At 40.0% G+C, this 142,697-nt stretch overlaps 10 protein-coding genes and 1 long non-coding RNA gene across 18 annotated transcripts in view; 6 read left to right on the top strand and 5 right to left on the bottom strand.

The window, feature by feature from the left end:
• The first annotated feature begins 1,866 nt into the window (after positions 1–1,866).
• On the top strand, positions 1,867–4,646 carry LOC120427897 (TATA box-binding protein-associated factor RNA polymerase I subunit B). The gene is made up of 3 exons (XM_039592832.2): positions 1,867–2,122; positions 2,178–2,382; positions 2,444–4,646. The coding sequence occupies exons 1-3, from the start codon at positions 1,954–1,956 to the stop codon at positions 4,617–4,619; spliced, it is 2,550 nt and encodes an 849-aa protein (XP_039448766.1). The 5' UTR covers positions 1,867–1,953; the 3' UTR covers positions 4,620–4,646.
• Positions 4,647–8,535: 3,889 nt separating this feature from the next.
• Positions 8,536–86,474, top strand: LOC120427898 (protein phosphatase PP2A 55 kDa regulatory subunit). Of its 6 annotated transcripts, XM_039592833.2 has the most exons (6): positions 20,753–21,265; positions 25,077–25,696; positions 28,033–28,311; positions 63,652–63,803; positions 79,634–80,443; positions 85,113–86,474. In XM_039592833.2, the coding sequence occupies exons 2-6, from the start codon at positions 25,639–25,641 to the stop codon at positions 85,479–85,481; spliced, it is 1,668 nt and encodes a 555-aa protein (XP_039448767.1). In that variant the 5' UTR covers positions 20,753–21,265; positions 25,077–25,638; the 3' UTR covers positions 85,482–86,474. The 6 variants fall into 6 exon arrangements, with proteins under 6 accessions (XP_039448769.1, XP_039448767.1, XP_039448771.1 ...); XM_039592835.2 differs by lacking the exons at positions 20,753–21,265; positions 25,077–25,696 and adding an exon at positions 8,536–8,554; XM_039592837.2 differs by lacking the exons at positions 20,753–21,265; positions 25,077–25,696; positions 28,033–28,311 and adding exons at positions 30,547–30,800; positions 34,735–35,345.
• LOC120427899 (uncharacterized) lies at positions 55,047–60,607 on the bottom strand. The gene is made up of 3 exons (XR_005607000.2): positions 59,212–60,607; positions 57,553–59,156; positions 55,047–57,482 (listed from the first exon to the last, which is right to left on the bottom strand). It is a non-coding gene; the product is annotated as an uncharacterized LOC120427899 (long non-coding RNA).
• Positions 86,475–92,107: 5,633 nt separating the features above from the next.
• On the top strand, positions 92,108–93,454 carry LOC120427901 (allantoicase-like). The gene is made up of 2 exons (XM_039592841.2): positions 92,108–92,309; positions 92,368–93,454. Exons 1-2 carry the CDS (start codon positions 92,241–92,243, stop codon positions 93,433–93,435), a joined length of 1,137 nt encoding a protein of 378 aa, XP_039448775.1. The 5' UTR covers positions 92,108–92,240; the 3' UTR covers positions 93,436–93,454.
• A 4,278-nt stretch (positions 93,455–97,732) lies between these two features.
• Positions 97,733–101,125, top strand: LOC120427902 (protein Skeletor, isoforms B/C). The gene is made up of 3 exons (XM_039592842.2): positions 97,733–98,256; positions 98,956–99,523; positions 99,591–101,125. Exons 1-3 carry the CDS (start codon positions 98,193–98,195, stop codon positions 101,041–101,043), a joined length of 2,085 nt encoding a protein of 694 aa, XP_039448776.1. The 5' UTR covers positions 97,733–98,192; the 3' UTR covers positions 101,044–101,125.
• Positions 101,126–103,471: 2,346 nt separating this feature from the next.
• LOC120427892 (protein fem-1 homolog C) lies at positions 103,472–108,103 on the bottom strand. The gene is made up of 5 exons (XM_039592826.2): positions 107,624–108,103; positions 107,074–107,396; positions 106,092–106,976; positions 105,631–106,028; positions 103,472–104,556 (listed from the first exon to the last, which is right to left on the bottom strand). Exons 1-5 carry the CDS (start codon positions 107,758–107,760, stop codon positions 104,332–104,334), a joined length of 1,968 nt encoding a protein of 655 aa, XP_039448760.1. The 5' UTR covers positions 107,761–108,103; the 3' UTR covers positions 103,472–104,331.
• A 2,967-nt stretch (positions 108,104–111,070) lies between these two features.
• LOC120427894 (sulfotransferase 1B1) lies at positions 111,071–114,969 on the bottom strand. Its single transcript, XM_039592828.2, has 2 exons — positions 111,856–114,969; positions 111,071–111,798 (listed from the first exon to the last, which is right to left on the bottom strand). The coding sequence occupies exons 1-2, from the start codon at positions 112,368–112,370 to the stop codon at positions 111,159–111,161; spliced, it is 1,155 nt and encodes a 384-aa protein (XP_039448762.1). The 5' UTR covers positions 112,371–114,969; the 3' UTR covers positions 111,071–111,158.
• A 7,922-nt stretch (positions 114,970–122,891) lies between these two features.
• Positions 122,892–127,318, top strand: LOC120427893 (uncharacterized). Its single transcript, XM_039592827.2, has 3 exons — positions 122,892–124,216; positions 126,401–126,683; positions 126,745–127,318. The coding sequence occupies exons 1-3, from the start codon at positions 123,264–123,266 to the stop codon at positions 127,066–127,068; spliced, it is 1,560 nt and encodes a 519-aa protein (XP_039448761.1). The 5' UTR covers positions 122,892–123,263; the 3' UTR covers positions 127,069–127,318.
• Positions 127,319–127,598: 280 nt separating this feature from the next.
• LOC120427895 (ADP-ribosylation factor-like protein 3) lies at positions 127,599–130,046 on the bottom strand. Its single transcript, XM_039592829.2, has 5 exons — positions 129,907–130,046; positions 128,427–128,555; positions 128,237–128,368; positions 127,942–128,178; positions 127,599–127,869 (listed from the first exon to the last, which is right to left on the bottom strand). Exons 1-5 carry the CDS (start codon positions 129,907–129,909, stop codon positions 127,831–127,833), a joined length of 540 nt encoding a protein of 179 aa, XP_039448763.1. The 5' UTR covers positions 129,910–130,046; the 3' UTR covers positions 127,599–127,830.
• Positions 130,047–130,104: 58 nt separating this feature from the next.
• On the top strand, positions 130,105–131,922 carry LOC120427896 (RCC1 domain-containing protein 1). Its single transcript, XM_039592831.2, has 3 exons — positions 130,105–130,235; positions 130,739–131,237; positions 131,297–131,922. Exons 1-3 carry the CDS (start codon positions 130,169–130,171, stop codon positions 131,769–131,771), a joined length of 1,041 nt encoding a protein of 346 aa, XP_039448765.1. The 5' UTR covers positions 130,105–130,168; the 3' UTR covers positions 131,772–131,922.
• A 10,073-nt stretch (positions 131,923–141,995) lies between these two features.
• Positions 141,996–142,697, bottom strand: part of LOC120422150 (mushroom body large-type Kenyon cell-specific protein 1) — a 258,844-nt gene continuing 258,142 nt past the window's right edge. For all 3 annotated transcript variants that reach the window (XM_052706819.1, XM_052706820.1, XM_052706821.1), the window contains one exon: positions 141,996–142,697. This exon is cut by the window's right edge and continues 15,771 nt beyond it. The gene's annotated coding sequence lies outside the window, so the exon portion shown is untranslated.

The raw sequence follows: 142,697 nt of genomic DNA on the forward strand, positions 1-142,697 counted from the left end.
GATATTCAAAATAAATGCATCTTCAACCAAAACAAATACAAATAATTCAAAAAATCGCTGAAAAAATTAGCCACCGGCAGCTCGGGGACTTCTCGAGCACCTATCTTGGCTACTCGACGGATCCCCGATGAACTTTTTCTTCGCTGAATGAACTCGAAGGCTAATTTAGCTTTAGCTTTGCTACCCGCGGTGCGAAAGTTGGGGTTCAAACATGTCGGGAGCAAATCGGGTGAACTCTTTCAAAATTTTGAAAATGATATTTTATTGATGTAAGCAAACAATTTGGACATATAATGCAATTGGAAGCATGTTCTATCATGCCAGAATGTAGTTTTATTGATTTCGATCAACAAAACGGCTAGAATTTGAAAATGAATAAATTAGATCCCCGCGGTGGGCTTGATTCGGTAGCCAAATTAGCTCCCAGCGGTGCGAAAACGTGTATTAGCTACGGAGCAAAGCTAAAACTGGGGATCCAACCGATAGGTTTGCCACGCAATTAGATCTCTGCGGTGGAGATGCCCTTAGTGTATACACTTTGCTTAAGGTCAAGGAAGTAACGGTAAAGGAAATTACAATGGATAGTTCGATAAATCAAACAAATTGTAGCTTATTTAAACTATAGCTAGAACAGTGCTGCCGTTTTACGGCGATATGATGTATACGCCATTTTTGACATTTTCAATTTTATTGTACAGTCTGATAAAGAATCTTAAAAGCTACCTCCTGACGAAAGAATTTTTCAAAAAACTGCTCTGGGGCCCTTTTTATTAACCAAACAAACAATGATGTATACGCCAATTTTACTCATCATGATGTATGTATACATTGAGAATTGCTAGAAGTCAAATTAAATTCTGTTTGAATGTTGATTTAAGGTTTTGGGACCAAATCAAGACTTGGCAATATTTTATTACATTATTTCGATTTAATTCTTAGGGGACGTCCAATAGGCGTCATCCATAAAGTACGTCACGTTCTGTGGGAAGAGGGGGGTTTTGAGTAAGCGTGACATTGCGTGTTAAAAGCATAGGGAAATCGTGACAAAGGGGGGTGGAGTAAATTTTGGCTGATTTTAATGTGACGTACTTAATGGATGACACCTTATCCACATCCACGTAGATACTTTTTTGAAAATTCTAAACCCACCCACCTCCCTTGTGGACAACTGTTCATGCAAAAAAATATGTTTATGGAGCTTATACAATTTCTAAGGGAGCGTTCTTTTATTACGTAACGCAAAAAAACGGATTTTTAGACCCCCTCCCCATTAGTAACAAAATTTCCATACAAATTTTAAAAATTTTGTATGGAGCGTAACACGGCCTCCAACCCTCCCTCCCCCCAACTGCGTTACGTAATAAAAGAACGCTCCCTAATACCCTCCCCCCCCCTTAAAGTATCCACGTGGACAATGCATTAAGGGATCCGCTCAGCTGTCAAAATAGCTGGCACAAAAAATATAGCCAGCCTAGTAGCCAGCTTTGATCAAGCAATGTATACATACATCATTGGGAAGTAAAAGTAGTGATTTTTTATTGCTATTTTTTCGGCCAAATGATGTTTGTGGTTTAAAATCGTAGAGAATAGGAAAAAACAAGAAATTTTTTAGGGGCCACATTTTTATTGTACTTTTTAACAGTTTCTACAGAGCAGACCCTAAATTAGTCATTTTAAATTGAAAAAATGAACAAAAACAGAAAATCGTGTCTACAGCAAAATCACCTCGATGGCGTATACATCATATCGCCGTAAAACGGCAGAGTGGCAGAAGGCTCAAAATTAAATGGCAGAAGGCTCATAATAAATGACGGACAATTTTTTTTAAACGTGCTCAATGTTGGTTTGTTTTTGGCATCAGTCGGTAGTCCGTTCCAGCAGGTTTCCGATTTGGCCGATTCCGATTCTAGCCGTTTCACCCAGTTCGACCCGGAACAACAACAATCCACTGAAATGGCCGATGCATGCGAGGTATGTGGCCTGAACGAGTTCACAGCGGAAGCCGGGTTCTTCTACTGCGTCGAATGTGGCACCAAGTCCCAACGGGGCCAGGAAATGGTCGACGATTTCCACGAGGGTGCGGACCAGGGCCCGAAGGTTAAGATCACGGCCAAGCCTAAGAGTGAGTTGCTTTGTGTTTGTTTTTTGATTGATTTTAAATTTCGTCATTTTTCTAGAGAAACTGAATCGGATCACGAGCTGGGAGCAGGCCAACTACATCCTGTTGGGCTACACGGATCTGCTGGGAACGCTCGGGGCGGGAGCGAGCTTTAAGATGACCGTGCTGCAGCTGTGGACCACCTACCTGCGCCGGATGGAGATTGCCTTCTTCGACAAGGAGGCGCCGGAGTTGCCTCGACTCCCGGTGTTTTACCATAAGGCGTAAGTTTTTTTTTTTTTTGGGTTTACTCGTTAATTTTAACTAATGTGACATTCATTCTAGGGACGCCGCGATCATCTACAACCGCAAACGTGCCCCGTCCGTCCGCAGCAGTGGTGCTAGCAGCGCCAGTTCACGTCGTACGCGTACGTCGTTGTCTACGGTGCGCAGCAGCCACACCGTTTCGCGCCAGCTCAGACAAGAGCAGCGGGATCTGCTGACGGCAGAGCACGATTCGTTTTTGGCAAGCCAACGGTCGGACGTGAACCGGTCGTTGCACGAGCTGTCGATTCGGTCGCTGAACGCGAGTAGATCCGGCGCGGACACGGACGAAGAGGAGCGAGGTAAGCCGAAGAGAATTCGATACTCGCGGGTGGCGAGGAAACACATGAAGAGGAAGATTGGGGTGCAGAAAGAGCACATTGATAAGCATGAGAATGATTTGGATGGGGAGATGACTTGTTGCAGTACGAAGGAGTTGCTTTTGCCCAATGGACGCAAGATGTTGTTGGAGGGTAGGAGTGGTAAACCGCAGTCATTGACGCGATCGCTGCTGGTGTCGATGTTAGGTTTGGCGTTGAATGTCGATCGGAGTCAGCTGCAGTTGGCAGATTTGGTGCGGTTGAATCGGGAGGAGCACATCCCGCACGCGAATCTGATGCAATATTTGCCGGATGAGTTGGACCCGGACTGTTACACAGAAACCATAAGGCGACTGCAGGCTTCAGCCGTGGGCAGTCATATCGAGTTGCGTGAGACTACAGCGGATTTGTCCATGTTTATGAAGGTTGAAATCGTTTCTCCTGATTGGCATGCGCTGTGCAAGCGCTACTTGGCGGAGTTGTGTCTGCCGGCGGACCTGATGATCTACATTGATCGACTGTTGGCGGTTTTTCCTCCGCAGCTTAAGTTTAACGAAACAAAGAAGATTCCGAATTACGAGGGCCGAGCTATGGCCATAATCATTTTCGTGTTAAAGCTACTGTTTGGACTTAACGACTCTACCGAAAAAAGCATTTCCAAGTCGGCAGCAAAGCTAAACCGGCGGCTCACCGCACTCGGCACTTACAAGCCGTTGTTTGTTTTCACCGAGTGGGCTCGGTACATCGAGATGCGCAAAATAATCCTCAGCCAGGTAAACCATCCCATCAACAGGCAGGTCGCTTCGGAGTCCGGAATTAGTCCGGATCCGACGCTGTTCATCGACAGCAATTTACGCAAGAAACGCAACGTTGATTCGTTCATGGTAAACAAGAGAATCGCAAGTGCCGCAGTGATTAATCTGAAACAGGTCGTCACGCAGGTTGTGGACACAAACCATCGGCAAGCAGGAACAAACCGCACCGACGTACGCTCCAGCATCGACTTTGAAGCTAGTCTGACGCCTTTCAAGTCCTACCTGGAAACATTCCTGCTTGCCTACGCCAAAGTCTCCCCCGTGCACGTGCCAGAGTTTATGTATGTCGACCATTCCGATCGCACCGTAATTCCCTTCATCGAACCAGCCAACTTCCGCGAGCAGCTGACGAAGCATCACCAGATTCGTCTCATCATCAAGCGGGCCAAATCGGGTCGTGACAAGTTCCACTATCAAGAAAATCCTCCCAACAATCCGGAGCGTAAGAAATGGCATAACAACGTTTCAAAGGTCACTATCATCCCGGAAGACCCAAACTGGACGCTGAAACGGATCCCTCCACCCTTGCGAACCCACGAAGAAATGCTCGCCAAAATCATCATCGAAAACAGCGTCGAAGCGGAACAAACCCGCCTCGTCGCTCCGCCCCAAGCCAGAATACCCGACGAAACGTCCTTCCTCTCGGAGTCGCTCTTCTCCTCGCAAACATCCGGCGGTTCCACCGGGTCGTCCCCGTCGAAACCCTTCTCCTCGTTGACGCTGCTCTGTCCCAACTACGAGTGCTGGCTGCGGCAGTACTCGGAAACCGAAGCGACCCAGGCGTCCTTTGACAAGCAGGTTGCGCACATGCTGCCCGAGAGCTTCCGGCTGGTGCTCGGCGAGTGTGCCCGCGTGGTTGAGAACAACACGCATACGCTGTTTGTGGAGCTTCTTCGGGTGGAGAACTACTTTTGCTACGCGGTCGAACCCGTCGAGCGGTGGTTCTTTACCGAGATGGGGGGTGAGGAGGGGGAGGAGCATGAGGTTAAGGTGCAGTTTAGGACGCAGTTCAGATCGAAATTGGGGGAAAAGTTCGTGGAGGATGTCATTCGGGCTTACTAGCTGGGGTTGAGTAACTGTTGTTTTTACAGTTTTTTTTTTGTTGAAAATTACGACTGAATAAAGAATTAATGTCAAGACTTTAGGAAAGTGTTTTTTGTTTAAATCCATATTCATATAATTTTAAAACATTTTTACGTACAAACTTTATCTCTGTTGGGGGGCATTCCACACGGAGATAAATCAGTTCCCAAAATCATGAACAAGCGTTCCATTTTTTACTTTTTTGAAAAACGTACCATGAAAGTTGAGTAGAACACCTTGTTCGTGGTTCCCAATTTCATGAACGCTTGTGCACGTTTATTGGGAACTGATTTTTCTCCGTGCATGGCATTATCACCTTGGCTTTTTTGTACCGAACCCAGATTCAAAATATGATTGAACGTGTTCCCTTTAATTTATTTCCGTGCAAACAAGTTCACAACACAAAGCTGGAGTAACGTGCTTGTATAAAATTTCTTTCCTCTCCCAAACCGGGGATCCGGAAGCTACCATCCCGTTACATAAGCGCGTAATCCTCTAAACATTTGCCCTTTTGTACACAGTATGTTAGCAAACTCTCCTCTCTGGCACCAGCATGTTTCGCACCACAGGCAGGCAGCATCGTGTGTAAATCTATTTTTAACCACCTGTCTGGTCTTCACGGCTCAACAAGCTTTCCTCCTTCTGTGTGAAGCTTTTCCCGTTTTACGGTTCGGTTGAGATGTCCTTTTTTGTAGAGAGATTTAAACTTGGGAGAGCTTGAAGCGCTTTGATTCAGTAATGTGTTTGATTCAATAATTTTCAGAATTGTTGCAGATTTCGTGGTATGCATAGGAGTAGTTCTATACTTTTCTGAACCATAACCGAATAGCTTTAAAAATTATTCATATTTACTACACTGCCGTTCTACGCATAATTGTCCCATTTTCAAAAAAATGCAACCGAGAAAAACGCGATTGAAATTTTTCGACCGTTTTTTTTTTTTGTTTCTACGCATAATTGTCCCGTGGGTCCATATTCACCCCATATGTCCCTAATCGTCCCAGTTAGCCGTGTATCACCCTTATTTGTGATCCTCTTTCTATACAACAGGTAAACAAGATATTATGCTTCGTAAAACCAATGATTCCGTGTAAGAAGATACTTGGTGGGACAATTATGCGTAGAAGTTTAACGATGGGACAAACAAACTTGGTGTTGTTTTTAATGAGTTTCCGAACAAAGTACCAGATTTCATGTGTTTTTCTTAAAGTATACGTCAAATCAAACTTAAAAATTACAAAAAGTCAAAATCGTCCAAAAATGACATGGGACAATTATGCGTAGAACGGCAGCGTAGCCCATCGAAAAAAAAAACTGTAATTTAACAATTTTTATAAAAATCCCTGCATTTTTAAAATTTAGACTTTTTTAGTTTGTCAATTCTAAAATTATTGAATTTGCATTTTTTTCTGTAATTTTTTTAATTAAAAAATTTTGAAAATGATTTTTTTTAGAAAAAAAATTGGTGTGAAAGTAATATGCTGTAATCATGGTAGTGTCCAGACCATGCCTTTACGCATTATTTTCAATTTGAATGATTGCATAATGGTTTCAAATCAAACTTCGGAAAATCAAAAGTTGATTTATTCTAAACAAGCTTACCCCGACAAACTTCGTTCTGCCTTTTTTTCGTTTGTTGACGTTTTAAGCTTTTTTGCCTATTCAGCCTCCTGTGATCAAAATTTGATTTTACGCAGCTTTTCCCATACAATCTGCAGATTTTCCAGAATCGGTTCCAGAGTGGCCAAAGTTGTCACTTTTTGGCGTAAAAACCTTCCTTGGACTTTTACGAACCCAACGCAACAAAGAGCACCTCGCTACGACGCTCCGTATTGAACTGATTCGCGTTCGAACAAAACCGTCGAAATTTTTTATATATATAGATTTTGTAATCCCTGGACTTTAAAATTTAAAATTTTTCTAGTTTTACAATTCTGAAATTTTTGAATTTCAAGATTTTGAAATTTTTTATTTTCTAATAATTTTTTTTTAAATATCGAATTTTAAATTTCTTGTATTTATTGACTTTTGAATTCACATGTTTTTAAATTTTGAAAAAACTTAAGTTTCCTATTTTTTTAAATTTTAATTTAAACTTTTTTTTAACATATTTGGATTTGAAATTCCTGATTTCAGAAAACTAAAAATAAAAACAAGAAAACATAAAACAATACAAGTAAAGTTTTTTCTTAAAACAAAAGTTGCTCGAAAGACCTCCTAAATAAGGGAAAAATGAAAATCTTCGAAAAAAATTGGGCGTTAGAGGGTTAACAGCCAATCTTACGCAACTACTAAAGACAAAACAGTGACGTAAAATTCCCACCGCAGGGTCCAAAACATCATCTCGTGCGTAATTTGGCACCCATAAAATGCCATCAATTGAAAAGTTTTCCGTCCGTCCTCATCCAGCCACCTTAAAAACGCGCTGCCAAATCCCAGTCTGAAGCACTTCGCCTGGGAAAATGAGGAAAACCGAAGGGAAAAACCTGTTGTTTGCGGAAAGCGCCTCGCGCTTGATTTGTTTGTTTCACACGACAGTTGCGGCAAACAGCGAGAATAAAATTTGTAAACTTTTTTTTACGGCATTTTTTTTCCACAGACAATCAGATTCGATTAATTTGGTTTCTATTTATCGTTGATAATAACGGTCAACTCAAATCTCTATCAAATTTGAGTTTTTTTTTTGCAAATTTCATTCAATCAAACTTAAGTTTGATACTATAGTAAGATAAATTTATATACATTTGTCAGTGTTTTGATCGCTCAAATAACGACGTGGGAAGTGAGGGTGGCTGGAAAAATCGCAAATTTGATATCGCCCCTGGGAGAAAAAAAAAAAAACAAAATAAAATAATATCAAAGTTTGAGGAAACAGCAGCGGCGTGGTTTGCGACTGGCGACGATAAATAAATAATGAAAATCGATAACATGCGGCTCGAGCAGGTTCCCGCTGGAAGGACGGGAGCGTTTGCCGCATGTCACAACAAGTTTTGGTGCGGAATTGAATTTTCCACCGATTTGATGGCAGTTTAATTGCTTCTGGAAAAGTTTCGCAACATTCGAGGTAGAAGGCTCATTACTGGATGGGAGTGATCAGAGAGCTTAAATATTGATGAATATGTTATTGTTACAAGTTTTCCTTTAGATCAACAAGTTAAATAGTTATTTTTTTTAGTTTAGTGTTAACATGTAAAAATAAACTTGTTATGCACATTTTGAGATGAAAAAAAAAACATAAATTTTCGACCCTTTTATCACACAGTCATCAATTTATGACATTTAATTGCACACCGCCATTTTTGCAATAAATTTTTACTACTTCTTTCCTTCTTTCTTACCAAAACAGATCACAAAATACTCGAAACTCACGTGGAAAATGTGCACGTGGAGGCGCCTGGTGCATTCTAAGTTATGTACTGTCTTCGCGCGTACAACTTTTTATTTACACATCCAAGCTGGCGGCGAACGAAGGTGGGAGAGAAACAAGCGCTCTCACTCTCTTTTTCTCCCGCGCGCGCTCTCCGAAATGAGAGATGAGTTACTACTCCGGGTGAGTGAGTGAGTTGTGAAAATAAAGTACGATTTTCCTGATAAGAGCTCCTTTTTGGTGAATTTTCCAGTGCGTTTTTAACCCGTGACGTGTCGTGACGTTCCGTGCGGTCGTGTGACAGGGTGGTGGTATTTGTCTTGTGTAATGTCAACAATAAAAACCCGGGTTTTATTGGCGCTGGACGATTGGGTTGGGTGAAAGATTGTGAAATGAACAGAGTTGAAATAATGTGATAAATTACAATACATTGTACACATAGAAGTGAAACGAGACAGCTGGATAAACAATTTGTTGGAGAAGAAAAATCGTCATCTGGTCTGGAAAGTTGGAGAACCTGTGGATTATTGCAACAAGTTTGAAATGGGTAAATAAGGATCTATGTCGTTCTCTTTAACTTTGTCATCTAACGTCAAAAATATAATTGTTCAAGGAACCTGTTAAAAGATGGGAATTCTTTAAAATCAATTACATCACGGATTTTATCTTTTCAAAACTAGATTTTTTTTAAAACTAGGGCTGATTTAGTTCAAATTTGGAACTCGTCGAGTAAAAAAGTAAAAAAAGGGTTTTTTCCAGCAAAATCGTTTATTTTTTTTGAAAATAATAGAATTTGATAAATCGAAAAATGGCTATTGATCAATTCTATGCAAATTTGTCAAAGGGACGCAACCTTCGATCACAGATTAATATAATTGGGTGGGAGCGTCAAACTGATACGGTCACATTCAAAGCAGCAATTTACATCTTTTATCTCTGATCATCACATGTTGCCCTCTCTGAAACCATCCACCAGATATGCTTTCTAATTTCGTTGCCATCATCATATTTTACCCCATCGAGGACAACCCGTCACATAATATTTTACGATCGGTCCAGGTTGTTTGTGTTAGCTTTCCGGGAAGGGTGGGAAAAGGGCGTGGGTTTTGTTTATTAATGAGCAAAGTTTAAAAGCTCGCCCAAGAGTGAAAAGGGAGCGAAATAGAACAGGATAAATCGCGATTGACATTGCATTAGCACATACGAAATCAGATTTTTCCTTCTAATGGTTGTTTACAAAATTTGTTTATACTTTTTTATTTAGGCCCTATTGAAATGTTTGTCATGAAATGACCAGCATAAGGGCACCAGGAGTGGAGAGCTTGTCCTCATCTCAGCATTATAATTACATGGTGTCGATTTCTGGAAAAGTCAGGGAAAACCTGGAATTGTCAGGGAATTTTATTTGACCTGGAAAAGTCAGGGAAAGTCAGGGAATTTTAAGCTGGGTCAGGGAATTTCGATGATCTTAAAAATATTACTAAAAAATTTCATTTCTTTTTGAAAATTCGCCCTTGATGATGTATTTGAATGTCTTCCAGGCCAGACTTTGCAACATTGATAATATTCATTTTTTTTATATTGGTCAGTCCGGAAGGAACGCGAAACTTGTTATGAAAAGGGTCACGTAGAAAAGGAACAACAACGAAAAATTGCATTTGGCATTACTTTGCGCGTTGCTTGTTTGCAATATGTTTAGGTTTAAAAATCAAATAATTAATATTTGCTTTGGATTTGCGTTCAACTGAAAATTACAAATTACTAGCGCACACAGGGTGGGACAATATGAGGCAGTTGCCCCACCATCCTCAGAGATTTGTTCTTAAATTGATCGTTTGCTTAGCATATAGAGACCATAGAGAAAATCATACATTTTGTCAGAAAAGTTGAATGATAAAAAAACAAAGGTAAAAAAAATTCTTAAGCTCAAAGATTCTAAATTTTTCTGATATTTTTTGAATTGTTGATTTCTTAAATTTTGAAATTCTCATTCTAAACTCTTAAAAAATTGTAAGGTTAAATTTTTTTTCCAAAATTTCACTTTAGTATTCGTTATCTAAATTCTTATTTTTCTCCAGATTAAACTGAACTATGATTTAAAAATGATCCAAAGTTATCTAATTTTGGAAGATGAAGATCAAAATGAAGATTATGAAGAGATATTTTTTTAAATGTGTTGTTGAGGATTTCCTAAATAAATGTATTACTACACTCAACTTATTTTTTAACATATACTGACTCTGTATGTTTAATTTCTTTTAAGTTTTAAGTAATGTTTTTTACCCTTATTTAGTATTCTTTAATACTAGATACATTCAATTTTAATCTTGTGAATCTTAAACATAATTTAAACTTTTCCTGAAAATACAGATATTAGGATGTAACAAAAAGTATTATTGGGGCATTTTCCAGTGGGTGTACTGTGCTTATATCCCAAATATGAGCTTCATTGGACCTAACAGAAGCTGGCCTGCACCTTTGAATTTTAGATGGGATTCAACCAGTAGAAATATTTAGTTTTTTAATTTAAACATTCTTGAAGAAAAATAAAAAAAAAACAAAACGTTAAAAAAATACAGCTCCAACATTCTGAATTAAATTATTCAGATTTTAGGAAATAAGTTAGAAAAAATAGTATTGAAAAACCAAAAATAAATAAATTCATATTTAAAAAATATAAAAGATCCGAAATTTTCAAATTGAAAATTTAAAAATATGAAAAAAAAATTCTTAAATTCTTAAATTCTTAAATTCTTAAATTCTTAAATTCTTAAAATCTTAAAATCTTAAAATCTTAAAATCTTAAAATCTTAAAATCTTAAAATCTTAAAATCTTAAAATCTTAAAATCTTAAAATCTTAAAATCTTAAAATCTTAAAATCTTAAAATCTTAAAATCTTAAAATCTTAAAATCTTAAAATCTTAAAATCTTAAAATCTTAAAATCTTAAAATCTTAAAATCTTAAAGTCTTAAAATCTTAAAATCTTAAAATCTTAAAATCTTAAATTCTTAAATTCTTAAAATCTTAAAATCTTAAAATCTTAAAATCTTAAAATCTTAAAATCTTAAAATCTTAAAATCTTAAAATCTTAAAATCTTAAAATCTTAAAATCATAAAATCTTAAAATCTTAAAATCTTAAAATCTTAAAATCTTAAAATCTTAAAATCTTAAAATCTTAAAATCTTAAAATCTTAAAATCTTAAAATCTTAAAATCTTAAAATCTTAAAATCTTAAAATCTTAAAATCTTAAAATCTTAAAATCTTAAAATCTTAAAATCTTAAAATCTTAAAATCTTTAAATCTTTAAATCTTTAAATCTTTAAATCTTTAAATCTTTAAATCTTTAAATCTTTAAATCTATAAATCTTTAAATCTTTAAATCTTTAAATCTTTAAATCTTTAAATCTTTAAATCTTTAAATCTTTAAATCTTTAAATCTTAAAATCTTAAAATCTTAAAATCTTAAAATCTTAAAATCTTAAAATCTTAAAATCTTAAATTCTTAAATTCTTAAATTCCTAAATTCCTAGGTTCTTGAATGTTGCCATTTTTGTTACCATCTTAGATTACAGAAAACCTGATAAAATTTGAAGTATTCTGAGTTCAAGAATTTATAAAATGTGGTCTCTTTGGAAAAGTTGTTTCAACTTGAATTAAGATCCATCATCCGAGATTTAAGGGATTGTACAACTACATTTTATATATTTTTCCCAAACAACATTCAAGGGCTTACAAGGTGGAGTTCCAGTGGTCAGATTGAACTTAGATTTGGAATCTATTCCAAAACACCCAAATATCTAAGTTTTATAAATAATGACTTTTCGGAAAGCTCGAGCAGGTTGTATTTTGTTTTTATTTTTATAAAATTTATTGATCGTGTGATTGATCGTCTGTAGGCTCTGGTTAAGGTAGAAAACTTTTTTTTAAATTTTATAGCAAAAATATTTTGTAAAATTATTTAAGAAGATGTTTTCTTCAAATATCCAGAAAACTGTTTACTTTAAATACAAACATTGTTGAAAAAACCTAGATCTTTTTTAAAACTGTAAACATGTGCTTGAAAAATTTAAGTGTGTATATTTTTCTTATTTTTTCATTCTTCTAAATCTTTCTTAAGGTTCTGCAAAATTACATGTTTTTTCAAGTTTTTGTTTCCAAAACCTTTAGTTTTTTTTTATAAAAATACAATCAAAAATGGCATTGGCCTAATTCGTTTGAATTCTGCCAAAGGCAACCATTTTAAAATTAAACATGACTTCTAACTTTAATTCAAATTTTAAATTGATTTTTTTGGAAAACTTTTAACTTTAAATTTACTTTAGGAAATGATGTGAAATTAACTAATCGTCATTTGAAACTTACAACAATTTTAATTATTAATTATGTCTAGAGTTTTTTTTAAAAGGTCTTATAAGCTATTGTGTTAAATATGTTAATAGGACCTTTTAAAAAAACTCTAGATTTTTTGGTAAAGGGCAACATTTAAAATGACATCACCAGATAACAAAAACATAGGACATTTTTATGGTTGGTCATTTTGGATGGTCGATACGAAAAAAATGGTTGACAAAATAAAAAAAAAGTTTTTAAGCTTTTTGCAGAATCCATCGTTAAAAAAATAAAATAAAAAAGTCATTGAAGTTTTTCAATATCTTAAATTTTCAATATTCAAAAAGGAAAATGCATGAAACCTTTAAAACGCTCTAAACAATATGTTAGAAAAAAAAATAGAAAATAAAAAAAATTTGGTGGTCTGGAGAGGTCAGGGAAAAGTCAGGGAATTTTATTTTGGGATTTGGATCGACACCATGAATTAATTGAAGATGAAAAATTTAATCAAAAGGATATTTAAGCGGATGTGCGGCGTGTGCAAGTATGGATAGGTGAAGGGTATGTTAGTGGTGGTTTTAGTGCTTTACACAATATTTTCTCGTTGTTGAAGTGTGGTTGAACTTCATTAGCTTTGAAAAGGGCAAAGAACATGTGTTTGATGTTTTATGTGTTTACTCCTATAGGAATGGAGCTCTTGTAAAATATAAATTAAAGGTTATGGTACTAAAAGTGGGTCTTGAAATATAGAATGGTGAAAGTATATTATACAATTTTTTAACACATTTCAGCCATTCAGCATACAGTTGACTTTCACATCTCATTATAGCAACCTCGGATTAACAATCGGGTTGGCAGCCTAATTCAATAAAAACATATTGTTATCAGTTTTAGGTGATTTTACTAGTGACCCGGTTCTTTATCCACGGTCATTATAAAAAGTTGGGAATGTTTTATAATTGTGCTAATTGGTTTTCTGTTTTTTTTCCCCCTTTTTTTGGTACAAAATAATGCAAAAATGAAAAGCAACATCAAGACTCGTACAGCGAGCCCACATTAAAGACTGCGAGGTCTTATTCCAAGCAAAACCATTATCATCGCTCAACAATCTCGCAAGGAAATGAAGGAGGGTGGAAGGCAAATACGTTCGCATATATGTTTACATTTGCACTCATTTCATAGCGATACAAGCGGCACAAAACATAATTTGTGTATGTGTGCTCAGTCAGCTGGCGCTATACGCCCGACAGGTAAAGGCTCAAGTGGCTGGCGCCTGCAAGGTAGGCACTACGCCGTACACCATCCCAACTCCTGGGCGCCAGTGTGGATCATTAAAGCACGTGTGTGTGAGTTGCGTCCTTGAAGTTGGAAAAAAATAAGCTATGATCAGCGTTGCATCACCCTCTCGTGCCAACACTGCGGCCTGATCTGGTTGTCTGTGGGCTTTGTTCGAGATGTTCAGTCAATTGACTTTGACAAGCTCAGAGGCTGCTTCCAATTTCCATCCAATTATCATCTCATCAAGGCGATTCCATGGATGAGCCCCTCGTTAGGCATGTGGATCCACAGATTACGCGAAAGCTAGACGCAACTTCGTGAGGAAAAAATGAAGCTTGAAAGTACAGAAATACACCGCACTGTGGCGCTAGTGTAGTTTTCATGTCAGTTGCTAAATCTAAAAATAAACGCAGATGGTCGAAGTAAAAAGTTGCGAAAAGTTTCTCGTTTTTTAAGAAAAGGGCACGAAGCAGATCAGAATACCAAAAAGTTAACTTTTTGTCGGGGTCCAACACCGGGAAAGCAATAGTGCAGAACATGCCAGACAGAGTGCACATAAATTGCTTCGATGAACCAAAAATAAGAGGTAGTGGTGAAGGTAGCGGGGGAGTCTGTTTATCGATTGGGAGGCAAATTAAATATTTACCATATTCGGACCAGAGCAGGGATTCGGTTGTTTGCTCGGACCTAACTGTTTCATGTTTTTCTTTTGAATGTTCAAATAAGTTTGAAGACTAATTTTGACCAACTGTTAAAGTCGTCTAAACTGACACACATTCGAATGAATACATCTCTCTTTAACGGAAAGGAACCCCTCCTCTTCCACCGCAGTGTTTGTCAGAGCATAAATCTTGACTTTTTTTTGATAAGGTCCTATAAACAAATGTAAACATTGAGTGTATCCCTTTCACACCTTATGTCAAAGTCGATCGGAGTAAGCGGGATACACTCAATGTTTACATTTGTTTATAGGACCTTATCAAAAAAAAGTCAAGAAATGTCCATTTGTGTGATTGTCCTTCAAGAGCCGGGAAACAGAAAGGGCACGGATCGTGTTCGGATGGACTGACTGTATACTACTCTGTATGTTCCACAGCCATTATGCGAAAGTGTGAATGCACATAGACTAATGCTTAAGACGTGTTGAATGTCACACAAAATTACACAACAAGCGAAGTCAGCGTTGCCAACCTGACGGTTGTTGTTATTGCTCCGTCTTTACGTTAGTCTATGGTACATCTTTCCTCTCCTTGGTTCATGTAATGCTTGTGAACTATTAGAGAAAAGAAGAATAAAAAAGATATGTACAAGTACGGATCCATAGAGCCACATCCGGAGGCAATGTGAGCATTAACCTAGGGTAAAGGGCTCCTTGTTTTGACAAATATCTATCTGGTAACAGTGTTGCCAAAATGTTAAACGAGGGGCGATGCATGCAAAGTAAAGCGCTGTTCAAAAATGAGACCATCTACTCTCCGAGAGATCTCACTAGAAAACAACACAACAATACCAATTTCACCATACTCATCGGGGTGGCAAAATTGGTTTTCCTTTTCTCAACAACAAAACCCGACATAAACCCAACTGTTTGTTGTGGTCCTGAACTTGATAATATGTTCCAACCCCAATAGAAGAAAAAGCTCCAAGCCAACAGCTGGTTTTCAATTTGGAATCTTTAAATTATTCAACATTGTGCAGGTTCCAATTAGTTCAGGTAACCGGATCCGCTCTGGAGCCATCACTTTGCGAAACAAACATGGCGCCCTTGTGGAACAAAACACGTTGAATTGGTTTGCATCATCCCTTCTGCTTGGTGGGGAAACGAAGGTCAAAGTTCATCAAAATCATCTGTGCATAAATGAGAGACTTTCGTTGTTGTTGTTGCTGCCGCCGCAGGAATCGTCCAGCAGCCGTAGCAAATTATTGTTTATTCCATCGTGGGAGGAAACTTTCCCCTGTGTTGCGGAATGTCGGCAGGACGAGACAACGCGGCCCATATTTTCAAGATTGCTTGCCGGCGCTGATGGGCCACTTCATTCTCGTTGATGCTGGGAAATTTGGCTTTTTCGCCTCTTTTCGCCATTTACGCGAATACCTGACAGGCGTCACAGACAATCGGATGATGGACTGTAAAAAAATCAAACGTCAATTTGACAGATGATTATCAAGAATGTTCAAGCTGGCAACACTGCTGTCGTACAAACTTCAAAACATAAAAATCTGCGTAAATCTGACACTTCCCCTTCTCTGTGTGGTTCCACTTTCATCCACTAGAGGTGGTTGCCGGTGCCGCTGCCCTTTTTGTAATAAATCACGTTCCGCAATTTAGTCGGTGGCGGTATCTCGTTCTTTCCGCCACCGTTTTGGCCCCGGCAGTTTGTATTCTCGCGGCAACAGATTTTCTTCTGTGGAACGCTTTCTCTCCTGATGTTACATCATCAGTACACAATACCTACCCGCGAAGACCCGGTCAATGTCAGACCTTTTTTTTTTTGGATGGGAAAACGGGAAAGATAAGGGAAATTTTGATGAAATTGTGTACATGTGGAATTTTGCTGAATTTGCAGCATATGGCACTTGAAGCTCAAAAAATTGTTTCAGTGTTAAACATTTTTAAATCAATTTTTAAAAATTAACTCCGTGGCAATTCTTGACAGAAAGCATCCTACTTGACAGTTCGTTCCAAGGGGATCATCCATCGTAAAATGTTGTCTTGTCAATTTTGTTTGCATTGAAATAAAAAAGGGTGACCAGAAATGGAATCGTGTTGTTCACCGTTGTGCATAAAAATAGGGCTTTAGGACACTATTAAAAAAAACCTTCTAAACAGTGTTGCCAGCTCTACGCAACGGGATTTAGGGAAACCTGGCAACGCTGCCTCCGAAACATCCTTGAAACGTTACAGTCATGCTTTCTATTTTACCCGTCACATCAATGAAACCGTCGTGCTTAGAAGTCTATTAGAGAAATGAAAACCAAGTGAAAGCAAACTGACCGGATGCCGGTTTATTTTCTTTTCAATCAGTGTATTGTTTCTACAGCTGATGAGTGAATATCTTTGGGATTCTGGGAGGAATGACGTTCAAGTGATGCATGTTAGCTTTGAAATTTGGACGAAACCAGTTTCCATGGAATTTTTATTAGAATTTTTAGTTTATTTATCCTGTTATGTGATTTGAATGCAGTGTTGCCAATTTTATTTTATACTTATACTATGAATGCAAATTGCTGTGACAATTTTTATACTAAACAGCTACACGTGGGCACACTGGTAAGTGGAACTTCACAAATAGCTTCTAATCAACATCGTTTCACACTGTTTGGCTATCTTTACAACAAACTTCTTCTGCCAGGGAAAAACCACAAGTCATGTGGCGTGAAGTTGCTAATCCGATGACAGAGGTTCAATCCCCCGCTCCCTCGTCCACATATTCCGTGATGTTTGTTTACTGAAGGGAGCAACGCAAAAAATCTAAGGTAACTTTTCGAAATGGCGTAATCTCAGATATGCGCCAACAGTTACTGTTCATTTCACTCGGTGTCATTTAGACCTTTCGAAAGTTGACTGCTAAAATCACGTGCTCGATACACGTCGGCGGTGGGGTGGCGTCGCCGTCGTTCCACAATGGTTTTGCGGTTGTCCTTCTCTTGTTACGCTTCAATTCGCATTCAACGACGTAGTTGACTGCAACGTGTCTACAAAATGGTTGCGTGGCGTCGCCGGGACGCACATTGAAGAACAGGCACTTTTGCTTGAATTTTGTTTCCAGCATTGAGCGAGATTTAAGACATGATTTGGAGATAAGTATTCTGAATCACACCCCATTGATGCACTTTTTTACAACATTAGATTTATGTTAATCTGTAAATTTTGAGATTTTTTTATTAGATCCAGTGTTGCCAGTATGGAATTTCTCGTAAATTATCTTTAAAATTAATCAATGGTTAGTTTCGTTATGGTTCGCAACGCATATGATTCTATAGTGGGACGTGGAGCATTGCGAAACAGAAAAAAGTAAACCAGCTCTGCGAATTTGATCTATCGGAAATCATTCGAACTGGCACCGATAGTGCCGCCGGTGATGTGATGAAGGATGGCTGATAGGGAATCAATAGCAGCATCTCGCTTGGGCAGGTTTCTTTGCCGAACTACATTGTAGAGAAGAGAAAAGTCATGCAATCTGTCCAACTTCAACAGTGCTGCCATAAGTACCATAATAAAAACGAAACTCCAGATGTGCAGCAAACCACACCACAAGCAATCAACATCAAAAACAGATGCTACGGTTTGTTTACGTTTGCGTCTCCCCCCTGTGGTGATAATTATACTGCGTTTTTGTTTGTTTACATTTATTACACAACGAAAAATCCAGAGTTTTTTTTTTTAAAAAGTCCAATAAACTATTGTGTTTCATATGTTTATAAGACCTAATCAAAAAAAGTGTAGAAATGTTGTCTTATATTTTTTTTTCATTACAATTAAAAAAACATTACTTAACTCACCCTAAGGTGGTTGGTGCTTATAACTTTTAATAGGATTGTCAGATCTTTTATCTTTTGGACTCATTGGAAAGGTCTTTTGATAACCTATCTAAAGACAGGTCGCATGATAGATCCGGACAACGTTTTCATCGAAATATCTGAGATCCGGCCTCCTAAAAGTGCATAAATAACACTTAAATGCTTATAACTTTTGATAAGGTTGTCAGATCCTCAATCTTTTGAACTAGTTGAAAAGGTCTTTTCAATACCTTTCTAAAAATGTATAACATGGTCTTACAAAAACCTCCCTTTTTACAATCTTCCGGAATTTTGTTGAAATCGTTTTTTTAGCATAACTTTTGAGGTACTTAACTAAACTTTTTAACTTTCAATAGCGACTTCTCATTCGACCCCAAGACGGATCGAAGCCATCGGTTGAGCCAGTGCCGAGTTAACCCAGTGCAATTTTTTTGATCAGCATCCCACCACACACACAGACATTTGCTCTGATTTTGATTCTGAGTCGATATGTATACGTGAAGGTGGGTCTTGGAGGTCAAATCAAGAATTTCATTTTTCGAGTGATTTTATAGCCTTTCCTCAGTGAGGTGAGGAAGGCGAAAAGTGATCAGAAATTGTTTTTAATCGTGTTTTTTACCGTTGTACATAGAAATTGACATAGGGCTTTAGGACCCTATTAAAGTGACGATGAAAACAATGTGATATTATCAATGTTCTTATGTTTAATTTAAGCTTGTTAGAGGAATGTTATCAATGGTGTCGAAATATTCTATTACTAATTCAACACGATTTTACTTTCGATATTACCCAATTTTGTTTTGTTTATATAAAAAAAGCGCAGATGTTTATGTCACACATGACCAATATGCCAAAGAACTTTGCACGAATCTAGTGAAATGACATCTTTTTATTAAGTTTTAGAAGTAAAACTAGAGTAAATCTTTCCCAGTTCCTGAGGGGAACACCCTTGAAGAGTATCGGGGCCGGCATTTACAAAGCGGATTCAGTGGCAGTTTTAACTTACCTAATGTTAACATGTTAAGGCTAGTATGCAGATCGGAAGGAAAGGGGTCAAGAAACAGCTTTACGAACAGCAGAACAAAGGAGAGGGAGCGATTTCTTGGGGCTTTTCTTCACCCTCTCTGACTTGCTTGCGCTGCCGCTGCTGCCCATTTGATTTTTTTCTTGACCGGTTTCTTCCGAAGTGCGTATACCGCTTTAAGGTTAATGTTAAAATTCCATAGGTCGCCTTCCTAAGGTGTCGTTCGTAAGGCCCAGCTTGTGACGATGCACTACCTTCCCTTTACTAAGCAATCGAATCCAGAAGAGAAACGATCACCAGTTGTGTTGGTCCGAGCCGGGATTTAAACCCCGATCTACCGCTTACGAGGCGGAAGCGTTACCACTAAGCTACGTGACTCGGTCAGTTTTAGAAGGTAGTGTACTAAATTGTTGTACCTGTTTTTCGATATTTAATATGCTTCCAAACCAGATTAAATCAGTTACTCGAAAGTGTATATTAGACATTTAAGGGAACATGAGAAGTATAAATCTTTAACAAATTCTTTGATGGATCAACATCAACAACATTCCCACCTCCACTGTCAATGACCATGCTGCTCCACCAACCAAGTTAAATCATATGGTGACGGTTCTGCTTTTACATACGCAAAAATCGCATCACGCTTCGGTAAATAAGCGCGAGAGCGCTCACTCTCGCTCTCTCGTGAGTGACCGCCGCCAGTCAGCATGGTCACGTCGGAACGCGCGCCTTTACGCAAAACATCTTCCCTGGGGCCGCAGCAGGCAGCATCGCGCATTGCTATTATTCCGGTCGGTCGGAGCGGAAGCAGCACGGTCGGTTTTAATTTCCTTGTTTACGTGCGAAAGTTTTGGTTGCGCGGTGGCGTCACGTGGTGGCGGGAACGAGCGGACGACGACTTTCGCGCAAGTGTCAAATTTCGTTAAACGGCCGTCTTTGATTGATGGGCGACCGAATTTTTTTTGGTTGGGAGTGCGTTTAAGGTGAACAACAGAGTGTGTGCACGCGGGGTGTTCTATTAATAATTTGCGTTCTCGCCGTTTCAAGCGCGTGACAAACGGTGTAATTGCAAGGAAGAGTGACAGCCGAGCGGGAGGGCGACGTTGACGGATTATACGGTTTCGTGGGAGCTGCAAATAGGATTACGGGCTGGATTAGCCGGCGAGATTTAGTGATATGCTTATGTAAACAGCACGAAGAATTGCCATTTTGGCGAAACAATAGTGTCATTCTCCTAAGTGGTAGTAGTGACACCTGTCCAACGGTTCCGTCAGTGCCTGCTACGGTTTGATTGCGATTGAAGATACCGTACCGTGTTAATAACAAGTGCTTCGCGTCAGCTGACGTGATAAATTACTCTCCAGAAAGGTCCATGGCCTGCTTCGTCCGTTGAAGGTGGTGCTTTTTTCGGGAAGATAGTGTTAATTATATTTATTTTAAATTAAATTTCATAAGTGTCCTGTCGAGGTTTCGTGCCGAACGGAAGTGGTGCCAAATCTCGTTTGCCGTATCGTCGCACATAGCTGACAGTGCCGGTGAAAAACACGAGAAGAGAGGCGACGCTTTTTGTTGACTCAATATTTAGACTTATCAGGTCTGGTACAGGCAGTTTGCACTTGTGTCACTTGTGCCATTTCCACATCATAATCATTGAAGCAACAGCAGCAGTGCCGTCGAGTACGCGAAGCTCATTGCATTACGAGAGGAAGAGTTCGAGAGTGTATATTTAATAACTCATCATCATCGTCGGGGGAGAGAGCCTCCACATATGAGATATAGTGAGGGTGCTGGCAAGAAATGTGTATGTGATAATAGCAATTTGTTTTAGTGCAATTTTGTAATTACGAACATCCCCCTGCCGTTGGGACGACCCGGGGGCGCCATCTGACCTCGAGTCCCTGAAGAAGTAAAAAGTCGGTCACCGCCTACTGGACAGCGAAGAGAAAAGTGCTACTACTGCGGTTAGATTCACTGTGCAAAACACGAGACAAAGTTTCGAGAAAGTGCAGACGAAGCTATTAAGTCGTCGGAATACCCGCGGGATTATTTCTGTTCGCGCGCGCTCACACCTTTTGCTGTGTGTTCGTTCCGTATGAAGAAAGGTAAGCTCGAACCTAGAAGTAGGTTAAGGACTTGGCGGTTAACCTCAACGTCTCGCTACAAAGTGACTCTCTTTTCATTAAATTAAGTGTGATGGAACAGTCTTGAAGGGGACATTAAGAGGCAACTTTGAGGCATGCGATTGTAAGACAAAATCTAGGATAAATAAATTATGAAAATAGAAGGGTGAAGTTGAAAGAGAATGAGTTGTGACCGTGAGAAAATTGAAGAGCTTTACAGCTATGAGACAAAACAAATGTGAGGTTTTGAACAGACGTAAATCTCTTTTAAATCCATCAATCCAAATTCTAACGGTCAGTTTGAATGTTCAGAAATCCTTTACGGCATTTAAGAACTCAACATATCTCATTTACACACTTTTGGCAGTTACTTGAAGCTGTAGTTGGCGCGTTCACCACTAGATGGCTCAAGTGAGGTGTGATTGATGGATTCTGATATAAAAAAATATATATATTGCGTTGTTTGTCAGTTGATGCTTCGGCTTTGGCCCAACCGAAAAGTTCCCCCCATTAGTTCAGTAAAAAAAAAACACTTTTAAAATGCACCACTGCAACCCGGTTGACCTCCCCCAACCGACAGCCATCAGCTGTCAAACATGGTCAGCAGCAGCGCCATCGCCCGTCGATCGGCCGCACTTGACCCGGCGCGTCACGACGACGCACGATGATCAATTGGGTGCTCGCCTCCTGTGCTCAGTGGTCACGTGGTCACCGCCCCTCCTTTACTTACATTTCTGGACCCCCGTCCGTGGACTGCGGCGCAAAACAAAATCCGATTAAAACGTGTTTTTTGCTTTCTTGCCGATCTCGACAGCCATTCTTCAGCGTGCGCGAGTCGTTCTCCTCCTCCGCAGAAATTTTAAACTGAGATAAACAGAGGTGAAATTTTGGTCAGATGCGTTTTTGTCTTCATCAGTTTTACCAATTGAGAAGATTAACTTTCTTTCTTATTTTCAAAAACTTAAAGTATTTTTTTAATCCTAATTTTTTTTTCTGACAGTTTATTTGAGCTCAAAAATTTCAAAAAATAAATTTGTGCATCTTTTTGTGGGGATATCGTATGAGAGTGTTGCCAGATCGTCAGTACGACAGTGTCAGAAGTTATTTTCAACAAAAAATAGAACATCCGTTTTCAAAATGGTTTCTATAGTAGGCTTAGGTATTCAATTTCGAATCCAAATTTTAAACTAAAATAAACTTTTAATTTCAACAAAATATATATCTTCATATCTGTGCCTCAAGATTCCAACGCAACGGAGGGCAAACCGTGAACAACAACAAAGAGCATGCATTCTTTTTCGAGCCCCTCTGACCATGGGCATCGACATCGCACGTACGAACGTGTTTAGGCCGCGGCGGTTCAAGAATGGGTCAGCGCCGAGGACCTTCCCGACACGAGTGCCCATTTATGGACCGGGCAGGGTGGCACGCAGCCAAGGAGACGAGGGTGCGCGATTAAAATCTGACCTTTTTTCTCCATCGACTGGTGGATGGGGATCAAATCGAACCCGGGGCCTAACTCTTTTAAAAGCTTTCTAGCAAACTTGGTTCACCCCTCGCGGATATTGCATTCAAGTTTCGTGGGCGAGGGTCACGCGATATTTTTTGCAATTAGGGGGTTTATTCAATTTGCTGATTTTGCCAGAAAGAAAATCATCGAAGCCGTCTAAAATATAGATAAACTTTTACAAAGTTGGTATATCAATCTAATCTAAACAAAAATAAGCTGGCAGCACTGCACTTATCATACAAATGTCAGGCTATCATAGACTAGAATTTAAGACTACTTGAAAATATGATTTCAAACCTCTGTTTTCACAAAGATCTGTACAAAATCTGGGATGCAAGTACTAGTTAATTTTTAATATCAACAAAAGACTAAATTTGTCCAGTAAATGTGCAATTACGCCTTTGTGGCGTGTCACAACAATGTGTTAAATTTGGCAAACCACTAGAAATCTCGCGGACAAGTGAAGTGAGTGAAAAAAATACCGTCCATCCCGCCATGGATGGCAGCAAAGGCACACAAATAAATGATCAATTATGGTAAACCATTAGAGACAGCCCGCTAAGTAGGCGGTGGAGGTTAAGTGCTCGCGCGATTATACTCAAAACGGTTCATGACTCAAGTGCGAGTCGAGATTCTTTACGGACAGGGGCCACACGTATGGATTTGTGGAAAATTCCAGCGCGATATGCTTCTTTATTTGGCTGTTAACAAGTAGGACTACGAATAAGCAAAACATCTCGTGTGGGTGTTGCTAACGTAGAAGATAAACATATTGGATTGTTTATCAGTCGAAACGGGTTTTATGAAGACCTTGTTTATAAAGTTGTTTGTTTTGTTGATCATAACTTAATTTCATCTGGCAACACTGTCGTCATAGATTAATATTCAAGACTGATTAAAATTCGAAGAACTGTCAGATTCCAACAACTGGCAGTGTTGCCGACTTCACGTCTACCACTCAGCATCAGCTGAGCGCGCGTGTTAATGAAATTTTCTGTAACAACATGCCGCATTGCTGCGAAAAAAATATCAGAGATTAATTATCGCGATAACCTTCGCACTAAGTGATACGCACTTAGGAGCGCGAAAACCCAGCAATTAGCAACTACTAGTCACCGCGACTACGCGGTTCCGTTCCGAGCCAAATGGACCAAGATGGTGCTGACCACCCGCTGTCAAAGCGACCATCAACAGGTGACAGGTCGTCGTGACAGAACGAAGTGCATGCGTGCATTTTGCGCGCCAATTAGTATTCCATTTGGAGAGTTCGATTGACAGTGCTGCTGCTGTGGCGTGAACTCGGAATCACACGATTCACGTCATGGTTCCCACAGTTGGCAGGCCGGGTGCGCGTTCTTATCGGTTTCTTCGAATCTACCTGCGATGACGATCGAGGCCTGGGATTGGCTTCACGGACTCGTTCCATCATCGTTACGAGTTTCATCGTAGAAGGCGCGTTGGTGCAGTTAACGCGTTTCGGGGACGATGATTTATGGCGTGTTTTTGGATAACCTTTTGTTTATCAACGTTGAAATGTCAGATTGATTATTTTTGGAACTATTTGAAATGAAAATTTAAATAAATTCTGCAAATCGGGCAACCATTTGACATTTGACAAGTTCAAGGGGCGCACCACTCGTGCGGATTTCGTTTTCAAGAACGCATTTCCGTTTTGCAACAGATCGCGATGACGTCCGCGTGTTTACACAGATTGCATCACTTGCTCTGATTAATTGCAGATGGGATCGTGGCGCGTTTAGCTAAGTAGGCTCTGATTGACGCGAAAGGGGCGTTATCGGGGAGGGGTGAACCTCTCCTGGATGGGATCTGATTTTTTTTGTTTGTTCAGCAGCTGATGTGAGAAGCTGGCATCATTTATCAAGTCGCATTATTCGTGAAGCGTGTGGCATTTTAAGTACCGCGAGCAACAAGATTGCTCATTTACTTATACATGGCGGTTGATTTAGACGCGCGTTTTTTCTGATGAAAAAAGGTTAGATGCTAATCGATGCGATCGTTTGCCTTAATCGAAAGGGCGTGGTCGCATTTTTACAAGTCTGGAACGCTGTCACGAAACCGTGATGCTATGAAATTTTCATTGAAATAATGATTTTGACAGATGCTGTTGGTTGATTGACCTTGAACTGCCTTGACTGAAAGTTACCAAATCGGATCCAAAGCTAGGTTGCCAAACCACTTGATGAAAACGGGGGGTGATTCAACGAGAAATTGATAACTTATTTAAACACATTCACTAACACGACTCCTTCTCTCGTCCTCCAGGGTCAACGTGTGGTGTCGAACCCGCTGTCGCCGCCGTCAGTTCCTGATCCGGCGCGCCTAACCTCCAAACGTCCGGATCACCCCGTAAACCGGTCGTCGTACCGTGTCTGTGACAGTGTTTCCAATTGAACGGCGCAACGCATGCATTCACCGCACGGATCGATTCGCCGGCCATCGACCAAGACCAAGCCACCGCAGCAGCTGTCGTCGTCGCTCGGTCGAGGAGAAATTGCTAAAATAAGGCCAGCGACGATCGTCCTACCCGACGACGGCGATCAACGGCCGACGTACATAACCTAGAAAAAGCGCACACTGCGCTCACGAACACGGATTACCATATTGCACCTCCCTGCTGGAGAGGGCAGCGCAGCACTGTAGCATGTAAACGATTCGTCGCCACCGTGAATTGTTGATGCGCATCGCGCTCGCCGGAGGTTCTACCGGGTCGTGCGGAAATTGCCGATTTGTTGGCAGTTTTGTTTTGCCCGTTGTAAATATTAGCGCGCGATTTTTCTTTCCTGGTAACGATCGACGGAAGCGCAAGGAGAGGTGTACATAATTAATGATTTATGGTACAAATAAACCGGCAACAGCAGCGCCAGCGGTCAGCTCGATGAAGTGTGAGTAATTCGTTGGGATAGGTTAATTTACTGAGAGATTCGCTACATCGTACCGCGTGGGACGTAAATTAAAGTGAGACGCCCCTTGAGTTTTATTTGACGGGGCGCGATGGCAGCACTGCCTTGAATCTGTCATTTGATTTAACCATAGACTAACATTCAAGACTGATTATTTTTAAATCTTTGAGACATTGTTGCAAGTGTCCACCAACGATTCATTCGGCTGTTTGTTTTGCTTTAGAAAGCAGATCTCATTAAACTAACCCAAATGTCGTGTAAACAAGACACGCTAACCCGGCCGACCTTTGTCAATAAACAGTGCAGAACACACACAGTCCTTCGTGCGTTCTAAACGCAAATTTTATTCAGCTGAAGGGCGACACGGCGGTGCTTACGCAAATCGCTCTCTGCTCTGTCGGATTACACGACGGACGTGACATAATTTAGTAAACAGCTCGTGTTGAGGTCAGCAAGTACAGGGAATGCACTGGCTGACGGTCATTGAGATAGCTATTTCAAGAGTTGCCAATGTCTGGTCCAAATGACTAAATCGTCTTTCAAACTTATATATGGCGTAGCAGTGCTGCCAAACTGCGCTACTTGGCATACAAACCCCTCAAACAGCCAAAAGTAAACAACCTTTCGGATTAGACCAACTGCTGGAGGCTCGCACCGGTTCGTCATCAGTTTGATCCAGTTTAGCGCGTAGATTTGCGCCATTTATCAAGCGACGTAGCCCGGCCGGGCGCGTTGGCCTTCCATGACATGCTTAAAAGTCGTGATCTCGACGGCAAACCCTGTGTGTTGTCACAATCAATTTACAACCGCCGCGAGTTGCCGTTGTCGACGTCTTTACGAGACCGGATTCACATTTTCAAGAGGCTGGACAATGCAAAACCCCAACCTCTTGTGGTTGGTGAATAAAACGTTTCATTTTTGACAGCCCTGCGTGGATGATAATTGCCATTTATCTCTCAATTGTGACAGCGCGTAACCTCGTGGTGAGTTAATTAATCACTAAGCGCTCAATTTGACTTTTGATCATTTGGTCATGCGCGCCAATCAAAGTCAAGCCGAAAGGCGAAACAGGTTTTTGCTTGATCGGTCCGTTTGTCTGTGGTTGATCGTGCGAGCGCGCGCAGGCAAAGCCTACCTCGAATGGACACGTGAACTTGGATGTGACAGCTTCTTGGAGGTACGTGACACATGTAAAGTATTCAAGAAAGGAGATAAACTATGAATTCAACAAACCGCGAAAAGACCTTCGTCAGGTTATGTTAGCGATGCACATGATGTCAGATGAGAAGGACGCGAAGCGTCTTGAACAATCTGAGACGAGCCAAACATAACATAGTGCAACAGTGCTGCCATTTACCAGCAAGCCATTCGGACAGCGGAAAGCACATTAAGTTCCATAATAACTTTTTTACGGGTTTTGTACCCAAAAAAAAAATACGAGTCAAAACCACCGACCGACTTTAAATTGGGTCACTGACTCGTTCCGTGGCACGTTGAAAATGACCTCCGACTTCTGCCCACCCTCGCAGTAACAGAAGTGACAGCTGCGAATGGTTTGTTTTGCCAGCAATCCACCCACGCGCGCTTGTCCATCGCATCAACACACCGCCAATTTTCATTCTCCACCCTCATCTTTGTTTGTTTATGAGAAAAGCAAGGAAAAATGGTTAATTTCTGAATGACCAGATTGGTTTGGGATGCAAACCAGACTTAACAATACACTCAACCCCCGGTGGTTGGTCACTTTTTCGTTTGACACGTTTTTAGTTTGTACCCCGAACTGTCACTTTTTACACGGCGCTCACGTACACTTTCAAAACAAACGTTTGGTAGTGTGTGTGAGTTCCGTGTAAAGAGGGTGTCAAACTAAAAATTTACCCCGTTCGTTTGACAACAATTGGTGTCAAACCATCGAGGTTTCTGTGTACTCTGATATTTGGCAATACATACTTGACCTTCAGTGCTGCCAGTTTGACAGCTCTTTTTGAATAAACTCCAAGTTCCACCATAACTTCTCTTCAACCCAACTTTTTAAGTAGCAGTGCTGAATGAAAAACTTTGAATCGCTTGGCCTAATTTAATAGAGTTCGCTACGACGATATCTCGTTTCAATTGCCTCTTATCATCCTTCTGGAGGGGCTTAGTTTGAACGATTGTCGAGAGAGCTCACCGACCGGAATACAATCTGACTGACTTTTGTCTGTAACGACTTGTTTGAATTGCAGTTCTGAAGTTGTTTATTGACTTTTTGACTGAATGAATGAATCATTTTGGTTCCGTGGAACTTATGCATCTTATTCTCAACTTTCTACTTTCAGCCAAAGTTCAAACTAGCATTAGGCAGAGCACGCCCTCGTTGGGTCGATGGGGCCGATCGACGGTCACGTCCAGCCCGATTGCCATCCCGGCCGGCGCAGGAGGAGGAGGAGGTGGCGATTCCGAGTACCTCGGTGCAAGTCCACCACACAGTCCGAATTCACCGCCGCCGATTCCTCCGCGGCCCGTCGCCCGGCAGTCCAGCTTCACCAAGATTGGCTACATGATCAACACGGCCGTTAACGGGACCAAGAAGCAGTTTATCAGCAGTACCAGTGGAGGTAAGTGCTTTCGATAAATATATAATGATGTTATGTTGCATTTAAGTAACATAAAATCATTAAATATGATGCATTATTTAAATATAAAATTTAAATCAGATGGTCTCAAACATGTGATTGGGTTTTAAAAGTCAGCAATTTAGAAAAAACACATTAAAAAAAGTTGGATTTCTATAAAAATAAAAAACCTTGACTTCAATTCAAATGTAAACACAGAGTCAGTTAAAATAACAGTGCCGTAAACAGGGGCAAATTTTACCACGAAATCGGAAGATTTTTCGTAAATAAGTTTTTGTTCCTATTTTGGGCTTACTAAGCAGAGCGCACTTTTAATTTGATGTATTCTCAAAGGCTGCTATTGGCAGCCTATAGTTTGTTTTACATGAATAAGTTGGTTTTTTAATGCTTAAGCTCGTACATTATCAACATTTTGATTAAATTACCTTATATCGCTGTAAAAGCACGAAAAAACTAAAACACTTTTTGCCCCTATTTTGAGGATATTGCTCCTAGCTTACGACCTTCTTTGTTGCATATGCACAAATTCGGTCGCCTAATATGCTAAATCATTGTAATGTTTTAAGCCACAAATAAACATTAGAATGATTGATTTCACTTGCATTACGTGGATAATTAGCTTGGGCATGATTTATATCATTATTTACGAGTTTTAAACATAATTAAACAATTGTTGCGTAGCCAAACAACAAGCCCGTAATATGCAAGAAAGACTGTAACTTGTGAAAAGCACACACACACTGTCACAATTTGTAGAAGCGTCAAATGGACTGAAAATAGAGCCTTTCTCTTCGGGAGACTTTAATCAGTTATTATATTGATTGGGTGTAAATTTTGGACCTAATGGGCAAGTTGCAATTTGCTAAGAAAAATGTGAAGAGTGATATATTGAAATTATTTCTAATTTAAGCGGTATACGCACTTCGGAAGGAATCGGTCAAGAAAAATTTCAAATGGGCAACAGCGGCAGAGTAAGCAAGCCAGAGAGGGTGAAGAAAAGCCCCAAGAAATCGTTCCCTCTTCTTTGTTCTGCTGTTCGTAAATCTGTTTCTTGACCCCTTTCCTTCCGATCAGCGTACTAGCCTTTAAGAGGAAAAAGTGAATTATTCTTGCCCACCAAAATGAAGATAATGACAGCACGAATCATTCTCAATTGGGTCCTAAAATGAAGCTTAGATTTCTGATATTATTGTTTACAACGATAAAGTTTATTTTTCTGAGTAAAATAACCCTTTGTACGACCACAAAGAATTTAAAATGGATTTTTAAATCAATTTTGAAAAATTAACCTCGCGGTCCTTCTTGACAGAAAAGGTCCTACTTGACAGCTCGTTCCAAGGGGACCATAGTTGATCCATCGAAAAAATGTTGTCTTGTCAATAACTTTTTTTGCATAAAAATGAAAAAAAAGTGATCAGAAATGGTTTTTAATCGTGTTTTTTACCGTTGTACATAAAAATTGACATAGGGCTTTAGTACCCAATTGGCAGATCCCGGCCAGATTTGGTGAAATGCTCAATTTCGTTGAGTTAAGTTTGGTAGACCCAAATGAGGTACTAGGCCCAAAATAGGGCCAAATACCCTATTTTGAATTTTGCATGAAAGAAAAGTGCAAAAATAAGAAATTACGTACTTGTCATTGCCAATTATTATCAATGATTTACGGCCAGTATGGAAATGTGCCTTTTACCTATTACTCTTACCTGGACTTATCGGAAAATGATTTGGAATTTTTCTCACAAAACGACTATTTCGAATCACAATCACTTTGCTTTTCTTCTCGCAGCCATGTTTTCACGCACACTCGTTTGTTCACAACTTGTCTAAAATGTTTGCCGCGAATCAAACTCGTATAAACGCGTACGATGGTGATTAATGATGCCAGATGGTTTTTCGAGATGTCTGTGCAAGCGTGGGTACAAAGTCTGTAAATGTTGCACCCTGTTGCACCTAGCATGAATTTTAATTTGGAACAATGGAAAATAATTTATTAAGATTACCAAAAGTAATAAATACACATGCTGAAAAAGAATGTTTAGTATGAATTGTTTACAAAATATTAGTTTTCCCTGCCAAAGATATCACAAATGTCTGCAAAATACAGTCAAATCTGTACGCCTGGCACCACTACACACATTCATCGTGTTCGTGTATTAGTGTTGGCAGACGCACCACACACCAACGCCAAGAGAAAAGAGCATGAATCGTCGTCGTTCGTTCGTTCGGCCGTCATCCAGCAAGCAAGCACGTCAGTCGGTCGTCGCGTTTTTCTACGGTTCCTTCGTCGATCCTTTGCAGGGCCAGGCGCGTTTTTCCGGTTATTTTTCCTGCGGGAGGAAAGAAAACGGCCTAAAATTGCGCATTAAGGTGCCGTGTGTGGGGTTTTTTCGTCGTTGTTTCTTCAGTTTAAAGTGCAGTTTGTGGAAAAAGAAGGTTTTCCCTGGAGGAAGAATCCTGTTCGATTTCACAAGGTGATTAATTCCGGTCCCTGGAGTGGCCACTTCCAAGCCCGATGACTCCTCTTTTTATTGGCGAAAAAATGTGCTGAAAACGCGAAGAAAAAAGGAGTTGCCAAAAAGAACAACAACAAGAAACGTCTCAAGTTGGGCCGAAAAAGAGGAAGAAAACAAGGGACTGCCGCTGATGCTGCTGCAAAAAAAGTCGAAGGCCGGAAACGGACCACGGCACACAACACGGTGGTGGCGGATTTTGGGCAACAGCACCGGAAAAGGACGAGACAGGATGGGAATTTAAGTGCGTGTCTGTGTGTGTTTGTACGTGTGTGTGTGTGTGCGATACGGTTCCGGAAGGCGTAAAAACAGTGTCACTTGGGGTTGCCGAGCGAGAAAAGTGCGAATTTTTAAGTTTTTTTTTGGAAGAGTGATTTTAGCTAAGAGTGTAATGGTGACGGCGAAGTTGTGTTTTTGTTGTTGGTGGTGTTTGCCGAAAGCTTTGCTGGTGTGCGTGAGAGGGCATGTGTAGTGCTGCCAGTCGAGTTTTGGAGGGATACTTTGAAAAGCGAGTTGTTTTTAGAATGTCATAATTAGCAAGAAATTTATTTTTTGATTCCAGAGTTTTTTTTAAACATAATAAAAAAAAAAAAAATATATGAAAGACAATAGAAATAGGGTCCTTAAATTGGGCTTAAATTGACGATATAAAGCATATTTTTCTGAGTACAATGAACCTTCGTGCGAATGCTGGAACGAGAGGAATTACAAATCCGCATAAATAATTTCAAGATTGTTCAGGTGTAAACCGAATACGCGATCAAAAATTAAAATGAAAGAATAAAGCTGTTAACTGCTTATTTAACTGTCGGTGTACAGAACACCGCTGTTTAATAATTTTCTGGCTCACATTCAATTTTGCAGCCCAAAACCAGTTATTGAATTGGAAAAATAAAATTATTTTTCAAATTTTCTTTACTTGGTTTGTGTGCACCTACGTCGAAGACCAAGATTGTTTACTTTTTGCAGTCTTGGTCTGACACGTCTGACAGCTCATCCATCGGATCCATCGGATTTTTTTTTTTTTTAAATAAAAATAAAAAAAAGTAATCAGAAATGGCTATTAAAAGTGGTTTTTTACCGTTGTACTTAAAAAATGACATAAGGCTTTAGAACCCTATTTAGCCTTGATGTCCCGCCCGTGTGGATCAATCGGACCGCGCACTGGACTCACAATCCAGAGGTCGCCGGTTCGAATCCCGCGGCGGGCGCTCTAAAATTCTTTGTGTAAATATGGGTATTCGGCGCCGTCGCTCCGTGCCATACTTTCATACACTTAGGAGCCCAGGGCGGCGAAGTCCTTGTAGATAAAAAGGAAGACACTAGTGGTTGGTACTAGCAATGGTGGCCGACAGCTATAAAGTCAACTTCGTTTTTAGCCTTTATTTGGCAGTCAACTTTTTTTTATATATATTTCCAAAAAGTCATCTGAAAACTCAAGGCAGCTCAAGAGGGCCGAATGATTTGTCTCCAAAGTTTGTATGGAGAATTCGTGCGGTTCGATTCTCCTACATATTGCATGCATTTTTTATGTTGCTACAAAACGACCTAATTCTCCATAGAAACTTTAAAGAAAAACCATTCGGCCCTTCCTAAATATTTTTGAAAAATTCAAAGTGCACGTGTTTCTGGGGACCTCAAAGTTTATGCTTCCCTTCGAGTTGAGCCTGCGCAGTTATTTTTGTGTTGTTTTTGTAGGTCAGTTAACAATTGTTTAATACGCTTCTTTACTGAGTGTTTTGAGCTCTATCGCCTTATTTATAACAGATCTAACTGTCAATATTGCACCCGCATTGCAAGTTAATAAAACTTAAATCACTTTTACTGCGAAAATTGATGGGAAATTGGGATTTTTTGTTGTTCTGTAAAAGTCGGGAATCTATCTTCTCTTGAATATCAAAATTTTTGTAATTGTCTGCTCTACAACTTTGTAGAACATTGTTACACTCTAAAAAATAACCCTGTAAAGTTAGAAAAAAATACAAAATTTTAAAATGAAAATGTTTGTTCTAAATGAAAAAATGACCCTCCTTAGTCAATGTAGATTCGAAAAGTATATTAAATTTCCCTTAAAATGACATGTTCCAAATTTTTTCACAGTTGTGTAACGGAAAATGCCAACTTTTTTAGTGTTTTTTCGATGATAAATACGTTTTTTCGAAATTTTGAGTACGCCATCAAATTGGGCGTCAAATTTTACATAAAAGTCCCTTTGGCACCAAATTTCTATCTCATCACCGTTTCAGGCTGCAAATTATTGAAAAACACCTCTTTTTTAGCATGTTCAAAAATGAAAGGGATCGTACCGTCCCTCCGTCTCGAGATATCAAAAAACGAAGTTTCACGCAAATCGAAGAAGTGTCGGGGCAACTGTTGTGTGAGTTGGCGGAGAATTACCCTTATGTCTTTCACTATTTTTAACTAATCGGGAATGAATAAGTTGATTTGAATCGTAATATATACTCGATCATAATTTTTATGAGTCGAAAGATTTTGATTTATTTGTGGCTAAAATCTTAACATTTTTTTGATAAGGTCCCATAAACAAATGTAAACATATAGTGTATCCCTTTCTCACCTTATGTCAAGGTCCATCGGAGTAAGCGGGATACACTCAATGTTTACATTGGTTTATAGGATCTAATAAAAAAAAAAGTCTAGAAATTATCAATATGAGAATGCTTTTGCTCTTCGAAATTTTAGATAAACGGTAGTTTTTATTAAACTTTTTTTTTCATTGAAAATCTCTAAGTTGATTTTTTAATTTAAATATTCAATTTGGAACTTTTTGATTTTTAATTTTTTAATTATGACCTACAAGCATGGCTAACAATAACCGAAAATTTTATCATGTTTTAAGCCTTTTTTAGTTTGATATTTTGACAAACAATTCATTTTGTTACTGCTGAATGATTTTATTAGAACACATCTGTTCTTGAGTAGGTTAACTCAGTTTATCAACGCGAGTAGCATTTTAAAAATAGCAAAACAGCAGGTACAGGTTTCTAAATTGAAAACATTACTTTTTTTCGTTTTTCATTTAACATTCATTGCGTCCATTGAAAAAGTGAAACAAGTTCAAGTTTGTAACAAGTTCGAAAATATTTCGCTGCCTGCACCTGCACCTTAAAAGGCACCGTTTAATTCAGTTTAATGTGATTATTCAAGTCCTTCTAGTAGCAACGCAACTCTTAAAAAGCAAGTAATACAGTGAATGGATGATCAGCTCCAACTTGTTTTCATTCATTATGTAACTTCAGTTGATAACGTGTTTGTTTAAGAAAACATTGTTCAATACAGACAATATTATTGTTCAAAACATTAAACTGCTAGCACTGCACTCGCTCGTGAAACCTCAACTCGTTTTATGTTCGCCAAGTTTAAAGGAATGTAAGTGAGTGGGTACGCACATATACGGCACGGCACACTCACACATGCACCCAAAATCTACAGTACTGGCACGTACACATTCAAGCACATGTACAAGAACAAGAAATCGAGGCAGACTTTTGAGACCACCCATTCCATCACACATTTCGCAGGGCAAGAGAGGTGTTGTGTTGTGCATGTGTGTATGTGTGTGCGTTTAATAGAGCTTTATGACGTTTCGCGTACGCACACTAGCGCACCATTTGATTTTGCTGGCCGGACAAAATTTAACCTCACTTTCTTTTCGTGTACGGATACGCAATACATGTGCACGTAGATTGCTCTATTCGCGACCTTGCGCGCAGGTGTGTGTAAGTGTGTTGCAAGAGTACGTGCCAGTACGTGTGACAGTAGTCAACCCCCCCTGAGTAGTGTGACAGAAGACGGCATTGACAGCAGCAGCAGCATCATCATAATGCGCTAATCATTTCCCGCTGAATGACGTTTCTACCATCTTTGTTTGCAGAAGTTTGTTGTTGTTGTTGGGTTGTAGTGGAAAAGAAGAAGTTGAGGGAAGCAGCAATCGTGCGTGAAAAAGTGTCACGATTTCTCGTTGCAACAACGAGAAACTAAAGAAAAGGGTCCTGAAGACGGAGGGAGAAGAAGGAGGAAAAACAAGTGGCAGAGCAGTGCCGCGTAAAACAAGAGCAAAGAAGTGGCGAATCGCGTGTGCGCGCGCTCCATGCTTGTGTGAGTGAGAGCAGCCGCGGTGTCAGTGTTGGTGGGCAGCACAACAAAAACAACAAGAAAGCAAGTAAAAATCGCAAGAAGGAAACAGCAGCAGCAGCTGAAACAACACCAACAAAAGGGTGATTCTGAAGGCAGCCGCCTGCAAAAGAAGGAGAAACGAAGCGAAAGCGGAGTCAACGAGAAGGAGTTTTGAGGGAAAACTCCGCGAAACGTGCAGAGTGTGTGAGGCGGAGCAGAGGTGGAAGAAGAAGAAGAGTAAAAGTTCACTGCGCGAATTCGCCGTTGTCGCCACTGACGTCGTCGAGTCGGCAGCCGCCGTTGTTGTTTTTGTTGTTGTATGAAGGAATATTCTGCTGGTAGTGGTTGCGACGTGATTTGACATGGCCGGTGAGTAATCGAGGAGAAAAAAAAATTAAATGAAACGAAGACACCTTCTCTGCGTGGGGATGGAACTCCTACTCGTTTTTTTCGGTGGCGGTGTGTACACTTTTTTGACAGATGTCATTGCTGTAAAGGAGGTGTTAATCGATTGGGAAGGTCCTTCGAGTGAAAGTACCTGCTTGAAGATTGATTTACAGTTGTGTGAAGCTGAAATGCTGGAGATACTGACCACTATGCTATCGAGGAATGAACATACCCTGGGAGGGATACTGACCACTATACTATCGAGGAATATTTTGATAAAAATTGCATGGAAAACATGTAGAATGAATCACCGTCCTTTTTCTTACTCTTGTCTATTCCATAGTTATAAGTAATAATTTTTCGATTGAATTACGATGTAAAACACATCTGAAAGGAACACCAAAACTCTGTTGCGTACCTAAATGAACTCATTGTAACTTGATTATTCACAAATAAAACCGAATTGAAATTGAAATTGAATTACCGTCCTTTAAAAAATCTTAGAGGAGGTTATTTCACAATAACAAAACTGAAGTCCGTACTTGAAAAGAATAAGCTTAATCAAAGGACCCTGTCTCTAGCTACCTAGACATACTTGAATGCTACGTCCGAATTAGAAAACCGCCCTATGCTGCTTTCATTTCAATTTAAAAACGTAATATTGTATATTTGGCCCTTTTGAAATGTTTGTAATAATTTTTTTTTCGAAGAAATCAGAATATTTCACAAATGTTTCATGTTTTAACATTAAAAATTTAACCATTAGTTGCTGAGACATAAACATTATAACTGGAGGGCTTTTGGGTAGAAAAATGTATAGCGAATTTTCCGAACTTTTCGAAAAAAAATATGTTTAGAAATTAGACAGACAGATTAGTAAACACTATTTTAATGATCGAAAACCTGAAATTTTTGAAATTAAAACTAAACTTTACAACGGCGCACTTTATTTAAATTGATGTTAAGTACATACTTTTCGATTGCAAATTTGATTTTTCATTCAAAACTTCTCTATGGCTCAAAATCCCTGGGCCTTGTAAAGTCAAGGGGCATGATTTGATCCTAGTGCATTAGTTAAAATTTGGGTATACATTCTTTTTTATAAGCACTATGGACACCACTTCATGCTACGAGAACTCGCTTTGCCGCAGCCCCAGGGCTTAAGCGTTGACCGATAAGCTGTCTTCGTGAACTAGGTAGTTCTCCGATAGTGAAAATATCACAATTGCACAAGACACCGCTGCTTCTGTGACTTTTTCACTATCACAATGTGGGATTTAGGTGGGACTTCAGGATAGTACAATTGATTTGTTACTTAGCATTAGCATTTAAAATAAATCTGTATCCTTTCTAAATCTATTTGATGATAAATTTAATTGCAATTGTTAAGTTAGAGTAATACTGTCAATAAACTTTGATTGATGTAGAATACTAGGCATTCTTTTATGTCAAATTGTCCATAGAGTCTCGATCAATCAATAATGTAATGATATCGGACAAAATTCGTTGATCTGTTGAACTAACGGTTTTCGGATTATGGTTGTATCGACCATTGTTGCGAATCGAGGAACTACGGATCTTTTGACGTAAATGGTCATTTCTTTTTCAAATCGCGATTTCTATCCTATTTGTATATCAGTTCTAGATTAAATTTTCAAAACAACCTATCCCTGCATAGGAAGATAGGGCCTTTTGAAAATTTAATCGAGAGTTCACAAATTTTTATTGTTTTTTGAAAGAAGTAGTACTGCAACAGTTAAAGGAACGTTTAGTTTTGAACATTAAGTTTAGAGGATTTTAGATTAAAATTTAGATGTTCAATCCAAAGTAGTCAGCAAATGAATATTTGGACTTAAATGAATAATTGAATAAGTTGGACTTATGAATAACACACAACTGTGCATTTATTCTAGAGTCAGATCCATACAGCGTCAGTGTTTATTTGGTCGAAGTGTACTAATTCATTGGCAGATCTGATTCTAGTTGTAATGTACGACAAGACTAATGACGGACGTGACAGGACGAGGGCCCAGTTTAGAAGTTTCAACATCAACGATGTGCGGCTGGACCACCCTCCCAAAAAAAAAAAAAAAAAAAAAAAAAAAAAAAAAAAAATCTCTATGGCTCAAAACCTTTGAATCAAAAGTTACGAGTTTTTTTTTAAACTTTATCATCTCGGTACGGGAATCAGACTCACGACCTCCGGATTGGAAATCCAAAACGCCGTTAGTCGAAACCTGCCTGTCAGGGTTTCCACTGAGCATTTTTACTCTTTGAAGGGAATCTGACTTTGCCAAGCCAGACGGGAATCAAACCCATCACCTCCCGCTTGCAAGGTGAAACCCGTATCACTAGTCTACAGGAGCTCGGCACATATGAAAGATAAAATATTAAATAAATAAGCATTTTGAGAAATATATTTAAAAAAAAAAGTTAAATTACAAATCGGCCGATTTTCCATGTAATATTTTTTCTGAATAATCTTCATTAATACTTACAACTTTTCTGAAGCTACCAAATCGATCAGAAAATTCCTCCAAAAGATATAGGTTTTTCGAATATTTACCTACCATTTTGTATGGACAGCTGCCAAAGTTGTATGGAGCCTTGTATTGGTGAACTACACAAATGGCTCAACATAACCTTTTTAGTCAACAAGAAGGCCTTCATAAAATTTTAACCAAATAAAAAAGAAAAAATACAAAAAATCGGGCGACTTTATAAATAATTTAAATATCTAGCCTACCATTTGAAATTGTTTAAAATTAGTTTATTTTTAGTCCTTTCAAAAGGATACTTTTGATTCTAAAAAATCCAATTTTATTTAAAGTTTTTGACTGTAAAAAAAATCTTATGATAAATCGTTAATTTTCTTGAAATTTAATTGAATACAATCATTACATCAACCACATTTGAATAACCTCTACCTTTTTATAAAAAAGTTCAACTGAAGGTTTATTTTTTAGAATAAAATAAAAATCACGAAATGAGCTGAGCATATAATAAATAGATATAAACAGAATTAAAAACAAGTCAGGATGTGTATTTTGCAGAATCAAGATTTCTGAAACTAAATAACTAAAAAAAAGCCCTTTCCCATGATCAAGGGAAAATTAAAAAGGGCACTAGGGATCATTCAGATCGTATCTTATTTAGGTTTAGAAATTTAATGCTGACTTTACGATCAGGTTTTCCTGAATGCAATAACTTTAAATACCTGTAAATATTTTTTAAAAGCCACACAATGAACCCCAAGAAGCCTACAATTCAGCAAAGCAAAGCACTCGAGAAGCTCTGCTTTTGATGATTAATGTGTCGTGCGTTTTCACTTTCACAGCACTGGAAGCCACTGCTGGCGCTGCTGTTGGCGCGAGTCCCACCACGGTGTCCCTACCGACCGATATTTTAGAATAAAATGTTTCGTCAAAATCGATTGATTGAATTCCGTTTCTGGGTTACTTTTTCAAGAATAGAATAGCTGAATAAAAATGAAATTTGGCAATTTGGCATCATTAAAAAAAAAAAAAAAAAAAAAAAAACTTCCAGGAATTATGTTCTGTAGGCACACCATGGCCACCATTAGGCCACCAACCCAACTCAAGTCGCTCCACCGGAGCAAATCTTTGTGTGTTTTAACAGTCAGTTCAAAGAATGTCGTCAACCGCGTCGTCGACAACAACTCCTTCCAAATCGAGACTGCTGCATTCACATAAAAGGCAATAAAGGGAAAATACTTGTTTTCAGAGCCACAAACACTTTGTGTCGTTGAACGTCAACAAACGCAGCTGAGCTGAGAGAGAAATTCCGGATTTGCATGCACGTCGTCGGTTTCTACCGTTAAAAAAATAGGTTCGCACGATGTTCAACAGAGCTCGACGCAGTCGGACGCTGCGAAGCCGTACAAATCAATATACAAGTTTGTGGCGATCTGGTTGCAGATTTTTCATTTATTGCGACACCTCCCTCTCGAGTGGTGGTTTATTTTTATAATCCACTTATTCTCTGAGAGGGATTATCGTTGCACTAAACTGCACGACACGGTCAGAAAAAAAATTGTCGTCATAATCTGCTGCTTCAGTAGCCAACTTTTTGGCACCTCATCAATTGTGGTTTCGCCTTCGAAGATTACGATTTAATAGAGAGAAAGAGAGAGTGAGGAACGTAACGAGATTCTGCACTGCAGAAGGATTTGTCGAGGGTGGTTTGGAAGTCCCAACCGCTTTGCCCGAGAATCTGGACTAGAAAGAGGGTGCTGTTGGTGTCAATTAGCACCACTAATAACAAAGGGGTTTGCACAGGCCATTTAACTAATTGGGTGTCCCACCTTGTGCGTTTGAAGTTGAGGACTTCCAGGAACGGAATTGAACGACAAAGTTGGCCTTCGCGAAGGTGGCATTTAGTGTGTCCGTCGTGGAGTTACCACTTGCTAAATCTCTCTAGACCAGAGTAATGTTTCAGGATAGAACTGTACATAATGAGCTAGAACAACCCCACCTGGTGGAGTTTGGAGTATGAAACGAAGATTACGGTGCGGTGGTCTTTACTGTGGGAACCACCATAATTTACTTCACCTTTGTTTACATGTGAAGAGTGTTCAACTAATCCTATTTTCAAAGTTGCAAAAACAATTATAATTGTTGAATTGATATAGTTGGAAAATTAATTCACATAGCAGAGATAATAATTCTCACAAAACATTACATCTCTCCACGAGTTTGCGTCGCCAAAACAAGACAGTACTCAAACCCGTAAACAAGTGCTATAATATTGCGCCATATCTTACCATATATGTAAGCAGCACTATCAACACTATAGCATTGTTGAGGATCGCTGGGCGCTTCAATTAGTGTAAATAACTCGCGTAAATACACTGCGCACCACACCGGCGCCGCGGTCAAATTCATCCCGCATCATCACTTGATGTCACCGCGAGCAAGAATGTCTAATTAGCGCAGCGCGACGTGAACTGAAACGTGGGCCCTGGGAAAAGTAGGGTAGGTTTGTCGATAGTTGATCGAAGAAGATTTTTTTTTAAATCGCAAAAAATTAGAAAATGTATGGGTTGAAAGTTTTACTTGTTTAATGTGACTTCGCCAATGTTTTTAAAACAATTTTTTTTAGGGGTCAACTATGGCTGTGTTTTTTACTTACATTTCCTATTTTTAAAGTAAAAAGAAGTATGCAGTAACTTTTCTAGTGCCCCAGACTATGCCTCTACGCATTTATTTACAATTTAATTTGCCATTTTATAGCAAAAAACGTGAAAAACATACAAAAAATTGAAAAAGTTACTGTAAAAACATGAAAAAATTAGATAGGCAAAATGTAATGATAAGAGGTGGTAGAATAGGTCAAATACTACCGAAAACAAACATAAACTTAACAAGATAAATGCAAATTAAATACTAAAAATGAAACATGAAAAAGATAAAACAAGAGAAGTTAAGTTTTTCGTAGAACAAAAGTTGCTCAAAATGACCTCCTAAACACGGGAAAAATAAAAATATTCGAAAAAAATTGGGCATTAGAGGGTTAATCAAAGAAAGTTTTTTGCATATGGGCAATAATTTTCTACGTGAAAACCGGATCTGGATTTCAATTGTATTTTTTTTTACTTTTTGTAGGTCTTTCCTATGACCAAAGAAGCTACGTCCATATAAGTCTCCATATACTTTTGGCAGCTATCCATAAACAAAATAGTATGTTGTTGTTAATTCATTTATTTCTGGCAGCATTAACCTTCTTGGTTATTCGCTGCCCTTAATCTGGTATGTACATTTTCAAAAATCAGTATCTTGGGAAGAAGTTTTCTGATTGATTTGGTGTCTTTGGCAAAGTTGTAGATATTGGTTAAGACGACTTAGAAAAAAAAGGTGACAGTAAGTAAGGTAAATTTTGGAAATTAGGTGACAATAAATATGGTTATTTTTGGAAAATCTCAAGAGATAACCCCTGGCTCTATTCTATAAGGCAAAAATAAGTAACTGTGCCAATTTAGAGCCAAATCGGGTACCGATAGATTTTCATGGTTTTTTTTATGGGAAAATTTGCAAAAATGTGTGGGAAATGTCGTGTCAAGATGATGGCAGCAGGTCTCGCCTAAAATTGTCCAATTGTAAGATTCTTAACGGTACACATCAACCAATGCTTTTGCACCAAGATTTTTGTTACAGACATTTTAGTATCTTCAAAACTACGGGTACCATCGAAAAAGTTTGACTAATTTTACATTTTACAATCCCGCTGTTGCAGGATTGGGTTCGTAAGTTTGAAAATTTTGGAATAAGAAGACAAAAACTTCCTTAGTTGCAGTGCACCCTTAATTCAAATTCGCAATCGAAACCGAACCAAACACACGTTTTAAAAGTGCACCGTTTTCAAGTCATTATTGTTCGATTTGAGAAAAAAATCGAACTATTTTTTTTTTATTTTTTTTATTATAAATTTTTTAAATTGTGAGTCATGAGTGCCCTTTTCTGATTTTTTTTTTTCAGAAAAACAATAAAATTCAATGTTTTTAAGTATCACCAAAACTGCACAAAATTTTTAAATGTCGGCATCTCAGAAACTTCTGGTCCGATTTTAAATGTCAAAAAAATTAATCATTCGTGAAATTTGGTGATCTCCTAGAAAAAAATATTTTAAATTTGAAAAATCAAGTCTAACATTTCAATAGAGCTAAAAAAATTATATTTAAAGTTTTGGAAAGTTATTTTTTAAAATAGTTTTTTCGTGGAATTGAGAAAACATGACGAGTGATTAGGGAGTATCACCTAAACTGCACTAATTTTTTCAAATGCCGATTTCTCAGAAACTTATGGTCATATTTTCAATGTCAATGTAGTAAGGGACCATCCATAAACCACGTGGACACCCAAAGTAGGTGGGGGGGGGGGGGTATGGTGATTGTCCACGATCCATACAAATTAAAGGATTGTATGGACAATTGTCCACGAGAGAGGGGGTGGGGGGTAAAAGATTCCCACAAACGTGTCCACGTGGTTTATGGATGGTCCCTTACTACATTGACATTGAAAATATGACCATAAGTTTCTGAGATATCGGCATTTAACAAAAAGAGTGCAGTTTAGATGATACTTAGTAAACTTCAATTTATTGATTGTTTTATTTTAAGTCGACACTATTTTTATTCCGAGAAAATTCCGTTTGTTAAGAGTCGTTTTGAAAAACAACATTTTTTTACCTTTTTTGAAAATTCCCATGCTTCGGAATAAAATAACATTTTTGACTCAAAAATTCATATAGGACAATTATGGGAACATGGGAAGTGTCTATTAGTCAAATAATATCCTATTTTGATTAAACTTGCTACATTCGATCTGGAAGAATCTTTAGAATACTCCCCACCAAATTAGGACCAAAATCCGAACATATTTTTTATGTTCCACAAAACATTTTTTTTCACCTCGCGATTTTTTTTCTATTATGGACTCATGCTGTAAATTACCTTTGTGATATTTCCAGGTCAAATGCAACAAGAATCATCGAAAAACAGTTGTAATTTAGCCGAGATAAAGATGTTTAAAGATGCATTTTTTTTTTAAAGAGAAATTGATAAACCAAATTAAAAATATTATCAAAGCAGCTCTGCATGGACATTTTGTATGAAGATTTTTTTTGACATCTTTGTTTACCAAATGGATATCTAAAAAAAATGGTACCTTATTGTTAACAACCTGCGTTACGAAGGAAAAGTTCATTTCTTTACGGTTTCAGTGTTTGTCGATAAAGTGCTTAAGACGAATTCCTGCTCGAACTTTCTTCGCAGTCATACCCGAGCAGGGGTAAATAACCCGTGAATACAATACTTTGGTATTACTTGGCATAATAACAAATACCAAAATGTGCCCTTGGTTGCCCAGTAATAGATGGTAAAATACCATGAAATCATACCAAAAAATGTGTTCTTAAATTTTAAATTTTCCACGTTAAACCTATGTTTAACTACTTAGGGCCCCAGACGATAAAACGATTATGCTCTGTAAGATTTTAGACTGCTTTTGCTCTTATGTTATTTTTATGTTTCTATGATTAATGTTTTTGTAGAATCCCTGAAGATGATGTTAAATACATCGAATCGTCGGAAGTAGAACGAAAACGGATCATTTATTGCTTAATTATTTACGACTGCTAAGCCGAAAACAGCCATATTAACTGTCCCAGTCGAGAATAAACGAGAACGTTAAACCTATTGTTGTCGTAAAGTTACTCGTCTAAATCAGTAAAAGTTTTTTCTTATCATTTTCAACTGCTTCAGCATACTTTTTAAGAATGTTAAACATCATTAGAGTTAGTTTTTTTTTAATGAATCACGTTTATTTATAATACTTTTATTTAAAATACCTTCAAAATACTAATGTACGATATTCCCTAAATTATAAAGATCATTAAATGACTTTTTTAATCCAAAATAAAATAGTTGGATTTAATTTAGAGTAGATTTGCATTTTTAAGTTTTTAAGTAAGAACCAGTATGTCAAAATTTTTTATTTTCCTAAAATTTGCCCAATAACAAAACAATATCATAATTTGATATGATACCAAAGATTGGTATTAACTAACACTTTAGACATTTTTTCAAGGGCTCGTGAATATCAAAATTTTGAATTGATACCATTGAATGGTATTATTTAGCATTTCCCTTGTTATTTACCAATGGTCGGGTAAACGAATAAAGTTGACTATAAATTACGTTCGAAACAAGGGATGAGGGCTTAAACGCCGAAGAAAATTCCCGCCCTCAAACTTGACTCAAGGGAATGTTTAAGTTTCGACTTTCAGCGAGTTGCGAGTTCGGGATGAAAAAAGTTAACGCTTTTAAGAGGAAAAAATTCACTTCGCTTTCAATTACCGCTCTAATAGAAGGCCGAAAAAAAGTACACGCGACCGTATATGAAATTCCTGTGGCCTTAACCCTTTCTTTTGCTCCGAGGGAGGTGGAGTGGAGATACCTCGCCGAAAAAGCCACTTCGCATCCATTATGCAACACAATTTATCCGATTAACCTCGTCGTCTCGAGGTCGTGTCGTCAAGGTGGAAAGGGGAAGAAGGACACGTTGAGTGTTCTCCGACAATGATGCTGCTTGCACAGGTTGATGTGGAAGGGCTAAAAATGAATATTTACTTACTACCGAAAGAGGGGGTAAATGTGGGGTTAAATGAGTCTACGAATTTGAGGGGGAGATGATTTTTTTTTTTGCAAAGGTAGAGTATTATTTTGATACTTTAAACAATACACGACTTGTTAATAAAAATGACTCATGTATCTATCATAAATAGATACATAATTACATACACGTTGTGATTTATGGAATTATCTTTTGGTGTTGAATCATAATTTTTAAACGATTCTTAAAATATAGAGACTGACAAAAATAACAAAATCAAATCAAAACCTCCATGTTTGATTTCTGTCCTTGTTCCAAATCACCAAAAATATGACCGATTCGGGGTAGAATAAATTATGCATGACGATGATACGGCTTTATCGTTTCACTTATGGTGCACATCCGTGGAACTTGAGGTTCAAAAACGAGGATATGCACGGTGCTGCCTCTAGCGGTGGAGAGCTCCAACTTTTCGACAAGTTTTTATGGCAGTTTTGCATCTATGGGTCGTCCATAGTACATGTAATTAGAATATTTTAAATTTCATAAAATTATAAAAAGTGGAAAATTATTTTTAATTATGATAAAAGCATTTATTCCCATCGAGAACATAATGTTGACTTAGCAGTACTTCGGCGTGCAATTAAACTTAAACAGCATTTTCAACAGAAATATTTTTACAAAACTTGCTTCATTTGAAAACATTTTTCCGGCCAGCCAAAGCCGATTACGATGAACCTTGGACAATTTGTCACACACATACACATCCCTTGATGTTGTCGTTGTTCTGTAGATTCTAATAATTATTGTCAGTAGATGTAGCTAGTGAGTAATCCTTATTTTAATCTAATCTTGTCCCATTTGTTGATCACAATTTGATTCTAATTCTATTTTCTTTTTCATCTGTGCCCAATCTCTTAAAAACGCTTATAATAGCGCAAAATAGCATTTGTTCGATTGTTTTTCATAATATTGTTCGAGATGTTTTTCATTATATTATGGTACATTCCATTGTCACTACTTCTAGAAAATTCAATTGTCAATCCCAATCTGTAATAATATTTATATTTGGAACAGGTTTTAATATCATACCAGACATATTTCGCAAAAAAAGTGGAAAATTTCGTGACGTTGCAACGCCGGAATGTGTCGTATGTATTTTTATAACTCACAACCAAATTTAAATTTATAGCAAGTTTTCTTAAATTCAAAATTTTATCCTTTTTCCATATTTTTTTTAAATAATGATTAGAAGCAAAGATTAATCATAGTTGATAATTTTATTAAATCGTAAACAGGCACCGGCTACATGAAATATGCATTGACCCTTCGTCCAATCAAAACTGGTATACTGAAAAGCTGCCTCAAGTAAACAACATCGCAGCACTCCATGATTTGAATTTTCGTTTTGCCTCTCGTGCGACTCTCGTGTGGCCGTTTGTTTTTGCGATTCTTTTATTTTTCCTGCTCCAAAATGCCGGAAAAAAATGTGCATTTAAAACTGAATTTTCAGATATCATGGCTCATCATTTTAATCGATTGCAAGCAGGTATTTAGGTAGTACATGGCTTGAATTCTTTGACATCGAACGAAAATATGGGAAGAGGAGGAGATTCGCAGCTCTTAAATCTGTTCCTCTCAATTTTCAAATCAACGACGTCATTAACCCATCGTCCATCAGGGAATCACGAGGGAGAGCTTTAATTGTGGAGGAAGAGCATAAAAATTGAATCATTAGCAAAGAAATTGCGTCACCAAAGCAACATAATCAAATTCTGAACAAATGTCTGTGCTTGTGTCTGGATGTGAGTCCGTGCACCGAAAAAAATGCACTCGATTATCTCCGGACTGGGCTAAACCAAGGATCCGACACGTATGCAGTTTTCTGAAGTCACCACCAGAGGCGCTGTCAGTATTGTTTACGTGTGGTTTTTGAAAAGGTCGTAGGAAATACATGCATAATTATTTTTCCAAATTATTTTTTTTGTAAGTTTTCACTATCTTTTGCATATATATTTGAGGTAGCTACAAGTATTACGTAATTTCCTCCACATTTATCATTTATAATATCAAAATATTAAAAAGGTCTACTTGCCCCAGCCGGGCCCTAAGCTGACAGTTTTCGTAAGTTGCGCGTATTCACCGACAGATGGCTAGTGGGCCTCGTCGGAGTCCGCCCATTCAAAATTTCCATGGGATTTTTTTTTTCGTCACGGCTTTCGCGGCACGCTCACTTCAACTTTTCTAGACCTATATTTGAACGCGGCGTATCCCTAAACAAGTTTTTGATGAAAATGATTCCAGACTGCTTATTTTGTCGTTTTAAACCGAAACAAGCCAAAAACTATATTTATTTAAACTATTCGCCTTTTTCAAAAGTTTGGCTAGATAATATCGAAGGCCGCCATCCTAGGCCCACTGGGCCCACAAAAAGGGGTACGCTCAGTTTGTATGGGAGCTGTCAACATGCTCCCGGGCTGACTTGCCCATTCAAGCAATACAACACAATACGCTAAACTAAAAATTAAAAAGAATCAATTTCCCTGAAACAAAAAATTACGTTTGATTCTTCCTGACCTATGATTTAAAACGAATTGCGCTTTTAAAAAACTCACTAAATTTCTGTTGAAAATGTTTTAAACTAGTTTGATCATCAAAGTGGTGATCAGGGCTTGCGAAATTTCGACTTTTTTTTATGATAGCTGACAGAACACTCCAATCGTCTTCACCACGACAACCTGATTTTTACATTCTACTTTCGTTCGTTTCACACACAAAGGAATGAGTGCTACGCAAAGTCACTCACACAATCGTTGACTTCCCTCTAGGAAAAAAATCGCTTATAGAGCGATCGTTTGACATTCTACCGAGATTCCGATCATCTCTCCAATGATAGCAATCATATGATTTCTGTCACCACGCAGCATACACTAGGAAGAGAGAGACAAAAACGAGAGAAAGAGAAAGAGCACGTTGTTTCGTTCGGGCGGCTGTTTGAGTGGTGCTTATTTTTCGTTCGTTTCGTCTTCGTGTTTACGTTCATCGACCGTCGCCAAGCAATGACGGTCATGATAGGCGTTGTGTGTCAGCGATCAAATATCGTTTTGGGAAATGATCGCTGACAGAAAGTTCTATCGAATATCGAGCAGTCCCATTCAGTGATAGATCCCTTTTCAAGCATTGGTGGTGATATGCCAACATTAGGTGCTTGATGGAATTAAATGCTGTTCCCCAAGTTCAAATCCGAGATTAAATGTAAATCTTTTTAAGGAAAAAAAACTAAAAAAAGTTTAATATTTTGTAAATAAATGACTGATGCGCATACGACCTTTTCAAACGCTATGCGCCCAAAATTTGGTTCGATCTTGGTTCGATTTTGACTTCACTCGCCTTGTTTGTGGATGACAGTCGTGACGTAGCCGTGGGCTGAACCGATTTGGACCGTTTTGGTCTCATTCGATCCGTCCTGGGTCCCAGAAAACCCTAATTAATATTATGAAGTTTAGAAAAGTACTTCAAAAGTTATGCTAAAAAATGATTTTAGCTAAAGTTTGAAAGATAGCAAAAATTGTGGTTTTTGTGAGAAAGGTGTTTAGAGACCTTTCCAATGAGCCTGAAACATCGAAGATCTGACAACCCTATCAAAAGTTATGAGCACTTAAGTGTTATTTATACACTTATTGGAGGTCGGATCTAAAATATTTTGAAAAAAAAAACGTTGTCCGGATCTTTAATGGGAATAGGTACCATCGTAGGATAAGTAATCAAAAGAACTTTGCAATGAGTACAAAAGATTGAAAATCTGACAACTTTTGGATTGAATTATAGGGAAGATATAAAAATTTTAAGAACATTTACTTGCAACAAGTTAAATAACAAATCTTCAACTATTCATGGTCATTCATTTTAAATTTTTTCAAATATATTTCTCGGGGGAAAAATATCTCAGACAAGGACTCACTTGAATTACATCACCCAGTTTTTGACGCCAGTGACGTCCTCCAGGACACTTTCACTGATCTTCCGTTAGTGTGGCTGCTCGAATGTTTAAGTTTTGTGCCATTAAAACCAGATGGCGTCGTCCGTCCGCCCGTCCGTCGTCGTCGTCGTCGTGCTCTATCAGGTCCGTCCGGATCGACAAACAGTCGTATCGTTTCGTATCGTGCCACGGGCTCGAGATTCCTCTCTTTCCAGTCCAGCCTCCCCATTTATGCGAACTGGAATTGGCAATAAAAGTCATTGTCTTGGAAAGAATAAATTTGTTGTTGCTGGATTCGGTTTCCGAGAGTGGGAGGGGTCTATTTTTAGCGCCGTCGGTACTTTTAGGTTTGCTTCCGCCGATGGGACATTGGGGGATAGAATAAAGTGAAGCAGTGATGGTGTTGGCCTTTTTTTTCTACGGATTGCCGCAAACCTTTCCGGTGAAGTTTTTTTTTCTGTTTGGCATTCGCCGATTTGTTTTGCCTCCGCCTCGGAAGTTGCCGCTAATGACATTGCGGTGTTGGTTTTTGTCATGATTGGTCCCTTGGGGTAGCTTTGCTTTTTAGTAAAATTTGTTACCATTTCCTATTATTTTGAAAATATGGAGCTTAATTTTTTTTATGTTTCCAAATCGTACTCAAAATTAAAACAAAAAGAAAGATTTGTACAAAAGAATTCCTGCCTAATCAACCCTAATGTACTTTCAAAGTCCGGTCACAATCTGTCCTGTGCGTCCAGCGAAGACCGGCTTCAATCAATCCAACGTGGCCAGCATCGCCGCTGGGATATTGATCCTGTGAAGTGTGCACTTTCAATTAATTTACACGAAGTTGCGCAGCAAAATCAACTTGATATTCAATTTGGCTCGCCATCGTCGTAGTTCAGCAGGTTTGTGGCCGATATGTGCTATGCACTCTGATTTAAACATAAATAAACGAAACTAAATTTTTGAATAGAAAAAATTAGGTGGTAAAAACTGAAAAAAAAAAATATTTCAAGTCATTAAATTGGGTTTCAAACTAATTTTGAGTGTAAAATTCCAAAGTGGATAAAATCGATTTTAAAAAATGCAACTATCTCATTCTCCATGGAAGCCATTAGGTCCAGGGTATGTGATCAATCAATCCATTAGAAGTTGAAAGTTGTTTTTCCTCGTTTATCGAGTTTTTGTTATTTTGAATTTAAATGTGTTTTTTTTTTTTTGCCGAAACGAAACCAGTGCAAATTCAGGTATTACTTCGAAACAAAAATGTCATAAATTATCAAAACGTTACACATTTTCTGTTATTCTTTCAATTACTCGAGTTATTTATATACCAGGCCAAGGGCATCTCTCTGGACCAAACTGGCCCCTTTAGTACACATGCACTATCTACCGTTAAGTTTACGCACGCGATAAGATAAAGAAAAGTTGCCCCGATTGTGACTGGCTGACAACCGTTGTGTCGTGCGTGGAACTAATCTGGTCACGGAGACAGGTGTTGAGAGAACCAGGTGTCCGTATTGTGCGTTTGCGTACACAGACAAGCAAACGTTTTCTGTCTACAAATCTAGATTTTTTTTTTTGAATAGGTCCTATAAACATATGAAAGACAATAGCTTATAGGACCTTAAAAAAAACTCTAGAAATGCAAAATTGGGTCCTTAAATTAAGCTTAAATTTGTGATATTATTGTTCACCATGGTAAAGCTTATTTTTCTTAGTACAGCGACCTTTTGTACGACTGCAAAGGATTTAAAATAGATTTTGAAATCAATTATAAAAAAATAACTTCACGGCCCTTCTTGACAGCTCGTTCCAAGAGGACCATAGTTGATCCATCGAAAAAATGTTGTTTTGTTAATTTTATTTTTTGCATTGAAATGAAAAAGTTATCAGAAATGGTTTTAAATCGTGTTTTTACCGTTTTACATAAAAATTGACAAAGGCCCTATTCTACCTTTTGCAAATTTAATACAAAATAATACAAAAGAACCAAATGACAAGTATAAAGGAGGTATTAGACTGTGGCAAACAAACAAACTTGCTTTTTTTGACAGTTTGAAAGTTTCCCTGCATTTGTTTGCAGAAACGTCAGTCTGCATACATTTTGCTATGTTTGCGAGTTTGGCAAACTGTCAAACAAAAAAAAATGAGTTTGTGTGTTTGCCGTAGTCTAATACCTACTTAACCCTTTCGAGCCTGATGGGTTATATATGACCCAAATATCAAAATGTCCAAAACTAGCCTATAATTTTCGTATGGTCATAGAAATCATTTTCCCATCATTGACTGAAAAAATATTTTTTTGAAAATTCAGGCCTGAAAGGGTTAAACAAACAGTCTGCTTATACATAACGATGCCTCTGTGCTCTCTTATGCTAACTAGATAGGAAAACCAGAAAGCTTAGTACAATAGAGCACAGAGGCATCGATAAGCAACAAATCTAGAGTTTTTTTTGATTAGGTCCTATAAACATATGAAAAACAATAGTTTATTGGTCCTCTTCAAAAAAAAAAAAAAAAAAACTCTGGAAATGACGTAAATAGGCAAGACTGTGTGTTTACAAGACTTTAATGATATTTTAAAAAAATGTCGATTACATTCAAGATTTTCGCCAATTTGTAAAAGAGCGGGATGTTTTAACCATAAAAAGCAAGCTCTTTGTAACATGTGTAAAATTCAACTTAAATGATTCTTAGTAAAGGATAATTGTTAAAAAAAAAATCACTTTGCGGAAAATACCTAACCCCATCGCACACGCGCCCTCGTATCGTATGTAAACAACCAACAAAACACGGAGTGTTGTTTTTGTTCACATTTCACCCTACACTCTAGTTTCTTCGCACACTGAACAGTTTTGAGTACGGACAGACAGAGAGTGCACTACTTTATATGAGTGGAGCTCAACTTTATCTCGCCGACCGACGACGACGCGCCGTGCCTTTTTTCCACTCAGCATCAGATAGTGAACTGGTGCTGGACAGGAGGAGGGTAATTCCGACCATTGTTGGCAATTAAGTGGCACCGCTCAACGACGGTACAGTAATTGGCAAACTTCCCGCGGAAATCCCTTCGCCGCCAGTTGTTGGATCCACGAGAGTTTGCACTAGACTTTTAGCAAAGTCACATTGTGCTGCTCAGTTCGGTTGTCCGTCAGGATTGTTACAAATTTGTTGCAGTGCAAAACTTGAAAAGTTTAAAGAGTGTCAATTTCCAAAAGTTTAGTGTGAAGTTCTTTCGAATCACAAATGTTGGACGATTGGAGTAAGAAAAATGTCGTTTTTTTACTGCATTAGGTTAAGCATACGCGAGCGCGAACACACACACAAATCCATCAATTTGAGGTTATGGCAAACGGGTTTCGTTTTTTTGCTGCTCTCAGTTTCATTGACCAGATGGTGCCCAACGGGCCAACCCCGATTGACCGTCCCTTGGTGATGGCGTCGTCGTCGTCGCAACGGAGATCGATGGTGTCTGGTTGGTGTTGTGGACAGATTAAATCATACCTCAATGTAACGAGTAAAAAAAAGGGTACAACTCGTGTCGTTCGACATAAACTTTGCTGAAATGTGTTGTGAAATGTGATTTTTTTTTAAAGGTGCTCTCAGACACCGTAAAACGAGGTGGCTTCAGATTTTTATTGTTGGAAAAATAAACATTGTGATAGGGTGAATAACCCAGTAATCCTCAAGTCTCATTTTCACTTTGGAGCTCTCCTTTCTTATTTTTTTTTCTTCCTAGCATACTTATATAACTTATTTTTTGTTCCGAATGTACAATTTTGACAACCGTCCCGGATTTGGACTACCCTAGTGTATATAAAAATCCGCTTTTTAAGATCAATTGGTGTCTTTGGCAAATTTATTGGTATTGGGGTTACATACATGTAAATCGGCAAAAATGTTAGAGGTTGGTTTCAGCCAGGGCTGCGGAGTCGGGTCATATTTCAAGCGACTCCGACTCCGACTCCGACTCCGGCTTTCTGAGTTAAGCCGACTCCGACTCCGACTCCGGCTCCGGCTTTCTACAAATTGGTGACTCCGGCTCCGACTCCGACTCCGGCCTACCAAATCTAGCCGACTCCGACTCCGACTCCAGCTTTCCACAACTTGTTGACTCCGGCTCCGACTCCGACTCCGACACCTAATCTGTATTTAAAATATTTTAAAAACATGAATTAATCACATCACTCACATTTCAGTTCACACTTCGAATTTTGTAACCCGGGGTGACATTTATGTTCGGGGTGTTTTGATAAATGATAAATACGAATTATTTATACAAAAAGAGTGGTATAGAGCCATACTAAGCTTGGTAGATGTTTTCATTGTTATTGAAACAAAAATATAAAATGTCTTCAGATTTAAACGCATTTTCAGCACAACAATTTTCTAAGTTAATATGAATTTTGGTGTTTGAAAAAATTTAACTATTCATTTAACTACTTTAAATTGACATTATTTTTTTTAGTTTATAAGCTAGCTACACTAATTTTTAATTGTCCTTTTTTAATGAAATATTAAAAGAAAGTTTGCCTTCACGATTGAATTGACATATAAAACCATTTTGCATACTTTTAGGCTGGAATTTTCAAGAAAAACAGCAACTTTCAACGATACCCTGGTTTTAAAATAAACAATTTTCAAAGTAACTATATTTTAAAGCTCTTTTGAATTTATTTGAGAAGACGTTCATGGGCATTGCGTGATCAAGCCCGGTACACACTTTAAACAAATAAATCATGAGAAAATTCAATATTTGAAAAATAAATTGGAATTATATCAATTATATCACCCCGATTTAAGGTATTTAAAAAAATAATACTTGTTCAACAATATTATTTAACAATCCACTACACGCAAACATTTTTTGCTTCGATTTTTTTACGGAAATTCTCATAACTCTGAACAGAAAACAGTTAGAGTCCCACTTCTTGTATTAAGTACTAAAGAAAAGTTATGCAAAGAAATTAGACGAGCTTTCTGGTAAAAATATTTACGAGACTGAAAAATCCAGTCTGTCATATAGAAATTGTAAAAAGCTATCGAAAAACCACTTTTTTCAACATTTTATTTTTAATTCCGCTGTAACTTCACAAGGGTTAGACTTATGACAAAGGTCAATACAGAGACTTTTATGTAAAATTGTCTGGAGAATCGATTCCCGTATTCAGTTTTTGAGAATTTTGACGTTTAGAGCACTTTTCAAAAAAAAAATGTTTTCAGTAAATGATTTTTGTATTTTTTTAGGTGAGTTGCTCCATCCTGCATTTTTCGTGAGTCTTTTTGTATCATCTTAGGCTATTTTCACAAAAATGTTGAACGAAAAAAAATCGTGGGCTCACCCTCAAATTTGACTTTAAAGTATTTAAATAAAAACTCATAAAAGGGGCGTGTTGTTTTCTTTCAGTGTATTTTTTTTCCGAAAGTCCGTCAAATTTCCTACAAGTTTGTCTTTGACCACTTTTTGATACGATGCAACGGCTTTGAGATACAGAAAAATTTAAATTCCGAAATACAAATAAATATCGAATTGAAACTGGCTCCATATACACAAACATGGCTTACATAAGCGTCGGATAACATGTCTACAAAGTTTCATTAAAATTGGAGATCGTCCGGTATAACCGATTCCCTATTCAGCATGGAATTGCTCTATATCAATGATTCAATGATTATTTCAAAATTAGATGCTACTTATTTTCGATATTTTTTGTCAGTTTCAAATGTTATCAGCAAGACACTTTGATTTATTTTTATTTACATACAAAATAAGCATATTGCGTTCCAAGTAGTAGATTGATATAATAGTTGATAATTTATTAGTAGAGTTGTACTGTCAATTTTACCAATTTAATAAAAAAAATTTTTTTCGATGAGTACTGATAGTGAACTTTTAGTTTCCTATAAAAAAAAATGTTCTACTTAAAACCTCCAAGATATTCGCTATCGGGCAAAAAGATGACGGTGTTTATATTTTTTTAGAAAGAGTTTGATAAAATTTGTTCAAATTTGATTTGAAAGAATACATAAATACAAGCAAAAAGAGACAGTACAGAATTATTTAAATATGTTTTAATTTTTCGTCTACACAGCCACAATTGTTTACTACCTAATGAGTTATGACACTATAGTATAGTGTATACAAACATTGACAAGAGAGGATTAACAGATTATCATTCAGTGATCTTAGTAAAATAACACAATAAGAGCTTTCCAATCACAATAAAAATGCTTCGAAAACATATCTTGAACCAAAAAATAAATTAAATAAAAAATGTCAACGCAGTGCACGCGATTCAATAAATAAATTTAAAAAAAAATTGGGAATTAACCTAAATTATAACAAATATTGAACATAAATTATATTAAATATTTTGACAACTCCGACTCCAGCTCCGACTCCGGGTCTATCAGAAATTTGCGACTCCGGCTCCGACTCCGACTCCAGCTCATACAATTTAGCCGACTCCGACTCCGACTCCAGCTAATCGAGTTTTGACGACTCCGACTCCGACTCCAGGTTCCCAAAAAAACCCGACTCCACCGACTCCGGCTCCGACTCCGACTCCGACTCCACAGCCCTGGTTTCAGCACACACTTAATCTTCTTAAAAAAAAAAAACGTTTCTTAATCCACCAATAGGTGGTTGGCGCCTTCCTCACATTTACAAAGTAATTCAAATCCTAAGTTGTCCTAATCCAGATTTGCATTGTTTACGGCCTTACGGCTTATTGAGCCGACTCGATCCAAACCAGGTTCCAGCACCGAAAAGGACCTGATAAAAATAAGTTTATGAATAAAAAAAAAATATTCATGATACAGACTTATCCAGAAAACATGCAGACTCACATTTGAAGCAATGGGTCAACCGGGCATTTCGCATCCGACGCGACTCTCGCACGTAAACAAAAAGACCCGGCCTTTTGAGGTTATGCAAAAAATCACCCTTTTTTGTATCTACAAAAAACTTTTTCATAGCATAACTTTTAAAATACTTCACTAAACTTAATAATTTTGAATAGGGTCTTATTGGACCCCAAAGCGGTCATAAAAAGGCAAACCCGGCCAAAATCGTTTCAGCCAGTTTTGAGATATGCGTGTGAAAAGAAATTCATGTCTACACACATCCCCACCGACATTTCGTGCTTGCCATTTCATTAGGGCAAATAACTTTTTTTAACTGTCATTTGAGTGAAAGGGATACACTATTGTTCACAAAAGTGCCCTTTTGTTTGTCGTCGTTGATCATGGCCGTTCATGGTCACCCGCGACAGACACGGACGACGAAACAAAGAGAAACGCAAAAAGTAACTTTTTCAAAACTTTTTTTCGTAAAATCGCGATAACTTGTGATGTTTATAAGCAAACCCCTTATGTCTATATATCAAATTTTTTGTAATTGTCTGCTCTACAACTTTGTAGAACATTGTTACACTCTAAAAAATAACCCTGCAAAGTTAGAAAAAACACGAAATTTCAAAATGAAAAATTTTGTTCTAAATGAAAAAATGACCCTTCTGGGTCAATGTAGATTCGAAAAGTACATTAAATTTCCCATAAAATGACATGTTCCAAAAAATTTTACAGTCGAGTAACGGAAAATGGGAGAATTTTTAATACTTTTTTAGTGTTTTTTTCGATGAAAAATACGTTTTTATTGAAAAACACCTCTTTTTTCGCATGTTCAAAAATGGAAGGGGTCGTACCGCCCCTCCGTCACGAGATATCAAAAAACGGACCTCGGATTCGTGATCAGGGACAAAAGTTACCCCTTAGGACAAAGTTTCACGCAAATCGAAGAGGGGTCGGGGCAACTTTTCCCGATTTCGTGTGAGTTGGTAGAGAATTACCCATAAAATTTTATGATTTTCTACATGTTTGTAACCCCTTAAGACAGTGGCTCAGAAAAAAACCTTTAAAAAAGTTACCCGATTCTTTAAAAACGAAAATATAAACTCATGCATGATTTTCAAAATTATCCGTTTGGTTTGTGGATGATCCCCGAGGTCAATGGAAGTCAAATAAATACTAAATACTTTGAAAATTGTAATAATATGGTTAATTCAATAAATCAAGGACATCATACATCTAAATTTCAAGGAGATTTTTTAGAAATACTTTTTGCGAAACCTAAATATAAAAAAAAATATGCAAAATTTTAATTTTGATTATTTTGATTGCCATTTGATCTCCATTTTTATTGATATTTTAAATGTTTTATGACGAGACCATGTATTGTTGCCCCCTAATCTTGCTGGGATATTTTCGAATATTGATTCATTTAGCAGGATTAAAAACCATCCATAAACCACGTGGGCGACCGTCGCCCCGAGGACAAATATTTAAACTAAATCATATGTTTTGTATGGAGCATGGACATTAGGGTGATAATTAAAAAAAAATCGACATTGGGGATACTCCCTGCTCGGCTTTTTAGGCAAAAACAAGTAATTGTGCTAATTTTTTTGGTTAACACAACACACTTAGATTTTTTTTACCGAATTCGGTAAAGGTATTCGGTAAAATTTTCAACTGCTGAACAGTTCGGTAAACTGAAAAATACCAAATTCGGTGAAAACTTACCGAAATTCGGTAATGAAGTTCATTATTGTTCATCGTACAACCGAAATTCGATAAAATTTTGTTAATTTTGACAGATGGTTTACCGATCTAAACTTTACCGATTTTTCAAATACCGAATTCGGTAAAAAAATCTAAGTGTGTTTAGATCTTTGAAGTTTGTTTAAGAAAATTTGCAACAAAATGTTTGAGGAAAAACATCGCTTTAGAATGTAGCCGGCAGCCCAGAAAGAAATACGGGGCCGATCGGGTCTGATCGTCAGAGCGACGATCAGACCTACAGGGGCCGATGCGGGTCTGATTTTGAGACACGCATCACTTACTTTGATTCCCCTTCCGCAGACTGCTCCTGCGCCTAATGCGAGGTTGTCCTGGTGAGGACGGGCGGCAACGTTTCAGACCAGCATCGTGGCGTCTGAGTTGAAGTCCGGCTCGGTTCTGGTTCTGGAAAGAGTGGAAAGAAAAAAAAAACAATTTTGTGGAGTTTTACAATATTTATTTTCCTGCTAAGTACCTTATCCATGCCATTGTGGTTCTCTTCCTTCTCCGAGCCGGGGAGTTGTGCATAGAGGAGTGTCTGGAACGACGGCAGGTTCGTTGAGCGGCACGGAACTGTCCGGCTGGTTCTTTTTGATTCCGATTCTTCTGTGGTTGGAGTCATCTTCGTGTGCCTAATGAAAGGTGTGGCTGGTCGGGACTCCGGGGCATTTTTTGGCACATGACTGCACTGGATGGTTCTTGATTTTTCGTCTTGAGAATGAGAATCCACGAGGTTTATCCTGCCGCTCCTGTCCTTATCAGGTCCTCGACTATCGTAGACGGTGTCGTTGGCCTGGTCGATCCATCGCTGCAGGTTTACCGGTTGATTTCCATCGTAAGAAACTACCGGAGGCCGAAATGCCAGAGAAATATAAAAAAATAGAAAGAAAGATTAAAAAATTGTGATCATATTATAAAAGCTCTTTGAATTTACCAATTCTTGCCGGAAAAGGCGTTCCAAAACGTCATCTACCTTCTCTTCAATCTTGACCACTTCGACCGTCCTTATTTTGGCTCGCCGATTTCCGCCCAAAATCCTGGCAGGTCCTTACGGCCAAAATCGAGCGGCAACCGAGAACTGGTGCCATTCTGCTCCAGCTCATTCTCCTTATTGGACTAGCTGAACCTGGTTCCACTACGAAGCTTCGCAACGAAATTATCACGCTGATCAGGATCAGGCCACTTCAACGTCCGGAAGCGTGGTTCCAAGCGCACGACCTCGTTGCAGCCGAAACGAATCTTTCCTAAACGACGAGGTGGCGGGGGCTTGGGCGACGGCACAGTACGGACCATGGAACTGCTAGTTGGTGAGGGCCCGTGAGATGTCAATTGCAACGGCGTCACCGCCCAGGTGGAGACGCGGTTTGAGCATAAGTTTTCGTGCAGAGCGTCCGGCAGATTACGTTCGGTTTCGTTGAGAATGTCCTTGGAGACACCATGGAGGAAATGGTGCATATTTTGGGGTTAGGTTAGTATTCGTCGGCCATCTTTTTGATCTCGAATAGACCGGTACCGGTTCCGAGGTCCTTCTCAGTGATTTTCTCCGTTTGGTTGACGATGGTTGGTGTAAGCACGAGCCAGCCGGTTGATTTCGGTTTTACGCAGCTGGCGAATCGCCGTGCCGACATTCAACGGGAAGTGTTGGGCCAGATCGTAGACGCCCATCTCAGTGAAAACGACTTCCGGCTAGAGGGCAACCATATCGGCAAACACTTTGGCCACATATTCCGCCTGCAGCAGCTTACTAAAGTCCTGATCCAATCCAACAGAACGAATAGGGTTTCTCGATGTACATACGCATCTTGAGTAGGGTTATGTTTTTGTTCTTCATGACTCCACGTAGCATTTCGCCGGATGGCGGCCGGTGCTGCTTTTGGCGTAACGGAAGTTTATAACAAGGCAGCTTCTACTTTCTCCTGTCAACAAGGCGGCACGCCTCAAATGGTTCCTCAGCTTTTTGATCATCTGTTGACATCCTGCGGGGTCGTCGAAAATTCAGCGCGTAACCTTTTTTTCATTCCCGGGCCAACGTCCTGGTCGATGCACAGAACCCACTTTCTGGAGATTAAAAAAATTGACCTGGAAGAAGGAAAAATTAGTTCGGGTTGAGAAATGTGAAGAAAGGTTGTTTTACCTAAGCTCCCGCTGCACTGGTTTCGCTGCCATCTGCTCCTGGGCCAGCTCCAAGTGGTACAGTTGCAAGGCCAAAAAGATCCGACTCCTGCTTTGAATCCACAGCCCTGAAGTACCGGAAATAAGCACGTCCAAACGCATTGATTCAACTGCGGCGTTTACGGTCACCGTAGCCGCCCATCTTGATGGATGACTCCGGGCGCGGCTGCTGAAGCGATCGTCCTCCTCGGAGTGAATGTGACGCTTCATGATCTCCCGGGGACCATATCGCTGTCACCATCGTCCCGGTCACTACGATCAATTTCCCGACGAGGCTGCTGGCCCGCTGGTTGAACCTTGCCCTTTGCTGGGTGTGAATGAATCGCGCATATTATCGCTCGTGCCGTCACCTTGCTGCTGCTACTGGCCTGATGTTCACCGGCGGTGGCGGCTCCCGGGCCCGCTTCTCGACGGATTCGTTTCCGGGTACCAGCTAGCAGTTTTGCTGTCTTCATGGGATGCCACCGGAGTCGGCCACATGGAACTATCGTGCAGCTTCTGGAAGCCGTGTTGCGGTGTTGATCCCAGTGGTGGGGGAGATTTTCCTCCTCCGGCTTGGACGTTAACGGAGCGGTTGGTCAGCTTTTCAATCTTTGAACTTCGAACTAGATGTAGTTCCTGCTCACCATAGTTGTCCCCAAAACTGAGCTATAGCGCCAGCGCCGTCACTGGCCACACTCCAGTATTGTGACGTTTCCTGCTCGTCGAAGGTGTCGGTCATTTTTTACGTTGAACTGACCGGCCCAAACGAGTTTGCATCACACCGGAACATTTCGCAGTATCGTCAACGTAGCAAGCGGGCACCAGCTGAAAAAGAATAACAACAATAATTTGGTTGAACCAGGGTTGAATTTGTGTTGGTCGTTACCAGGAGAGGCCGGAACACTCATTCGATCGGCAATGGGATCGGGATTGACCAACCGGATGTTTGCAAGTAGGAAATCGCTGCGAAATAAATTTCAGAAAACCGTTTACAAAAATGATACAGAAAATTAACAAGTGTGATCATATTATGAAAGATCCTTGAATTTAAAAATTACCAGAACGGATTTGAGATGATTTTGCTGTTTGGAAACCGCCGTCACGCCTCGCCGACTCCCTATCATAACCTTCACCCTCATCGTTTTCTCCGCCATTACGTCATCGGAGAAGTCCCGGCTGGCCCCGATTCTGCTGATTCTTGTCCGAGTATGACTGAATAAGCAATTAAGCTCGGAGTCGCTGATATTCTGGAGGGAGAAAGGAAAAGAATGCAATTTTGACTAATTGTTTAAATTCCTTGGGCATGAGTAAGGACCTCGACGCCGTTAGCAATGTTGGCTTTAAAATAAAATTTCGTGATAATATCACTCCCCCCCCCCCCCCCCCCAGCCAACATTTTTGCCATGCGAAGCGGGCCTCGACGCTGTGTCTAGGTTTAATTCCTAGCTAGGAGCCATCAGTGTCTTAAGAGGTGGTCCCAAGGCCGAGTAGGAGTTCATGAAGCAAATTAGTCGTCTCCCACCCCTTTTAAATTGAAAAATGAACTCTGAAACCAGCGCTTACTCCAACAGAAACAGAGGCCTCTTCTAGGCATTGTAGGATAGAATAGATTTTGAAATTTATTTAAAAAAATGTTACGTGCATAAATTTTAAACTTCCATTTAAGTAATAATACAAAGCATTTTGATATGTCAAAATTTCCATAGAGTCTCGGTCAATCAATAATGTAATGATAACGGACAAAATTCGTTAATCTGTTGACCTAACGGTTTTCGGATTATGGTTGTATCGACCATTGTTGCGAATCGAGGATCTACTGGAGGTTTGACGATCAAATAGAGCCTAACATTTCAAAAGGGCGCATGGGTTTTGTAAACAGGAGTGTATCTCTCCCACTCAAATAACAGTTTACAAAAGGTAGGATAGGGATACGCTCCTGTTTGCAAAGCTTGTGTGTCCTAATAAAATGGAAGGCACGAAATAGTCGTCTTAACGACGAGTGTTCAACTTGTAATTATAATTTTTGGGATTTGAGATTCAAGTTACTTTTAGACAGTTCAGTTAAGGTTATTGATTCAAGTTAGTTAGTTTTCCGTAAATGAATAATTGGACTAAAATAATCAGTTGAACTGGTCGGAGTGTACTATTTCATAAGCAGATCTGCTTCTAGTTGTAATGTACGACAAGACTACTGACGGACGCGACAGGACGTGGCCCAGAAAAAGGCCTCAAGATTTGTTTTCCCTAGACAAGTTAGTTTTCATATTTCGATGTAATATTTTTTTTATTTTCCTTTAAATTTGATATACATGTTTGGTTTCCTTTGTATAAATCTCCGATTAGTAACATTTTCTTATTTAATTAAATAATAATTTAATTTCCTCCGGGCCTTTTTATTTGAATGAAAATTTAAGATTTTCATTATTCAGTGTTAAACTCAGATTACCGTAACTGCTCAAGTCATCCAAGCTCTTACAACTCACACCTACACTAATTTTCTTTCACCTTCCCCCTCCCGATCCCCTATATCTTCCGGTGGTGTTCATTTTGTATGCAATACTAGTTCGGCCACTACCCTTTTTTCCACAAGAAACCGGACTTGGACTGACTTGAGGCCGCGTCCCCCACCTTGCTCCGTAAAACGAAACGAAAACGAAAACGAATTTTGACTAATTGTTTAAATTAATTTTAACTTGTTCTCTCAAAATACACGAAATACAAACTTACCTAAGAACCTGTGTTGTCATGTTCCGTTTCAAAACGGACACCAGCATGGCCTCCGAAGCCGCCGTGTTATTGAAATTGTCTCGATTTGACCAGCTCAAGTCGCCGACTCCGACCATTTTGTCGTCCTGCAGCGATGATTTGACGACTTTCTCCGCCCTCTTGACCTTGGTCAGTTTGTCGATGGCTAACGCTTTCGGCAACTACAGCCTGCTTCCGGACACCGAGTCGTTCGGCCTCGCGGTGCTCCTCTTCACCACCAGCGGTTCCATTTCGACTAAGCTCATTTCTCCGGCCATATCCTTTACCACCGGTTTGGGGACTCCGAAACGAAAATGGCGAGTTCCCAATGGTCCAGGTCTTAAAAATTGGCTCTCGGCTTGTCTGCGGCCAACGCTTTTTTGGTGCCTTCCCGTCATTCTTGACGATGCCACGGAACTGTCATCGGAAGCTAAACTGTTACGGTAGGTCTTCTTGGCGGCCGGTGTCCTCTTGGGCGTATTGGAAGTATACTTCGAAGCACGACGCCGCTGCGTTCGGTGAACCTCGCCAGAACCACTTCAGCTTCCCATTATCCGTCTGTTGAACTGGCCGCCCCAAGTGATTCTGCGGATGTTCTCCGGATTGGACACAGCGGGACATGTCGCCCTACTCAGGAACCTACTGCCGTGTCTACGCTCTCTGGAGTTGACGACCCAATCATTTAACCTGATAAAGAAGAAGGTTAATCCGGGTTGGAGGATTCCAAAAATTAATGTTGTACCTGCACTCCTGCAGCAACGGTTCCGCTACAACCGGCTGCTTCCTGGCCATCTCTCAGGTGGTCAAGTGGAAAGGCTTAATTCGGTTCGGGGACAAAATGAGTTCCGGAAGTGCCCTGCGTTTTATCTTTGAGTAGGCCACCCTGCCAAACGTTACCACGCTAAGCCCTGCGGAAGAAGTGTAAAACAACAGAATGCATGTTGTTAATTCTTTAAAAAAAAACTTTAAAATTTGGATTTAATTTTAAAAACTTACCAGAAAAGCAATAACGGGAAAAACACCACAAAACGTGTTCTCCAGTCGAAAAAAAACTCATTTGACAGTTCCACCGAAAATTCGCAACCGCGTATGACAGAGACAGAATGACGATTGAGACTTCGACGAAAAATTAAATCATTCCGTCTCTGTCACTCTAACGCGCAGCATACCAGTTCATCGAAAAAAACGAAAAACATCGTTGCCTTACAAAACATCGTGGGTTTACGGACTTTCGATCTGGGAGGTAGCGCCCAAAATTGATCAAGTGTGAGTTTCTTGTAGGAAATTTAATCTGAGATTTAAAAAATAGGGGCCATGTTGTTTATGGATGTTCCCCTACCGTAAACATTTGTAATTATAACTCTGGACTTAGGCAACCAAATTCAACCAAACTTCGGGACATTGCACAGAATGGTCAACGAAACAAAACGTGTTTGTTATTGTTTACCTTGTGTGCTCTAGGTCAAACATTAAACAGCGTTTTTCTCAGAACGTCAAAAAGCGAGGTGCCTTTTCATTGAGCATTCATTTCCGATATAATGCCATGAAGGAGTTGAGACAGGCTCCTTCTCTTACGATTTTTTTTTCTCGTCAGTGAGTGCTCAATATATTGTTTTCAATAGTGTAGCAAGTACCTAACATTTCTCCTCTTTCTCTCTCCCTCTCTCTCCCGCAGGCAATGGCGATACATCGTGGTGCTTTTCACAGATAAAGGGTGCGCTGGACGACGATGTGACCGACGCGGACATCATCTCGTGCGTGGAGTTCAACCACGATGGCGAACTGCTGGCCACCGGCGACAAGGGCGGCCGGGTTGTCATATTCCAGGTACTCTCTACTTACTCTATACAAGTCTCTGCGAAACCTCGGCCAACGGAAGATTCCATGACAAGGCGAAGGAATGAATTTTATGAAAATTGAAGCGAACCAGAGGCAACGTAAAAGTGTTAATTGAGTTTCAAGAGGTTTTCCCCCCAGCATGGCACCAGTTAGGGAAACGATGATTGATAAGGCATACGGGGACGAAACTTATAACTTGCAAAGGGTGGTATTCACCACGTAACCGATTGTAATAATCATCCAAAGTTCGACCTTTCAACGTGAATTGCGCGATTTACGCGCACCTCAACAAAGGCAACACGGTACAGGCGTCGACAGGCGTGAAAAGGCACTAATTGGCGGCGATAAATGACCGTGTAAATATCAGCACTTTCGTTTAACCGCGAGGGTGGCGGCCCTCCTGTAGCTTGATGTGTCTCGGTAACAAATTAATAGCTTCTTGATCAACTTATAACTAAACTTTACCAAGTTTCTATTGGCAGATTGGCGACCTACTTCAGTTACGCAACATTTCTAGATTGCCCTCCCTCACCCCTCAAGGTGGTGCGCGCTGCTGGGCTACCTATTATGGAATTTCAAGTTTGTGCGTTCCGAGCGAATCGAATGTCAATTAGGTTGGTTGCTCTTTGTGACACGTTTCGTCTTGAGAGAAAAAAATGAAACTTGCTTGTTTGCTGTCGGTTGGAAGTTTATTTATTCTAATGCAACAATTGTATTTTATTCAGTTTGAGTTGTTATAGTTTCATCTACAAAGAAAGAAAAAAGCGCGCCCGCGCGGGTGAAGACACGTTTCCAAGAACGAGTGTGCCTTTCCAGCTGAAGCTGCAAGCTGATCTAGTGATTATCAGTTTGTTCGATCAGCTGGTCGTCGTTTCTCACCAATGTGTGTGTGTGCTCCAGTGAAGGTTGTTTTGAGGTGTTGTTCTGTCGTTTATAAGACACGTGTTAGAGAGATAGACATGAGTTAGTTTTTTTTTCTTTGTTTGAATGTTTCCATATTAAAATGCTGTATAATGTGTACTGACTTTGACTTTGTGTTCTAGATTTTTATATATGAGTAATTCTCGCTGAAAGTGGACCACTATTTACACAAGGTGCTCAAAAATCAAAAGCAATGTACTTTTCCAATAGCCCCCACCAAGTTATGAATGAAACCATGTTTGGTTGGTTAAATTTGTCCTCACCTCGGCGCCACGAAGCTAAAACATTTTTTTAAATTGGTATTTTTGTGACTTAGACGCGTCCAAAAAATTGCTCATAACTTTGCAAAAATTCAACGAACCCTTGATGTTTAGGGGTGTTTTGGAAAGGAAATGAGCAGATCTTTCGAATGCACTTGTCAGAAAAATACCGTTCCATACATTTTTTAGCCACAAAACACCAATGTATTTTTAAAAGTCATTTTTGAAGGCCGGCGCCCCGCTTTATCGAAAAACTGACAAATCCATTCGAAAGCTGAGACGATTTCACATAAAGGACCAATAAATCTTAGGTGTATGTTCCTCCTATCTTTTTTAATCTTATTTTGATTCTGCGAGCGCAGCGCTCCGTTCGCATTTCGGGTGCCCAAAATGTTGCAATTTGCTTGCCTCATTTTAAGGTTTTGTCAAAAAATATAGGTGGTCACTTTTTAAATGATAGTTTATTGTCCAAGGATCAAAATGCACTTTCGATAATTGACCAATATTTATATTTTTGAGTTCTTCCAGGCAATTTAATGTCGAAAAATTGTTTTTTTTTTACTTTGGACTTTTTTCAGTAGAAATAATGAATGCAGCATGTAGGAAATTTCACCACGGAAATTTTTCTCTAAAAGAAAACGTAATTTTGATACTCCAGTGCCAAGATATTTTAGTTTAAGTGAGAAAAAAAGTGCCAATTTTACAAATTTCTCAGAATTAACAAGCACGGTCTATTATTTATATGCGGCATATGTTTTGGAGGCCAGAGTATGGTTTCTTATAGTTATTTTGGTCGCTCAATTCGGATCTGGAATCAAATTTCAGATTAACAGTTAAATTTGGAGCCACGCCCAAAAGTTATTTGCGGTAATATGCTGTAGTTTTAATCGCTAGTGAATACGGTCATATTTCATCTTTCGCTCACCTTTAATTGATATTTTAATTACGGATTATTTTATGGAGATTGTTTTTTTTAAACTTCTGATTGTTTTGAGAGGCCTCGTGGCGCGGTGGTTAGCGGCTTCGGCTGCCGATCCCTAAGAGGCTATGGGGAATACATGCAAATAATATTTGAGCGTGGCTAAAATATCACTGTTCACTGCTTATCTAAATTTTGCTTCCAGATCCGAATTCAGCGACCAAAATAACTATAAGAAACCATACTCTGGCCTCCAAAACATATGCCGCATATAAATAATAGACCGTGCTTGTTAATTCTGAGAAATTTGTAAAATTGGCACTTTTTTTCTCACTTAAACTAAAATATCTTGGCACTGGAGTATCAAAATTACGTTTTCTTTTCTTTTAGAGAAAAATTTCCGTGGTGAAATTTCCTACATGCTGCCAAGGGTCCTGATAGCTCCAAAACGACAAATTCACTCGCTACCACCAATCGAAAGCGACAAAAGCGTGCTCTGACCGTTTCCTACCGTTTATCGCTTCCAAACCAATCGCAACAGAATACTCTCTTTATTTTCTCCCTCTCACTTCAATCGAGTAGTAAAGCGAATGGTTCAGAGAGTCCGATTGCGTTATGTCGCTCAGTCGCTGAGTCGAAATCTTTTGCGAACGGCTTTGTTTTACTCATTTATAAAACTGGTTAAAATCTATGTTATCAAAAGTGTTTTGTAATTTTGTTGATAACACGACATCAAAGACACATTTACAAGCAATTTCCATCATGCCGAATACAAATTCACGGCAAACTGTGGTAGCGCAGACCAAAAGAGCGCCGAGCTGATATGTTGTTAGATTCTCTCCTCTCTGAACGTATTTGTGTGTGACTCGGGTCGACGGACGGAGTGGGCAAAGAAATTCACGGAGTATTTGTGTCGCTGGGAGAAGCGATTGAGCAACTCACAGGCAGCCTGAGCGTAGTGTTCACTTGCGAATGGTTGCGAGCTCCAGTCGGCAAAGATTCGCTCGGCGATGAGTGAGTGATTTCTGATCTTTGAACCGAAAATCAGGACCCTTGCATGCTGCATTCATTATTTCTACTGAAAAAAGTCCAAAGTAAAAAAAAAAACAAATTTTCGACATCAAATTGCCTAGAAGAACCCAAAAACATAAATATTGGTCAATTATCGAAAGTGCATTTTGATCCTTGGACAATAAACTATCATTTAAAAAGTGTGCACCTATATTTTTTGACAAAACCTTAAAATGGGGCAAGCAAATTGCAACATTTTGGGTGCCCGAAATGCGAACGGAGTGCTGCGCTCGCAGAATCAAAATTAGATTAAAAAAGATAGGAGGAACATACACCTTAGATTTGTTGGTCCTTTATGTGAAATCGTCTCAGCTTTCGAATGAATTTGTCAGTTTTTCGATAAAGCGGGGCGCCGGCCTTCAAAAATGACTTTTAAAAATACATTGGTGTTTTGTGGCTAAAAAATGTATGGAACGGTATTTTTCTGACAAGTGCATTCGAAAGCTCTGCTCATTTCCTTTCCAAAACACCCCTAAACATCAGGGTTCGTTGAATTTTTGCAAAGTTATGAGCAATTTTTTGGACGCGTCTAAGTCACAAAAATACCAATTTAAAAAAATGTTTTAGCTTCGTGGCGCCGAGGTGAGGACAAATTTAACCAACCAAACATGGTTTCATTCATAACTTGGTGGGGGCTATTGGAAAAGTACATTGCTTTTGATTTTTGAGCACCTTGTGTAAATAGTGGTCCACTTTCAGCGAGAATTACTCATATTTGGGTCATTTCTCGTCAAGTGGCACACCACTACAAATCACCCTTTTCTGATCATTCTCAAATTTGGCGGAGTTTTTTATACTATCAAAAACATGCAAGATTTCTGAATTTCAGCAAAATATAGAGCAAAACTCGACTGTTTTTTATTAAAGGAAATTGGACACTACATTGAACGGAGTCATCAGTTTTTCGATTGGACTAAATTTTGGTGCATTTTGCGGTATTGAAAACTTTACATGTAATTTTTTTTTCCATTTTTTTCCGATGGCGAGGTACAATCTTAAAAAGTTACGTACATATGTAAATCGGTCATTTCGAAGTTTATTTTCCATTTTTCCCTTCTCTGTCCAATTCGTTCACCTTAAGCAGTCATTAGACTATGAAAAACAAACAAGCTAGCCCAATTTGACAGCTTCGCAGTTTGCCTGCATTTGTTTGCAGAGAGCCTGCATACAATTTGAGTTGTTTGCGAGTTTGGCATATAGAGCATATATTTTTTTTCTTCATAAAATTATTTTTATTAGGTCCTTTTCGGTGCTGGGACCGAGTCGGCTTATTTATTTCCTTTTTTTTAAAGCTAAGAGTAATTACAGAGGATCTTGTGTGTAAATGTTAGTGGGAAGGGAGCCGATTACCTGCGGCATTCTCTGGGTTAGTAGGGAAAGGGATAGGGGTTCGTTCAAAAATTACGTCCATGAATAGGGGGAGGAGGGGATCTGAGGTTTGTGACAGCCCATGTTAAAGGTATAGGAAAAGTGCGTGACAGGGGGGTGGGGGAGGTGGTCTGAAATCCCGAAAATCTCTGGACGTAATATTTGAACAAACCCTAGATGTTAAAAGACAAGGCGTGGGAAGGGAAAGGGGATTGTGTAGGGGTCTTGGTTGGCTCTGCTGGCTTTTGTTTTTGTCCTCTGCCGCAACTTGGTGTCCAGCTGCTGGGCGCGATCTTGCTCTGCTTCCGGTGCAAACCAGAAACGACGGCTTTGTGTGAAGGCGAGTTAAAATAACTGAAGAAAAACTAAAGATCGGATAGAGAACATAGAGAGCCTATTTGGATAGGCGAAATGTTACTCTCTGGGTTCCAATCGAGCAAAAAGTCCATGCAAGACTAAGGTCAGAATTAATGTAAATTTTTTTTGACCAAACAACGAGATTTATAACAACCACATACATTGTTAAACTGTTGTGCTTAATCGATACAAAAAAAATGTGCCATCACTAGAGAAAAAATACAAGTTTTTTCAACCTTAAATTTGAATGACTTTAGGTTTTTAAATTTCTTCTAGAACATTTCATTTCAAACCAAATGCTTTGGTTTCAAACACGAAAAAGTGCAAGTTTGTTTGTTTGTCACAGTATAAAAGCTCCTTTAGTACCAGTAAACTCTCTCACAACTTCGATAAAGCAACCGAAAAATGAAATAAATCGGTCAAATGTCTGAGTGGTGATATGAGCTCTCCTTGGAAAATGTTTAAACTATCTTTCATGGTGAAACTTCAGAATCCTTCAGCCAATTTGGTCCAATCAGTCTCGTGATAACGTGGCACCCGTAAATCAACGTTGTGTCCAGAAAATCAAACTCGTTACAATTTTGGCACGTAAAAAACTGAAGCATTGCAAACTTTCAAAATTAAATCGCCTTTAGTGGTTCTAACCATAAAATATCTTGATTGAAGGAACCCCAATTTACAAGCCAAGTGAGATGAATTTCAAAAGAGCATTTTGTTGGTCAATTTTACATGTATAAATTTATTTAAAAAAAAAAGCTAAAATACTAACGTTAGTTAGAATAGAATAGAAAATATAATGCTTTGGTGGTCCCTCGGCATTGTTTGTTCAGCCCAGTTACCGAACAAGTACTGTATGAAGGCCAAACGGAAAGTGATAAATTTTGCTAAAACTTAAGTTGCCAAAATTACCAAAACAGCGAAATTTCATCTTATCCACACACAAAAAAAAAACAGGTTCTAACTAAATTATTAGCTGGAATAGCAAATATAAGTCCAGTTGAAGCCAACCAACAAAACGACCTGTGCTTTTGTAGTGACGAATCCTCTCTCTGTGAAGGGCTAAAAGGGGAATAAGAATAGATTATTTTGCCTGCCTCACTGAGGAGAGGCTATAAAATCACTCGGAAATTAATGATGTGATCCACTCGGTTCACTTTCAGGTCATACAGCATGGTATTGAAAATTGTATAGTTTCATTTAGCTTAAAAGTTATGAAAAAAGGTGCAGGTGGTTATGTTACACATGACCAGTATGACAAAGAACTTTGCAAGATGATTGTTGAAATTTTCGATTAGAATGTCCGGTCCAAATTTCCCCGTGATTCCCTTATAATTAACGTCCTATCAAACTAAGGGAACGGAAATTGCAAGTGGAGCTGAAATAGAAATTGAGGTGAAATCAATTGACTTTCCTTCACCACTTGAAAGTTACCAAGATGCGGGAATGTTTTTGCAAGGCTGTTGCAAGCAATCGGCGGCAGTAAAGGAAATTTGAACAGCAGACATTAAAACTGCCCTTTACAGGGCTCTAATTGATTACGAGATAGTTATTCTAAATTTCCAGAAACCGATTTTTGCAGCGGCACAAAAAAATGTGCATCGCAGTAATCTATTTATTACTTCCTGCCTAATAAGCAATTTATTTTAACTGCTTAACTTCAGATAATGGCCAAATGCAACTTTTTATGTCCAGTATCAAAAACCATAAAGTTTGATACCAATATTGCCCCAACTCTTACGGTCCGGCAAATGTCCCCCCACTCCAGATTGTAGCCAAAAAAAAATCAAAAAAAAAGATTGTAGCCACTACTGCCAAAATGTCAAATTTCATGTCCAGTATCAAAAACCATAAAGTTTGATACCCATATTGTCCCAACTCTTACGGTTCGGCAAATGTCCCCCCAGCGGAAGATCCGCGGGGCCCCCGGCCACTCCGGATTGTAGCCACTACTGCCGAAATGGCAAATTTCATGTCCAGTATCAAAAACCATAAAGTTTGATACCCATATTGCCCCAACTCTTACAATCCGGCAAATGTCCCCCCATCGGAACAACCGCCGGGCCTTCCGGCCACTCCGGATTGTGGCCACTACTGCTGAAATGGCAAATTTCATGTCCAGTATCAAAAACCATAAAGTTTGATACCCATATTGCCCCAACTCTTACGGTCCGGCAAATGTCCCCCCATCGGAACATCCCCGGGGCCTCCGGCCACTCCGGATTGTAGCCACTACTGCCGAAATGGCAAATTTCATGTCCAGTATCAAAAACCATAAAGTTTGATACCCATATTGCCCCAACTCTTACGGTTCGGCAAATGTCCCCCCATCGGAACATCCGCGGGGCCTCCGGCCACTCCGGATTGTGGCCACTACTGCCGAAATGGCAAATTTCATGTCCAGTATCAAAAACCATAAAGTTTGATACCCATATTGCCCCAACTCTTACGGTCCGGCAAATGTCCCCCCTTCGGAACATCCCCGGGGCCTCCGGCCACTCCGGATTGTAGCCACTACTGCCAAAATGTCAAATTTCATGTCCAGTATCAAAAACCATAAAGTTTGATACCCATATTGCCCCAACTCTTACGGTCCGGCAAATGTCCCCCCATCGGAACATCCGCGGGGCCTCCGGCCACTCCGGATTATAGCCACTACTGCCAAAATGTCAAATTTCATGTCCAGTATCAAAAACCATAAAGTTTGATACCCATATTGCCCCAACTCTTACGGTTCGGCAAATGTCCCCCCATCGGAACATCCGCGGGGCCTCCGGCCACTCCGGATTGTGGCCACTACTGCCGAAATGTCAAATTTCATGTCCAGTATCAAAAACCATAAAGTTTGATACCCATATTGCCCCAACTCTTACAATCCGGCAAATGTCCCCCCATCGGAACAACCGCCGGACCTTCCGGCCACTCCGGATTGTGGCCACTACTGCTGAAATGGCAAATTTCATGTCCAGTATCAAAAACCATAAAGTTTGATACCCATATTGCCCCAACTCTTACGGTCCGGCAAATGTCCCCCCATCTGAACATCCGCGGGGCCTCCGGCCACTCCGGATTGTAGCCACTACTGCCGAAATGGCAAATTTCATGTCCAGTATCAAAAACCATAAAGTTTGATACCCATTTTGCCCCAACTCTTACGGTCCGGCAAATGTCCCCCCTTCGGAACATCCCCGGGGCCTCCGGCCACTCCGGATTGTAGCCACTACTGCCAAAATGTCAAATTTCATGTCCAGTATCAAAAACCATAAAGTTTGATACCCATATTGCCCCAACTCTTACGGTTCGGCAAATGTCCCCCCATCGGAACATCCGCGGGGCCTCCGGCCACTCCGGATTGTGGCCACTACTGCCGAAATGTCAAATTTCATGTCCAGTATCAAAAACCATAAAGTTTGATACCCATATTGCCCCAACTCTTACGGTCCGGCAAATGTCCTCCCATCGGAACATCCGCGGGGCCTCCGGCCACTCCGGATTGTGGCCACTACTGCCGAATTGGCAAATTTCATGTCCAGTATCAAAAACCATAAAGTTTGATACCCATATTGCCCCAACTCTTACGGTCCAGCAAATGTCCCCCCTTCGGAACATCCCCGGGGCCTCCGGCCACTCCGGAGTAGCCACTACTGCCGAAATGTCAAATTTCATGTCCAGTATCAAAAACCATAAAGTTTGATACCCATATTGCCCCAACTCTTACGGTCCGGCAAATGTCCCCCCATCGGAACATCCGCGGGGCCTCCGGCCACTCCGGATTATAGCCACTACTGCCAAAATGTCAAATTTCATGTCCAGTATCAAAAACCATAAAGTTTGATACCCATATTGCCCCAACTCTTACGGTTCGGCAAATGTCCCCCCATCGGAACATCCGCGGGGCCTCCGGCCACTCCGGATTGTGGCCACTACTGCCGAAATGTCAAATTTCATGTCCATTATCAAAAACCCTAAAGTATGATACCCATATTGCCCCAACTCTTACGGTCCGGCAAGTGTCCCCCTATCGGAACATCCCCGGGGCCTCCGGCCACTCCAGTTCAGGTGGTGGCCAGTTCCAATGATCGACTCCCGTGACTGGCATGTCTTAGCTGGTCCTTGCCTCCAAGCCATCTGCTCCCGAACCTCCAGGCCGTCTGCTACCGGGCCACCAGGCCATCTGCTTCTGATGTGTTCTCGTCGAAGTCCAGCAATAGAATGAATTTTCGGGACCGACCGAGCCGGGTTTTGTTGCCTCGTCGACGATCCGAAAATTATGAGGTGGAGTGGGGGTGATTTTAGATAGGGTATATGACCCTATTTTGGACCTAGTACCTATTTTGGACCTATTTTTTATTAATCGAGGTTGTTCAGGCTTTTAAAGTACGAATTCACTGAATCCAACCAACAGAAAGTGTAAGCAGGATCGTTTTGTAGCTTACCTCTTCCAAAAATGTTAACATTTTTGATTATTTCCGCTTTTTCAGCCACTTTTTCAAATGCCATCCGTATTTCCTACCATTTTCCTAGCACATCGATTAGGTCCAAATATTCCGGCCTCGTTGCTTATCGGATTTGGCTCGCGACACCTTGATGGTTTTTTCTGTTTTGCACTGACACCAAGCAATTTCGTCTGGTTTTCGATTAATGTAACTGTTGTCTATATAATTCTTTTATGTTTTTCGTCACTAAACCATTGAAATAACTATTCTATTATCGAAAAAAACTCAATTCAAAATATTTTTTCAAATCAGCCGCGTTGGATCAGTTTTTGGAGCTACTTTGCCGTCGGTTCAAGGCTATCACCAACACATGTGTAACAAGGTGTTGCCAGTTTTGTTTATCAATTTATTTCGATATTTCATTGACTTTAATTGATTTTTTTTTTTAATTTAATATTTGGAATTACATTCCTTTACTGTAATTATTTAAAAGAAATCTAAGCTTTAAAAAGCAAATGATTAACAGAAACAATGAAAAAATGTTTATTAAACGATAAAAATGCAAATTGATGATAGAGATTTAGATGATTGTTAGGACCGATGGCAAAGTATCCCAAAATTTAAACTGATGTTGATTTACGTTTGTCTTAACATCATTATCACCAATTTAGCTGCATATATTTTTAAATTTTGCTTAAAAAAATGCAAACTGGCTACCCTGTTGGAATTGAAGGGGAAGCGATTGAAAACCTAAAGGGTCTAGTTCATTAAATCGTCAGCTGTTACCGTGACAGGAGCTGTCAACATTGCTTACGAGTGGTTTTTAAAAAAGTCGTATGAATTAAATTTAAAAAATCTTGAGTTCGTTTTAAAAAGATCCTAAGCGCTAGTTGTAAACAAATCAATTTTTTTTTAGATTTTTCCGCAAAATGAAGAGTACAAATTAAATACATACGGAATGGTATGGAATCATACTGACCGTGGTAGAGAAGTGAACGGCCCGAGCGGTTTAGGCTTTCAGGATTTTTGTGATATTTACTTGTAGAGTCAAAACAGATCAGTAAACTTCAACTTATTTGTATATTACACTTTTTAAAGATTACATTTTTGCGGTAACACTCTCAACTTTTACGCGCACGATCACATCACTCAACTTTTTGTTGCTAATTTCATTAAGACCTTCGTCGAGCCAATTCTCTACGTTGAAACCAGACTTGTCCTCCAGACCTCTTCGCCGAGCCATGCCAGACCCGAACTCCTAAGTCCCGGGTGGACTATTCACGGCGGCTAAGTCTCGGCGGACTCTTCACAGCGGCTAAGTCCCGGCGGACTCTTCACAGCGGCTAAGTCCCGGCGGACTCTTCACAGCGGCTAAGTCCCGGCGGACTGCGGCCTCCACCGCTAAGTCCGGCTGGACTGGGGCCTCTGCTACTGGTGGCTGCTGGCGGGTCCGGCTGGTCTGGGGCTTCTTCAGGATCTGGAACTGGACTGGGCTTGAACTGGCTGGAACTGACTGGAACTAACTGCCCTCCTCAAGAATTTTGGGGTTTTTATAGTCAGTCCCCGAAAACTCTACTAAATTTTGTTCTACTAAAAGTGGTCCGTTTCGATGAGAAGCATCGATGAACCTCATGAATTAAATTATGCAGACCTCTGCAATTCTTCATGACTTTCCGTATGGTGTAGTGAGTACACCTCAAAATCGGAAGTCATGGGTTCGAACCATTGTCGTGAAACTTTAAATTATGTTATTGGAATATCAAAATTATGTTCCTAAAACATTCTCAAAAATGTTGGTCAATAATGAGAAGGTCGAATTCTCCATTGAACAAACATGCCAATGAATTTGGTTAAGCCACACCCTCAATTTCCCCTGTGTAATAACATCGCACATTCATAATTGAAAGCTTAACCATTTTTTTGATTGCCTAACAATTGGCGAAATTTAATAAAGGGCTTTTCAGGTGAGGATGACTCATGATCCACACCTGTACATAAGCTTAATTATTTGTCGCGCAACGCGAGTCGACGGGTAAGATTATTTATGCTTGCGTAAGCGCGCATGGTCAGAACTGTGGTGAGGATCGAAAAATGGACAAATTTAATGATTTAAATTTGAGGTCGCTGCAGAAGTGTTCAAAGTACCTCAAGAAGATCTTTTCATAAAATTTTGAATAGTGTAAAAAGTTAGTTAACTATAGCTAAGAAAATGTTGATTAAAGTCATTATTTTAAACTTCACAAAGTGTCATGATTTTCTCAATGAACATGATTTTGAATCGTAAAACGGAATGCATTTTCGGATTCTTCGGACAATCTTTTACTAGGAAAAGGTAAAATAAGTTTGTAAATAATAAATATTATTAAATATTATTTGTTTTTGAAACATAAGTAAAAAAAAAACTACTAAATTAAAGGCATTTTCATTAAAACAAAATAAATAAAAAATGTAAAAACTTCTGATTCGTTCTTTGAACTCAATTAAACATGTAATATAAATCTATAATTTAAATACAAAACTAGTTTCAACGAATTTCAGGCAAAGTTCTAAATTTTTAACAATTTTACCTAAAATTTAATTTAATTTTTAACGTACAAATAAAGTTTGAACAACTTAAATATGATTTTGACAAGAAAAACTATGACTATCAAAGTAACCCCGGAATTCAAACTAAGAATTTTTAACGTAACTATTTTTCTAAACACTATTGCAAAAACTTTTTTTCCAAAATAGTGCATGGACTTTGTGTGTCCTAACACAGTACATGTTTTAAAAATAATAATCTTGAGAAAAACCTTACCTGTAGGAAAATATTACAAAAACAAATTAAAATCCTATCATAGTCACCCCGGTTTACGGTAATTAAAACACGTTTTCAAATTCAAATCCATTGTTTTATCATAATTATTTAATTTCTGAAATAAATATTTTCCAAATTACAATCGTGGATAGGCCCTTTGGTTTATCAAACCGAGTTTTTCGTAAGTGTGCGTGTTGCCGCCGCACGCCGCAATTCGAGTTGTCCAAATTTCAACCAATCAGAGTGTGAGTCCAAAATAGGTTCAGCGATGTCTCCAAAATACATTCAATAAGTCCAAAAAGCATCAAAAAAATGTTTTACTTGAAATGCTTATTACAGTGGAATGGTTAAATTATTTTCAATTTTCAATAGTACACTTTGTTAAGCATAAATTAAGACACAAAACAATCCTGAGACGAGTTAAATTAGTTAGACCGTTCTTGAGAACCATGCGAAATGTGTTGACGCTTTGCATAGTAGGTCCAAAATAGGGCCATATACCCTACATCAATCTCACGTCTCAATATTGACTGATTGGGAAACGTTCGCTCATCCAACCAGCGTGCACCAAAAAGAGGGGAAATTTGCCGAGAGGGGAATTCGTCACGTAACGTTTTCGCTTCGCGAAAATTTTGGATTGACACCACGTATAGAAACCTTAGGACAAAGTTCTTTGTCAAAAAAAATATTTAGACGGCTATCAAATGTTTTCAACAAAACCTCAAATGGCCGGGTCTGATCGCCTCTGATTTTTATTATTTATGATGTATGAAGCATGTGTATAATTTTCCGATTTGCTCCCCGCCCAATCCATATAAAGAAAAAATGTATTTTTTCATGTTGGTCGATCTGCCGGGTCCGGTGGCGCAGTGGTTAGCGTGGTAGCCTCTCACCCCAGTATGGCCTGGGTTCAATCCCAGACGGACCCGGGGCATTTTTCGAGACGATATTTGCCTGATCACGCCTTCTATCGGATAGGGAAGTAAAACGTCGGTCCTTTAGCGTGAATGAGGTTTTGAGTGACTCACCACACATAACCTTCGGACGCCTAAAAATGAGCAGAAACTTGCAACAGAGACCACGAAAGACCCGGGGGTCGTTAAAGTGGATTGCTTAGCTTTGCGGTCTGTAGAGCCTATTATGATTTTTAAAAAGATTGAATAGTAAACAGAACACAGAGTACAGAGCAATTTATCTAAAAAAAATAATAAATAAATGATAAATGCTCCAGTTTTACGGTTTAATTCCCATTTAAACATGTTCCTGCTCAAGGCAAGCCAGTTTTCAAACAAATGGGCTGAAATTTTGGCCTGAGCCTCCATTTTGACAACTCTTTCGGGCAATCTCATATATTTTTTTATTTGAGCAACTTTATTTTTTTTGACCCGGGCTAATAGAGATGTTGGGCACCTTTTAGAGCCATTGAGATTGGTTTTAAGTTATTGATTTATTTTGACAGAAACACACACAATTATGGCCAAAATGGCATTTATCACTCAAATTGCCAATTTTAGCAGAATTTAAAAACTTTATTGATTGGGCGTATTTAAGGGGGACTTCTAACGATGCTTTTGGCACAATATTTTAAACAGTTTCGTTTTTAAAATAGAAGGTATTAGAGGTGGGCAAAAAAAGAGCGAGCCGCTCAAAGAGCCGGTTCACTGGAAAGAGCGAAAGAACCGTGGCTCACAAAAAAAGAACCGCGGTTCTTTTTTAAACTTCGGACTTTTGAAAGAACTGGCTCAAGATGGCATGATTTTTGTTTTAAATATAATTTGTTGAATTTCCAAAAAGAATGTAGTATTAAATTTGTTTTTGAGAATTGAAAATGCAATTTCAAAAATTTCAATGCTATTTAAACATGAAAAAAACTCTTCACTTTACAACTGATTGTACATTAAAGTATTACCGGAATACAAATTTGAGCATTTCAAATTGCATAATTTGTAAAATATTACCAAAAATCTACTGAATAGTTTAGAAATTTTGAAAAAAAAAATCCTTTTGTCCGATTAAACTGTAACGTTTATAGACTTTATCGATTAAATCAGAATGTAGAAAAGAGTTCACAGAATGTTTTCTTCAAATAAAATATCAGCATTAGTTCAATTCTTGCAGAAATAAAAGAAATTTTAAAATTAAAAGCAATTTTTCCAATCCTAGATTTAAGTTTAGATGCCATTCAATAACTCTAATGTTTAGGTTCGAGTAGAAATCTTGACATAGAGTCCGCCAAGACCTATGGTTTTCAAAGACATCTTCTCGTTTTCAGTTTTAGTTTTTTTATTAAATAATTTGTAAAAGTCTAGTGTGAAATAACTTCTAAAATCACACGATTCTTAAAAAAAAAACTTTTCATCCAAATTTTGAAAAAGAGCGAAAGAGCCGTTCAAAAGAGCGGCTCTTTTTAATGAGCGAACGAAAATGAGCGGTTCCTAAAAAAGAGCCGTTTTGCCCACCTCTAGAAGGTATAAAATCTCGATCTGCTATTAGAGGAACGGTACGGCATACATTTGCCTCGGGCACCTAATGTTGGCATATCAGCATATCGCTATTCATCTGAAAAAATAAATAAATAGCTTAAGGGTTGTGAGCAAGCAAGTTTTCTCAACAGATTTGCAAAATGAGTTGTTTAAATGTCAAAATCGAATCGGGTGGAATCAGAATCGACTCTTTAACATGCCAAACATATAATAACTTTTCCCTATTTGAAAATAATCGTAAACATTTAGTGCTCCTCCTTGTGTTGAGACGCGTTTGGATGACGATAAAATTTATCGTAGAAAATGTGTGGTGGCGGAAAAACATACCGCGATTCGGCGAAATGGCGTCGAAAGGTCAGGAGGCAGGCATTATCACAACAAAACGACCCAATATAAAACGATCGGCTCCGTTCAAAGACACATGTTTGAGATAAAGTGAAGGTGTGCTGTTGTTGTTGAACGGTTCACCTTAGCTCAATTCACAGCAACCAGCACATGTCAGCACAGAACCGTCCGCCGCTCTCTCAGTCAGTCACTTCTCAGTCAACCAGTTGACCTAGTTTTCATCGCCGTCGTCGTTCCGACCGCGTGTCTCTCGTCAAGCTCCGACTTTTGTTTTGCATATTGTTGTTAATTTGAACGGTAGACGGTATACGTAGTATGTACGTGTCGTAAAAAATGGATAATGACTGTTGGATTTGTTTTTTTTTTTGTTAATTTAAATTTGGAAACGAACGAAGACGAAATAATAAAACCACCCAAAACTCAATCAAAATGGCTCGTGACCACCGCAAAGCGAAAAAAATAAAGCACTACATCAAAAGCAGACATCATTTTTCAGTCACACAACCGTCTTCCTTGCTCGTGCTGCGCTTCTGTAGCACTTGTGGCAATCGATTGAAGTTTTTTTTTCCTCCTTTCATACCGAGGACAAGAGACTACTCGCTCAATCGCGAGTTTCGTGTCCTGGAAAGTGTCCTGCGACAAAAAACGACAACCAATTTTTGTGTGAGGATTCGTATGGAATGCACTTTTTGGATTCTTCACTTTGGAAAATTATGAGCAAATTGGCCGTCAATTGCATCAACTCGTGGGGGGATAATTAATAAATGATTAGCTTCGTCCTTGCCCTGGAATCGAAAATAGACAAACACACTCGTCCGAAGAAATCAATGCTAATTGTGTTCTCCTTCTCCACTTCCGCAGAGAGATCCTGCCTCGAAATCGTCGAACCCGCGGCGCGGCGAGTACAACGTCTATTCCACCTTCCAGTCACACGAGCCCGAGTTCGACTACCTAAAATCGCTAGAAATAGAGGAGAAAATCAACAAGATCAGATGGCTCCGGCGCAAGAACCAGTCGCACTTTCTGCTGTCCACCAACGACAAGACGATAAAGCTGTGGAAGGTGTCGGAGCGGGACAAACGGGTCGAGGGGTACAACACGCGGGAGGACAACGGCAGCATACGGGACCCGGCGATGATCAGCTCGCTGCGGGTGCCGTCGATAAAGCCGATGGACCTGATGGTGGAGGCGTCGCCCCGCCGGATCTTTGCCAACGCTCACACCTACCACATCAACTCGATCTCGGTCAACTCGGACCAGGAGACGTACCTGTCGGCGGACGATCTGCGGCTGAACCTGTGGCACCTGGAGATCACCGACCAGAGCTTCAACATCGTCGACATCAAGCCGGCCAACATGGAGGAGCTGACGGAGGTCATCACGGCGGCCGAGTTCCACCCGACCGAGTGCAACGTCTTTGTCTACTCGAGCAGCAAGGGCACGATCCGGTTATGTGATATGCGGTCGTCGGCGCTCTGCGACCGGCACGCGAAGCTGTTCGAGGAGCCCGAGGACGTGGACATCACCAACAAGAGCTTCTTCCGCGAGATCATCAGCTCGATCAGCGACGTCAAGCTGAGCAACACCGGCCGGTACATGATCTCCCGCGACTATCTGAGTATTAAGGTGTGGGATCTGCACATGGAGACGAAGCCGATCGAGACGTACCCGGTGAGTACTCTTTTTTTTCAGCAGAATTGTCCCTTTTTGTGATTTTTAACTAATATTTTCACTTTTAAGTTTATTTCGATGTAAACTTTTAGAAAAAAAGCAAATCTAGCTCTTTGTTATGCGTTGGAATGGCAATATTGCGTTTGAAATTATCCATAAAAATAATACCAATAAAAAAGGAAATGAACTGTGGCCCAACGCCAAACCGCCCATTTATTGTAATTAGGTACTGAATGGAATATCCCCTTGTAGATTCAAAAATGAGTTCAACCTCAATCCAATTTAACGAATCATCTTTGCGGTTAACTATACGCAGTAGGCCTGAGTAGTAAGCCTACATGGAGAGGCGAAATGTTACTCTCAGGGTTCCTATCAAACTGTCAAATCGGGGTTCTGGTCAAAAAACGACAATTAACAATTACAATAGATCTAGGGTTTTTTTTTTTCTCAAAATGTATTTTCCCTAAAAGAGCACTCAGCTAGCAAAATCTAAAGAAACATGTATCCTCCCTGTAAAGGCTTTTGAATTGATCTCAGTTGAAAGGTTCTCCAAATCTCTGAATTGAAAATGTAACATCCTGGAGCAGAACTGTTAAATTCTAATAAACACTAATTGAATTGATTTGAAATAACAATTACAAACATTGTAAAACTGCCGTTTATAATAATCTGATAGTTTTTGTTATATTTTTGCATGTTCGGTACAAGCAACGTGCCAGCACCACAAAACAAAACTAAGTTTTTTAACCTTAAATTTTAATGACTTGGGTGTTTGAAATTTCTCTCAGAATATTTCATTTCCCTTCATAGATTCCTAGGCCTGGGCGCTCTAATATCCACTTTTGGTAAAAACGAGATATTAGCACCATTGGCAGACGATGTTCCAAAGAATCTTCTAAAACTTGAAATTCCCCAAACAGTGTTTCAATTATGGGCAGTAGTAGTTCTGAATATTCAACTTGTAATTGTTGTCAGATTCTGGGATTCAACAATATCAGTGTGTGTAAGTTCTTCTAAACTCACAAGCCTCAATGGTCTTGTGGTAAGCGTTTTGCTTAACAATCTAAAGGACGGAGGATCGAATCCCGCCGTAAGCTCATGTATTTAAAAAAAAATCAAAATCAAATTATTCGCTCTACAGCATTGCCTTGGCGTTCTCGATTGCGAGATTCCTACTCGAAACTAGGTGTTCGAAGGCTTGATTGTTGAGGCAATTGCAAACCTCTTTTTACACCTTAGCTTCCTTCCACCCCGGGATTCGAACTGACGACCTTTGGATTGTTAGTCCAACTGCCTAAGAGCGACTCCACCGAGACAGGACCCAGGGAGACGACTCCTAAACCTGGACTGAGCTAACGACCTAACCTTTTAAGGTTAGTTCGGGGCCAACATTTACTTCCCGTCCGACGGAAGGCGTGATCAGACAATTCTCGTCTCGAAAAATGCCACCGGGACCGTCTGGGCTCGAACCCAGGCCGACTGGGTGAGAGGCAATCACGCTTACCCCTACACCACGGTTCCCGGCGTAATTTCAATCATTTCAGAATTCAATGAGTCAGCAACTTTCCCGCTGGAAGCAGATGGGTATCGAACACAGAACCATTCGCTTACAAAGCGAACATCGTAACCATTAAGTCACGATTGCTCTCATTATGGTTTGATAAGGTCGTCAGTTCGAATCCCGGTATAAAAAGAGGTTTGGGTTCGTTCAAAAATTACGTCCATAAATAGGGGGAGGGGGGGGGGGTCTGGGTTTTGTGACAGCCCATGTTAAAGGTATAGGAAAAATGCGTGACAGGGGGGAGGGGGGGGGGTCTGAAATCCCGAAAATCTCTGGACGTAATATTTGAACAAACCCTTTGGATTGAATCCCCGTTTCAAACCTTCGGACACCTAGTTTCGAGTAGGAATCTCGCAATAGAGAACGCCAAGGTATTGCTGTAGAGCAGCGTTTCTCAACAGGGGTATCGGGGCTACTTGATTTACATGGCAGGAGGTACCAGCCTAGAAGAAAGTGGAGAATTGTTTTTTTTTAGGGTACCCCTAATTTATCCAACGAAGTTTACCAAATTTGATAAATACAACGAGTACTGATTAAATCAAGTTTTGCAACGAATTGAATATCTGGAGTTTTTTTTAAAGGTCCAATAAACCAAATTTCTAGTTTTTGCTTTTTGGGTGTTTTTGAAACCGTTTTGAGTCAAGGTTATCAAAACACCCAAAAAGCAAAAACTTAAAAATTTGGTTTATTGGACCTTTAAAAAAACTCCAGCAGCAGTTCCATATCCAGAGTTTTTTTTTATTAGGTCCTATAAACATATGAAAAACAATAGTTTATTGGTCCTTTTCAAAAAAAAAAAAAAAAAACTCTGGATATGAAAGCTAAAGGAATTAATGAAAGTGTTTAGATTTGGCACAAAACTGGAGTGGGGTTTCTTTGGCCCAAATAATTAGAACCGTATTTTTTGTTTGGCCATCACACAGTAAAAAAATCGTGATAAAATTATGTCTAAAAAGTGGTACATCTTTTATGGCAGAAAAAAGGTTTAATTTTACCTCTAATAATGTGTAAATTTACATCTGGAAGACGCTAGGGAAAAATATCTGTTATCCCAAAAAATATCAAACCGGCTCTACGTATCTCGTATATGTATACTGCACAGCTAAAAAAGTAGTAATCCAGCTGCGTGTAAAAGGCTTGGATGTAAAATAAATATTGCATTATTTTATGGAATTTTATGTGATTTTACACCCTGAAATATGTAGCCCATCAGTATGGGGAACCTACTTGACCAAAATGTCATGCTCATATATGCGTTTATCCTTACAGCTTTTCATTGGTCTGATAGCCGAGTGGGCTAAGGCGCCAGTCCTTACTGTTGGTGCTGGGTTTGAATCCCGTCGGTTGCAACTGTATATAGGGACGTGGCGTTACATCGTGCTGCCATCTGGTTTTTTTAAGTGCAAGAGTGGAAAAGTGCTGAGTCATCGTCTAAAAATAGACGGCGTCCTATCTCACCCAGCAAAATGAAGTCGATAAAGTAGTCGGTTTCGATGACAAAAAGTGGAAAACGTGGTCTAAAAATAGCGACGCCATCCCCCTATGCAGTGTGTAATATTAAGTGTTTATTTTGACGAAGGTAATGTGCATGCTTTTACATGCGATTTTACCATCGGATTTTTTTGCTGTGTGTATATGCAGTAAATACAGTATACAATGTACGGAACACCAGGGCTACATTGGTTTCGATCGTCCAGTTTTCACATCGGCGAGTTGGCCGTGCGGGTTAGGGCGCGGACTTAGTAAGCTAGACATATCTATCGCCGGTTTGATATTTTTTTGGGATTACAGATATTTTTCCCTAGCGTCTGCCAGATGTAAATTTACACATTATTAGAGGTAAAATGAAACCTTTTTTCTGACATAAAAGATGTACCCCTTTTTAAATTGTTTAGGTTGACCTACGCCGTGTTGGTGTTCCAAAAAATGATCATTTTCGTCGATTTTCGCAAAAACCACATTTTTCAAATAATCATAACTTCGCTCCATTTCAACCGATTTTAGCTGTCTTAAACGCAAATGATCAGTCGAAATTTCAAGAAAAATAATTAGAAGTCCCAAAAATCTAGCCTATCATTTGAAAAAGTCATATGAAAACTTCGAATGCCGTTTTAACGGTGTCTGGAACAAAGAACCTATGTCTGAAAATATTTTTTTCGGTTCATTAACGGGAGTCCAAAATATGATTTTGTGAAAATAAAATCTTGGAAAATCCAACTTTTTTCACTGAAACTGCGATAAGGGCCCATCCATAAACCACGTGGACACTTTTTTTGGAAATTTGGAAAATTTGCCTAAAATTGGGTTGCAAAATTCTTATTTGATGTTTGGGAGCGTTCTTTTATTACGTAACGCAGATGGGGGGGAGGGGGGATCGGAGGCCGTGTTACGCTTCATACAAATTTTTTGAAATTTGTATGGAAATTTTGTTACGAGGGGGGGGGGGGAGGGTCTAAAAATCCGATTTTTTGCGTTACGTAATAAAAGAACGCTCCCTTTAAAGAAAGAAATAAAAAAAACGATTTTTGTCGTGATTCGATTATCCGAAGTCTCATATAAACCTTCGGATAATCGAAACATCGAATAAACGAGTCTGGACTGTACTAAAAAAAATAAATTTCCAACACTGGTACTGCCGTTCTTCGCATAATTGTCCAATGTTCAAAAAAGTGATACTTTTAGACTGATTTCTGTGTTTTTACGCATTATTGTCCCGTGGGTCCCTATTCGCCCTATAAGTCCCTAGTAAACCCAGTTAGCAGTTCACCAATCTTATTTGTAATCCTCTTGTTGTACAATAAGTAAACAAAACTCAATACATCGTAAAACTAATGATTCCGTGAATGAAAATACTTGGTGGGACAATTATGCGTATGAGTATAACGATGGGACAAACAGACTTGGTGTTGTTTTTTCAGTTTTTTTCCAAACAAATTAATTTTTTTGGGTTTTTCGAAAAGTAAACGTCAAACTAAACCTAAAATTGCTAAAAAGTCAGAATCTTTCATAAATGACATGGGACAATCAATATAAATTCACTGTCGGCCAGCGAATATTGGCCAGATTGCCCGAAATCAAAATTACTAACATTTTGTCCTTCCCCCGCAGGTCCACGAGTACCTCCGCACGAAGCTTTGCTCGCTGTACGAGAACGACTGCATCTTCGACAAGTTCGAGTGCTGCTGGAACGGCAACGACAGCTCGATCATGACCGGCAGCTACAACAACTTCTTCCGCGTGTTCGACCGCAACAGCAAGAAGGACGTGACGCTCGAGGCGTCCCGCGACATCATCAAGCCGAAGACGGTGCTGAAGCCGCGGAAGGTGTGCACCGGCGGCAAGCGGAAAAAGGACGAAATCAGCGTCGACTGTTTGGACTTTAACAAGAAGATCCTGCACACGGCCTGGCACCCGCTCGAGAACATCATCGCCGTCGCCGCAACCAATAATCTATTTATATTTCAGGATAAGTTTTAGCTAATCGTAAGCGTAGTAGTAATTATTATTGTCAAAAAACAATTATAAATGTGTTTAGGTTGAAAAAGAGGAGGCAGAAGCGGCGGCGGAAGCGCAGAGAAAGAGCGTGCGGGAAGGATTAAGAATCAAGAGTGAGGTAGGTGGAAGGGTGAGTGAGAGATCTAGGAGGAGGAATTTGAAGCGATTTGAGGTGAAGTAAGGGGGGGGAATTAATCCAGTGGTATATTTCGAATAAAAAGAGAGAAAAGCTGAAAGGGCGCGAGTGCGGGGGAGGGTAAATTGAGAGGGGTTCAAAACGATGTGAAAAGCTTTTTATAATATACCATACAATAGAGGAGAAAACTTAAACTAAAAAAAACACACACAGCAAATAAAAAGAGAAAGGGGGGAAGTTAAAATAAAAAAAAAATATTCAAAAAAACAATTATTATTGCTATTATCCTTAATTAATAAACGAAAGTAACGAAAAAAAGCAAGGATAAAAGAAACAAACACACGCAACAGAGCAAAAAGTGCATAATTAAAGCAGAAAGTGCATTTTTTTTTGTGGTGGGATGAAAGGGTTCGAGTGAAAGATTTGCTGCAAGCGAGTGAGAGCGCGTGTGAGAGAGTGTAAGCTTAAAGCAGGAATAAGATGAACAGCAGCAGCAGCAGTAAAAAAACGTAAGGAAGCGCGATTACGATTATTGTATCAATTAATTGATAGTTTAGTCTTAAATTTGATCATCCCGCGTTGCGCATCCATAATCATCATCGCATCAAATGTTGCTGTTCAACAGCAGCAGCCCATCATCGTCATCATAAGTTTTTATTATTAATTACAGAATTACGTATCAATTAGGCCGCGCGCGCGAGTTCGAGAGATTAAAAGAAGGACGAAGGGGTGAAACACACAAAACACAATACACACACAATAGGAACAACAAAGGAGAAAACAAAGTAAATCATAATGCTATCTAATTAAAATAGAAAACAAACAAAAAAAAAAACAAAGTTAGAACTAAGCGTCAAGAAGAAGGGTTGATAAAAGTGCATGCTAAAGAGAGAAAGTAAGCAAAATTAAAGAATCAAAAAAAGCATTGGCGAAAAACTACACCTAAATGAGAAAAAGGCTACACAAAAAAATCACACACACGCAAGACAAACAAAAAAGAGAAAATAAGAATAAAAAAGTGTACACCAACTTGTTGCATTCATTATTACTATTATAGATTATTGAAAAGGTATTTGACCGATTGGCAGAGTAAGCGAGGATGGCAAATCTTTTCTTTTTTTTTAATGAGACGAAAAAACAAACACATTCGGACAAAAACAAAATTTAAAAAATCAAGCATTCGAAGTTGGCATAAGAAGATTAACAATAACAAACAAAACAAAAAAAAATGGTTAAGAAAACCAGCTCGCCACGAGCTGGAATCGGTCTAGGAAGTGAGAGCGAGCGAGCGAGAGAGAGAGAAAAGGGGGCCATCATTCGCCGGTGGTCGACCGAAACGCGCTTTTGTTGGAACAAAACAAAGAAACAACAAACAAAACAAACAAAAAAAGAACAATAATCCTACCCGGTGTTGTGCAGTTATTTGTTGATTCGGTTCCGAAAGCCCTGCGTTGTCATTTGATTTAAAGTTGCGAAAATAAAATAATGGTGCGTTCGCACCGAGATTTGTTCAATTTGTTATTTTTTATTTTGTTGTCTTTTATTGAAACTTAATCATTAGGCTTAGTGATTTTTCACGCTCGAAAATTGCAAATTTCACGGGGACCTCAATTTCAAAACACAAAATTTCACGCAAATTTCGCGGAACGTGAAAAATGTTAAAATAACTCTGAAAATCTTATGCTTAAATCACAGAAACTACTTCTTATGCTTCATTATATATTATTCTTCAATAAACTAAAAAAAACTTCACTAAATTTGAACATGACACAAAAAAAAATCTCCTCATTTTAAAAAAAGTTTCCACCGGTTTAAAGATGAGCTCTATATATTTTTTGAAACAAAATGTAGGGCATGCATTTTCTCATTTACTGAACTGTTTTTTTAAGATTCGCCTAGTAAAGCTAACAAGTTTTCGCTGATTTGCTTCTGTCTTATCGTTTCACATTTTATTAAATTTATATCAAAGCAAGATTAAACAATCTTGTTTAGCCAAAATTAGTAAAATAATATGAATTTTCTGCGACAGTTAGCCCATTCAAAATGATTTTTAAAGTTTTCATCTCATTTGTCAAAAACCTAATTAAAAATCAATGGGCAAAATAAAATAATTTGTAACGAAATCGAAATTTTTAACTCACATGAGAAAACAAAAAAAAATAATATTTTTTAACTTTCACGAGATCATCTACCCAAATAATCAAATATTGTAAAATTAAACAGGACTCAGAAAAAAAAATCTGAAATGTTTTTAAAAGGTGATTCAAAAGATAAAAAATATTCCTCATTTTATTTTGAATAAAACAAAGCTGGATTATTTAAATTTCTATTGAAACAATACCTTTAAAATAAAATAGTAGCTAAATGTTTATTACAACGAATGAAAATATTACTAAATTTAGTTAGTTTCTAAAAAAACTGAGAAAACTGAACAATTCTTCAAATGGTTCATATCAATTAAAAACTAATAAATTTACTTAAATAGTCTTTATGGATCAAATATTTATAACTTTGGTTTTTAAAAACATGATTTTAAAAAATGATAAATTTCACGAAGCCGTCCACGAAATCGTCAAAAATCACTAACCCTATATTAGTTATTAAACCAGGGTATTCACTCGCTTAACTTTACAGTAATTCAGAAGATTATTTTCATTTCTATTTGAGTTTGATAAATTATTTTGAGAAATATCGTTACAGTTTCACACAAACATAAATTTCACGGGATTTCGCGGAAAAAGACAAATTTCGCGGATTTCACGATGTCCGCGAAATCGTGAAATTTCACTAACCCTATTAATCATCCTAAAAGGCTGATACGAGCTCGGAAGGAAGCTGAAAAGGTACAGAAATGAATGCTAAATCTTAAAACGAAGAATCTCAATGCTAATAAAACAGATTTTGTATTTTTGCTTGAAATGAAGTAAACCAGAGGGATAAGCCTAACAATTATGAATAATTTGTCTGGCAGAAACATTGAACCATTTTTTTTTTATTTTGAAACAAAAATTTAAAAAAAATATAATTTTAGATGTTTTGAATTAAATTGAAAAAAATATAAAAAATAATTGAAGTAAGAAATTTTAAAATACAAAATTCATAACATGGAAAATTATCAAAAATCGAATATTCAAAAATAAAAAAAAAATTAAATTCAGAATTAAAAAAAACTAATTTAAAATTTTCAATATAAAAAAATGTTGAAATTTCCAATTCGAAAATTTTAAGTACAGTACTTGTTTTGTAGCTGGGTTGCAGTTTAACTGGGCTGTAACTCACTTCAAATGCAGACAAACGTCAAAAAACAAAAACAAAACATAATAACCGAGGGGTCAATGGATGCACAAATCAAGTGGTGTAAAAAAATATTATTTTGGTAAAATTTCAAGTCACAAATAAGGGATACTTGAAATATAAGCTCTGGACATAAATTCAAGTAACTTTTTGTTAATATTTTATCAACAAAATATAATGCATTTGTGGCCCCTCGGTATTTTATATTAGGCTCAGTTAGCGAGCAGCATTGGGTAACTGGGCTACGTTCTCAGCCCAGTTACCGAACAAGTACTGTAATTGAAACAATTAATTTTAATAATTAATTAATAATTATAATTTAAAAAGAAAAAAAATCGTAAGTTTAAAAATTCCAAAAAATAAACATTTTTAAACCAATGGATTTGTTAATATTTTGTGATTTTCTGGGGGCATTAAAGAATTTAACAATTTCAATAATTTAAAAATTTATCAATGTTATTTTTTTTACTTTAAGAATTTTAGAATTTCAAAATTTAAGAATTGCAGAATTTCTGAATAAGGGATTTCAGAATTTCAGAATTAAAAAATTTCAGAATTTAGGAATTCCTGAATTAACCCTCTCCCGCCCATGGTTACTCCAGAGCACCAAAACTTTGAACTCAAATATCTCGGAACTGACACAACTTTTCATTGTGCTTTAAGTTGCAGGTGTTCATGTAGGATGTATACTAACATCTCCCCAAATTTTATCAAATTTGGTCAAGCACAAGCAAAGTAACAGTACGAAATGTAAACAAAAATGGGCAAATTTTAGGGAAATAAATAAGACCTGTTTTCAAAAGCCCGTAAAAATTACCAAACACAAAATTTTATGACACAAAAAATGTTTTGCTATAATTTGAACCTTGTACAAGAACCCCTGTGAATAACATTGTGAGTTTGGCCGATTTTGAGTGTTTTTCAACCTTTTTCATTTGGTGCACCAGGGCACCACCTAGGCATATGAGCAACTAAATATTTAGGAGCACTTTTTTCTAAATTACAGAAAAAGCTTTTTTTTACCGAAACAAAAGTTTATAAACGTTTTGACTATTCATAAACAAGACAAAACATTGTTATTAGACCGATGGTTTTATTATTTTCCTTATTTTTCATGAAAATGGTTGTTTGTGAGTTATTAATGAGCCAATCAAAGTAATCTGAAAATGCAGAGATTTTTGAATTTGTAATTCATACTTCAGAAATATGGTCTTACAGCAAAGAATAAGTAGTTTTTAACACATTTCGAAGCATTTTCAAAAAACTGAACCAATAGATTTGAAGAAAACGAGATTTTGTGATTTAAAAAAAAGTAGCTCATCTTCCTGATGGTGCTCTGGTGCACCACTTCAAATTCAACTTTTTTGCACGAATTCGATGTTTGTGGGTCAAAGTAAAGTATTTCCTGCAATATTGTACCAAAATTTAGCCATTTACTATTTTTACGATAAGCAAACAGCTCTGGGCGTTAGAGGGTTAAGGAATTCAAGAATTTGGAAAATGAAAGGATTTTTAAACTGAAAAAAATGATATTTTAAATTTTGAATTCCAGAAACTTAATATTTAAGTGTTTTATATACTACAATTTTTGGTTTTCGGTTTCTTTTATTTCTAAAATTTTAGTTTATTTAGTTCTTAAGTTATTAATTTGGCATTTTGATTTTTTAAACTTGATTTATTTTAATCATTATTTATTTTAATTGTTTTAATGGTCACGAAAATAATGCGCAATATTTCTTCTCTTCCTCCCGATCTCCGTACTTAGCTTGAAAGATTAGAATATTTTTTGAACTTATTTTATCATCGGAACGGCTTCATGTCGCGGACAAGCCAGCTCAAGAAGCTGAAGGAGAACAAAGCGGCTGGAAATGATGGTATCGGTGCAGAACTCATCTAGATTAACCGGGACAAGCTGGCAGCCTGTCTATACCGGAAGGCGAAGGTATCTCTGGCCTCTGTTTTAACGTAGACTGGAAGGGGGTGGGTCTCGTGGCGCAGGGGTAGCGGCTTCGGCTGCCGATCCCGATGATGCTATGAGACGCGGGTTCGATTCCCGCCTTATCCACTGAGCTTCTATCGGATGGTGAAGTAAAACGTCGGTCCCGGTTTCTCCTGTCTCGTCAGAGGCGCTGGAGCAGAAATCCCACGTTAGAGGAAGGCCATGCCCCGGGGGGCGTAGTGCCAATAGTTTCGTTTTTTTTCGGAAGGTTTCATGAGACGGGTGGGCTACAACACGCAGGTTACGATTATCAACCGATCCTCCTGGTTTATCTGCTTCGGTGACGACATGGACGTGGCTAGAAAGTAGACTGACTTGAAACGGGAAGCGGATAAGGTTGGATTAAGAGTGAATGTGGCGAAGACGAAGTATCTGCTGGCAGGAGGAACCGAGTCCCTTGGGCTCCCAAAGGACCGAACGTGAGATCGTTGGTGGTGGAGGAGTTCGTGTACCTCGGACAAAAGCAGTGAAATTCGAAACGCACAATTGGTAGTTACTATGCGCTCCTCAAGACCTTAAGGGTTGGTACCCTTTCTTGACGTACAAAGTACATATACGATATGTACTAAACGCTGATAAGACCAGTCGTTCTCAAAGGGTACGAGACGTGGACGATGCTCGAGGAGGATCTGCAAGCGCTTTAGGATTTCGAACTGCGAGTGCTTATAACGATCTTTGAACCACGTCTTGGCGCAACTCTACGGTAAGCCAAGTCGCCAAACTCACAAGTCACAAGTCTGCAAGAAATAGAAGAACAAGAAAAAGTAAGCAGCAGTGTTCCATCTTTAATCAACACGCAGAAAAATGTTTTGTAGAATCAGCCTGTACGAAGTTTGAATCAACAAAAATTTTGTTGAATATAATCAACAAAAAAAAAATGCGTTGAAACAAACCACAAAGGTCTTTTGTTGTTTTGAAAAAACTGCTTTGACGTTTAGCGTTGATTCAACAAAAATCATGATTTTCAAATCAACAAAACGTTTTGTTGATTCAAATATGCCTTATTTTTCTGTGTGAAGTACAGCCATTCAAGACATGCTACGGAATGTAAAATTAGGGGAATTAAAATGCAAAATCTTCCTTCAACAAGACCATCTTCCGATCGCTCTGCTCTTTCACTCCAGTCACTGCTGCTGATAAGGGGCGACTGTCGTCACCGCGCCGTCCCACCTCTGCGCAATCAGCTTATTTATTGAAGCTCCTGCTTTCTCCCTCTTCTTCTGGTCTCTCCCGTATCATTTCTCGCGGGTGATAATGACCGCTGCGGTTCGCGGTCATCTTCAGTACGCATCTGGCCTCGTAACACAGCAGAATGTCCTCCGTGGTGCAGAAAACCGTCGAACCGGCGTTCGTCCAGCTCAGCGAACTGGCCTCCAAGAGTGTAAGTGTGGGGTGCTGCATACTTGTGGGCGCAGGTCAATTTGGCTTTAATTTTGCAGAGCGGTGGCCGGATTCTGTTTGCGACGGACGATTGGTTTGCACCGGCCGAATGGATGCTGGCCGATTCGGAGCCGGTGTTCGTGGCGGACAAGTACACCACGTTCGGCAAGTGGATGGACGGATGGGAGACGAGACGTAAGCGGATCGCCGGGCACGATTGGTGCATCGTCCGGTTGACGGCACCGGCGCGGGTCTGCGGCATCATGGTTGATACGGCGCATTTCACCGGGAACTTTGCTCCGAGGTTTTCGCTGCAGGGTGCCCTGTTGGATGTGACCGAGGAGGAATCGATTCCGGAACGTGGCCGCGAGATGATGGGGACGGCCTGCAGTGAGAAGGAATTGCAGCTGATGGCCGCGCTCGGAAGTGACCGATGGAAGGAGATCATCGAGATGACCCCGCTGAAGCCGGGCTACGAAGATACCCGCAAGCAGTACTTTAGCGTCACGAGTGACCAGGTGTTTAGCCATTTGAGGGTCAACATCTTTCCGGACGGCGGGATCGCTCGGTTGCGCGTGTTCGGTCAGGTTCAACCGAATCTTCAAGCGCTAGCCTCAACCGGTCGACTCGTAGATCTGCTGGGAATGCTCAACGGAGGTCAGTGCTTAACATTCTCGAACGCCCACTACGGCCATCCGAGGAATCTGTGCAAACCTAACCGGGGCATCAACATGGGCGACGGTTGGGAAACGGCCCGACGGCTGGATCGACCACCCGTCCTGAAAACAGACCGCCAAGGAATCCTCCAAGTGCCCGGATGCGAGTGGGCCATCTTCAAGCTATGCTCACCGCGCTCAAAAGTTGAAAAGGTCGTCGTGGACACGAACCACTTCAAGGGAAACTTCCCGGACAACGTAAAAATTGAGGCCACACTACTAGCGGAAACCGCAACGCTGCAATCCGCCCAGTGGAAGGTCATGCTGGACAGCAGTAAGCTGTCGGCCCACCGGGAACACGTCTACCAGGAGGAATCGCTACGGTTCCGGGGACCGTGCTCGCACGTACGCATCACGATGGCACCGGACGGTGGAATTTCGCGCGTCCGACTGTTTGGAGTAGTTTTGTAAATAAATGTTGCTAAAAATACCTCTTTCAAATTTGAATTGCCCCCCCCCCCCCCATGACCAAACATTTACGATCGCTGTTGTTTTGCCAAAAAAGTCTTATCAGTGCAATTACAAGTCGGCACGCGGCCTTTTTTTTGCCGGTCAAATTACACAATTGCTCGAGTTGCGAAAAAATAAAAGTACGAACTGCTTATCAGAGTTGCTACAAGCGCGTCATGCATTGTCACTCCAGTAGTGCAGCTTCCACAAACAAACGGAACCAGCTGTGAACCGGTTACGTGCTCTACGCGCAAGCTTTTGCAGTCTGCGACTGATAACGGCTGCTGAGTGTGATGAGCTTGGCGCGCTTAAGTGAGATTTGTGCTGCGTAGAAAGGTAGCAAACTGTTTGTTCGACCGCAGACGCAGATTAATGACTTGTTTAGAGAAAATAGCCACGGCCATAATGCACGTGGAAGATCACATCTCCGGTGCATATGTATTAAAAAATAGGGATTTTTGGAATAAATAAAAGCAAAATAAAATTTGCAGTCGAAATTGACTTTACCATTATTTTGATGAAGTGCACCGTTTTCAAATTATATGCATGTTTAGGCATTTTACTGTTAGTTCGATTTCCAGTATCAAACAATGAAACTTTTGTGAAATTTACTGTTCTTTTCAATAGAATGGTTTCGAAATTTAAATACTAAGCCCAACATTTTCAAATGTCCAGATAAGTGATTGAAGCCCTTTCAAAAGATTACTCTTGATTTTATAATTTCGAATGTATTTATTGATAAGAGCAGCAATTTTATAAAATTTTAATTTTTGACATTGAAATTCAAATTAATAGTTGAAAAATGAGGCACTGACATTGACGCTGAGAAAAACTAATTTAAAAAAAAATATTTTTGGGAGGCAGACCAACAATGTCAAATAAACAAAATTGTAGTAATTTTTCGAAGATTTTCAAAAATATGGTTTGCGGAGGCAACATTTTTAAATTACCTGAAAAACATGATACATTATTCGGAAAACGGTGCACTCTATAAAAAAATAATGTCGTTCGACAATATATTTTTTTTTGCGAATATTGCAAGGTTTCAAATAAAATCTCCGGTAAAAGATTTTGCACTATTCTAAACCATATCGAAACAGATGCAATTTTAAGTCTTGCCAAAACAAAAAAAAATAATTTAAAATTCAACTTTTTACGATAACAAGTCTATGATAAAATCAGGATTTTTTCCTTCCGTGTATCATTTTTTCATAAAAAAACACTCACCATCGTATTCCCCGGCCAATTTTACATAAGAATCATTTATCGACAGAAAGGAATATGTTTCGTTCTAGAGATATCGAATTTTAGAGATTTAGGTATTTGAGATTACCTACATTAGCTACACTCGCCGCATCTGCTAAAAGCACACAGGCGTGCTGAGGAATAACTGCTACCTGGTAATTTATTAAAATAAGTTTTCATCCCAAATAATCATTAACAAATTAGTCAAAAATTGAATGTACACCACTGTAGGAAACTGCTGTATAATCTTAAATTTAAAAAAGTTGTATTACAGTGAATTTGTGTGCTAGCCCACAGGACAGAGCAAGAACGACACGCATTACAGGGCAGAATTAAATTCCCGCAGAGCTAGCAGGAAATTGCAATTGATCTTGTAAGTAACACTTATAAAAAAGTTTACGATACATTATCGTGTTCAAAATTATGAATTAACATGAATAAAACTTGTTGATAGATTGCATTCTCGTAAAGCATGATTTAGGAGGAGGATTTCTGGAAAGTATAAAACTGAAAAATGTTAGAAAGTCACAAAGATTAATCTGCTTTATTATCTGTTTAAGATCAAATTCAGTTGTGTTGATTTCGACACCGTCCGAACAATAATATTTTTTTTGTTTGTCAATCATTTCGAATTCTTGGAAGACGATACAGCTGCTGGCCACATGTATCTTTTGTTTTTGAAATTAAATGTACCAGAATTGAAAAAAAACCATAAATTATTCAGATGAAATTGGCTTACAATATAAAAATTGGTTTAATTTGATCAATCTTTCAAACAGTAAGGCAGATTTTGGGGTTTTTTTCTGAAAGGCCCTATTTCGCTACCGCACATGGCAAAAGATCTAGAACCCATGAGAATTATTTCATCTACAACAGCCAGCTCTACATATGTTCTCGCTTCAAATAAAAGAAGAAATATAAGAAATAACTTGATAAAGTGGGAAGAAATGAGGAATTTGAAAAATTTAAAAACAATAGATGAATAATGATAAATTTTTGAAAATTGTATTGTAAAAACTCTATAGCAAATAAATATTAGAAGTTCAAATTTTACTTAACATGGTTCAATGACACTGAGATCAGGAAAAACAATGCATTGGAAATTACCCAGTAAATATTCCTTAAACAAAAAATAGATTGTTCAAGGTATTGATTATCCCAAAATCGTATTAAATTATAAAAATAATTCATCTTACAGAACACCAGGTAGTTATTATTGATCAGCACCACTGAGTGCTTCTAGCAGATGCGGCGAGTGTAGATATTATAGGTAATTTCAAATACTTAAAACTTTAAAATTCGATATCTCTGGAACGAAACATATTCCTTTCTGTCGATAAGTGATTCTTATGTAAAATTGGCCGGGGAATACGATGGTGAGGTCAAATTTAAAAAATAAATAGGGCTGTTTTGAGATACGGCCATTTAAAGTTTTCAATTGCGCAATACAGGTAGAAAAAATATTTTAAGCTAAATTTTGATCACGGAAATGGATTCTACGCCCAATTTACTTTAAAATTGAGTCTAAGACCGACCCTCTAAGATTTGTGGTTCCTGAGTTATCGTCGTTTGAAAATAGGGGTTTCGCTCAAAAATCGCCAAAATGTCGATTTTTTGGGAGGGTACAAAAATGGAGGGGGTGGTCCGATTTGGATGAAATTCGGGATTTTTCCATGTTTTGATAATCTTAACAGCTCTGCCAAATTTGAGCAGAATCGGAGATGGTAATTTTCATATGCTGTTCCGCTTCAGATGGAATAACCCTATGTAATTTCTAATCAATGTGTCTATGTGGAATGCCCTAAACAAATGCTCATTTTTTTATGCTCTGTGGGGAACATTTGTTTTACGAAAGACTTTACTTTTTCTTGCCTCAGGTCTTTTCTACAACTTCAAACAACTATCTATCAATTTACATACATATTTAAAAAAATTAGGGTCTTTTCGATTGCAAATTTGATTGAGCACCAATTTTACAAATCAATGTAACTCAATGTTCTTCGTCGAAGGACGCTTAGAGGGTTCTTTGTCAATTTCTTTGAACTTGAAAATATTTTACCATAGGAATTTTTTATTTATTCCAGTTTTAAAATTGTACTTATATTTCAAAGGAGGCGGGCGATACTTCTTGAATCTTCAACGAAAACGATGCTTTGTGAATGATCGTGCGCCATCAAAATATATGACTAAAATAAAAATTGGAAAAAAAAATCTAAAATCCCTAGTTTAAATATTTTCTAGGCCACAGTTATTAGAATAGAACCCTCTAAGCCCCCACACAATCCCCCTTCCCTTCCCACGCCTTGTCTTTTAACATCAATCCCTTCCCAACTAACCCCGAGTAGGCCGCGGGTAATCGGCTCCCCTCCTTCTAACATTTACACACAAGATCCTCTGTAATTACTCTTAGCTTTAAGAAAAATGTAATTACAAAAGCCGACTCGGTCCTAGCCAGGTCCCAGTACCGAAAAGGACCTAATAAAAATAATTTTATGAAAAAAAAAACCCCTTTTAGAGGAAATAAAAATATAATACAAGAATACATGGACAATTTTATATTTAAAAAAAAAGACTTATCTGGAGATAAAATCATCAAGAAAAGGCTTTACCTCAATAACAGAACACAAAAGAACGTTGCGATTGCAAATTTAGCTCAAATGCCCAACATTGACATGCGACAAGATAGCACGACCATGACGATTTAGCAACGCTGCAATGAACGCTTGCTATTGCAGTGACTTCAATTCACAAGTAAGCAACGAACCCGACCTTGCCGAAGAATTTTCCTGCCCAGACCTGGACTGACGCGAAGCGTGTGCTATCGTTTGTTTTTTTTTTTAGTTGCTGCAAATTTTCATTATCAGCGTTCATGCGCCTCGCAACAGTATTGGTATCCAAGAGACCACCCTAGGAATGAACTCCACGCATCATGAACTCACCGCGCCGCGCCGCGCCAACTAGATCGCGTTTCGTTTGGTTCGTCGTGCAGATCACCGCCAGTTGTTGGCTTGCTGCGATCGTGTGCAGAAGCCGATCGCGCGTGTTGTGTACCCAAGGCCTTGATCCGCTTTCTTTGGGGCGTTGCGGACCGTAGACTGCGTAAGACTTGCGAAGCTGAGCATCGTAGTGGTAGTGTGCCGTCGTCGTCCCTCTGTCGAGTTGTCCATCGATCAAGAGTTCCGCCTTTCCCGTTGACGGATCGAAGGCGTTCGTTTTGTTTTCTGGACCGGGAAGTGTCCCGCGGGTCATGTGGCCGGAAGTCGTGACAACTGGATCCAGTTCTACGCCAAAGCTGGGTGAAATGTGAAAAGAAACGCAAGCGAGAGCAAAGTGAGAGTTTGAAGTCACCAACACCACGAAACGTTGTACGCTGCGCTGGACAGACGAACGCAGACCACAGATTGTGAAGCTAAGGAACGAGGTCCGAAGCAGGAAATCGGCCGAATCCCGCACCCGGGTTGGCCAGCATTGAAATGTCGCAGAATGTGCGGAGGCAAATTTGGCTTGTATGTGCAATACTTGCACTGGACGCAGTAGGTGAGCATTTTGGAGGGGTTGCTGAGATTTTCCAACTCGATCATAGTCACACATTGAAAGTGAAAGGAGGCGGTGCGTCAGCGTACTTGCTAAGCAATTTCAATTGGGACGCTTCTAGCTGTCAACAGTTAGTAGGGTTCTAAATGAGATTGTGACAGATTGTACGAATGAACACTCAGAGTAATGACCTCAACCGCCCCCAGAACAATGGGCTATATAAGCGAAGGGAACGGGTTTCAAAAATAACGAGAGAGCAAAAAAAAAAAACTGGTTAGGGAAGTACAGACCAGAAATACAGACTACATGGCCTTCATTGAAGTGTGAAAGAATTTAAACTGGAGCAGCTTAGACTTGAGGAAGTTGAAGCAGAATCAGGCTTTGATCAAATTTAGCTTGAAAACAGTTGACTCAAAAATCAATTAAGTGTCAATGTGTCTTGAAAATATTCGGGTTCGTCGCTTGGTCATCAATCGAAGAGTGCTAAAATTGTCATCCGCGGATGCGTTGTCGTAGAGGTCAAATCAGTGCACGATCAAGGCCTGCCTAGATGACTAAGTTTTACCGCCTTGCATGCCATTTGCGAAAAGCTTAGTGTGGTTCAGTCAAGGGTTTAGCAGCTTGATTTTGACGGAAATTAAATTTGAATTCGAGATAAACTTAACTGGAAGTAAAACTAATACAAATTTCAATTTCCCCCAGTTTCCCAAAAGCCCGAGGATGGTCCGTACCGGGGCAAATACATCGGCAAGTTCAACTCGTACCACCACCAGGCCTCGGGTGACGTGTACGCCGTTGACGAGTACACCTTCCTGCTGACCGGGTTCAACTACGACGGCAACGGTGTGGACACCTTTTTCTGGTCCGGCGCCAGCAATCGGCCCGGGCCGCAAGGCTTCATCGTGCCGGACGAGTTTGGAAAGACAAACATCCTGGAGCGGTATTTCAACAAGGACTTTACGCTGCGTCTGCCGGACAACAAGAAAATCACCGAGGTCAAGTGGCTGGCGATCTACGACCTGAACTCGCAGAACAACTTTGCCGACGTGTACATTCCGGAGGACTTTGAACCACCGGTGCCGCAGAAGGGCGCTAGCTTGTCGCGGAACAACCAAGGCGTCGGCAGTGAGGGGATTGACATTCTGGACTCGAAGACTATCCGGATTCAGGAGTTTAGCTACAATGGGAAGGGTTCGCAGGTGCACTTTTGGGTCGGCGTTGGACCGTCGCCGTCCTCGAAGGGCAGCAAGGTGCCGGACGAGATGGGATAGTGAGTTGGGGTGGTGGGTTATGTGAGGTATTTTCGGTAAATAATGAAAACATTGTTTTTGTTCTAGTTTGGATCCAATTCGAGCGTACGACAAGGAAACGATTACGCTGGAGCTGCCCGGAGATATGACCATTTTCGATATCGATTGGTTCTCGGTGTACGATGTTCAGACGAAGGAAGACTTGGGTTCGATTTTGATCTCGGACGACCTGAACGTTCCTCCGTCGCTGGTAAAGGTGACCCAGCACGCCGACTCGCTGCCCAACTGCCGGCAGCTGCACAAGGACTACCGGATGTCGTGGGAGGTGTTTGGACCGCAGATCACTATTCAGCTGGCGGGAAATGTCCACGAGGATGAGTACATGGCGTTTGGGTTGAGCGGATCGGACAGCAAGAGTCAGATGCAGAACGCGGACGTAGTGGTCACGTACATCGAAGGTCATCAGGGATACGCCGTGGACTATGACGTAAGCTCGTTGGCACCGTGCGTCCAAGTCTTGGGCGAGAACAAGGGCGTTTGTAGGGACGATGTCGTTGGAGGACAGGACAGCTTCCAGTTGCACACGTTCAGCCGTGAGAACGGGATAAACACCATCACGTTCCGCCGAATGCTCATTTCACCGGACAAAAACGACAAAGAGTTCCTGCTTGATCGTTCAATGTACATCATCTGGGCAATCGGACGTCTGGACTCCAACAACGAACCAACGTATCACGATATCTACCCCAAGCGGGACATTATGATCGCGTTCAACACGTCCGAGCCGGTCAACGATTGCTTCAGCTTTACGCGCAGTGAGGCCAACTTGAAGGACGTCTGGGAAAAGTCACAGATCTTCGATCGGTCCATTCGATCGTTTTCAGCAACACTCGGACCGGCTGGTGGTAAACGCGGCTACCAGGGCATCACGGGACACGTCTCCAACGGATTGGCATGGTACATCAACGGCTTGCTTGTTCCGGAACTATGGTTGCGACGTGGCCTCACCTACTCGTTCAAGGTTCGTGGAGGAAACAATCCACATTCCCCGGAATTCTACCACCCATTTGTTATCACCGATGAACCTCGCGGCGGTTTCGATCGTCTGTCGGACGCCAAGCAGAGCGAAATTCGAGTGCTCGCCGGAGTTGAGTTCACCCGTCGAGGTCGTCCAAAACCCACGGCCGCTGGTCCCCTCTGCCTGGCACGCCACCCCGATAACCAGGACCGCCGGCTGGACGACAACTTTGCCACGTTCAAAAAGTTCAACCGGACGCTCAAGTGGAGCTGCGAGTCGGGCGATCCGGCCACCCTGGAGATAACGCCCAACTCGAGCTGGCCGGATGTGGTGTACTATAACAGCTTCACCCACGCGAACATGGGCTGGAAAATTCACATCGTGGATAGTTACAGCGCGTCGGCCCGCAGTGGGGTGGCGAGCATTTTAAGACTGGATGCCGCGTTGGTGACGGCGACGATCCTGATGTCACTGCTCGGTGGATTAGTCTCAGGGGTGTGGAGTAGTGCGAGAAGGTTGTGATTCGTTACGTGGGTTCGTTGTTCTTACTATAGATCATAGATACAAGAGACTTTAAATTGAGATATTAAAGATAAATAATGGAGGACTTTGCAAAAAATGTGTTCTGATGACACTCCTTAGAAGCATCGGAGTTTCCAGTAAGGCTTTAATCCAATTCGACTGTCTAGAAAGGCTATAATTCCTCTACTGAAACAAAGATGGCAAAGTATCCCCCAATCTTTGATCTGGTTGGCGACTGGATAAAATGCAACAGTGTGTGATAGAGTGGAAATTCATCTAAAAATATTGAAGCATAAGGAGTCAAGAAAGATCGCAGTAGCTGTTGGGTTGCTAAGTTGTAAGTAATCACTAACCATTCGTTTCATCTGTCATCACTGAATACCGAGGAATTATTTTTAGAAAATACATAGTTTAGATTTATCAACATGAGTGATACAAACTTATGCGACTGTGGGCAGGGTTATCAGGACATCGACCATCTCGTATGGGCGTGTCCAGATCACCAGGCTCACAGAATTAAGTTGAAAGATACCCTCAGGGCCCGAGGAAGACCACCAGAAATCCCGATGCGAGACGCGCTATCTCAGCTAGACCTTGATGTTCTCTATCCTATCTATCAGTTCCTCTCAGATTCCAAAATATCTATTTAGTTTTCTTCCAGTTAGTTTCTCTTCAGTTAGTTTTCCTCTATTTAGTATAACTCGCCTTCACACAAAGCCGTCGTTTCTGGTTTGCACCGGAAGCAAAGCAAGATCGCCCCAGCAGCTGGACACCGAGTTGCGGCTGAGGACAAAACGCAAAGGCCAGAAGAGCCAACCAAGACCCCTACACAATCCCCCTTCCCTTCCCACGCCTTGTCTTTAACATCAATCCCTTCCCTACTAACCCCGAGTAGGCCGCGGGTAATCGGCTCCCCTCCCACTAACATTTACACACAAGATCCTCTGTAATTATTAAGTTTTTTGTAATTACAAAAGCCGACTCGGTCCTAACCAGGTCCCAGTACCGAAAAGGACCTAATAAAAATAATTTTATGAAAAAAAAAATAGTTTAGATTTCAGAATCTCACTAAAACAACTGTGCCACGATCAAAATCTCCTGCTGCAGAATCTGCACCTGTGTTGGTGACGTAAGGTTGGTGAGTGCACCTCCATATTTGATAAACCAATCGATTCGTTTGTCATCACTGAGAGCTTCGCTAAGCTACGAATGCAGTAAGCTATTAAAATCGCTTTGTTACAGCGCTTCAAGGATGTTAACCAAGTATTCATCTGGAACTTGCAGAGATGCTTTCACAAAAAAAAAACAAGCATCGCAAAGCATGTGGGAGAACATCGAACTGTAAGGACTCATGCAAGAAACACTGTTCAACCGCAGCAGCTACTGGGCAATGATGAACGGAATGTAAGTTATTCGCTAATCATCCGATTCATTTGTCATAACTGAATACTGTGAATTCAATTTTAAGATGGAGCAAAATTCTACGTCATGGATATAATGTATAGAACAGCTAGAGGTTTCCGATTCGGAAGTCTAAATCAAATCAACCAATTCAATTTGTGATCACTGAGAGATTTACTCAGCTACAAAAAAAGTAACAATCAGCTCTTTAAAATATTAAGCCTTAGCCTCAACGAACGTACCCATTTGTTGTAACTCTTTGAATTCTACGTCCGCAATTCAAAAGCAAAAACATGCAATAAATGCGTAGCAAAACGGTTTCGGATGAATAAAAATCGCATGTTTTACTTCTCAGGCTACGATTATTATTATTTGCTTGCACACTGCACTACTTTGCAACATTTCCGTGGTGGCGGGTGTATATTTTTTTAAAGATTCGATATTTATCTTTCTACTAGCCTTTTTTTTATTTCATAAGTTGTTTTGTTAATGTACGTGTATTGTATATAATTTCAACGGTTTATATAATCCTACATATGTTTATTACTTTTCCACTAACTGTGTTTTTTCTATAACTTTTAGGTATGTTCAGAACACACATACAGTTTTGTTTTGCCACTGAATGCTTTTTTTAATTTGATTTTTAAAGAGAGCGATGATTTGTTTCTTAGCATTGCCAACCAAAGAATTAGTCGAAGTAAGTTTCAAGCAAGTTTTAGTGCTACTATTTTAATTTTTGAAAATTTATTTGAAAAATACTGAATTAGCGAATTTTACCAACTGACAACTTGCAAGGTTATCCGTACTAGGAAATTTTTGATAAATTGAGATTTCAATGTTTGAAAAAAAAATTATTCGACAGTTGAATTCAAGCTTTGATTGTTTTTTAAACGAATTATTTCGAATTAGAAAATACTTTTATAGTTTAAAATGATAAAAGAAAAGTGTAAAGCTCATACGAATGTTTGACGATAAGAATTATGTAAAATATAATTTTCTTTTATTTCTGCAGGTTTTTGAGCATAGATTATTTAAAGTTTTTCCAACTACACAATTACAAAACCGATGGAAAGGCCTTCAAAGCACATCTTAGTGTTTTGCACATTGCTCTCTAAAATAATTGCAATATTTTATTCGCACGACCTAGCGCACGAGAACAGTTTCGCTACAACACCGTGTATCAACTTGCTCTATCATTTTGGTTATTAGATTTGATATATGTGGGGTGGGTGCTTGCAATTGTAACAGTTTCCCAGGGGATTCGATCGAACCAAAAATTGAAATTTTGTCTCGATCGAACGCCCTGTATATTTCCTACTCACAGTCATGAAAACACTCACATTTTTGTTTGCTATTTTGTGGTAGATTAATTGGTAATGGTGTTATTGTAGCACAGACGTGGCACACGAGTAATTGCTACACTTCTTGTGTGTGTCTCTACCAAACAGCAGATAGTGGAATAGTTAAACTAAAATACTGTTAGTATAAAGTTTAATCGATTACACGGATATTTTCAATTGACAAAGAACCTTGCAGTCACAACGCAATTCACTTAACACATACCATACTGCTGTGTCTTAAAAGTGAGTTTCGGTTTGTTTATAAACTAGTTTAGCTTAATAATCGATTGCATTGGAGTTAGCGTGTAGACTACAGTAGATTCTGCTTCTTTCGGTGAACAAATACGGAACCAATATCTACATAAAACCTTGAAAACTAAAACAAATCTCAAGCGGTTGAGATCTCCCGGAATCGCATCGCGCAGGACGGAGTTGTGCCGGAACGTTTAACCCAGAAGAACACACACAAATCAGAACAAATACAAATAATAAAAATCTACAATTTACACCGTAACTGCTGGCCGCCGCCGCCGACCACGTCAGCCCTTTACGGTTCGTGCCACCGGACAAAGTCCTCGAGGGTGCGCGGGATCTGGTTCCGGTACGGGATGCCAAACTTGGTGATCACCGTCGAGCAGAGACACTTGAGCGTGATGTAGTTGACGAGCGGGATGTCGTTGACGGGGTTGATGCCGAGCAGCGAGACGGGCCGGTCGTCGCTGCGGTTCGGCTGGTCCAGGTGGGCGCCGTACTCGAGCAGCGTGTAGACGAGCTGGAAAGGTGTTTAAATGAGAATTTTAGAGCAGTGTTTGTTTTAGTTCCGCTACAAAGTTAATGTAACCAGGGCTTGTGACCATTCGAAATATGTTAGTAAATGGCGACGAAGCGCTTCGTTCGCCTTCCATACGTTATCCTGACATTGATATTCTGCTTTCTGCCAACTTGAGCCTCCCGGTTCTCGCCAGAGCGGCGATGGTCGGTTCTCCCAGCAGCACGTGCAGTTCTTGGTTCATGCGCCTTCGCCACTCGTTCTGAGCTTTACGTACTTCACCGTAGATCGTTCGTAGCACCTTCCGTTCGAAAACTCCAAGGGCTCGTTCGTCCTCTTGCCGCAGCGTCCAGGTCTCATGGCCATAGAGGGCAACCGGTCTAATCAGTGTCTTGTACAGGGTCAGCTTCGTGGCGCGTTGCACTCGGTCAGATGTCAAGGTTTTCCGTAATCCAAAGTAGGCGCGATTCGCAGAGTGGATACTAGTTCGGATCTCTAAGCTGGTGTTGTTGTCGGCCGTTACCAGCGATCCCAAGTACACGCACTCGCTCACCTCCTCCAGCACATTGTCATCCACAGCCTAAGGAATGAGTCTTGGGGGGTTGACGTCCTTTGAGCCCCTCCCTCTCATGTACTTTGTTTTCGTCATATTCATGGCCAATCCAATTCGTCATGCTTGCGTTTTAAAGGCGGTGTCAACCCTTCTCACCGTCTCTAGGTCCCTCAATGGCGATGTAAACTAGCCTTGATCAGTCGAGTCGGTTTGTCCGGGAATCCGTTCTCGTGCATAATCTGCCATTGCTCTTCGCGTTCGACTGTATCGTACGCTACCTTGTCATTGATGAAGATGTTTCTCTACATTTCTCGAGGATCTGTCGGAGCGATGGGCTCACGAATCTCCGTGCGTTCGGTGTCGGCTAAGTATCCGGATACTTCCACACGATAGGTTCTGACGTCGATCAAGTCCGAGAAGTTGCATTTGTAGGTCATTTTCATTCGTTTTCCATAATCCGAGCACCCCCAAGATCCTGCAAATAATCCAAACAAAATACAAACTCTTCATCGCACGCAACTCACCTCTCGCTCGTAGTTGTACGGCATCGACGCGACCAGCAGCGGCGTCGATTTGCTCTCGTTTTTGGCGTTCACGTGGGCACCGGCCTCCAGCAGCAGCTTGACCACGTTCAGGTTGGGGAAGATCAACGAGTTCGATCTGCTGTCGTCGGTGAAGTAGCCGCTCTTGATGACGTTCAGCCGCGACACCGACAGATGGAGCAGCGTGTCGTTGGTGATGGCGCTGCGGATGTTGTTCCGCACGAGGGTGCGCACGGCAGCGTTGACGAGCTCGCGCTCCTCGTCCGTCTTGGCGGTGGACAGCAGCAGATACATCAGGTGCGTTAGGCATTTGAGGATGCGGTCAAAGTTTTCCTGCTGCTTCCGGTGGACCGGCCGGATGTTGAGCAGCTGGCGAGCCTCTGGAAGGGAAGTTAGCGTGTGATTAGTTGAGGAGTTATTGAAGGGTCATGATGCTGTATTACCGTTGATGTTGGCGGTCAACACCTGGAATACGGTGTAGACGTCCTCGAAGCGGGGCATGCCCTGCTCGACAAACTCGTTGGACATTACGTCCACGTACTTGTCGAGCAGGTCCAGCATGAGTCGAACGATGGCTTGTGCTGTCAGGCAGGTGTCCGAGTACAGAATGGAGTACTTCTGGACACGAACTTGCAGGGCAAGCAGCCATAGATCGATACAGCGTTGGAAGCGCAACGAGTCGGCGTACGAAGCACCCCGGAACATTAACCGGAAGAGAGTGTCTTTGTGGTCGATTCCGAGGATGCGCTCGTAGATTAGTAGGCTCTGGATCCGCATGGCGTCGACATCTGCGGCAATGTTGTCCAGCTCGGCAATGGTTGAAAACTCAACGCAGTTGCCGTACGCAGGTCGTGGAGCCACTTCCGGACGTTTTTGGATGTAGGTTGTGTCTCGTAGCCGGATGTGGTGAGCCAACCGCCAATGTAGAATCGCAACCCGTGTCTCGTTGTGGTCATCGATGAAGGTTGACCCAATCAGTTCATGAGCATCCGCAAGCCGTTCCGACGAATAGTTGATCCTGTTCTTCAAGTAATCAAAGATCTGGTGGGCTCCCTTGAGGCAAGCAGTCTGCAAGGCGTCATCTCCGTATCGGCTTTTGGCAAACGGGTCAGCTCCATGTTCCAGCAGGAGTTGAGCCGTCTCCAGGCGATGCTCCTGAATCGCGTAATGTAGTGCCGTTTTGTCCTGGATGTCCCTGGCGTTCACGTCAGCGCCCTTGCTAATGAGATAGCTGCACAGCTGTACCGATTGAACCGAGTTGATAAGGCAAGTTCCGCCATTGTAGTTCGGCTTCCGGATGTCGGCACCATTCTCCACCAAATATTGAACTGCAACAAAAGAGAAACCAGACACCGAAAAATAACCCAGTTAACCTTCCAGCGGACCATGAAATTGCGCGGCGCTTCCTCTTCCTTTCTCTCTCACCTATATCGATGTGTGTCATGAAGCAGGCGCTTCGCAGTGGCGTCGATCCGGTATCACTTAGCGCGTTTATGTTTGAGCCCAACCGTACGAGACTTTTGACAACGCTAAGCTTCCCCGAGACGCAGGCGCACCACAGCGGAGTAACGCAGTGAACGGAGCGATCTTCGGACACCTCGTAAAGACCCTTCTGCTCGCTGTTGGCATCGCATACCGTGATCAGGTACTCGGTAATCTCGACATTCCCACGACGACAGGCGATAAACAGCGCGGAACAGCCATCCCGTGTCCGCTTGACGATCTCCTTGCGAATCTGGCGAGGCAGGCTGCAATTGGGACGTTCATAAGTACTTGTCCTACAATCGATTTACAGTAGCGCCAGCCAATTTCGTGAAGTTCACCACCATCACCAGACCCATGTAAACATTTATAACAGATACACAAGCAATGGCAGGCAATCAATAAACGCTACGGCGAAAATTGTTTCACGAAATTCACGACCGAATCGATTACGCAAACCATGTTTATCCCAACCCCGTTCGGAACACCTTACCCTTCCAGTCGCTCCCGGAGACCCTTCGACAGTCGGCTATGCTCGGTGCAGACTTTGCACTCTTGCAGCAGATCGTTGCTGACCGTTTCCAGTCCGCGCGGATTGTTATCGCCGGAACTGCGAGTATATTTGCCCATCCCGGATGTACTGCCGAGTTAGTGAGTTCCCCGCGAACTCCAACCTGGGGACCTCCCACGTACCCTTCGCTCTCCCGGAAGGGGGGAGGTGACCTTTTTTTTCCTAGTGCGCACTACTATGGATCGTTTCCGGATGTTCCAGATTTCCAAGACCTGTTGGAAATCCAGCAATCCAACAACACGGAACTAGACGACTACGCACGCACGAATAATCACTGCTCACAGGGAACACAGAGACAGAAAAAGAACAGTTTTTCCAGCACTTCTTCGAAAAAAAAACAGCTACCTCCAGCAGCTCTGACAGCTTGCCACACACAGAGGAGGTTTTGTTTTGCTGGTTCTTCTACCCAGTCAGCAAGTAGGCGACGAGAAAGCAAATCTGTCAAACGCGCCTTGGATGTATTTTATGTGGAATGTTTGTCTGCCTGATACCGAGCTATGCGCCGAGAGAGGTAGAGAGGGATTCGAGTTCGAGCTGAATGTTTCGCTGTCAGATGGCTGAATTTCAGTTCAGCGGACTGGAACTGTCGAGCAGTCGAGTAGATTTATGCGCGTTTCAATCCAAACGTTGATAGATCTTTGATATATTCAATCTTACATCCGAATGACCAAGAAGGTTAAAGCTACCTCAAATAAACGAACAAACAACAACAACAGTGAATATTAGAAAACATTGTTTTATTTGAAAAACGTTACTTAATCCACCTTTAGGTAGTTGGTGCCTTCCTCACATTCATAAAGTCAATACATTCAGTAAAAACAGCAACATTCCCCCTTAACATGTTTAACAAATCAACTTTATTACTCATTTCTTTTCGAGATCCTCTGTAATTATTAAGTCAAATGTAATTACAAAAGCCGACTCGGTCCTAACTAGGTCCCAGTACCGAAAAAGACCTAATAAAAAAAAAAAAAAAAAATAAAAAAAATACTCATTTCTTTTTATCCAGGTTTTTAAGCGAAGATGGCGTTCGAAAGGTGAACGTCCGAAATGTCAAAATCGCGCAGTAGCACCAACATTAGAAAAAAAATTTGGCTGTCATGCCATGGCACACTTTTTTCGTAATGTTGGTACCACTGCGAGATTTTGACATTTCGGGCGTTCACCTTTCGAACGCCATTTTCACTTAAAAACCTGGATAGGGTTCGCAGACCTTCAATATTTCTGGCTCATCGGCAAGGTCTGATAAAAACCTAACCAACTATAGTTCGCATTGCAGATTCAGACAATATTTCTATCACAATATCTGAAATTCGGCCTCCAAAAAGTGTATAAATAACACTTAAGTGCTAATAACTTTTGATAGGGTTGTCAGATCCTCGATGTACTAGGCTTATTTGGAAGGTCTTTCGATTATCCAACTGACGACTGGTAATTTTCATTGAAATATTTGAGATCCGGCCTCCAAAAAGTGTATAAATAGCACTTAAGTGCTGATAACTTTTGATAGGCTTGTCAGATCTTCATTTTTTGGGCTCATTGGAAAGGTCTTTTTAATACCTTTCTGAAAATGTATAACATGATAGGTTTTCTTGCAAAAACCACCCTTTTTACAATCTTCCGGACATACGCCAAAATCGTTTTTTAGCATAACTTTTGAAGTACTTAACTAAACTTGCTGATTTTAAATAGAGACCTATGGGACCCCAAGACGGATCGAATGAGACTAATACGGTCAAAATCCGTTCATCCAGTCCAGAGATAATCGAGTGACATTTTTTTTGTCCACCCACCTACACACATCCACACAGACATTTGCTCAGAACATGATTCTGAGTCGATATGTATACGTGAAGGTGGGTCTACGAGGTCAAATTAATAAGTTCATTTTTCGAGTGATTTTATAGCCTTTCCTCAGTAAGGTGAGGAAGGCAAAACAGTTGAAAGATAGAAATTTGGATTTTTTTTATTTTTGGTCCTGTATGCAAATCTCCTTACGTCAATGCTTATCGGAGTTAGCGGGATACACTCAATGTTAACATTTGTTTAAAGGACCTATTCAAAACAAAGTCTAGAAATGTAAACATTGAGTGTACCCCCTCACACCATATGTCAATATCCATTAGAGTAAGCGGAATACACTGAATTTTTACTTTTTCTTATAGGACCTATTAACAAGTCCACAAATGCTTGTATGTTCCTTTACGAACTTGTTCAGCGTTTTAAGCTTGGTTTTAGGGTCAGCGTGGACGCTAATCAATATAGCCGATTCAAAGAAAAATGTCCGGCAGCTGGGAAGAAATCAAGGGTTGGCGTATGCCATTCATCTCTGATACGGCTATATTTTTTTGTGTTTGAAGCAGTATGTGATTGAAGTTACTCTGGCCTTTTCAATAGTTCAATACACTCGACCCCCGGTGGTTGGTCACTTTTTCGTTTGACGCTTTTTTTTAGTTTGTACCCCGTTGGTAGGTCAAAGTTAAACTAAACAGTGACGAACTGTCACTTTTTAACATGGCGCTCACGCACACTATCAAAACAAACGTTTGGTAGTTTGTGTGAACTCCGTGTAAAAGAGGTGTCAAACTAAAAAGTGACCCCGTTCGTTTGACAACAGTTGGTGTCAAACAATCGGGGTTTGAGTGTAGTTGCTTCGATTGAATTACGATGCAACACACAGCTGAAAGGAACTCCAAAACTGTGTTATGTACCTAAATAAACTTGATTGTAACTTGATTGTTCACACATAAAAACGAATTGAATTGAATTGTAGATGAAGTTGGTCATATGTTCTTGTATACAACCAATCCAATACGATGATCGGCATTGAAATTATGGGAAAGTATAATTGGTAAAAAGCTTGGCATATGCTAATCTCAGTCCTGAGTATAAGGAGGTGATAGCTGCTAGTTCGAGTACCGTTTGTTTTACAAATAATAATATTTTACAAATAATTGCTTTTTAAAATTTTGAATTTGAGTTCAAAACGCTAATTGCTAAAAACTTGCGAACATCACAAGTTGCTACTGCGCGTTCAAAAGCAGCGGAACAAGCCCACAAACTAATAATCAGGTTTATAATTTTCTGCGCCTAACGGACTCTACAAGCACTTGCAGATACTGCATCTGCGGGCGCAAAGTCCAACCCAAGCAGAACCAGTGCACACGCGCCATCTAGCGCGAGAGAGTCCGGCAATTTCTGCAACAGATATGCACGGGGGCTGCTGCACTCGTCGCCACTTCTTCATACCCGCAGCGCAATTGACTGCTTTTTATGGCCATTTTTCCGCGAGGTACAACGTGATTACGATCGAAGGGAAGCAATTATCACGCGACTTGTTGACCTGAATTAAGAACCAGCGCGCGCGTCTTCCTTCTCCACTGAACCACTTTTTATTTTATTTCTGCCTTAATCATAAACAACAACAAATTTAACAAGAAAGTACAATGCAATTACATCACTCGTACACAAACTTCAGCCCGGTGCCGTCAAAGTGCTTCCCGATCCAGGCGTCGAACCGCTCGGAAAGCTCATCGCTCATGTAATTCTTCCAGTCGCCGATCTCGCCCTTACGAATGAACTTGACACTGGCCTTGTCGTTGATATTAGCCGAGTTCTTCATCAACGGTTCCATGTTGACGGCGGGGTTTTTCTGCATCTTGTCAAACTGTAGATGATCGCAGAGTCGATCCACTTCGGCGTCGGTCAGCTCGCGTCCAATGTCCATGAACTGGGCCACTTCGCGGACCACCTGGGGCAATTTACGCTTCATGTCTTCGTACTTGAGGAACAGCACGTTCGGTTGATTGCGGCGCTTCCAGAAGGACAACATGTGGGCCCACATCGGTCCGATGGGCGCGCAATCGTCCAGAAAGATGTCGCAAAACTCCTCGAAGCTTCCGTCCGTCTGGTGAATCAACTGACAGTAGTAGTAGTACGAAACGGCAAGATCTTTCGGATTACGCGCGATGTAGATCATCTTCGGACGCACCGTGTCCATCTGCTTCGGAAGCAGCTGCCACGGAAGGTGACACTTGACGTACCGCGGACTCGGCAGGTTGTGAACGCACGTGACCGAGGTGACCTTCTTGTGTTCCCTGTGAACAATACCCCACATGTTAAACCCATTTCAAAATTTACGTAACTTCACTTACGTCACAAAGTCCTGCACGCTCTGGTCCTCCGAGAAGATCGCCGACAGCTCGAGCAGCGGCGTCCTAACCTGCTGGACGTTCGTCCGGGCACTCTCGTAGTCCAGCTTGTTCCCCAGCAGCCAGATCATCTCCTGCGCCCAGGTTGATCCCGTCCTCGGATACGACAGCACCCACACGTCATCCGGGCGTATCGCCAACTCCAAAATGTCCTCCCCAATGTCCCGAAACCGGCTGGGCATCATGACCCGACCCGGATTGACCTCCACCAGTGAGTCCTTCTTGCCGAAGAACGCGTCCAACCGTTTGCCCAGGATGGGATCCAACGCACGGTACTCGATACTCATTCTGTACGCAATTTCAAAAATACCCCTTTTCGGCGCCGGGAAACTCTCGCTTTCTTCTGCCAGTTGGTGCCACGACCCAAACTCGACTAAAGCGCGCGTAGGAAAATTTGCAATTGCATAGCCCTGTGAGAGGTTCAATGGCGCGTTGCAGAGTTGCACTCGCCGCACCATGTTGGTCTTGAAGGGGGGTGGTTTAGGAAGCCAACCAAACCAATCAACCACCACAGCCTAAGCCAAAAAATAAGGAAGTCTTTGCAGAACTTGTTTTATTTTCCCGCCAGGTAATGGAGAAAGTCGTTGCTGTTTTTGAGCCCGGACCGTTGGCGCTAGCTTATACGCAGCAATGGGGATATTTTACGGTTTACGAGACACACTACCATGGGTTGATGTCTCAATATAAAAAAGTGGTTAGGGATTCGGAGGTGATAGGGCAGTAATCGTTAGGTAATCGATAAGCTCAAGCAAGAGTGGTTCTGAGCGGGGGGAGTGATGGAAACGCAGTCTGAATAGGGATACACTCAAACCCCGATGGTTTGACACCAACTGTTGTCAAACGATCGGGGTCACTTTTTAGTTTGACTTGACACCCCTTTTACACGGAGTTCACACACACTACCAAACGTTTGTTTTGATAGTGTACGTGAGCGCCGTGTAAAAAGTGACATTTCGTCACTTTTTAGTTTGACTTTGACCAACCAACGGGGTACAAACTAAAAAAGTGTCAAACGAAAAAGTGACCAACCACCGGGGGTTGAGTGTATAACAGAATGGTCTTTTTGGCGGTTATTCAGGGAGTTGTTTCGGTGGGCCTACTGCGTCCAAATCCCAGTTGGTGTCAAACCAACGGGGTTTGAGTGTAGTCGTAACAAACTCCCCAGAACCCCGATAAACCCCTCTTAAAAACCCAAAAGGACCTCCGAAAAAGTTGTAACGGCCTATTTATAAAACCCACCTACACAGAAAAAAAAAGTTGAATTCTGGAATGTTGAAAATTTGGTAGGTTGAATATTACCTCTTTATTTGTGTAATATTACATAAAAAATGTGTAAAAATGTGAACCTGATGAATATTAATCAAAAACTGATGAAAATTCATCATTTTCTGGGGTAAAATTTATCATTTATTTTGCCACACAATCTGTCACCATTTCCTGATGAATATTACCATCATTTTTTTTCTGTGTAGGAGTTCAAGGCTTTGCAACTGAAGCTTTTATTGTCACCAGATTTTATGTCAGAAGCATAAAACCTTGTTAGAACCTACAGTATGTAAATAAAGTATTTACAACCCTTGGGCATAATGCACATTTTGTGATGAAACATGTACAAATTTTAAAGTTTGACAGAAACCTACACAGAGAAAAAAAGTTGAATTTTGGAATGTTGAAAATTTGGTAGGTTGAATATCACCTCTTTATTTGTGTAATATTACATAAAAAATGTGAACCTGATGAATATTCATCAAAAACTGATGAAAAATCATCATTTTCTGGGGTAAAATTTATCATTTATTTTGCCACAAAATCTGTCACCATTTCCTGATGAATATTACCATCATATTTTTTCTGTATAGCACTACGTTTTGTTCAGAAACTCATACCGAATATTTTGCTACAAAAAGCTCATGAAAAGATGATTTCTATAAAAAGTTCTTTAACAAATAATATTACAAAAAGCAAAAAAGGTGCTAAAAAAGTTTGTACACCTTTCGAAAAATTAACATAAATAAAGTTATTTGTTGACAAATCACCATAAATCCAGTCTCCCAACTCCAAATAGACATCCTTGACTGATTAAAAAAATAATTTGGATTGAATATAACGTTAACTAACTACTTAGTATTAAAGTTTATACAACTCTGGAAATTCTATATAAAACATATATCTAAACTTAATTTTGCAATTTTTAATTCAACTAAATGTCAATATACCATAGATTTGCTAAATAAACATTTTGGAGAGACCGTTTTGGGGGTCGTTATATCGATAGAATAGATTTTTTGTTGGAATTTCGTACCAACCCGGAATTACGTCGTCGAAAAATCCGCCGGCATCCGAACAAGTCCACGATTCACAAATTAACCTATGTGGCATCGAAAAGGGCATACAATTTCCAATCTTTTGATACCCAGACATCTAGGTTTTCTTTAAAACCTAAGCCTAAACAAATAAAATTCTTATTGGCCAATTGTCGCACTTGCAGCCATTTTAAGAGTGTTTCAACAAATTCTTTCATATAAAGAGTGGCAAAAATGTAAGGAGTTTTATTTTTTTGTTTTATTAAACATCTCAGGATTGAAATCTAATGATGCGGATCAGTTAAGTCCTAAAAGTGAGGCATTGAGAGTTGCACAAAATGGCGTTCTTAACTCAAATTTCTGCTTTTTTGTATGACCCAATCTCAACCCCCAGACCCAATGTCACCCCTTGACAGTAAATAAAACAATATTAACACTGATTGTTTAAATACATCAAACAATTTAATAAAAATTTCGTATTTTAACTTTGAAAATAGGAAATTAGCTCCTGAGATATTGATACTAGAAAATTAAATGCAGTTTGAATGAGACTTAAAAAAATTAACCCTCTACTGCCCAATTTTTTTTCAAAATTTTTTTTCCCATGTTTAGGAGGTCATTTTGAGCAACTTTTGTTCGACGAAAAACTTTACTTCTCTTGTTTTATATTTTTCTTGTTTCATTTTTAGTATTTAATTTGCATTTATCTTGATTAGTTTTTGTTTGATTCTGGTAGTATTTAGCCTATTCTACCACCTCCTATCATTACAAAAAAATATATATAAATATTGAAATAACAAGCCATGGTTTCAACATTTGCATGGAAAATGTTTTTTTAAATGCATTTTAAACTAGTAAAGTTGTTTTGCAATCATGAGTTTTCAAAAATGTAAATAAGATTTGACGAAAACAAAAAAAATAGCGAAAAAAAACTTTTTGCGATTATAAGTATCGACAATTTTCAAAAATTCAAAAGATTTGTAAATCAACCCAAACATGCTAAAAATGATCCTCTTGCACTTCAATTCAAATTGAAATTCTGAAGTTTTTTGAAAAAAAAAAAAAAATAATTGTTTTGCATCCTAATTTGTTGGGCCAACATTGAAGGGGGGAGACAAAAACTTTAAACAAATTTTTTACCACCCTTATGATTTTTTGAGAGTCTTTAAGGAATTTTCGTGGTTTGATCTTACTAATGTCAGTGTGTAAGTTTTAGTTCTCGTAGCAAGCTGTTTTTTGGGTTTTGAAATTAAATAAACCTTTTTTACCTTAAGATTTTCATTGAAATTCCCTTAAACGGTTTATAAATACAAACCAATGAAAATCAGCAATCTAAAATAATAAAACTATAACCCCAAATATTTGATGCGAGGTCACCTCACAGCAGTCAGAATCGGTGACGACGAAGATGATTATTTTGTCCGATGTCTCTTTCTGTTCAACGCCCCTTTCGGTTTAAGGCGATAGTCATTTAGTTTTATTCCCAGTTCCAGCACCCAAGACCCCTTCATAAGGCCGTTCACTTCTTTCACCTTCCTTTTATTCTGTGGCGTGGCCCGTTTGACCTAAATCTGGCCAGAGTCCCCCGCGGTCAGAGCTTTTCACTTTGGTGCCTGGTTTCCTCTCTCTCTCTTTCTTTCTTTCTCACTTTATTTTTGAATACAGAAAGAGAAATGATAAATTTTAATTCACTGTCGCTGGGTTTGATTGGGTATAGGGTGGCTGGATTCAATTTTGACAATGTTTATTTCTTAGAGCAGTCGAAATTGAGTCAACATCCGAAAATAAGTGCAGCTACCCTATTGTGAGCTTCTCCGGGTTCAATAAAACCAATTTAAAATGAAGAATATTCAAATCTCTCCCAAAAGGGAACCTGCTGCTTTCTCAACCATATGAATGTAGGTTACCAAGAGGGGAATCTATTCGAAAAACCGGCTTTAGGTTTATCTTCTCTCTGAAATCACCGCGAGAACGTTCTCCTTGAACCTTAAAAAAAAACTGGTTTATCGCCGCAATTAACCTTCGCTCCATGTTTCGATGACTTTGCGGTATTTTTCGTCTTAAAAAGTTTGAATCACTTCAGGGGGGCTGAAGACGAATACTTTCTCTCGCAATCTCGAGTTCTGACTAAGCCTCGAAGCGCGCTCGTTGACCCATTTGCGGATATTCCGCGTCGCGTCGACACGACCGGAGGGGGCGTTTGTTTGTTCTGCATCAGAAGACGCCCGTGGTAATGAGGTTAGAAACACAAAACAAGTCTCGGCGGTGAAAGTCATGTCGTGGTGCTCTTGTGGGAGAGAATAGTCACTCCACGAATCTTGAACGAAACCGACGTCAGCGGGATTTGAACTCGTGTCGTGTTTCAACGGCAGCCCTGCGACGTTACCGTTGAAGACAGAGAATCTTCATTTCTAACGCGGTTTGTTTCTAAAACATCCAGATTGTTTGTTCCAGTTTCTACTTGAAACATGTCGTCTGACTGAAGAAACCGCTCTCCTCTGCACTGCATTAGAGATTGTGCTAATTAGTTTGACTAAACTGGGTGTCTTTCGTTTCTTGACATAAAAATCAGTTCAGGAATGTCGTCTTTCAAAGCTGACAGAGATCTTCATCTTAACATTCCATCTCCCAAGGCTCCAACAAAGTTGTAACAATCAAGACGATTATTTTTTTTCAGTGATTTGTTAGGATGTCTAGATGATCCTAGAACTTTGCAGAGCTCAATATGATCAAATCTGTAATTTTTGCGATCAGAAACATCGTCCAAACTTTTTTTTCGGCGAAAAAAAAAAATTCGCCAGAAATTCTGCAATGGTAGGGGAAACATTCCCATTTTAAGCCTAATAAGCGGTCGTGTTTGAATGATGCTGGATAATCTGGAGTGTTCCTTGAAATTCACTAAAACCAAGTACACCAACGAGTAGAGCAACTTTTTGTGAACATTTCTGTTTATTTTCACTTTTATTAAAAGTTATGCTATTCTTTTTACAAGCATTTAAAAAAAATATTTCCCAAACGCATTCTAATCAGTCGAGTGCTTGTGGATCTCCTTAGTGCTGCCAAAATTAATGAAATTTTAAGTGAACACTCACGAAAAGTAGCATTTATAGAGAAAGTTTCCTGGCATCACTGGCTCACTCCAACAGGCGCTGCTGGTGGTGTTGGTAGCGTTGGTAGCCACCCTTTGTTCTTTGCCTTCGCTTCTCGCTCGGTTTTCTTCAGCCTTCGATTGGAATGGGTCTTGGATCGTCAACATTCAAACGTCAAAAGACTTGGCGCGTTTGTTTTTTTCATGGCACTTGCTAATTATTTAAATGTTTCGGGGTTATTTTTCAAGTGAGTGACTAACTAATGTGCAAAAGAACATGTTGCCGGTAGTTGGAAGCCATTTTATATCATAAGCGCTTTGAAATCGTTAGCGCAAGTGAAAAGATATTGATGGCGACTTTCGTTAAGCAGTTAAGCTCTCATCTTGCGTGTGGATGTGTGTGCCAAAAAAATGATGAGAAATGGTCTCGCAAAATAGAAATTATGACCAAAAGTTCATTAAATTTGATCTTTTTGGCCAGTAAATGGCATAAATTTGCGTGCTTACTTGAGGTGGTGCTGTTGCTGGTAAGTTTATAGCCTAAATAGTATTTTTGGAGCTTTGATCGAGCATCAAACTCTTCATATGACGAAGATAGGTGTTTGATTAGAAAGGGTATATTTCCCCTAGTCGTTTTGAAAAAAGGTGGAACGATGTTTTCGGTCGCAGAAATTACAGATTTGTTTATATCAAGTTCTGCAATATTTCAGGATCATCTGGACATTCTAACAAATCACTGGAAACAAGAATCATCACGATTGGTTGAGTTATGCCAAAGAACCAGCGAGTTGAAGTTACCGTTCCAACTTTTTTGGGAGGCTTGGGCGTCCGTATAAGTTTGACATGCGTTGGGCGTTCCAGTGTTAATCTATATCCGATTCAAAGAAAAATGTCCGCAAGCTGGGAAGAAATCAAGGGTTGGCGTATGCCATTCATCTCTGATACGGCTATACTAGAACCATAAAAAGATGTTGACAATCCGCCATTATGGCAGTCTGCAAATTACTCTTTTTCAACCTAGTATGGTATTCAATAGTGTAGCAATTTCTTTACCGTTTGACTTCCAGATGCAAGTATTGATTCGATTCTCCATAATACGCGATCATACACACAATCATTCTGCGCATGTTTTTGCCATCGAAGCTTCCCTCATCCAACGGGTTCGCTGCAGAAGTTGGCCATTAGTGGGGCTAACCTAGCGTGCCGAACGTCCGCCACAGCTCGGCTAGAATTATCTAACGCCTGGCCGGAGAGGCCTAACGGTGCCTCCTCTCTCCCGCGCTCCTGTGGGATGATCGAACTCGCACAGCTAAACTGGTCTTGCGAACGTGTTCTACGCGGCGATGGTCATCGTCGTCGTTGCGCACCATCGGCCACGGCCACGAGTTGCCAGCTAATACACAAGCAGGGGTGCCAGGTTGCCAGATAAATCTGGCATTGCCAGATTTTTTGCGTGCCAATTTGAAAAAAATAATTTTCTATTTCTTCCACACATTGTTTTATTGACGTATTTTGTTTATTTTGTGAAGCTATAATGTATAAAAAATGAAAATACACTGTTTTTGAACATAAAATTGCTTATTACTTTGAGAAAAGTGGCTTGCCAGATTTTTCCCAGATTTTTTTCTCTTCAGACCTGGTAACCCTGTACACAAGAGCCAGTTTCTAACCTCATTTCTACCCGCCGCCGCGGACTCTAATCAAACTGATTTCCTTCTTTCTCCGTCCGATTGTCCACCATACTCTACGGTAATAATGATCGGGAGATGATCATCTCGGGAAAGGGGGGGGGGGGGGGTGGGGGGATTCCAAAACATCATCATGATATATGCAATTTGCATAAATCTTCTGCTTTTCACTTCCTGTAACTGATATTGATGCTGGGTGATGATGAGATGCGAGTTGGCGAAATGGTAGAAAGTCCGGTTTTTGTTTTGACTTGCTGGTGATCTGGTTCTTCCCGTTGCTACCTTCGAGACCGTTATTTGTATGGATAATGGTACGTTGTTTTGATTTTTATGAGTTGAAAATATTCCTAGGATTTTTGCCTTTCGTGCTAAAGGAAGGTGAGTACACTCAAACCCCAATGGTTTGACACCAACTGTTGTCAAACGAATGGGGTCACTTTTTAGTTTGAAACCCCTTTTACACGGAGTTCACATACACTTCCAAACGTATGTTTTGATAGTGTGCGTGAGCGCCGTGTACAAAGTGACCGTTCGTCACTTTTTAGTTTGACTTTGACCAACCAACGGGGGACAAACTAAAAAAGTGTCAAACGAAAAAGTGACCAACCACCGGGGGTTGAGTGTAGTTCAATCCGTTTTCGCAAATCGACTTTTCCCCGTATATTTTTTTATTTGGATGAAAGTTCTGTCAAAAGAATTCATTTTGCATCATTATTTTTTCCAAACAAGTCTCCATACAATTTTGGGAGCTGCTCATAAAAATGGGTATGTAAGCTTATGAAATTTTGTATCTTTAGAAGGAATCGGAAAAAACAATTACGATTTTTTTATTATTTAACTTTTAGCTTAGCATAGCTTGGTTGACCGTGTAGACACTGTGCCGAGCATAAAGCTCGAAATAGCTAGGTTGGCGCCGATAAGGAAAATAAATGCGTCAGGAATGTGTCAAATGACACATCACCATTCATTTGTCCTTTTGGTCGACTCCTCAGATCAACGGGTGAAGTGTACAGATTGTCAAGGGAAACAGATTGGTCGATGCAAAATAAATAGGCACTGGCAACGTATGTTTTGCGCTTGCAACATTGCCAATTTTGCTGGGCGTAAAGGGCGGTTGGTGTCCAGCGCGTTTGGACCAAACATTGGCCAATCTGTTTCCCTTGATAATCTGTAGTGAAGTGGGGGAGGGATGTGATGATTGGATACCCTATAGGGATATCTAAGAACTTAGACGTCCTCCAAGATATTCGGATTTCGACAGATAAAGGATTTGATGCTATAATTTTTTTTATTTGCAGTCAAAAAGTACTTGAAGATTTTATTGATAAATTGTACCGTTCTCAAGTTATAGCCACTTTTGGGTATATTTTTTTTGCATTTTAAGAAAAAGGTGAAAAAAAAGGTTTCATTGTTTAACATTGAAAATTGAACCAATAGTTTTCGAGATGTCGTCAGTTGGAAATTACAGGCTAATTAGGTGACACTTAGAAAAGCAAATTGGCATCGATTCGATTTTTTGTGAGATTGTGCATACCTCAGAAACAAATTTTTCGATTTACAAAATCTCAGAAAAGATATTGTAGGAAATCTTCTTAGATTGAAAAAAATCAGAGCTTGCTTTCAAAAAGTGTTTTTTAAAAGCAAAAATGTTAAATTTCCGAAAAATCTTTTTTTTTGTTGAAAAAAATCATATCTCTGGTACAAGATTTTGCATCATCAAAAGATGTCTATTGAGTCCTGTATAAAAAAACCAAAAATAAAAACTAATACGTATTTGGGAATCCTACCTCTAGTAAAAAAAGTTGAAGGAAGAAATTGATATATTTTTGCCTTCCTCACCTTACTGAGGAAAGGCTATAAAATCACTCGAAAAATAAACTTATTAATTTGACCTCGTAGACCCACCTTCACGCATACATATCGACTCAGAATCATGTTCTGAGCAAATGTCTGTGTGGATGTGTGTAGGTGGGTGGACAAAAAATTGTCACTCGATTATCTCCGGACTGGATGAACGGATTTTGACCGTATTAGTCTCTATTTCAAATCAACAAGTTTAGTTTAGTACTTCAAAAGTTCTGCTAAAAAAACGCTTTTGGCGTATGTCCGGAAGATTGTAAAAAGGGTGGTTTTCGCAAGAAAAACTATCATGTTATACATTTTCAGAAAGGTATTGAAAATACCTTTCCGAAACGAAACTATTGGCACTACGCCCCCCGGGGCATGGCCTTCCTCTAACGTGGGATTTCTGCTCCAGCGCCTCTGACGAGACAGGAGAAACCGGGACCGACGTTTTACTTCACCATCCGATAGAAGCTCAGTGGATAAGGCGGGAATCGAACCCGCGTCTCATAGCATCATCGGGATCGGCAGCCGAAGCCGCTACCCCTGCGCCACGAGACCCACCTTTCCAATAAGCTTAAAACATTGAAGATCTGACAGCCCTATCAAAAGTTATAAGCACTTAAGTGTTATTTATACACTTGTTGGAGGCCGGATCTCAGATATTTCGATGAAAATGATGTCCAGGTCCCTTATGCAACCCGTCGTTAGTTAGATACAGTCGACTCTCTGGCTGTCGATCTTCTCGACATCAATATTGCTCCTGCCGTCAATATTTTTTTCAGTCCCTTCAAGAAGCATGCTTTGATTTTCCATTCTATAATTTGATATCTCCCGCTCTCGGCGGTCCCTTCAATATCGACAACGAGAGAGTCCACTGTAATTGAAAGACCTTTCAAATGAGCCTAAGACATCGAAGATCTGACAACCCTATCAACATTTATTAGCACTTAAGTGGTATTTATAAACTTTTGGGAGGCTGGATTTCAGATATTGTGATAGCAATATTGTCGTTGGATAGGTTTTTTATCAGTCCTTGCCGATGAGCCAGAGATATTGAAGGTCTGCGAACCCTATCAAAGGAAATCAGTAATAAAGTTGATTTGTTAAACATGTTAAGGGGGAATGTAGCTATTTTTACTGAATGTATTGACTTTATGAATGTGAGGAAGGCACCAACCACATAAAGGTGGATTAAGTAACGTTTTTTAGAAAAAAAAAATCAATCTCAAGATACAGGTTCTCATATATTTAGGTACCCATTTTATATGACGCCTTTAAACTTGACCAGTCTGCAAAATTGTATGTAAATTAATGATGCAAAATTGCTTCTTTTGACATATGAAATGTTTGGACAAAGATTCATCCATAGCATAACGATGTTTGGACAAAGATTCATCCAAATTAAAAAATGCAAATAAAGAAAAAAATCGTGAAAATCTTGAGAACTACTCAGGTATAAAGTTTGTTTTTGCTTGAACAGTGTCCCTTTTTTGTACTCAGATGAAATCATTAAGAAAATTCATCAATAAAAAAATCCGTAAATCAGTGTTCATCGATTTTTGTGTCAAATGGCAGTCATGTAACATAGCATAGCATAGCATAGAACCGGATTATGACATCTAAAAACGTTCACAGTTTTATAGCAAAGATGATCACAACGAGTACACCACCGCCATCACCCTCCGCACGCAGGCAACTGCAGAGGTTCGTGTCCTACTGCTGCAGTCTGGTATAGCGCTGCACCTCGCGTTAAAGTCTTTGCATGGCCACGCATCTTTGGGCGCTTATTGGAGCGCAAGGGCCTGGCAGGAACAGCCAACAGACCGCATAGCTTAGAACCACACGCGACGAGCTTGCAGATTTGTATAGCTTGGTGTGTTCCACTTGACTTTGATTCCGGGCACGCAGGCAAAACCGGCACGGCCACGGCCAGGTAGCAGCCGCCACTCTGGCAGGTCTCCGACGGGACGCGGGAGGTAGACGGGAAGAGCGAAAGAATTACTGTTATAAAATGCTTTACTTCTTCTCGCTCTCTCTCTCTGTCTCTCTCGGGGCGTTTCGTTTGCCGTCCGGGATTTCTTCGACGGCTCTGGGTTTCTCTCTTGCTCCGTGGCCAAGTCTTCAAAGAAGACGAGACTTCTTGTACGTCTGACGTGTCCCGGTGGGCTCAGTGCTGTGCTGGATCTCGACGGGTTCGGGTGGGGACTTTTGAAAAACTCTGTTGTGGTGGTGAAATTGAAGAAACTGAACATCTGAATTGGGTCAGCCCAAAAGTGTTAATGGGGAAGCGCGATTTGAATAGGAAACCGTGAAGAAGACACACAATAGGACTAGCACGATTGTTAAGCGTAGAGTTCCGCGTGGACGCGGACTAAAAAGTTGCTTCAGAGTGACCTACTAAGAGTTCACTAAACGAAAAAAAAAAAAATGAATGTGAACGGTAAATATCTGTGTGTGATAACGCTGGTGATCTTCTCGATCAGTGGAAGTGCCTACACGACGCAGCGGTCGCAAGTTCAGGATGATGAGGGTAGCCCGTTTCTGGACATGGCGTCCGAGTTCCTGCAGTCGTTGAACCAGAACCAGGGCGGTGGCGGCGGAGGAGGTGGTGCGGCAGCAGGACTGTCCGGAATCGCTTCGATGTTGCTGCCGTTGATGGCCAACGCTGCAAGTGGCGGCGGAAGTGGTTCGAGCAAGTCCGGAAATGACGGAGTCGGCGCGATCCTGTCCGGCATCGGTAGCATGTTGGCCAGCAGCCAGGGTGGTGGAGGTGGTGGCGGCGGTGGTTTCGATCCCGCTCTCATTGGCAACGTGATCCAGATGTTCGCTGGAGCGAACGAAGAACCGCAACGGCGAAGTGCTGGAAGCAATAAACGCCAAAAGAGAGCGAAGGCGGACGAGGGCAACCCGATCCTTGATACGGTCTTGAACGTAGCTCAAACGTGGCTTGCCAACCAAAACAGCATTGATCGGGATGACGATGGTTCCGATCGGGAGCCCCAGCATCCGGGATTCAACGGAGAAACCCTTGTCAATCTGCTCCCCCTGGCCGTCCAAGCCTTCCAGTCCTTCTCCGGTCCCGAAATGGAAAAGACCCAAGAAAAGCACAAGGACCACTCGTGGGTTCTGCCACCCTTCCTGGAGCACATCCACGTCATGTGGGACCAGTTTACCCAGTCTGAGCTGTTCCAAGCGATCTGGACCAAGGTCGGCCTCGATACGGTGTTCCGCGGGTTCGTGAACCGCGATGGCAAGCTGGACTACGACAAGCTGTTCGACACACTGCAGAACCAATCGTTCCGACGTCGCTGGATCAAGGCCGCGACCATCTATCTGGCCGATTGGGCCCACTACATCGCCAATCCGGAGGTGTACCAGAGGTGAGCGTTCCTTTTTCTCAGCAAAAACAACAAAAAAGTAGTAATCAAGCTGCGTGTAGCGTGTAAAAGGCCCGGGTTTGCATTATTTTATCAAATTGTATGTAATATTACACCCAGAAACCTACTTGACCGAAATGTCAAGTTGGTATAGATGGGTTTGCTGTGTGGATTCCAGATGATTTGTTTATTTAACTGGAAAATTAGCTGAAAATGACATTTCAAAAAGCTCAACAAATAATACAATAATCCATTTTTGTTTACCAACAATTGAAAAGAAAAGTTCGCAATTCCACATTTCGAATGCAGCGCCACCTGATCAAATTCAGAGTTTTTCAGACATTACAGTATTTCCAATTTTAACAGCTTCTCAAGGCTCAGCAGCGTAAACGCTACCAAAAAAAAAAAACATCTAAGCAAAGTCAAACAAATGACGAATGCTTAACTGCCACAGTTTCGTTCCGTTTGTTTCCGTGGGACGCTCTAGCGGAGCAAATAACCGTTTGTGACAATGAATAAATCGAGTTACGCGAGGAATAATTGTAATAGTTATGGTACATTTAAAAATATATAGATATATTTTGATTAAAAATGATTCTGTATTGGAATTTATAATTTGTTAATTTTAACATACTACAATAAAAGGCATGGCAGAGATCCATTTCTGTTTACTTTTTTTAATTTTATTTCGATGGACGGGTCAACATTTGCAATAGAGTGAGGTTAAATTTTGTCCGTCCAGCAAAATCAAATGGTGCGCTAGTGTGCGTACGCGAAACGTTATAAAGCTCTATTGATCAACTAAAGATCCTTTGGAAAGAGCTGTCAAATAAAATACATTCTTTCAAGAAAGGCCGCAATTCAAAATATTCAAAATTAATTTTAAAGTCAATTTTAAAACTTTTTGTCAACGTACTAATCCGCTCTGTTCTTTATAATGTCCAATAGGTTTTCCCTTGCCGAGTCATATCGAGTAAATTAATGTGTTCAATTCTTAAATAATAGATTATAATAGTTAGGAAGATATCAAATGATGACTTGGAAAATATTTTGTTAGGCAAGGAAACATAAATTAATACTTATCAAAAACCAAAATCTTAACATAAATATAAAACAATAAATAAAAGACATAATTCAATACAAATCGTGACCCCTCTTGAATGTACCGAAAAACCCTAAAAAAATCAAAAATTGATTCGAATCAATTAACAACATTTAGTGCAACGTTCAAGACTCATTATCATTATCAAACCATACTTATGGGGGTGACATTGGACAAATGAAACTAAAATTATTAAATTCTGGCGTAGGATTTCTATTTTTAAACTAATCATTAATGTGTTTTTACTTATTCAGCAACCAATTATAAAATAATACATTTAGTAATACAATAATACATCGTTGGCAACGTATTAATGTTACTAATATTATCGTTTTGATCAGTAAAAAAAATCTTTTTCAAATCTTTTAGTATGGATTGGATCAATCGGATCGTGCACCGGACTCACAATCCAGAGGTCGTCGGTTCGAATCCCGCGGCGGGCGCCTCTGAAGGACAGAGGAGTGGACTGTACACTATCGTGCACAGGGGCAACATGGGGCAGTTGCTCCACCATCCTCAGAAATTTGTTCTAAAATTGGTCAGGGGGTGTCCATAAACGAAGAAATTTTCAGGACGCTCATATTGTTGGGCACACTAGTGGGACTGAATAACTTGCTTGCTTGTTGCTTGGGCAGGATGGGGATTTGTTTTCAATTGTTGGCGCACAAAATTGTAGAACCAAGATGTGCAGTCAAGGCCAGGCAGTTAGAGGGTTGTGGGCAGTACTAATTCTAGAGTTAATAACCTAATTGTGGACGCAACACCGTCTATTGGCAGCTATTCTCTGCATTCCCTTTTCGTTCAGTTTGGCGCCAGACCGATTGAACCCTTTTTTGGTTTTAGCTGCATTTTCTAATCCGTTAAACTAGGGCGCGTTGAGGACACTTGATTATCCCATGAGCTAGCCAAAATTGGGCTGAAATTAAAAGAACCGTCTTCTTCGGTATTACTTGCATTTGTATAGACACGAAACACGCAAGTTTTTAACAACCTTAATTCATTAAAAATATGAATTTTGATGTTAGGCAAATAAGCATAATTTTAAAATGTTGATTGAGAATTCTAAAATATTTTTTTTCAAAAAGGTACGTCGCCACCGGCCAGATGATGGCCAACGGATTCCTGCAGTCGCGTGGCTACCCCAAGCAGGCCCTGCTGGACATCAACCGACCGAGCGAAACCATCTCCAACCTGATCGATCACACCGCCAAAAAGTACCTGCAGGTCAAGATCGTCTCGGTGACGTACGTGAAGCCGGCCGTAAACTACGTCAAAGATCTGCTCAAGCTGGGCAAGGCGAAGCAGTTCCTGCAAAAGTACAACGCTACCGAACTCACCGACAAGCTAACCGATACGCTCAATCTGGAGGTGAGTGGCAATTATCTTGTTCGTTCTGTTTCTGAGTTTTAATGCATTTTCAAAATTTCAGGTAATTGAACCGGTGCTGAAAGTTCATCGTGCCTACCGGCAAGCGATCCAGACGCCCCACTGTGATAAGTACATTCTGTGCGAGATCAACTCGCACGATCCGAACGAGCGGCTGGGGCTGGGTGGCTTCAAGCAGGGCGTAACCCGTTTCGGCAGCATGGCCGCGTCCTGGTTCATCAGCCAGGAGACGCAGACCCCCTTCTGGACGCTGTTCGCCATCATCAACGATCCGCACAACTGCCAGTCCAAACATCCGGTCGATTGTGCCGAATTCCACGAAAACGAAAGCAAGGTGACCACGGAATACCCGCACAATGAACTTTAACTGACGATCGGTTCCGGAGGGAAGAAACTCACGTTGTTCAAAAAAGAAAAAAAAACTCTCAAAATTGAAAGAAAAACCTACAAAAAAATGTGATTGTTGAACAGAAACAGGAAGAAAACCGGGCGATCCTAGGGGCGTCGATCATCGCGGTAATTCGGACGCTATCGGAAGGAAAATTACAAGCCGGCATTTGAAATTTACATTCGATCAGTTGGCGGGCGAAGGGTACACAATAGAGAAAAAACAAAAAGTTTAATAAGACAGTTGAATTGCGCGCACAAATCGAGTTTGCTAGGCTGTAACGGTAGTTGGGTTGTTCTCGCGCAGTTGCGCGAATCGAAATTAAAAAAGAAGCAAACGCACTCTTCAAGTGTGAGGTATCGTATCGATAGTGAGCACATTTTTTTGGTTGAATTGAATGTAAATTTCTGAAGCAGCGAAAGGGAAGCGTTCGGATCGGTGATCGACGGGGATTGCGATCAAAAATTTGAAAAATAAAAATGAATAAATTGAAAATCAAAAAAGCTGTCTCTTCTTTCACACTCACGGGTTAAAATACTTTGCTTTTATTGCACTTTATCGGCAAACACATTGGTAAGGCAACTTGTTGCGGGACAAATTCGTTCGGAGGTTTGAATTTCGTTTTTTGATGATTTTGCCAGAACAGAAGCTTGAACATCTACGACACTACAAACATACAGACAGAGCAAGAGAGTTACAGACAAGGAAACTTAGCCTAATAAGTAAAGCAGATTAGCAGTCCTATTTCTTAATACTCTTACAAACCCAGTCCATCCCTTCCTGTTAGGTGCAGCATTCCAAGAAATTGATTAAAGGGTTCATTCAGAAATCATTCAAAAAGCGACCACTTACCTTTACGCCAGTTCCCTCGAGCGCTGAACAGGCCTGAATCTGCCAGGTGCGATCTTTCAGCTTGACCAGCTTTAAACATTCCGCGATCTCGGACGCCTTCAAAGCGCCTGCAATGTCCTGCTTGTTGGCAAACACCAGCAGCGGAACCTGTTTCAACTTGTCGTCCAGCAACAGTTCGGCGAGTTCGTCGCCCGTTTCCTCCAACCGCTTCCGGTCACTGGAATCAATGACGTAAATCTACCAAGCAAAAAATCAAGTCAAAACTTATACACTGTGTAACTAAAGCAAATCTTACCAGCACGTCCGTATTTTCAAAGTAGTTCTTCCAGTACGGCCGAATTTTGCTCTGGCCGCCAATGTCCCACACGTTCAGCTTGAACCCATCGGAGACTACGGATTTGATGTTGAAGCCCGCTGTTGGGGTGACCTGGAAGAAAAAAAGAGCGTCAAGAGTGTCCAAATAACCCATCAGCCGAACGCATCACCTGTGTGACCTCCTCGGAAGCTAGCTGCTTGAGCAGCGTGGTCTTGCCGGCGTTGTCCAGACCGAGCAGCAAAATGCGCAGCTCCTTTTCCGGCGTGGAGCGGAGCTTCCGCAACAGCGACAGAAGACCCTAAGAAAGCAAGGGGCGAATATGGAGTAGAGTCTCCTCCTATATGATTGAAGGGGCCTACAAAGTCTACGATATGTTCTGATCGAAAAGTCGGACGCTACGCCATAACTGCCGATCGTGAACTACAGATATCCATCGGCAAACCAGAAGAAAACATTTTTTGCAATTCCAACCATTTCCATCAGTTAAAAGGTCTATTCTTTTTACCCGCTGGTCGGCAGCGAAGTTATGGGAAATTATAATTTGCTGCTCATGTCAGTGGATGTAAATGTTTACTTTGGAGTTAGCAGGATTCTGGATACACTCTTTGTTTCCAAACTCGCCATGACCTATTTACATTTCTTTTAGCTTGAATATCAATATTTAGAGTCTAAATTTTAGGCTTCTGATCTTTTGAGGCAAATCAAGGATTGGAGCGTAATAACTATATAAATCAGAAAACGGGCTAGCGTCCCATGTCACCAATTCAAAGATTCGTGTTTGAATTACACTTAATTCAATTCGTTTTTAATCCATATTCTATGTTCAATTCAAAATCTGGAGCAACATTTGAAAGGGGCGGTACGGCCTTTCATTACACGCGTTTAAATGGGACGAAAGGCCGTAAGAGCAATGTCGTACCGCCCCTTTCAAATGTTCCTTGAGAACTGTTGATAGAAACTTGCTTGCTCACTTCCTATTCTCGGGTGAGTTTTCAAAAAGCCGTAAGAGCCATCCGACTCTACTTTTCGTTTTCTCGTTTTTTCTCCAAATTGGAAAAAATATCTAAATTGTTTTTTTAGGACACATGAAGGCCGTGTAGATGAACAATCACAAGCATTTTTGAAACTGGTTTGTCGTAAGTAGGTCGAATACCGATGCAAAAATGGCTTTGTTTATCATTCGTCCTTTTCAACACTATCCGAGTATTGAGCTATTTATCACTCGATTTCAGTTGAAAACGCTTTTTTTGAGCTGTAATTGAACGTCAAAGTTTTGATATGGCAACATTAGAGGCACGATGGAGTTAGATGCTGTTCCACTACCAAGCCTTTTTTTTAATCCATAATCTAAACAAAAACATCATGTAACAGATTTTAAAAATTTAAATCTTTCTATGAGGACATGTGCTAGCTCGACGAAGCACGTGTTTCCATTTCAACCCACTGTGCATTCAATTCAACCCACCGCATTCAAAATGCCAGCAGTGGTGAGTGGGTGTTATTTGAGTCAAGTGTTCGTTCGTGGTTGCCTCGGATACCGGTTCCAAACAAATTCCTTCTTTTTTTCGTGATAACACTCGTGAAAAAAATCAATTTGCGCTTGAAATATCGCAGAAAGGTAGTAGATTTTATTCAGCTAGCAAACTTACCATGTTATTTGATGATTTATTGCCGTTTTTAGGCAAATTTGGTGAAGATTTCTACAGAAAAACAGCGAGAATACCGGACAAAAACAAAACACAGTCAATGCACACACAGATCGTTCAAATGTTTTGAACTCACAAACACCAGCGAAGGGACGGTTGTCAGTGTGTGCGTGAGAGCGCGCGCTGTGGAAACTCATGAACGTGCCCCACTGAAAGTCGACCTACAGCAAAGACTGACTGTTTGGAACAGCAAAATTTAGTGGAAATGTTACCCAAAGTGTGGATAGCAGGATTCAATCCGTTTAGCTTGGATCAATGTGGAGCATGGAATGGTATGTTAGCTAGCAATTATTTTTATTATTTTTTATTTATGTGAATTTGAAACAGAGCGAGTTCGTTAATTCGAATTTCGCTATTGAGAATGACCGGTACTTCGAATGTCCGCTACTTGGAATGTCCGCTAATTCGGATTTTCGCTCATTCGAACGTATTAGAATTCAAATGCACAGAAATGTCAAAACCATTGTCAAACTGATAACCCCTCGGATAACCCTTTGAAACCGCTGAAATCTAAAAAATCTCTGGACATAATGTTTAAATAACCCCTTTAAAAAATCTGCTATAAAAATAAAATTTTGTTTTGTGTCCGACATTGTAAAAAAAATTATTTCACCAAGGGTGACGCTGAATGCTAAAATTTGTATGACCAAATTTCAGCCCCCTGGCCCAATGTCACCCGTAATGACGGTTTCAAAAATATTTAAAATAAATTTAGTATCTAAATTTCATTTAAATGTTGAACAATCGCATATTGATAAAAATCAATTATTTACAGAAATTGATTTGAACGAGTACTTTAAAATCTCAAATGCATCCCCTAAAGAAGAAAGTCTTTTGGAAATCACCTCCACACATGCTCTGTTGGCCAACGGAAGTCAACTGTTTTCGTATTCCGCCGTAACGGAGGACAACAACCAACAGACATTGGCCCACAAGGTAGTGTCCATTTCGGCCAGCAATTGGCACTGTCTGATTCTGCTGGAAAACGGTGACCTCTTCCGGTACGACATCCACGAAAATCGGCTAAGCAAGCTGGACTTTCTGAACGTTGAACGGCCGTCGAATGTTTCGAATGATGAGCCGGAAACAATCACGATGATCGCTTGTGGCGATCAGGTGTCGCTGGCGGTTACCAGCGCCAAATCGGTGTTTAATATTCCCAACCGGACGATTACGTTCCCACGGCACGTCCGGATTTCGAAGATTGCTGTCGGACTAGAACATTGCCTTGTGCTAACCACTAATGGAGACGTGTACAGTTTTGGTGGTGGATTGTGAGTACAAATATGAACTGAATATTATATTAAATTATCTAGTTTAAATCTATTTTAAGACGCGGTCAACTGGGCAACGGTGAGATTGTTCCGCACCAGGAGCAGCCCGAACTGGTGGATGCTTTGGCCGGGGTCAAAATCGTGGATATCGCCGCCGGTGGATGGCATTCGGTGGCTGTTTCCGCGTTTGGCGATGCGTACTGCTGGGGTTGGAACAGCCGGGGCCAGTTGGGATTGCCGGCGGGGAAAGGTTCGGTGCAATCGGTGCCACAGCTGGTGGATATTGAAGGAGACGACGGAGAGGAGGTTTCGCTGGAAAAAGTCTACTGTGGAAGCGGACATTCCGTGGGGGTTTGCTCGAAGGGTAGGGCATATTTCGCGGGGAATGATTTGGAGGAGAAAATTAATTACTTAAAAGTGGACAGAGATCCAAAAATCGAACGGTTCAAAAAGTTTTCACTTCCGGCACAGTCGAACGGAACGGCTGATTTGAAATGTGGTCCAAATTCATTATTTTTCCTGGCTAAAACGTAAGTCAACCACATCGTTGGGCTAGGGCACGCTAAGTTTGTGCTACTTGCTAACAGATGTCGCTGGTTAAAATGTTTGCAGACAGGGTTGCCAAATGCAATTGTATGGTTCGTAGAATGTAAAAATAAGAATGAATATAATATGTTTTATAGTATGTATTATGTATTTTAAATAACTGGTCGTTGTCTCGATGAAACAAAAATATTAGAAAAAGGTATCAATTAATAACAGATGCTTAAAACAAACATTGATTGGTACAAACAAGCAACGCTGCCCAAATTTTGAAATTATTGCTAAATCATTTTTATAAATTAATCGTCACCAACCCTAAGACACCATCCCGATTTAAAATGCTACGTCATTTTTGGATGGACCCAAAACACTATTTCATTGAAATTCGTGGTTCAGCTTCTTGGAGCAAAAATCTCAATTTTGCAAAGAATAGGTAAAAGGTATTTTTCAAAAACGGGCAGTACAGTAAATCAAATGGTTAGAGTAAGGTTGTTGTTTTCATTGATATAATTTCAACATGTTTCAATATGAATTTGGTAATAATCTCACGAAGAAATTGTCAGTTCAGTTTATTATTATTTTTCAATCTGGTTTATGCTGTTTTAATGTAAATATTTCTTTTTAAATAATAAATTGTTTTCTGATAAGTTCATAATATTGCTTCCGTTGGTTAGGTAAATTCATTATTTAATATACTTCTGCACTTTAATGACATATTTTTCGAAAATAATTATTAGTTCACAACTGCTTTCGGAACGACAATGTAATCCTACGTATTCCCAAGATCGACTATGATGTAACACAACTGTCGTGTCCTTTGCCCTTTTCTCCGCGTCTGTCTGTCTGCCTGATGTCCTTCAAAGTCCCTCTTGTAATTCCATTTCGCGAGCGTACTCAAGATGGTTCGTATTAAAGCCAAGTCGGTGCAGTTCATCGTTTTTCGTCCTCCCCCCGAAATATAAGCGAAAAAAAAAACCGGCAACTGCACAATGCACAGCTCGCTCTCGTTTGCAATTTCATCCGAAAATCCCTGACCCAATTTCCTAAATAGCAGTTTGGCTGGCTGGCCGCCGCCGCCGAAAAAACTGCACATTTTAACCAGCAAATTCGCTGTTGTACTCTTCTGGCCGATGCCATTATTCAATACGTACGCGCGCGTTCCTCCAAAAAAACCCCGACAGCCGTAAATCATCGGGCACTGTGTGTAATGCAAGTCCGCACACACAACCACAATAACTGCAAAAAGATCGACATTGAACCGTCTGATGCACATTACACTGCAGCCAGGGGTAGGAAAAGGGTTCTCCTGCGATGGAAGACGCTTTCTGCGGTTGAGGAACGCTTTAAAATACTGGCGCAGACACGCAAAAACCCCAAATACAAATGCAACGCGCACCGACCACAAAAGAAGTCCTTCGCGGGGTTCGCAGACACCGCCGAGGTGCGCCCAAATTGGTGTTACCGGCATCGATGGGCAGAACGTCGGAATTGTTCGTTTCCGTCAATTTCGTTGTGAGAAAAATAATCGACTCAACTCCCAGCCAAGTTGGTTCGATTTTTCACACTGGGTTGCTGGACCAACTAAATGTCGTTTTAACTGAAAAATCTGTATTTGTAATAGTTTAGATGTGATGTCGTAAAAATAGCATGCAAATTTCTTATCGGGAAGAATGTTGTAGGTTAACAGTTCTTAGCATCCTGAAGCAGTATGGTTTGTTGTTAGCAGCTAAGGTTCATCTTAGGTTAAGGTTCATCTTAAAGCAATTATGTTACAAGTGATTTGAAATGAGTTGACATAGAAAACAGCTTAGACCCCTTAAACATATCCCGCGTTGAGAACAACCTAGAAACCCTCGCAAACCCCAAGGTTGCGTTGGGGTTGATCGTCCATTTGCGTGAGCGACGCTCAAGATGCAAGCTGTCTGCCGTTTTTCGTATGCCCCACTGAAGCAGCACTTTAACGACTGCAGTTATTGCATCGATGAAATAAGACGAATAAACACGTCAGAGCGTGCTAAATTGTCTTCTTTTCTCGATATTTTTTGCACTGTTTTTTGTTGGACCGCGTGATGCACCAGGAACAACAACCAAAAAGTGCACTCCAAACTGCACCTCCAAAAGAGAGTGAAAATGAGATCAAGGCCAGCCAGTTTCTTCCCCTTGAGAGGTTCAGGTTTTCAGGCGGGCCGTCGATTGCGTTACGTTACGACGACAGCAGACACGTTTTCGAGGCCTCCCCCCGAAAAAAAGTGCATCCCAAATTATGCAGTCGTCGTCGAGAGGGGAAACCGGTTCTGGCTGCACTTACCTCATGCGGGATGCGAAATGTTACGCTGAGGCGCACAATTTCACTTTTGTTTCCTCAAGGTTTTTGTATTTCGAGTCAAGAATAGGGTTGACTGGTTTTTGGGGTATCGGAGTACGTGCCCGACAGCGGATGTAATTTGGGTTCTCCTCATCGACGACGTACTTGGGAAGTGTCATTAGCGTCACGTTGTGCAGAGTTTTGTTTTTTTTTTGCATGTACTTACTGTATGCACTTCAATTGTTGTTGTGATCCGTAGATTGAGATATCGCATCCCTTTCTGCCTTTTTATCTGCACCATGCAGGCATTCCTAATTCAAATTAAATAAGAAATCCTCAGTACCCAGTCACGAAATATTTTAGCAGAGCTGGTTCTGCCAGAATCCTGCTAGAACAGTGGAACATTTCTGAATGTCCAGCTCTGTGAGAACTCTGCTAGATGCCTGCTAGAACGTCGCGACTGGGATAGAATCTATATATAGATTTAAGGCTGGCACTCAGTGCCGTACTGGCTCTTCAAACGAACGTACCATTTGTTTACACTTTGACATTCGCCCAATTCTAGCTAAACACTTTGACATTGGCCCTTGTTCTGCCTGAATTTAATTGTTTTGCTAGCACTGTCCTGGTGTAAAATGATTTTTTACTAAAAAAAAATCGATAAAATGTTGAACCATGGAAATTATGTTTTTTTGTTTAAATTTTGTTTGAAACACCCTCTCCCCCCTCCTGTCGATTTTGTTAATAGGCAAGAATATAATCTTTAAAAGAAAATATTTGTATTTATTGGCCTATTTTCTATAATCTAGTGTCATTCCCCTTTGTCCCAAACTAATCAATACACAAGAACGTGCTCCAAACTTGTGAACGTAGCCCAATCACGTTTGCGCGCTGTCTTGTCATCTGCAGCTGTCATCCGTTTCCTTTTTCGAGATTAGCGTGATTTCGTTCAAAATCAAATCTAATTTTTTAACATCACAATGTGAATAAAAGTGTCTGTTTAAAGTTTAAATTTCATTGTGCATAGTTTTGAAGATATATTGCTAGTCAACAGCAGAAGCGGTGCGGTAAGTTACCTTCATTTTTTGGTTCTGTTGGGGCTTGACAATCCAAGTTCACTTTGTTAGAGTTTGAAAAGAAAGAAGCTTTCCACGTTTTCGCAAATCAATTTTGCATTACACTCAACCCCCGCTAGTTGGTCACTTTTTCGTTTGACACTTTTTTAATTTGTACCCCGTTGGTTGGTCAAAAAGTCAAACTAAAAAGTGACGAACTCTCACTTACTATCAAACCAAACGTTTGGTAGTGTGTGTGAGCTCCGTGTAAAGAGGGTGTCAAACTAAAAAGTGACCCCGTTCGTTTGACAACAATTGGTGTCAAACCATCGGGGTTTCAGTCTGTAAGTTTTTCCACAAAATTTTCTTATTTTTTGTGGCGCGCGTTTTTTTATTTGATTTTTTGTTACTATAAGTTGAATTCCGAAAACACGTATTTTTGAGTTTTCCAAATTTTTGATATCTTTTTAGGGGACGAAAAAGATTACAAAATCTGGTGCCAGCTATGATTTTTTTTTTGGAAAATGTGATTGTTGGTAAAAGTCTGAAAATATTGTCGAACCAAATTTCAAAAGTTTGTTTATATCTTGACTTTTTTTTGATAAGGTCCTATAAACAAAAGTAAACATTGAGTGTATCCCGCTTACTCCGATGGACTTTGACATAAGGTGTGAAAGGGATACACTCAATGTTTACATTTGTTTATAGGACCTTATCAAAAAAAAGTCAAGATATGTAAAATCAAATTTGCAATGGAGCACTTCCATTCGAGCAGTTTTTGCTTTTTTCTACAATGTATTTCTTATGGAGCGAACTGTCAAAAATTGCTCGACGGCGGGTACTCTATTGGAAATTAGTGTCCATATTTTTTTTAAAGTGCACCGTTTTCAAGGTGATTTGTGTTGGTTTTTTTTTTATTTAAAAAATACTACACGGAGGAAAAGCACCTAGGCAAAAAATATTTTCGAAGAGCTGAGATTTTTTTTTAAACAATTTTCGATTTTAGACTTTGTTAATCGGACTGCTGGTTTGCAATTCTTGGCTAGGAAAATTCTGAATTAGTTCAATGTTTTAAGTTGTTTGTAAATTTCAATTATTTTTGGAACATGATGTCATATAATGTTAGTTCTTATATACTTACACCGTGTACCTTTTGTTAACTTATCACAATTTTGGCGCGTGATTACAACTCTAATAAGCGTTTTATGGGAAATCAAGGACGAGCCAGCACCCACGATGAGGGAAGTTAAGGATGCCATCAAGAAGCTGAAGAACAACAAAGCAGCGGGTAAGGATGGTATCGGTGCTGAACTCATCAAGATGGGCCCGGACAAGCTGGCGGCCTGTCTATACCGGCTGATAGTCAAGGTCTGGGACACAGAACAGCTACCGGAGGAGTGGAAAGAGGGAGTAATATGCCCGATCTACAAGAAGGGGGACAAGTTGGAATGTGAGAACTATCGAGCCATCACTATTCTCAACGCGGCCTACAAAGTGCTGTCTCAGATCATCTTCTATCGTCTGTCGGAGCGAGCAAAGGATTTCGTTGGGACGTACCAAGCCGGTTTCGTGGAGGGGAAATCGACGACGGACCAAATCTTTTTGCTACGCCAAATCCTCCAAAAGTGTCGCGAGTACCAGATCCCGACGCACCACCTGTTCATCGATTTCAAAGCCGCGTACGACTCGGTCGATCGCGAAGAGCTATGGAAGATCATGTACGAGAACGGCTTTCCCGGGAAGCTGATCAGACTAGTGAAATCGACGATGGACGGGGCACGGTGCAGCGTGAAGATTTCGGGAGCGATGTCCGACCCGATCGAATCGCGCAAGGGACTGCGACAAGGCGACGGTATCTCCGGCCTCTGTTTCAACATTGGGCTTGAAGGTGTGATGAGGCGGGCGGGCTTCAACATGCGGGGCACGATCATCAACCGGTCCAACCAGTTCATCTGCTATGCCGACGACATGGACATTGTCGGCAGAACGTTCGAGGATGTGGCCAGGCGGTACACCGAATTGAAGCGGGAAGCGGATAAGGTTGGATTGAAGGTGAATGTGGCGAAGACGAAGTATCTGCTGGCAGGAGGAACCGAGTCCCTTAGGGCTCGCATAGGACCGAGCGTGACGATCGACGGCGACGAGTTCGAGGTCGTGGAGGAGTTTGTGTACCTCGGATCGTTGGTAACGTCGGACAACAACTGCAGCAGAGAAATTCGGAGGCGCATCATCACCGGTAGTCGTGCCTACTATGGACTCCACAAGACCCTACGGTCTGGTCATCTTTCCCGGCGTACAAAGTGCACCATGTACGAAACGCTGATAAGACCCGTCGTCCTCTACGGGCACGAGACGTGGACGATGCTCGAGGAGGACCTGCAAGCGCTTGAAGTTTTCGAACGGCGAGTGCTTAGGACGATCTTTGGCGGCGTACGGGAGAACAATGTGTGGCGGAGAAGGATGAACCACGAGCTGGCGCAACTCTACGGCAAACCAAGCATTCGGAAAGTCGCCAAGGCTGGCCGAATCCGGTGGGCCGGACACGTCGCAAGAATGCCGGACGCGCTGGATGCGCGCCAACCGAACCAGACTATCAATCCGGTGAAGTTGGTGTTCAATTCGGAGCCGGTTGGAACGCGGCGGAGGGGGGCGCAACGTGCACGGTGGTTGAACCAGGTGGAGGAAGATCTGGAAAGTGTGGGAGTTCCGCAGCGGAATTGGAGAGTAGCAGCCCAGGACCGAGTTAGATGGCAACGCATCTGGAGACAGCTCATGACCCGGAGGTTGTACGAGCAGTAAAAGTAAAGTAAGTAAGGGAAATCAAGTTAAAAGTAAGAAGCAAGCTAGCAAGAACAAAAACTGCTTTACATTTTAACAAGAATGGTTAAAGTATTAGGTTTTTTTCAAACGACTTGAATGACTCATAAATGATTATTTTTAAAGTCGGAGTTTATCCTTTTAATTGGTTTTGGAGCTTAATCGCAGAATATCAGTTTGGCCACTCAAGTCGGGAAATCGGGAGTTTAATTTTTTTTTTATCAAACATTACCTCTCATTCTTACTCTAACTTAAAACAACAACAAAGTTAATGAAAAAGTGATATAAAAATTGAGCCTAATTTTAACGATTATGGCTAGCATAAACGTAGAATTCTGTTTCATTTTACCAATTCAATTAAATATTTGAAGAAAAAAATCAAACTTGAGCTTGGCAATGTTTTTTTGGTGTACCTTTTTTTGATTGTTGGACTAAATTCATTAAGTCATTTCAAATATTTTTCTCCAAATGATTCCCTTGAACTTTTTTGTGAGTATGGGTAAATTACTCTACATAAAGCTCGATTTTCAGTTATCGGAAAACTTAAATAGTAAAAATTCATTTGTTCGTTGTACTGAATGAAAAAATTGAAATATGTACTTTTTTTTACGTTTTGAAAACATGAAAAAATATTGAATTTGCAAAAAAATTAATCCAACCAATTTTTATTGAAAACATGTTCAAAGGATTTGTTCTTTCAAACATTTTACATAAAATAAGTGTCAAAACATAGAATCCTGTCAAACTGTTTTTTTTTTCAAAGATATAAAGTAGTTAAATACTGACAACTATATAAATCAATATTAATTCAAAAACAAAATTTAAAAGGAAATTTAGTAAAAACATTTTTTTTACGAATTCCTAGATATTTTCGAAATTCATTGAAAGAATAATAACAGCAATTATGTTTTAAAATTAAGATTTTTTTTAAATTCTGTTATCTTTAACTTTTTGTCATTTCCAGTTGAAACGAAGTATCAAAAACTATACTTTTGAAAATTTTAAAAATAAACATTGAATGTTATTAAGCTTTCGGTTATTTTTCAAAGACTAATTGTTTATGTTTCTAATTTGAATCAAAATAATTAGTGCTTCCTTTTTTTAGTTTTTTTTAAAGGAATTTGTTGTTAAATTTCTTTTTTACGAAAATTGTCAATAGTTTTATTATTTTTAATTTCATTTAATTTTTTTTGATGGTTGATGTTGACTTTTTACAAAGAGTTTTTTGTTTGAAATCATTCTTTAGATAAAAAATGCTCGTTATTTACGATTCTGGAAAAGTCGGGAATTTCAAAATGGGGTTTGAGTGGTCACCCTGTCAGAATATTTTTTTTAAAAACATGCATTGAATTAGAAAAATAAGATCAATGCCAAAACTGTTCAAACTTCAAGCCTAAAATGTATCATTTCCATTCCCTGCATGTGATTCATCGTTAACTCTTTCTCCATGCTAAAAATGTACAAATGAAAAAAAAAACAGCCAGAAAATAACAACAATGTGTCATTATCTACCGCCGACTCGAGCTCACCACGCCACGTCAGCCCGAAACCGGACCTACCCCAATGCGTTTTGAATTAGAGCTTTACACACACACGCTGCTTCTATACCAAACAGCCAGCAGCGCACCCAGTTTACGACGTAGAAGAGTTCATTGAATTAGAAAACATTAAACAGACAGCAGACGTCCCTGACGCGTTCGCGTCTGCTTCGGATGACGACAACGGCGGCTTCGTGAACTCCCCGTTGTTGTTTCGGTTCGCAAATTTTACTGCCCTCTGACGATGTGTGTTGGGCGATTATTTCTGTGTACATATGCACTTACACCAGCGCCAATTTTTATCTGTTTTTTTTTTTAGTTTGTGGGGAGGGTAAATTTGTTTTTTTTTGTTTATTCCAATCCAGTTGAATTCTGAAGGCTTTGCACACTTACAATAGTCTTTCTTAATGTATGATAAATTGTAATAGAAAGCCAAGTGCTATTTACTACTTGTTATGAAACATTTTTTTTCAACTAAAAATGTAGAGCAAATTGCAAAGTTACTTAAAAATTTGAGCCATGCTGGATTTGTACTGTGCCTTTTGTACAGACTCGTTATTGCGGTATCTTCCAACAATGACAGAGCAAGTGCGGTCTGGTGGTCATGGTGGATGCACGGACTCAAGGTCGTCTGTGTTTGTATTATCGAGCTCGTCGTTGAACGGACCGCCTGTCCAGTTTTCAACATCATCCCCAGTTTGGTCTTTGGGTGTCGTTATTTTTCTGTGAACTGCTTTATTGATGATGTACTTCCGAAGTTCATTACTGATGAATCAAATTTTTGGATTGACATTTTTGGTACAGTTTGTTGATGCACATTTTTAGACCTTTAGTCCTTTAAGGATTTGTTATTCAATTCTTCAGTACAACCAACTTTGGGCCACAGCAAGGCCGGCATCGGTCAAGAACACATCCATCTCGACTGGTCAGTGGCCTTTTCGTCACCACGTATTGACTCGCGGTTGCAACAATCCAGTGCAGTACACCTCTTTCGATAACTGCCCAACTCAAGTGGCCTGAAGCTCAAGAGTAAGTGAGTCTCGCGTGTTGCGTTGCGAAAGCAAGCAAAATAAAGGGGCGCCAAATAATTGGGTTAGGTCCTGGCAGTCATCGAACTGATAAGAGACTCGGGCCTTGGGCCAACCTTGGCTAGAGTCAGCGGCGTCTGTTCTCGATTTAGGTCAGATTTTTCGCTCAGACAAACTCGTGTGGATGTGTTTGATGAAAAAAAAGAACGCCTGGTAGTGCACACAGATAAGCGAGAACCAAAATCACGAAATTGGAGCAATTTGCCGCAACGGCGTCGAGGGCGGTTGCGAATTTGGGGCTTGGTCGAGACAGAATGGTGTAATATTTCGGGAGCTAAAAATACAGTTTGGTGGTGATTTCTAGGTCACCGTGTTTTTTTTTCTTTCAGTAACGTTAGCTTGTGTTTTTTTTAACAAATAACAATTCGTCAATCCACATTACAGTTTGTCTGAACTACGAATTATCTTTACACCTTTTGGATAACGTTAAAGAGTCCACCTGTCATTTTTGTTTTGCTTATTCAACCAACCAGAGATCTTTTATCTTAATGCACTTTGTTGGTCAGCAATACGTATCATTAACCCCAAAAAGTAAGAAGCTGAAATTTGATTAGCCACCGGCCAGAACACCGCACTACACTTGCCGTTATTTCCCCAACATTTGGAAAAAATGGCTTGCCGAGGGCAGATGTTTCGGGTTCACTGCACTCTGCAGACCGGGAAGTGCCTTTTTTGTCGTGTTTTCTGTTGTCTCCATTTTCGTTTTTGACCAAAATTTGGCAGGGGTTCAAATGTAGGGCAGCCCTTGCATAGTGGCAGTCAGTTGCCGAATGTCATAACTGGTGGCTTTTTTTTAGCCTTGGCAAAAATGGTAATAACAGTACTTTCGATTTTTTAGGGGTTCGCTCTGGCACTAACGGTACATATTTTGGGTTGGGTTGCGTGCGTTTGTTTTTTTTTGTGGGTTCCTTTCAATTGTTATTAATTGGCTTTTTTCGTATCCGCTTTTTTTCAGATCACAAGTGGCTGATAGCATGTTTGCAGTTATGACAGGAAGATGACAACAGCAGGACGGGTAGGTTATTGCACACTCTGTACGTTTTACAGTCTTAACTAAAAGTTTCTTGTTTCTTCTAGGATGAATCGATGAACGATAGATGAATCCGATTCGGAGTGGAGTTGATGTTGAAGTTATTGAATACCTCGAGCGTGATCAGCAAGCAGCCAAGATGTAACTCATTTTAGACGATTTTCTCTAAGGTAGGTTGAAAATAATAGCTTTTTCAAATCAACAAGTATAACAAAAAATCGGAAACCGATCAAAATCTCTAAAAAATCTGCAAAATACATAAATGATTTAAAAATACTTCTGCTGGATTAACCGGTATGGTGCACAACTATGAAGTCCGTGTTTGAAAAATAAACAGCATTTGTCAGGGGGTGTCATCAAATTAAAGTTTCCACCAATTCACTTATTTTTAAATATATTTTTATTACAGTATAATAAATACTGGTTATATTCCAAATTCACATTATAAATATATTACAATAATTATTATTATATTTTTGTTGTATTATATTCCGCTTTGACGTTTTGCTTTCCGCCGTCGTACATTTATGTGTTTTCTCATTTTCTTCCTTTCTTTGCAAATTTGGTTTTGCATCGTTCATTTCTTGTGTCGGGTTTGACTTTGTTCTCAATACAACGTGTTTGCATAGGTTTTTCCTCTAGTCAAGCTTGTTGTTTGTAGCTGGTTTTCCGTCGAACATTTAGCAAAATTGTGTTGTTGTTTGTTTTCAATGCATTTTGTTTCTTGATTTGATTTGGTAGGAGCTTCCTGTCTTTGTTTTTTTTCTACAAGTTGAATTTGCAGCTTGGTTCTCTGCATTGAAACTACTTGTCAGCGTTGCAGTTTTACTTGCTTGCTGTTGTTAAATTTCTTCTCGTGATAACAATCCCACAATGTGTTAATATGTGATTTATTGATTCCGATGTTTCTTTTTCTTTGTTCTCAGTTAAGTTTGTGCATCTTTAGATGCTTTCTTCGAGCGGTCTCTGCTCTTCCTTGTGCCAAAAATACTGGAAATGGCGTGATCGGCTACAGGTGGTCTGCCGACCTGCCGGTTCTACACCAGCACTGGCATTCGTCATACATAAAAAGGCATGGAAGTTA

This window comes from Culex pipiens, chromosome 1 (genome assembly GCF_016801865.2).
Source record: "Culex pipiens pallens isolate TS chromosome 1, TS_CPP_V2, whole genome shotgun sequence".
Classification (NCBI taxonomy): Eukaryota; Metazoa; Arthropoda; class Insecta; order Diptera; family Culicidae; genus Culex; species Culex pipiens.

Coding starts and splice junctions, on each gene's coding strand:
- LOC120427897 (XM_039592832.2), top strand. CDS start 1,954: ATGGCCGATGCATGCGAGGTATGTGGCCTGAACGAGTTCACAGCGGAA. Junction 2,123..2,177: donor GATCACGGCCAAGCCTAAGA/GTGAGTTGCTTT, acceptor TCATTTTTCTAG/AGAAACTGAATCGGATCACG. Junction 2,383..2,443: donor CCGGTGTTTTACCATAAGGC/GTAAGTTTTTTT, acceptor CATTCATTCTAG/GGACGCCGCGATCATCTACA.
- LOC120427898 (XM_039592833.2), top strand. CDS start 25,639: ATGATTTATGGTACAAATAAACCGGCAACAGCAGCGCCAGCGGTCAGC. Junction 63,804..79,633: donor GCCGGGTTGTCATATTCCAG/GTACTCTCTACT, acceptor CCACTTCCGCAG/AGAGATCCTGCCTCGAAATC. Junction 80,444..85,112: donor AGCCGATCGAGACGTACCCG/GTGAGTACTCTT, acceptor CTTCCCCCGCAG/GTCCACGAGTACCTCCGCAC.
- LOC120427901 (XM_039592841.2), top strand. CDS start 92,241: ATGTCCTCCGTGGTGCAGAAAACCGTCGAACCGGCGTTCGTCCAGCTC. Junction 92,310..92,367: donor GCGAACTGGCCTCCAAGAGT/GTAAGTGTGGGG, acceptor TTAATTTTGCAG/AGCGGTGGCCGGATTCTGTT.
- LOC120427902 (XM_039592842.2), top strand. CDS start 98,193: ATGTCGCAGAATGTGCGGAGGCAAATTTGGCTTGTATGTGCAATACTT. Junction 98,257..98,955: donor ACTTGCACTGGACGCAGTAG/GTGAGCATTTTG, acceptor AATTTCCCCCAG/TTTCCCAAAAGCCCGAGGAT. Junction 99,524..99,590: donor GTGCCGGACGAGATGGGATA/GTGAGTTGGGGT, acceptor TTTTTGTTCTAG/TTTGGATCCAATTCGAGCGT.
- LOC120427892 (XM_039592826.2), bottom strand. CDS start 107,760: ATGGGCAAATATACTCGCAGTTCCGGCGATAACAATCCGCGCGGACTG. Junction 106,977..107,073: donor CATGACACACATCGATATAG/GTGAGAGAGAAA, acceptor CTTTTGTTGCAG/TTCAATATTTGGTGGAGAAT. Junction 104,557..105,630: donor CGTACAACTACGAGCGAGAG/GTGAGTTGCGTG, acceptor ACACCTTTCCAG/CTCGTCTACACGCTGCTCGA.
- LOC120427894 (XM_039592828.2), bottom strand. CDS start 112,370: ATGGTGCGGCGAGTGCAACTCTGCAACGCGCCATTGAACCTCTCACAG. Junction 111,799..111,855: donor AGCGTGCAGGACTTTGTGAC/GTAAGTGAAGTT, acceptor TATTGTTCACAG/GGAACACAAGAAGGTCACCT.
- LOC120427893 (XM_039592827.2), top strand. CDS start 123,264: ATGAATGTGAACGGTAAATATCTGTGTGTGATAACGCTGGTGATCTTC. Junction 124,217..126,400: donor AATCCGGAGGTGTACCAGAG/GTGAGCGTTCCT, acceptor TTTTTCAAAAAG/GTACGTCGCCACCGGCCAGA. Junction 126,684..126,744: donor CCGATACGCTCAATCTGGAG/GTGAGTGGCAAT, acceptor TCAAAATTTCAG/GTAATTGAACCGGTGCTGAA.
- LOC120427895 (XM_039592829.2), bottom strand. Junction 128,369..128,426: donor CTTCCGAGGAGGTCACACAG/GTGATGCGTTCG, acceptor TTTTTCTTCCAG/GTCACCCCAACAGCGGGCTT. Junction 127,870..127,941: donor TCGAGGGAACTGGCGTAAAG/GTAAGTGGTCGC, acceptor TGCACCTAACAG/GAAGGGATGGACTGGGTTTG.
- LOC120427896 (XM_039592831.2), top strand. CDS start 130,169: ATGTTACCCAAAGTGTGGATAGCAGGATTCAATCCGTTTAGCTTGGAT. Junction 130,236..130,738: donor TCAATGTGGAGCATGGAATG/GTATGTTAGCTA, acceptor AATTATTTACAG/AAATTGATTTGAACGAGTAC. Junction 131,238..131,296: donor TACAGTTTTGGTGGTGGATT/GTGAGTACAAAT, acceptor ATCTATTTTAAG/ACGCGGTCAACTGGGCAACG.